This window comes from Gossypium hirsutum, chromosome D06, assembly GCF_007990345.1.
Source record: "Gossypium hirsutum isolate 1008001.06 chromosome D06, Gossypium_hirsutum_v2.1, whole genome shotgun sequence".
Lineage (NCBI taxonomy): Eukaryota > Viridiplantae > Streptophyta > Magnoliopsida > Malvales > Malvaceae > Gossypium > Gossypium hirsutum.
Window position 1 is genome coordinate 24,604,739 of NC_053442.1, and position 144,179 is coordinate 24,748,917.

General features: G+C 32.5%; 5 protein-coding genes, 4 long non-coding RNA genes and 1 other non-coding gene across 12 annotated transcripts; 1 reads left to right on the forward strand and 9 right to left on the reverse strand.

The window, feature by feature from the left end:
* Positions 1 to 22,379: 22,379 nt before the first annotated feature.
* Positions 22,380 to 30,673, reverse strand: LOC107901619 (nucleolar and coiled-body phosphoprotein 1). The gene is made up of 15 exons (XM_041095420.1): positions 30,540 to 30,673; positions 30,263 to 30,404; positions 28,393 to 28,596; positions 28,115 to 28,296; positions 27,325 to 27,451; positions 27,050 to 27,244; positions 26,618 to 26,656; positions 25,427 to 26,476; positions 25,183 to 25,290; positions 24,332 to 24,405; positions 24,079 to 24,130; positions 23,857 to 23,943; positions 23,736 to 23,779; positions 23,398 to 23,469; positions 22,380 to 23,318 (listed from the first exon to the last, which is right to left on the reverse strand). The coding sequence occupies exons 2-15, from the start codon at positions 30,362 to 30,364 to the stop codon at positions 22,751 to 22,753; spliced, it is 2,904 nt and encodes a 967-aa protein (XP_040951354.1). The 5' UTR covers positions 30,365 to 30,404; positions 30,540 to 30,673; the 3' UTR covers positions 22,380 to 22,750.
* A 10,455-nt stretch (positions 30,674 to 41,128) lies between these two features.
* Positions 41,129 to 43,292, reverse strand: LOC107901620 (U-box domain-containing protein 45). Its single transcript, XM_016827697.2, has 2 exons — positions 42,332 to 43,292; positions 41,129 to 42,204 (listed from the first exon to the last, which is right to left on the reverse strand). The coding sequence occupies exons 1-2, from the start codon at positions 42,946 to 42,948 to the stop codon at positions 41,292 to 41,294; spliced, it is 1,530 nt and encodes a 509-aa protein (XP_016683186.1). The 5' UTR covers positions 42,949 to 43,292; the 3' UTR covers positions 41,129 to 41,291.
* A 5,273-nt stretch (positions 43,293 to 48,565) lies between these two features.
* LOC107901621 (chaperone protein ClpB3, mitochondrial) lies at positions 48,566 to 54,470 on the reverse strand. Of its 3 annotated transcripts, XM_041095421.1 has the most exons (11): positions 54,050 to 54,186; positions 53,594 to 53,661; positions 53,276 to 53,494; positions 52,937 to 53,195; positions 52,394 to 52,589; positions 51,827 to 51,881; positions 51,475 to 51,625; positions 50,941 to 51,249; positions 50,543 to 50,808; positions 49,524 to 50,453; positions 48,566 to 49,070 (listed from the first exon to the last, which is right to left on the reverse strand). In XM_041095421.1, the coding sequence occupies exons 3-11, from the start codon at positions 53,468 to 53,470 to the stop codon at positions 48,759 to 48,761; spliced, it is 2,673 nt and encodes an 890-aa protein (XP_040951355.1). In that variant the 5' UTR covers positions 53,471 to 53,494; positions 53,594 to 53,661; positions 54,050 to 54,186; the 3' UTR covers positions 48,566 to 48,758. The 3 variants fall into 3 exon arrangements, with proteins under 3 accessions (XP_040951355.1, XP_016683188.1, XP_016683187.1); XM_016827699.2 differs by lacking the exon at positions 53,594 to 53,661 and having other exon boundaries at positions 52,937 to 53,171; positions 54,050 to 54,470; XM_016827698.2 differs by lacking the exon at positions 53,594 to 53,661 and having other exon boundaries at positions 54,050 to 54,470.
* An 8,380-nt stretch (positions 54,471 to 62,850) lies between these two features.
* On the reverse strand, positions 62,851 to 64,896 carry LOC107901622 (uncharacterized). The gene is made up of 2 exons (XR_001685327.2): positions 64,495 to 64,896; positions 62,851 to 63,371 (listed from the first exon to the last, which is right to left on the reverse strand). It is a non-coding gene; the product is annotated as an uncharacterized lncRNA (long non-coding RNA).
* Positions 64,897 to 72,817: 7,921 nt separating this feature from the next.
* On the reverse strand, positions 72,818 to 74,192 carry LOC107901624 (probable WRKY transcription factor 40). Its single transcript, NM_001326907.1, is given in 5 exon segments — positions 72,818 to 73,195; positions 73,322 to 73,438; positions 73,535 to 73,873; positions 73,963 to 74,013; positions 74,117 to 74,192. Coding segments are annotated over 5 exon segments (939 nt in total). The 5' UTR covers positions 74,189 to 74,192; the 3' UTR covers positions 72,818 to 72,835.
* A 2,881-nt stretch (positions 74,193 to 77,073) lies between these two features.
* LOC121218330 (uncharacterized) lies at positions 77,074 to 78,292 on the forward strand. Its single transcript, XR_005914567.1, has 2 exons — positions 77,074 to 77,355; positions 77,692 to 78,292. It is a non-coding gene; the product is annotated as an uncharacterized lncRNA (long non-coding RNA).
* LOC107901625 (uncharacterized) lies at positions 78,209 to 78,950 on the reverse strand. Its single transcript, XR_005914566.1, has 2 exons — positions 78,798 to 78,950; positions 78,209 to 78,490 (listed from the first exon to the last, which is right to left on the reverse strand). It is a non-coding gene; the product is annotated as an uncharacterized lncRNA (long non-coding RNA).
* A 14,480-nt stretch (positions 78,951 to 93,430) lies between these two features.
* Positions 93,431 to 94,157, reverse strand: LOC107900355 (uncharacterized). Its single transcript, XR_001684912.2, has 2 exons — positions 94,019 to 94,157; positions 93,431 to 93,712 (listed from the first exon to the last, which is right to left on the reverse strand). It is a non-coding gene; the product is annotated as an uncharacterized lncRNA (long non-coding RNA).
* A 19,504-nt stretch (positions 94,158 to 113,661) lies between these two features.
* Positions 113,662 to 113,768, reverse strand: LOC121218886 (small nucleolar RNA R71). Its single transcript, XR_005915368.1, has one exon. It is a non-coding gene; the product is annotated as a small nucleolar RNA R71 (small nucleolar RNA).
* A 15,078-nt stretch (positions 113,769 to 128,846) lies between these two features.
* Positions 128,847 to 130,758, reverse strand: LOC107901626 (CBL-interacting serine/threonine-protein kinase 25). Its single transcript, XM_016827701.2, has one exon. It carries the CDS (start codon positions 130,413 to 130,415, stop codon positions 129,066 to 129,068), a length of 1,350 nt encoding a protein of 449 aa, XP_016683190.2. The 5' UTR covers positions 130,416 to 130,758; the 3' UTR covers positions 128,847 to 129,065.
* Positions 130,759 to 144,179: the final 13,421 nt, after the last annotated feature.

Consider the following 144,179-nt stretch of genomic DNA (forward strand, 5'->3'; position numbering starts at 1 on the left):
TTTAATTTAGTCCTAAAATCAAAATGGCAATATCTTTCAAATTAGAGCTTCAATTTCATAACCGGTCTCAGTTACATTCTTCTAAGACCCTTTATCACCTATTATTATAGAAGTTTCACATCAATTTTAAAATTTACACACTTCTGTCATCTTTTTACAAATCTAACAATTACACATTAAAAATTAGTCATTTTTCACATCTAAACTTAAACCTAACAATTTAACACTTATTTCTTCAAGAATTCAACAATGGAAACTTTTGAAAACTCTAACAATTTTACAAGTTGGTACATGAGCTAAATAAATCAAGCTCCCATAACCTCAAAAACATAGAAATTACAATAAAAGGACTTAAAAATATCTTAGAATTAAGGATGAAATAGTTTTGAGCTTTCAAACATGGATTCTAAGTTTTATTTTGTGCTCATTCGATGGTGTAGAAGGAAACAGAAACTACAATTTGATTAAAAATCTTAGAAATTACAATAAGAGGACTTGAAAATATCTTAGACATTACAATTCTTTTATTTTCTTTTTATACATGGATTAAAAATCACATTAACCTTAAATAAGTTTTATTAAATTAAGCATAATTTAATTAGTTAAAGACACCACCGTCCACTAACATATAATCCAATATGGTTTAATTTCCATTTTGGACCTTTGGTTTATTACAATTTGATCCCTTACATATTTAGCCAATTAAAAACCTATAGTGATAAACTTTTACAATTTAGTCCCTACACTTAATTAACTATCAATTCAAAAAAATTAGTATACTAAAATTTAATAAAATTTAATACTAAGCTCATACATATTAAATATTAATATTTACGAACTTGACTTACGAAAATGGGGTTCTGAAATCGTCATTTTTGACACCGAAAACAGATTGTTATACACATACACACGCACGCACACAAAGACGTATATATTAATGCATTGAACTTGAACCATAAAATTAAAAATCTAAATATTCCACTACTTGTCTAGGACTCTCGCCTTTCCCTTCTCTCGCGACTAGGGATGAACGTTCGATCGAATCGAATCGAATCAAATGAAAAAATTTCGACTTAATCGAGTTAATGAATCCTATTTTATCATCCTAACTCGATTTGAGATTTTCTTGTATTGAGTCGAGTGAGATGGAATTAGAATCGAATATATTTGTTTGAGTTAAATTAAAAAAAGTGATTTTGGGTCATTGAATCACTGTTATCCACCATAATCAAATTTGCCCACAACTTTCATCCCCTCATAATTTATTTATTAATCTTTTTATCTACAGGTTAGCTTCTTTACTTGCTTAGTTACATCAATTATCTTCTTATTCTCATCACTATGTATTTTGAAATTAAAATATGTATTAAATGTAAAAAATGTGATTTTTTTTAATAAAATTTATCTTAAAGATAAAATTTCAAATTGATACTAACATAAAATTTTAACACGAATATTTTATAGCATCATAAATAATTCAATTTTAACAAAAATTATAAAGATTCAATATGATTCAACAATTTAATAATATAAATAGTATAGAATGTAAATTTTAATTGAATAATATAAATAGTATATATAAATAAAATTATTACTATTTAGGTTTAGGGTTTTTTTGGATGTTTTTAATTTTTGATTTTGGGGTAAAGGGTGAGAAGTAAAATTTTAAGGGGAAAATAAAAAGTTTGGGGGGTTGATAGAGTAAAATTTTAGAGGGAAAGTAAATTTTTTTGGGGGTTGAAGGAGTAAATTTTTGGGGGGAAAGTAAAGAGGTTCGGGAGTTTCGGGTAAAAATGTAAAATATTATAGTTTGGTATTCGGTTTATTCGAATTACTCTAGTTATTCGAATTAGAAAACCAAACTCGATTCCAACTCGAAATTAAAAAAAATTCAAGTTGACTCGAATAACTCGATTAATTCAAATAAGTCGATTCTTTTAACTCATAATTTATTTTTTTTTCAATTTTTTCAAATCGAATCAAGTTTTGCTCACCCTTACTCACGACGGACTGACGTCGTCTTTAACTACGTTCGATAATTCAATAATAAAACCAATATTAGACTACATCCAAATACTTACCAATATATTTTACATTTTATTCAATTTATTCCCTATAATTTGGTTGTCATCCCACTTTCTTTAATATTTATACTTAGTTTAGATTTAATTAAGCTTGTTTAATTAGTTTTAATTAAGGTTTTATTATATTAATCTCTCTATTAATTAAACTAAGTGAAAACATCATCAACATCCACTATCTCATGTTAAAAATTGGTTTATAAACGATTTTGGTCCTTTGGATAATTTCTATTCAGGTCCCCAAGCCTTATCTTAATTAAAACTCAATAGCGATTAAATTTTTACAATTTAGTCCCTAAGCTTTATTAACTATATTAGTAGCTAAATTAATTAATCAAACTTCAATATATTTTCATAATAACTTCATAAATCTTTATATCTCATCCTTACAAACTTGTTTTAGAGAAATGGGGTTTCAAAAATACATTTTCCGACACCACTGGAAATCTAGTTGTTATAGGTCATGTGTGGTGAAAGTTAAGTGAATTTCGAATTATGTAACCCTTAAGTAGCCATAGTCAAGATCATGCATTTTAAGTTTATTGTCATGTTTAATTGCAATACTAGAATGAATAATGATCGTGTTTGTAATGAATTTTTCTTATTATAGCTAAAAGCAAAGTTGAAGCTTCAAAGGCATAAGGAAAGGGAAACGAGCCAAACGAGCGAAAACTTCGGTTTGTGCTAATATACTTAATTTCATTACATAATGTCATTAAGTAGTTTTATAATATTAGTTTAGTTAATAGTAAGGTTATAATATATATACATATTTAAAAATATATAATATAAACTTGATGAATTAAATAGTCGAAGTAGTAGTTATAAATTATATGTTGATTAATTACAATATGTGATATATGGTTGAGATTATGAATTATTGATGTAAGGATCCTGAATTCAGAATTAATTATTTAATTTAGAAACCATTAATTGATAAAAGATTAGTTCAAATGTAGTTGTCATGCTATAGGATCAAGATTTATATCTTAGTGATTAATACTCCCCAGTTCCTAGAGGGTTGTGGGGGAAACTATACTCAAATTCCCAGAGGGTCGAGTACTAAGATAGTCACCATTGCTAGGCAACCCAACGTAGCAAATAATTAATCCAATATTGTCGAGCAACCTGGGATAGTAAATTCGTGTATCCCGTTATAAGTCTAAGTTTGAAAATTGGGGATATAAAATGAATTAAATATGAAAAAAGATTTCAAAGTTATTTATGAATTTGATTTTTTTAGTGATTCGATATGATATGGAAATATTAGTTCCTTTATGTTAGTATATATTTATAATTGAAAATATATATTTATAGTTGAAAATAAGTTATTGAAATTTTATGTTGCTAAATATTATTATGATTATTATTATCATTATTATTACTACTTTTATTTATTATTATGGTAATTACTTAATGCTTTATGTATTGGCTTTAAAAGTTATTAGCACCATTGGGCATACAATGCTCAACGTATGGTTTGTTTGTTTCCGTGCATAAGAAGTTAGATATATAGGGAGTACATTCATGGACAACAAAATTCAAAGATTCAATTTCAGCTCAAACAACGTTGTTGATGTTTCTTTTGTTTTGTTTTAGGTCCTAATGGCCTGTACCTAGGCTTTTGTAAACTTTTATACTTTTGAAAACTTATCTTAAATATTTTGATTATGTTATATAGAATTGTATTCTATATCATAGTATTCATACAATTATATAATTAACATGAGGGTATTGGAATATGACATGCTTGAAGAAGTGCTGGGAATTGATTTGGGAATTTTACTTGTGTTTTGAAATATTTGTCAAGTTTATTGCAGGTGGGTTTGCATGGAAATAGAGGAGTTGTTGTCGAAATTTGTATAAAAAAATTGTGGAAACATTATATTCTTAAATTGATTAATGAGAATAATGTTTGTGTATCTAAAGCATGATTTCATGAAATTTTTTTAATTTATTCAATTTAGTCCATAATGTCAACAAGTTATCTAACAAGCTAACTTAATTTGTAACTTAGTCCTTAAAATAATCAAAGTTCACTGTCGAATAATCTCTTCAATTTCAAGCCTAATTCATCGATTTCTCTCTAATGGAAACTTGTTCAACATTAACAATTGAAGAAATTGATACATGGGCTAGCTAAATCAAGCTCCCATGATCAATAATATGTAATAATTTCAAAGAAATTGCTTGTTTACCTTGGCTAATTTTGAATTGAAACTTGAAATGGAGACAAGGTTTTCTCCTTTAGCTTGGATGATTGAAAGGAAGAAGATGATATGTTTTCATCTTTCATTCCACTAATTTTGTTATTTATACTTTGATTAAATAATAGATTAAATTAAAAAATTTGATAGTGTTTTAATTTCGTTGTATAAGTTATTCTTTTTTTTTGCATTTGTTCTTGTTTTTATTTGTCTTGTTGAAAATCTTACTTAATCATGTATAATAATGGTTATAGGTGGCCTAGAGACCAATATGGATATGAAAATATGTCAAGTTTGATGAACAAATACTCAATGAGTCGTTGGAGTTCTGATGGAGATTATGGAAGGAAAAGGTATTCACATGAGCATCCTCATGGTTCTTATATATGCAAATGAGATGGATAGCTACAATCAAAGGTGGTCAAATAGTTATCTGAATATGATTTCTATTCTTTATATTACTATTCATAATGTAATATGGAAAGTGACGACTATACCAAGTGTGTCACCCCTAACCTCTCTCCGTCTCCAAATTAGGATTACGGGAAGTATAACAAATAACATAACAAACATGGATTTATTTCAATACAAAAATTTGCTTTTAAATCAATCATTAATAATTTCATTCAATAAACATGTTATTCGAACTCAAATGAGACTTAATTTGTGCCTAAAAGGCATTAAAAATGATTTGAAAACAACCAAGGACTAAATCAAATCAATATAAAAATAGGCTAAAAACTAAAATAGGGGTCACAAGGCCGTGTAAAAACTTGTGCCTGTGTGGACAAACCTGCACCAAAAATTTAAGGAACCACATGACTGTGTCATACAACTGTGTGTGGCACACGGCTGTGTGGCTGACTGTGTCCCAAACCATGTGCACCTAAACGTACCTTAAAAATGAAGTCATTTCACCTATAAAATCCTTAAGTCCTAAACGATACCATTACCATTCCTTAAACCTATTCAAAATAAATCAAAACATGCCAAAATATACCAAATAACATTCAACCTAAGTTTCTAACTAATATGCCCTCATTGGCACAACCATTCAAACATTAAAACAATAACCATTTTAAGCATTAACCATTATCAATTCAAACCATCCATTACATGAATGCAATACCAAATCAAAAACATTACACCATTATTCACATTGCTAGCATGTTATCAACCAAAACCACCAAGTTACCAAAAACATTTATACCAAAAAAAAACCATTCAAATTGAATTTAATACCAAAACATGCCATTTCTATTTCTGTAACACCCCAAACCCGGCCTGGACGTTATGGCTGAATCTGGCGATGTCACATGGAAGTGCGTTTGAAAACTGTATCATTGCTAATACCGTTTTTTGTTTAAAACTTATCATTATCTTTCATTAATTCTCAAATCGTGATTCATTTTCAAAATGCTATACTTTGCGGAAGCTTTTAAAATAATTTGCGTGTGTATGGTATTTTGATAAAACATTCATCTCTTTTGAAAACCCGAGTTTTACCTACTTCTAGCAGATATAAATTGAAAATAGTATAAAATCCAAATTTTAGGTAAAAATCCATAGAGGCCATTATTACATAAAAATACCCCAAATTAAAACTTAAAATTGTAAATAAGTATCAAATAGAAAAAGACAAAAAAAGAGTTGTGTGGCCACTGCTGAGTCCTCCGCCACACTGATCTGCCTATGTCTAGGGATTACATGTACATATTAAACAGAACGAGTGAGTTTACGTAAACTCAGTGTGTAATCCCCATGCAACAAACAAACAACTAAAGATAATCTCAGTTTGGGCCTAAGCCCATTTCAATATCAGTAAGCATTAGGGCCTTAGCCCATCACAGTAAAGTAACAGTGACAGTTATGCAGTTATAAAATCCTACCCAACCAGCCTTTACACTCCATCTCCGTCCAACCCTACACTCCACGTGGGGATATAATCAACCCACCCATCCCTACACTCCAAATAGTACCGAATGCGGCACTAGACAGTTGTTGCAGCTGAGCTGCCAGTAAGTTAGGCTTGAAGCCTGTAACACCCCGAACCCGAGGCCGTCGTCGGAGTCGAACACGAGGTGTTAACAGACTTCAAACCACTTATAAAAAATTTCCCAGACAAGCTGCCAGTCTGCGTACTAGTCGCTTTAAAAATCATATCTTGAGTTCTGAAACTCGAAATCCAGTTCCGTAAATTTTCCCTGAAACTAGACTCATATTCCCATCTACATATTTTTTTTCTAGAATATTTGGTCAGGCCAATTAGTACAGTTTATTAGTCAAATTCTCCCATGTTACAGGGATCGACTACACTGACCTTTGCGCATTACGACTTGGATATCTCCCTGCACAGAGCTTCAATACTGATTTCGTTTGTTTCTATAGAAACTAGACTCAGAGAGGAATCTATACATATATGGAATGACTCCTAATTATATCTGGTTAATTTATAATGAATTTCCAAAGTCGGAACAGGGAATCCAGAAACCGTTCTGGCCCTGTCTCACGAGAACCTGAATATCTATTAACATACTCTCCATATGATCGTTTCGTTACTTTCCTATGAAAATAGATTCATCAAGGTTTGTTTACATAATTTATTCATTATTTAATTCCAATCCTACTATTTTTAGTGATTTTCCCAAATCTACATCACTGCTGCTGCCAGCATCTGCCTTTAAGGTAGACTTTACCTATTTCATAGTTTCCATGATTCAACTAGCCCTTTTAGCATAAATAGCACAAATTATGATAGTGATTAACCATTCCATACCAAATGATTATAACATTATGCTCAAACATATATAAGCCATTTTCGCATGGCTATATACATTAACCAAAATATTCTTCCACCACTAGTCTATTTTATACATGCCATAAGATAATCCAAAACATAGCAGTACCAAACAGTGGATAGTGATAGTGTGACTAGTTGCTGACGATCCCCGAGCCTGTAGCTTCGCAATGAGATCTATAAAACAGAGGAAACAGAGTAAACGGAGTAAGCATTACAATGCTTAGTAAGTTTTAAGCAGTGTCAACAGATAACAATCAAATTATAACATAGTTGTTCGTATTTTTATTTCACTCTTCCTTCGGGCATACCATCCCTTTACCGAATATGCACATCTCATCATATACAATAGGCAGATAAACTTTCACATAAAAGTGAGCTCATGTGACATAGATATATCGTATGATTTCACATCACCTCTCACACTGATCCGATGTCACATAATCATAGGAATAGTCTCATAGATTGCTCTCGTATGCATCACATAACTACCTTATGATTTAGTGCAAATCAAGCTCACATATAAACTTGGAGTACATACCTGTTTAACCTTTCGCATTGAATATATTTATAAGCAATTCTTATTACGAAGTCTTACCCGGACATAATCTCCACACGAAGTTATCGGGTCTTACCCGGACAAAATTCCCACACGTAGTCATCGGGTCTTTAGAGCTCGGATATAGTACGAGCACGAAGCTTACGGACATTAATCAGTGATAATATTCTCGCATAAAGCCTGCGGGGTTTTAAGCCGGATATAGTACTGACACAAATGCCCTTCGGGACTTATCACATTTATGCACTTTCACATCCATCACGTTGGCCACTCGGCCCCGTCACATATATACACTTTCACATTCATCACATCGGCCATTAGGCCTTATCACATATATACATTTTCACATTCATCACATCGGCCATTAGGCCTTATTACATATATACACTTTCACATTCATCACATCGGCCATTAGGCCTTATCACATATATACACTTTCACATTCATCACATCGGCCATTAGGCCTTATCACATATATACACTTTCACATTCATCACATCGGCCATTAGGCCTTATCACATATATACACTTTCACATTCATCACATCGGCCATTAGGCCTTATCACACATATACACTTTCACATTCATCACATCGGCTATTAGGCCTTATCACACATATACACTTTCACATTCATCACATCGGCTATTAGGCCTTATCACACATATACACTTTCACATTCATCACATCGGCCATTAGGCCTTATCACATATATATACACTTTCACATTCATCACATCGGCTATTAGGCCTTATCACATATATACACTTTCACATTCATCACATCGGCCATTAGGCCTTATCACATATATACACTTTCACATTCATGTGGCCTTATCACATATATACACTTTCACATTCATCACATCGGCCATTAGGCCTTACTATCATTTCATATTCGAATACTCATAAACTTACAATATCACGATTTAGAATTCAAGTATGGGTTTAATCAATAGCTTATGAGCAACTAAAACAAGTTTATCAAGGTTCACAACATAATCTCAAATTCAGCACAAGTTGTTTTTCCTGAGCAATAGTCACTAAATTATTTATAACTGGAGCTACAAAACTCCAAATCACTTTCCGTTAATTTTTCCTGAATATAGACTCGTATATCTTCCATCCATAAAATTTCCAGAATTTTAGGTTTGGCCAATCAATACCAGATTTTTCTTAAAGTTTCCCCTGTTTCACTGTTTGACTAATCTGACCACTCTTCACTACGAATCAAATTTCTCATTTTACTGAATTCAAAATGTGTTGTATTTGCTTTCATTTGAAACTATACTCATTAATGAGTCTAAGCATATAAATTTTATCTTATAACCATTTTTGTACAATTTATAATGATTTTCTAAAAACAGAACAGAGGATTACAGTGTCATTCTGCGCTGTCTCACACAACTTTAAGTATCTCATTATCGGAAATTCCTTTGCTTACACGGTTTCTTTTATAATAAACTAGACTCATTAAGCTTTAATTTCATGTCTCATTCAGCCTCTAATTCAAATCCATAAATTTATGGTGATTTTCTAAAGTCACGTTACTGCTACTGTCCTAAGCAGACTATTTCAAATTACCCTTGAATTCCCAAGCTCAAACACTTAAGAACTTACCATTTGAGCTTAGAACATATCATGGCCACATCATATCTTATTAAATCAACTCATCATGTCCTATTATAATTGAATTTACTCAACGTTTAATCACTTAAAACTTACCTCGGAAGTGGTCGACGACTAGATATCCGCGGCTATTTGTTTACTTTCTCTTTTCCCCCATCCAACTTTGATCCTCTTTGCTCTTAAGCTTAAGTAAAACAATAGATTTGCTTAAGTACTTAACTAATATTATTCACTTAACAATCACATTTGGCAATCACATATCATTTAATCTACATCTAAAACAATAGATTTCAATATGTATCATATTTAATAAAACATGCCATGATTCGATTTCATGCTTATTTAATTTATATCTAATTCACATTCTAAATAAAAGTTTATCAAGCTTCCATCTTCATTTAACTATGTACCATTTAGAACTATCAATACTTTACACCCTTTAACAAATTATAATCAATTGCCAAATGCATCTTTGACAATTTAAACCACACAACTCAAATTTTTACAATTTAAGCTTAGAAATTTCTATTCATGTAAATTTTAGCAACATGGAGTCCATTAAACACTCCAAAATTCCATTTGAACAACAATTGTTCAACCTTCTAGCATAATTTCAATCTGGACAGCAAGCATTATTTAACATTCAGGCTGTTTTATTAGACCATCCTAATAGCTTAATTAACACCAATTTATAGCCCCTTGAACAATGAATTAAACCCATACGACTAGCAACAAAAACTAATATTTAACAACCATTGTTTTCTTTTATTTCAAACATGCAGCAGACCAATTCCTCCACATATTACAGCACATTCAAATCAGCATTTACATGCTGGAACAATTTGTTTTCAAGCTGGAGTTTCCAGCAGTCATTTATGCATTTAATTGTCACATTGTTACGTCACTACTAACAACTGAAACTTAGTAAGAATAACATAATATTTTAGCTATTAGACTCAATTTATCAACCCCTAATCGGCATGAAAATAGAACCATTAATTTGTTCAAATTTTGGACAGCATAACGAAGGCACAAAATTGGACAGTAGTAATTTTTACAACTAATCAAAGAGCTTTTCTTTTCTACCACCCGCATCCATGCCTTCCAACCACAATCCATCATCATTTTTCTTTACAACAAAGTTAAAGATAGAGGGGAGCTTAGAAAACTTACCAACTTAGGATACAACTCTTAAACAAGCTAAATCCTTAGTTTCCTTCAACATGCAAACTGTCTCCATTTTTCTTTTTGTTGCAGCCCTCTTCCTCTTCTTCGATGGATTACCGAGTTACTAGAAATTTCAGCTACCTAACTAGCTAAAATCATAGTTTTTCCTCCTTCTAGCCATCTTCTAAGCCAAAAATTAAAGCAACCAAACTTTCTTCTTCCTCCCTCAAGTCACGGCAGTAGGGGAGCAAGGATGAGACAACTTTGTTTTCATCACCCCTCCCTTTTTATTACTTTATTACTAACCTTTTATTTTATTATTTCTAACATAAATCACTAACACAAAAATGTTTATAATAGGCTTTAACCCATAGCATGGCCGGCCACTACTTGTCATAGGTGGAAATTTGACATGCAAGCCCATTATTTTCATAACATGCACTAATAGGTCCTTATAGATTAACCTATCACCTTTTAAAAGTGCCACACATAAGTCCTATTAATTAAATTCACATGCAATCGACTAAATCGAAGCTCAAAACTTTCACACATTTATCTTAGACAATAAATATCATGTTCAAATAATTTGGTTACTCGGTTTAGCGGTCCCGAAACCGCTTTCCGACTAGGGTCAAATTAGGGGTGTCACAAAGCCTTTCAGTACACTTCCTCCAATCAATATCAATCCCCAACCCAATGCTGTGAATCATACAGACATGTTATGGTATCATATATAATCAGTAGAGTGTATATAACATGTGTAACATACAAACATACATATATATCTCATATAGGCATATAACAATCTTTCAACCATTTCAGTCAATTAAGGGTCTAGGTATACTTATCGACCCTACAGTAGGTTCACAGTCGACTTGGGCGACCCATGCAACCTTAACAGTCAAACAATAAAGATGGGATCACACAGCCTGGCCCAATATTCCCACACACCTGTGTAGTTTACCAGTGTGGGGCCCACACACCCGTGTGGCCCATACAGCCCAATTCGGCTCGTCTCATGAATCGTACATGGCTAGCCTCGATGATCACACGCCCATGCTCGATCACACGGCCTACCACACGAGTGGTCCTACACTCGTGTGGCGTTGTCAGTTCTATTTTTCGGCTTTTCGCCGACTAGCGTTTTTAGTGATGTGATTACACATCTGACTTCATTGGGAGTTAAGCCGCACTCCTAGGACACCAAAACGTTATTCAATCAACTACATAATTCATTAATCAAACAAAGCCAAACGACATTAAGGAATGATCAGCAACCGAAACCCTTTACAAAAATCAACTGAAACTGCACCCTCAATTCATTGATGAAGCAGCAACCAACCTTTGATCTCCGCCTAGCACAAGAGCCACAAAACTCTTTTGTTTCAACCCTTAATCGCATTTCACTTAACAAGTCAATTAAACCCAAGAATATACATACAAGCTTTCATTCAGCATCTTATACAACGAAACAACAAACACCTACTCACTTACCAATTGTCGATAGGGTAGAGTGCAAAATCGAAATAGACAAAGGGTTGAGGGGAAGAGAAGCCAAAATTTGGCCAAGGAGAGGAGCCAAAATTATGCACGGTTGGCTTGAGGGGAAGAGAAGCTAGCGTCAAAAATTGGGAACAGAAAGAGGGAATTAAATGTTGAACAACGCAGCAAGTGGGGGAAAAACAATTAAAACAAAATCAAAAAGGAGCACAACGAATGGAAAGGAAGACAGTCACAGCAAAAAGAAAATTCAATGACACAATCAGCACCAAAGAACTTGGAATAGATGATAAAAATCAAATGCGAGAAGAAAAAACCAAGGAGGAAATTCGGCAGCAATAGGGAGGTTTTAGGGGAAGCAAACGACAGCAAAATTGAAAAATAAGAGAAAAATGAGGAAAAACAACTCTATCAACCACCGAAATTTTGAAACTGAGAGAGAGAGAGAGTCGAATTCTACATCCCCCAAATCAATATAACTTCCTACATCCCATAATTTCCTCTTAAAATCACTCCAACCTTCCCACTACTCAGACTTTTAATGAAACAAAAACTCTCGCCGTCCATCCCTACAAAAATTAATCCCTTCGTGCATGCAAGGATTCGAACTTCAGACCTTAGGTAACAATAGCACACCACTCATCCCCTAGACCAACAGACCCATTCTAACATATTTCACCAACATTTATTTATAAGCCTACTGATTGGAGATAGGGATTTAATCATTTAAAACAAAAATTTACCCAAGCTAAGTCTTGAACCCAAGACTTCTCAGACACTCCCAGAACACATAACCACTGAAGCAGACATATTTGTGTCACAAACATACGAAAATAAATATAAAGGATTTTAGAGTGTTACAATTTCACACCACAATCAACCATAACACCATTTGAGATTTACATATATACACACATTTTATACTTCAAATGGCACAAAGCATTACCAAAATAGTCATTAACATATACATATCAAAACCCTATTTACATGTTCAACACTTACCATATCAATGAAACAACTTAAACCAATAAATGCATATACCACAACTATTAACTAACACATATACCGTACATTTCATTCAAGATTTTCCACTTTCCAACTATTTCATGAACCAAGATCAAGCATACTACCACCACACATGCATTCATCTCATACTATATAAGTATACCATAAGAATCTTTAAATTCAACCTTTAACAAGGCAACATTATAGCATAATACAACTTCCACTTATAACTTCAAACCAACAACCCAAAGATCGCCTATATACATGCCACAAAACCAGAATAAACGAGTCACAATCTACTGAGACTGAAGCTTGATAGTGTAAGCCTTGAAGTTGATCCAACTGCCTAGTTCCGCAAAACGTCAACTACAGAAAACGAGAAAAGAAACAGAGTAAGCTTATAAAGCATATTAAGTTCATAGGTATTTAGAAAAAACTCTTACCTTAATTTGCAATGAAGTAAATAGATATAATTAATTTAATAGGATATCCTGTTAATACATTAACAACCACAAGGTGAGCATTTCACGTATCAATCATATAATCTCTCAATCATTCAGTACTACTTATTTTCGTATCATTCAATAGGAAATAACGAACATATAAATCATATTAACCAATTGATCATGTCAATTCATATTCATATCCATATACCACTTCTATTAAATATATCACTCTATCACCAATACCACATTTACAAAACGAGCGTTTCATACATTTAACTATAAATTTTACCGTCATATTGATATTATTTCAAACAACTGTTAAACACATACACTTCATTCATTCAATTTCATCAATTAATATTTCAATATCGTATCAACAATTCATTTCCAAGCAATTCATGAAGTCAATCCATATTTTTTTTAACAGTTGGCCTGATGAACTATAATAACATAATTTGGATACTCGGGTACCCATAACACACTAAAGAGCATTAAAATGCTAACAGAGGCACCGAAGTGCAAACAAAGGTCCCAAAGTGCAAACAGAAGCACATATGTGCAATCCCATACAAGTGTGCATTCTAACCCTATTGGCGTGCCAATCGTATCCTAATCATTTACTACATTCAAACATGCATTTAACGGATTTCATAACATTATAACTCGGTGGCACTTCAAGAAATATTCCCATACACATGCTGTAATTCAATTATTTTCTTTCCAAAACATATAAATTATATATATATTCCTCATATTGCAAGTAAATCTCATTCACCTTACATTCAACGGTAAACAGTTAGTATCCTTAATTCAATATTAATAATTCAACCACAAATTAATTAACTAATTCGTAACAGCATATAACATGAACATATAAACATATATCTATTTTAAGAACATACCTAATACAACCAACAAGCAAATTTATTTGTAAGGACTATTCTACAATTTTCCCTTTTCCCCGATTTTTCCTACGTACTATTCAATCCTTTATCTATATAATAATTAAATTAAATTTATTAAATTAAAATACATTTTCATATTCATTTTTTATGTATATGACTTATAATTTCCATTTTATAAATTTTCCCTGACCTTTTACATTTTTTTCAATTTAGTCCCTAAAATCGAAACTATAAAAAATTTCACATTTAAACCCCATTACACATAATTGATTCTAATTCTATCCATAATTAGCCTTCAATTACTTAAAATTTACAATATTTTCATGCTATGTTTGACATATTTACATATTAGTCCTTAAGTGCAAAACTAAAAAAAATCACTTAACAAAATAGTCCTAAAACATTTCCAAGCTTCAAATCTTCCATTAAATATCAAGAACATCCCTTCAAATTATAATTAATTTATTTTCACTTATTAATTTAATTTAATATTATATTTAACTTATGTTCAGTTAAAACCATGCTATCACCATCCACTATAACGGAATATGGTATAATTGCTATTTACATCCCTTTAATAATACTATTCAACTCATTTAGCTAATAAAAATTAATTGCAGTTAACTTTTGCAGGTTTTATGATTTAGTCATTCTACCTCAAATAGTCATCTAATTACTAAAATTTTTGGACCAAAATTCAATTCACCTATATAATAGTTCCATAAATATTTAATAAAATATTTGCAAGCTTAGTTTACGAAAATTAGGTCTCAATACCTTATTTTCCTAAACCACTTAACTTTAGAGACAAACTACTTGAACTTAACTTTTCATTCAAATAACAAAAATTATAAAATCAAAATTTAATAAAAATTATAATTCAACTCGTAAATATTAATAACTAATATTTAAGGACTCACTCGTCGAAATTGTGGCCCCGAAACCATTATTTCTGACACCACTGAAAAATAGGTTATTACACCAAGACTCAACCCTAGCTACATGAGTTGGTGTATCAGAGGACAACAAGTTTTCGTTCCAAGCTACCATGTCATCCATGTCTAATACAATGGAGAGGTTATTAGATGTTGTTTGATGTTGAGTCACAATAAACACTCCAATGAAAGAGGTCAAGCATGATGTTCATAAACTCGAGGAGGAGATCCATTCTACCATTGTTGAAAATGGGGGTTGAGCATAGATATTCAAAAAGAGTTTGGAGTGAGAAACCAACTTGATTTTACGAGTGTTAAAGAAAGTATCCCCACTCCAATTGACATAGGAGTCGGTGTAGAGGTAGACATTGTTGATGAGTTAAACCTGGTGCTAAGTGAGAGTGTAGAGGAGCCGACACACTTTCTGACGATTGTGGTGGAGAAAACAACCAAAGGACTTCACAATCTTTTTTATTCTAATGCGGGAAGTTCAACCCAAGGTGATACTAATTTTTATGATATTAAGTTTATATTGCTCGAAGCTATAGTACCTTAGAATGAGTTATGGAGTCGGCTAGGCTTTGGAAAGAAGTGGCTAATGATGTGGATGTCTCAAAAATCAAATATAAGAAGGTCATTAACATTAGAGAAAATCACACCATTTCAAGCAGAATTTAAATCTTTTTACAATCCATATTAAATTAATCAAGTTCCTACAGTAACCCTTTAAACTAAAAATGCATACATACATAGTTATGTACCAAATTTTGACTCAACCTTGGTACATGCCAAACCTAGATCAAAATAGAAATTTTACAAACTGTGTTGAGTCAGGGATCGATTTGTGGATGTTGGATCAACTGTTCATACTACCATGAATCTACTATACCTACGCACAAAGAAAACAAACCATACGCCGAGCAAATATGCTTAGTGATATTTCCATGATTCAAGACAATATAAACAATTTAAACATATGCATACATTCATATCAAATTCAATCTAAAACGACATCTCATGCCATAACACTTCCATTTCCAAATCACCATATATTTACATATAACCAAACTTATAACCAATTCATTTAAGCATATATACATAAACTTACCAATTCCCTACCATTTTCAAATACCATAGGGTTCCTTTCCACTTACCATCTCAATTTCAATTCATGTTTATTCATTATATCATTCTTAGCATATATATATACAATATATCACAATGAATACTACATTTCAATCGTTTTCGAGCCTTTTGGCTCATTATTACTAGATCAGCCCTTAAGGTTCATTTTAGTTCATTTCGTAAATTGTCACATATTCATTACAATATCATTTACTCAATTGCATATCATTTATCGATTCTTATGTTTATAACTTATTAACCAAATATGGACTTGTAACAGATACTCAGATCCGTCACCTTGGGTTGCCCGGCAACAATGACGATATACATTTACATAATACCATCTCAGATTGCCCAACAACGATGGCATTCTCAATCTGATTAATCTGTCACCTTGGTTTCCCGACAAAGATGACACACCGAGTACAATCTACCATTTTGGGTGCCTGGCAACGATGACGCTATACATGTACATAATACCACCTCAGGTTGCCCGACAACGATGGCTTTCTCAATCTGATTAATTTGTCACCCTGGGCTACCCGACCAAGATGACTCACTAATTACAATCTACCATCCTGGGTTGCCTAGCAACGATGGTTATCAATCAATAATTTAACCCTATGGCATACCAACTATATCTGACACGATACGAATAACTAATAAGGTAACCAAATTCCCGATTCATTACAAACATTGTTCAAATCATATTTAATCATGTCCAAATAATCCATCAATTTAGCAATTCATCATATATATAACATATATCAACTCAATTTCATTACAATTATCACATATCAATAAAATCACACAACTTTCTAAATATATTAAATCTAAATTGTAGTAATTCGATTCAATGATCCAATAACAACTCACCTCGATAATATAAAATGTAATATAACATAAATATGCAATAATTAAACGGGTCTGAAATCATAGAAATACAAACCAAAATTTTAAGCTATTCGTCCTCGACTTTCGATTTTATTTTCCCTCTCGATAGTTTCGAGTCAACGTTAGCTAAATAAAATCATAAAACATATAATATTATAAAATTCCATTCAAATTAGAACCAATCACAAAATTGAACATATTTTAAAATTTATTCAATATAGTCCCTAAACCCGAAACAATCATACTTTCAATTTAAAGCTTCAGATTGAAATTCGATTTCACAATTACTCATTAGGGACTTCCTATTTCTTATTCCTACTACAAATTTTACATTTTTTCAATTTGGTCTCTAATATAAAAACTATTAATTAAGTTTTACAATTTAGTCTTTTTCTTAAACTAAGTTTAATTTCTATCAATTTAACACCTAAAACATTCAATTCTCAACAATGGCATCTCATCAAAACTTTAATAATTGATCAAATTTATCCTTGGGTTATCTTAATCAAGCTTCCAAGATAAAAATATATAATTAAAAAAAACAAAGAAAATTGGCTATAGACTTGCTTGTAATTTAAGCTAAAAGCTTCCAACCCTTAGCAATGGCTCGAGAAGTGAAAGAATTGTGAAATAAATGTGTACCGTTGGTGAAAATATTGTGGCATTGGCATAGAGTTGAGGAAGCTACGTGGGAAAAGGAAGAATCAAGAAAATCACAATACCCTAATCTATTTTCATGTAAGAATTTTAAGGATGAAATTTCCTAAGAGGGTGTAGCGCCCCAAACCCGACCCTTGTGGAGGGTCTAGGATTGGCGCGTTACAACCAAAAGAAAATCTCTTCTTTTTGGAAATGCATTAGGCGGAGACTCGAGTTTCATTTATTCAACTAGATATGCGTAAGGTAATAATATTAAACGCGCACATTTAGTGGGCCTAAGCATTTTGGATCATAAAAGTTTTTCCAAAAACAAAAACTAAAGAACACTACGATTGTGCGAATATAAGAGTTTAGTTACGAAAAAATAGTTCTTTGAAAACAATAAATCGATGAACTCATCCCCCTTCATATTTGTCATGCATAATACCAAACATCAAAATTCTCATAGCAAATGAATTCTCTGGCGGAGTCCTTAAAGTCTCCCTACTTCTTGGGTGTCCTGAGAATGACAAATAAATGGAGTAACTTCATAGAGCTTAGTGAATTCCAAAACAGACACTAGGATAACTATATGTCAGCCAAATAAATAGACCCTTCCTCCTCAATGGTAAACATATTTCACCCATTGGCGAAAACCAAACTTGCACAAATTCATGGTAGACTAAGCTTTTTGGCATATACACTACTGTAACGTGGTCTGTGCAAGTTTACATAGTCATTCAAGTAATAAGTAAATTGAGTTCTCGCCTCCACAGAGACTGTGTATGTTAATCGATTATTTGTAACATTATAAATTCACAATTTGGTATAAAAACACAATAATTTGAATAGTTATGTTTGGACTAAGTAAAATTAACTAGATGCAAAGAATGGTCCCTAATGCAATTTTAATCTAGATGCAATTTACCTAAATGAATTAATGGCTTTAGAAACAAAAACAATCAACAATAAATGGGCTAGGATAATTATATTAATCAATTCAATTTACTTTATCATGCTTAACAATGGTTGGAAATACTTCCACGGTAACTCGATCTTTCATGAGTTTGGAAACTAAATTAAGTCCTTTCAGAGTCTTTTACTTAGTTAAATATGCATTTTACTGATCATATTAACTAAGGGTTTCTTAGCATTTATGTAAGGTCACAGGGACATTTACGTTTGCAACAGTTTAATTACATAAACCTAAAAACTATGCAAGGTAATAGAGTTAACTAAAGATATTACGTTGACAAAGCTTTTGTGGCTAAAGGATGGAAGGGAAATGGGCGACTATGCAAGGGGAAGGAAAAGGGAAATGAAACATAGAGAAAATGCTAATGAGAGAAGAGAAATGAGTTGTGAGGGATGAGGGATTAAGGGATTGATGCATGTTATTTATAGGTGAAGGTAAGGGGTAGAGTTTGCTAAAAATAGATTTCAAATTCCTTCCTTTTCCATCACACATGGTTGGCCACATTTCAAGGAGAAGGGGATGACTTAGTCTCCTCATTTTGAATTCAAACCAATGCTATTAATAGCAATAGGGTGGACGGTTTCAATAGAAAAGTTGTTGGGTTGATTTCTGATTATTTTCCCAATGTAAGGACCTTCAATTGAATACCCCAATGCTTGCTTTTGGGTAGCCATCTCCTTATGTCTAAACTAGTATTTTAATTCCCCTTGTTAGACAGTTTCTTAGTCCAATAATTTAGCAAACGTGTCCATCTTTTAGCACATCTTTTACTGGGTCAAATTATCAACTTGATGACCCAAGTTGCATGGTCTTGCCGTCCACACAAATTGATTTGTGCTTGTCCATGTTTCATTCTCATTAATCACATCTTCAATGGTCCTCCTACATAGTGAAAAATCACATATTAATAAATTAACATGAAATAATATAAAATATGTACAAAAATCATGTAATTAAACACAATTTCACATACTTTATAAATTCATGTCTGATATTACTAATTAAGTAAAATTCATTTATTTTAATAACAATTATTCAAGATAAACATATTTATTAAGTAAAAATATGGTAAAAATATATAGAAAAACTCTATATAATTTTGAGTTTACAAGCTCTCATTATCATAAATCTATAGAAAAAATTCAAGAAAATAGCTTGGTTACCTTGTCTAATTTTATGCCTGAATGCAAAGGGTTGAGCAAAGTTTTTCTTTTCTTTTATTTCTCAATTTTGAAAGCTGAAGACTTGAAGAAGATGATGATATGTTGTCATCCCACTTACTTTAGTATTTATACTTAGATTAGGCTTAAATTAATCTTGTTTAATTAGTTTTAAGGCATTATTGTACAATTTAATTATTAATTAAAATAAGTGGAAACAACCATCATCATCCACTAATTCATGTTAAACAATTGTTAAATAACCATTTTGATCCTTCGAATAATTGTTAATTAGGTCCTCAAGCTTTTTCTAAATTAATCAATAGTAAATTAAACTTTACAATTTAGTCCCTGAACTATAATGAACTATTTTATTGGTTAAATTACTTAACCATCTTTAATACATTTCATGTTAACTTCATTGATCTTAATATTTCATCCTTTAGACTCGGTTTACTAAAATGGAGTTTCAAAATCACATTTTTTTGACACCACTTAAAATTGGGTCATTACAGCTCTCTCCGAAAAAACAAAACAAGTAAAAATAAAGAAAAGATGGAAAAGAATTACGCTTGGTTGAATGTTGAAGATAGATAGTGGATATCGCCCTAATAGGCCTTTGAATAAAAAAGATAGATAGATAGATGGATCTGGCTTCTTAAGACATCCAGCCCTATATTGAGACCTAGCTCCTAGATTTTGTATTTTGGGCTCTAATTCGATGTGTTAAGACCCATTTGGGCTTGGTTTTTATTCGAGATTATTTGTAATTATTTGAATTATTGTTTATCATGTTTAGAACTTAACTTTACATACAATTTGATTATATGAATAATCATTTGAATTGCTTCGACAATGAATGTGGTGTTCTATACCTGATCATCTTCTGAATGAGTGTAACGTGTTACAATCAAACACAAGATGAATGCAAATACAAGTTTCACGATAGTCACACTAGCAACAACAATTTCTAAACAAAATTCTAAATTTCTAACCAATATTCAAGAAATTCAAGATTATAAAGACAATAAAATCCTAATTTTTCAAGGATTTGTATTAATTAACCTCTAAAAATTATTACTTAATCAAGATGTTAATAAACTCATACAAAATCAATATCCAAAAATTATCCAATCAATAAAAACTAAATATTGCATAATAATCCTAGTTTTCACAAGAAAAAGTCACAATCTTGTTTTTTTTTTTTAGAGATTAATCAATAAAGAAAAAGAAAAAAATTTATCAAATTAAGGAGATCCACTTGAAAGAATTGAAAGATTGATCACTAATCTTGTAAAAATTCCAGAAAGAGAGAAATATAGAGAAATTTGAGAGAAATAATAAATATTGAAAGAAAATAATAGGGGGTTTTGGATTTTAATGGGTGGGGAGGGATTAATTTATTTATATATAAATTAATTTGTTTTATAAAGTTTTTTTTTCTAATTTTAATCAATAAAAGGAAAGAAAAAGAAGGAACCCTTATATATGCAACATTTGTTTATACTTCAATTAGAAGAATTAATCTTTATAGCTAGTATAGATATACAAGTATTTTACTCATCTTAGTATATGCAGTGTTGTATTTGTTTTAGACACGACACCCAATATGCAACATTTGGATATTTGCTATACTTTTCCATGTTCACAATACAAGTGGCAGTTGGATGCAATTATGAAGGGTTGTGTCTCACCTTTAAACAACGAAGCCTAAGCCAATGTGCCCCATATTGATTAAAAGAAACGAAGCAAATTGCCCCATACCATTAGCGATAAAGATTAGAAATTAGTTGTAATAACATTCATACATGGGAAAATGACAAACTTCCTTTCAATGACATTTTTTTTCCAATTTTTGGTCCTTGTGATAACACTAGATTGTATCATACCAGTGACATGATACAATATTAAAATATCACATCATGGATCAAAACAAAAAAAGTTGTAAGTTCAAAAACTAACGTGGATTAGGAAAAAAATAACTCTAAAACTAGGTTGAAAAAAGTCAAGTCATAGACCAAAATACTTTGCTTCGTAAAATGGAAAGGGTAAAAGAATAAAAAGTAGAGTTTTTATACATTCACTGCTATGTTATTTTATCTCATTTTTCTTCCCTACCAAACACAATTTTCTTTTTTCCACTTTCCCACTCCTTCCTATACTTCCACTTTTCCACTCAGTCAAACACTCTAAATGTAGATTTTTTTTCCTTCGTGCATTCATACCCTAACTTTGATGCTATTTATTAGGAGTGACTTTTTAATACTATACATTTTCATAGGAATACTAATGCCTCAAAATCAAAATGTTTGCATTTTAAACATGCATGCAATGATTAGAATAGAAAGGACACATTATTGAAACAGAAGATAGCTTCTATCAAAGTTTCTGAAACTATTACATTATCTATAGAAGCAACTCTGGCAAAAAAAGACTAACCCAATTTTATCCTAATGCTGCACCTTAAATAACCGGAATTCATTCCTTCTACCCATAAAACAGAGACCCAAAAAAAATCCTTCAACCCTACAAACTACATTAACTGTGAGTATTTGCTAGCCACGAACTAGATCAATTATCAAATGTATGGCTAGCAGCTAGCTAGCTGTGAATGCAGCACCAGGACATCTAACAAGGCTGTGATAAAATACTAGCATTCAACCATATATTCCACATTGGAAAAGAACCAAACCTTGGCAATTACAACGCAATTGAAGTGACTTTCAGCTCATCGTCGCCGCTTTTTTCCAGACACCGAATCACTTCCATGTCCCTTGATCGAACTTGGTGATTTCCGCTTTGTACTTTCCACAAGCTTTGCTGAATCAGTGGAGGTCTCTTTCATGCTCTCACTTTCTTCAACCTTGGATGAACCCGACTTTGACTTACCAGTACCATTAGTATTAGATTTAGCACCACTTTTAACAGGCTTACCCTTAGAATTGGAGGAAACCCTGGGGGTTTCCTGCTTGGACTTGGACGTCTTTGAAGTGTCTTGCTTTGACTTTGTGGAAACTTTTGGTGTAACACTTCCATCATGTTTGGATTTGGTAGACTTGGGCGTGTCACCACCATCCTCATTCTTGGATTTGTTGCCTGCTTTCGAAGCAGTGTCAACTGATTTACTGCCACTTTTGGTAATATGGTCTTTGGATTTGGTAACACTGTCACTGTCTGATTTACTAACACTCTTGGGGGCATCTTTGGATTTGCTATCCACTTTACCATCTTCCTTTGTCTTGCGAAAAGACTTTGCTGCAACACCCTTGGATTTTCCACTAGAAGTTCCTCCACCCCTGGCCATCCAAATATTGAGATTTTCAAAAATCAGAGAAAGAATCATATAAAAAATTCCATTTGAAAGAATTAAGTAACCTTTTTGGCGAAGCATCCATCTTAGTTTTCTTGCTAGGCGGTTCAGCTGTTTTTGCTTTCTTTTTTTGAGGCCTGTCAATGGAAATCAAAACAAGGGAGAAAAAGGTCAGCCTAGACAATAATACAAAGACATAAGGAGACCAGAGAACCCAAAACAAACCAACAAGCAAATGCAAAGCTATACCAAATATAATAATCCCTAAACCTAAAGTAAAATCCAAAACTAGCATAAAAATAGCATTGCTAAAGAATGGAGGATGCATCAACTTAAATTGCACAAAATAACCAAGTTTCATCATGCAAGGCCAAAATAAATAATCACCAAAGGAATCACTTACATTTCAGATGGACCAGCAGGGCTTGGATGGTCAGCTGCTTCTTCCTGTTCCGTAAGTATTAGCAACCTAGAATATGAATAGAATAAAAGCTAAATTATCTATAAATTAGAGCACTACCCACCTCATCTGGTCCAGACTCATCTTCAATCACCTCCCACTTTTCTCTCTTAAGATTTAAAATTTCTTGATCACCGTCATCATAATTCACCTATAGACAAATGAAAATGATCAAATCTGAAACACATTTTAGCAATGAATAGTCTGAAACACATTTTAGCAATGAATAGTTACACAAGACGAAACCTCTCAAAAGAGGTCATTTCTATCCTATTTGATGCATCACCTTGTGTTTCTTCTTAACTGCATCATACGAATGAATAACACCTTCATAGAACCTGCAAAAGAATAGCATATATAAGGGGATAACTACATATATAAGCAAGAAACTAGAAATGAGCATGGATACAAATGCCCACACATGCATAACATATCGGAGAAGAGAAAACAACTAAAATTACACGGTTTCCATTTCAGAGTATCACTTCCACAAAGCTTGTAAAATATAAAACAAGGATATACAGAAATATTATACTCACGCACGGTCTTTGGGCCACCAGACTTTCACCTTCAGACCAACCAAATTCTCACCATATTCCGTAGAACCAGATGCCTGACAAAGAATCAATAAAAAAACATCAAGTGTCTCCAGAAGATAGATACGAAATATCACAGCTTCAACTTTGTTCAGATAGTAGCTTGTATGGACAGTCAAATAAAAGGTTTACAATATTTCATGCAAAGTTAATTGAGCTTATATCCTCCAAAACTTTTCCATAGAGCAAGACAAAAGACAATTAGCCATGGTTGCAACAAACAAAAAAAAAAAAGCAAATAGAAAAGTCAGCATCCACACATATGCAATACTAGTGCACCAGAAGCATTGATTCGGTGCATGCTACTAGAGAGGAATAAAAACAGCATCGCAGGATTACTGCTCCAAGAAACCCACAACAAACTTGAAACTAATGGAAATATCAAAAGCCTCTTAAAAGATAAATGACCTCAAAGAAAATATATAAGCTGCATTGTTGCTACATAGGCATTATTTTGAAAGGGGGAAACACTTTAGAAACAAATAAAGGAAGAGGTCCTTAAAAGTAAGGGAGGCTAGTAACACAAAAGATAGAAAGTAGATCAAAAGGAAAAAGAAAACACTAGAAAGGTTAGCTAAAAATAAATGCTTAGAATGGACACTGGAGAATCTCTTTGAGAGTTGAAACCCATAAGGATCATCACAAAGACTGCCTATAATACCAACTTTATTTAAAATCCAACCAACCAAAACTATGATATACCACCACAAAATCTCATCTTGAAATATGCACAAAGACAAGTACAAGTAAAAATTAAATGCAACCTCAACACTCTTTCACCTAGAAACACTTACTTTTTCTTTGTTTGTGGTATACTTTCTCTTAGTACTTGTCTTAGAATTCTCCTCCATGTGAGAATAATGTTTGTTTGGTTTCACAAACTTCGGAGAAGCAACCACTTCCTAAACAAATAACAAGACAATAACGATTCCCTAAATTGAAGGAACTATAATATCTAAATATATAAAAAGTGAAGCTTCAAATAAACAATCTTGATAGAATAGTTAAACTAGAACTTAAAAGCCAAAAACTAAGCACCTCATTGTCATTCATGGTTGAGGTTTTTGTTCCATCTTTCTCAGGAACTTTCCCCCGAGCTCGCTTTTTCTTATCCTCCAGCTGCCTTGACAAGGGTTCATCTAAATTATTACTGCTAGAACTTACCTTCTTTGAGGATTGTGTCCTTGATTTTGCCTCTGAACCACTTGCACTGCCACTTTCTTTCTTGGATTCATCTACATCAACAGCAGTATTAACCTTGTTGGAAATCACAGTAGCAACCTTTTTCCCTGATTGTTTACTTGCTTTTACTTCTGAATCACTCATCACTTCAGATACCTTCTTAGGGACATCATCAACGGAAGGTGTGGTCTCCTCACTCAAGCTCTCTTTCCTTTCTGGCTGTGCAGCCTTTTTGGAATGACTCTCATCAGGAACAGTCTTTGGCTGTGCTGCCTTTTTGGATTGACTCTCATCAGGTATACTTTTTGGCTGTGCAGCCTTTTCAGATCGACTCTCATCAGGTATACTCTTTGGCTGAGCAGCCTTTTCAGAATGACTCTCATCAGGTATAGACCCACTTGGTGTTGGGGAAGCAACAACAGCAGATTCATCCTCAGTTGGTTTTGGTGCGGAAGATTGAGCATCTGTCTCTCGTTTATTTTCAGAGGATACAGCCCCATCAACAGACATATTGTCACGCAATGAACCAGCATCATCCTTGCTGTCATTTTTAAGGTCCAGTGATGTCTCAGTTTCCTTCTCATCAACATGAAAGTTGTCAGAAGGTTTTGTTGATTTTGAATCAGATTTCTTCCCCGTTTCCAGGGTACTTTCCTCTGACCTAGAATCTGAATTGACTATTTTCTTAGCTTCCAATCTATCAGGTTCAGCAACAGTTGATGTATCATCATTCTTGGACTTATCACAAAGATGGTCATCCTCTTGCTTCTTTACGGTGCTTGCATCAGTCAATAAGTTGTCTTCAGCAGTTTGCACCCTGCCATTGCTAACAACTGACTTGGGAGATTTTTCATTTGCAAGACCTTGTCCAGTAGAAACTGCTTCTTCAGGAATTTCTTTATCCTCCTGGAAGAGAATTTGAGGATTTATGACTACTTTGAAGCATTAAATTCTAACAAAAAAGTGCTAGAATCTACACACACAGAGAAACGCATAAAACATTGACAATTACCAACAAAAATAGGAAACAGAGTGTGTCTGGGCTACCTTGTCCAAAGGTGACTCTGCTGGTTTGCTCTCATCATCCTACAGAAGATTCACCCAAGAAATTAAGGAGAATAAAGCAGTTATAACTTCAAAGAAGACATAACAGATTTTATTAAGCATAAATCAGTTGTAACTTCAATGAAGAAGGCATAACAGATTTTATAAGCCAACAACACAAGGCAAATACTTTTCTTGGTTTGAAGCATGTTTTGATCAAAAGAACTGAAAACACACAAGCAAAGAGCAATAGCAAAGCTTAAAACAAATTAAATAAAAAGCTTTAAACCTTATGTAATCATGTAGCACATAATCTATCTACAAATGATGCAGAGTAGAAATATGTACAGAACCACAGCACAAAGTAACTCAATAATTGCCCTCAAACTAAAAGGGCTTTACGGAATTATATCAAGAATTAAACAAGTTGCTTACCACATGTTTTTCAGCAACAGTATCACTTTGATCCACAGCACTAGGTGACACTTGACATATAGAAGCAACTACACTACTATAATCATCAAAAGAAATGCCAAAGTTCTCTACAGCCTGCGTTAGGTAAGGTTTCAGCTTTGATGCACAGTTCTCAAGCACTCTCTCCGCCAATCTCCGAGCAACAGGAAGAACTTCCTGAGAGGAAATAGAAGACCTAGGAGTAAAACAAGATGGCATAAGAAAAGTAAAAAGTAGTAACTCATGTAACAACATACCTCATTATCCCTCTTTACACTAACTAAAATTGGAGAGAGCAACTCCACAGGGATGTCCTCACTTTCTTCCAATACAAGGGTCATAATAGTCGCCATTGATGTAAAGACAATCTCTGAATGATGATCCCTTGAAAAACAAAAGAACAAAGAAAATAATGGTATAGAATGCAGGCCCTACGTATCTGACTATGCCACTTCTATGTTTTTGTAATCATAATCCACTCTAGTAAAATAGCTAACATCATGATGAATATTACAGGAAGATGGCAAATTTTTGGATTGAGAAACAAGCCTCCATTAAACATAAAAGCAACCAGACAAAGCCTTTTATGAAAAAGTAAATAATCCAAAAAGCTCCCATAAGGGAAGGGAGACAGATATTCTCAAAATAGCACTATGACTTTGTTAATAATGAATCAATCTGTAAATTACTGCCTTCCCACTTTCTACCAAATCTAGCATAAGCACCTATTTCATAAAACCTTCAAGTCCCAGAAACGCAAGGATCATAATCTCTATTTTCAAACACCAATATAGCAGTCTATCAAACCCATAATTAAGTGCACCATTGCTCATCACTTAATATAAGAACCAGTTTCAGCAATAACATAGATTCAAGCCATGGGAGCCCAAGGCAAAGAACTAAAAGAAGATTTCAACAGCAATAATCTCATAAACATTTGAAAACTTACAAATTGGACAGAAGATGGTAAACAAGAGCTGAAGATTTACGTTGATGAACAAATGGCAACAAGAGAATGAACTCTCCAATCAAGCAGTTAGTTTTTACCTTATTTCCTTGAGGAAATGCTGGAACATCTCAATAATTAATGCATCGCATTCAAGATCCAACATCACCACACATGACCTGACTTTGGCAACAGTTTCAAGGATTGAGATCCTCTTAATGAATGAGCGGCTGGACTTGTCAGACAAATGTTCAAATGATGATACAATTAGTTGAAAGATCTCCTGCATACATATTAATAGGAATCAACACTTTGAATGCAGAAAAAGATTTTAAAATGATCATTTGCAAAAGCATTCAGAAACAATGACTTCAAATACCCCCATTTGGTCATCATCATAAGGAGCCTCTGGTGCAGTTATCCTTGTTATCTCGCTCACACAAGCCGCAACTGCAACTTTGACATCATTGTCAGGGTGTCTCAAAAGTTGCTCCGCCACCAAGGCTTTGAGTGATGGAGAGAGCGCATTTTGCATTGCTTGGCTTGGTGATTGTTCCACCCTTGAAAGACAACTTTCAACTTGCTAGAATTGCAGAGGACAGAGAAGTGTAAACATTCATCATTGACATAAAAAGCATCCACTAACATGCACTAGCGTAAGGTAGAACACAAAGGATATTAAACTATTAGAGTACCTAAAATACTAAGACAATCAGTCAGTTGTAGCATGATTCACTAACGTGCACTAGCGTAAGGTAGAACACAAAGGATATTAAACTATTAGAGCACCTAAAATATTAAGACAATCAGTCAGTGGTAGCATGATTCACTAGTCACGAAACATCCATACATCAATAAGGCTCAATGAAAAGAAACAGACTTTAAAAAAATATAGCTGCAATATTACACTTCGTGATGAATATAACAACACTAAAGAAGTATCACCTAATCAAATAGGGAGACAAAAACAGAAGAGTTGAATATAAACCAAAGACATATTTACATGTCTGCACCTCCATAACTAGTTTGCAGTTCTGCTAAGACATCAGCAAACACCTCATATCCCTAAAGAATCATCATATACAGGAATTGATACATAGTCTTGCAGAAACTTACTCAAGAACAATTGTAAAACCATAACAAACACTATACCTAATGAGATAGATCAAAAGAGGCATAGATCCTAAACAAACAATCTACCTAAGGATAGTTTGCCTCAGCAATACTTTTTTTGCAGGTCCTCTTCAAAGTTTTTCTTCCTTGGAATCATGAATGCATAAGACCTAGTCTAAACAGTGTATGGCACCAAAGTTTTTTCTGATTATCAGAATCCCAAAGTCTGCTTTAATGATGTTACCATTTGCAATTCTTTTAAGGGGCTGCATGTGTGATGGGGAGGGGAGGGGGGACAGACAATATATTTGCAACAAAGAATGTTCTGATTAATATCTATGTTTTATACAATGAAAACATAATCTAGCAAGCCCAGCAAACTCTTTCCTTAATAGGAAGGTTTTCGCACAATATCTACACGTGCTTTCCATATTAGCTTTCATCGCTTTCAATGCCATCTCAAGAGGGTAAAAAAAATTTAACCTTGGTTGTAAAATTATAGTAACCAAACATGGCTAGTGCTTAATTAACTAAGAAATCAAGGATAAATTTTATTGTAACGGTTTCTCGGATTTCACAAAATTTAAGGCAGGTATGGGATCCCTTTATGCCACATATAGACAAGAAAAGCGGGCGTGCGCGAGCATTGCTCGCGCGCATTTTTGAATTTAAAAGAAACACAAAAGTTCAAAGGATTTTCATCATTTACTACTGTATAGAATTTGCATTCAAATAAATTTAACGTGCTAGTATTCAAAATCTAGCACAGCAAACCCGTCAATGATATCAGTCATTTAGCAAATTCGCAAACATACACATCAATATATCTACACCAAAAAAAAAAAGAACAGAGAAATCAAAAACAGTTTCCCAAGTTTAAAACAGTAATGCCAGAAGCAAAATTAAATACGTGATAACATGCAAAAGAAGAAAACTTTAGAACAAGAGGTAAAAGCAGATCACAATGGAGAAAAAGAACTAACTTTAATAGCAGAAATTTAAAAGATATCACACCAAAGATAAAATTCAAACCGCATGCATAATGAAATCACATAAATAAAAGTCTAATAATTAAAAAAACGAGCGAAGTATAAAACAAAATTAAAGCCTGAAGAAAAAAAGTAATTAGGGCATACGTCAAGGAGAGGAATGAGCTCATCAACTGATGAAGGTGGTTCAACGAGCATGTTCCCAGCCTCCATTAATTGTAACTCCAGCTCTTTATCTGATGCCGCCATAGCCTCTTTTTTTTTTTTAAGAACAAAAAGAATTATGTACCTAAATATACAGAAACAGATCCTTTAAAAAAATCTAAAACCTAAGGCCTCGATTTCACACCATTCTGGAAACCTAAAAGAAACTCACGCGAAATAACACCAAACTATAAAGATTAAAGAGAGAAAAAGTGCATACACTCGAGCGAAAGTTAGGGTTTTTTCGTTTGTTTGGGAGCGAAAAAGAGAGAAAGTGATGAGTGAGTTTCTTTTTTTTTCCCTTTTTTTCAATTTTTTTTTTGAAATACTGTTTAAAAAATTATAATAAAAATATGTTTTACTTTTTTTTTGGTGTGTGTGGGCTTTAAAAGGAAAATACAGCAAAGCTTTGCTCGGATTACGCCGTGGTTATGAAATGGAGTTAAATTACGGGCTTTACGTCCACCGTTGGATTCTTAGGATGTGGACCTATTTGTGTTTATTTGACGGCTCGATTTTGTAGTTACCTTATTAGCTTTCCATTTTATTATACTGAATTTGAAATTACGTTTTTGTAAACAAAAATTGTAATTTTCGAAAGATAAAGATAATAGTTTTTACAATAAAACTCATTATTAAACTTCAAAATATTAGATAGCAGATAAAAAATAAAATAAACATTCATGTAAAAATATATATACCTTACAGAATTAATTTCAATTTTAAATAAAATTCATTCCAAATTTAAACTAAATTGAATATATATAAAAAATATTATTTATTGTAATTAATAACGGGTCTTAATCTAATTTTAATATTATAAAAATGATGATGTATCTATCAATAAAACCACCTTTTGTCGTATTATTTCTTTCATCTAAGGTTGTCTTGTATTTTACATAAAAGTCTTGGTCATATATATATATATAGGGGTCATACCATTTATTGCAATATTATTGTTTTGTTATTGTGTGTTATAGCCCATCCGAATAAGGACGTATGGTAAGTTAGAAGGCTGCTTGAGCAGTAAACCCATTAACAACCAATCGGAAGGACATTCATATGTTTCACCTATTGCAATCATTTGGACAAGTATGAATCATCCGATGTTCAGGCCATCAAGCTTTCATTAGGAATGTGATGTCGTTGGTCACCAAATACCACGTGGGTTCAATTGCTTTATACCGTTAAGTCAGAATGAATGACAGGACTTGTCCATCACAGATATCCTCATCCCACCGAATACATCCACCTCACACATTCTGTAATGATTGGTAGATAGCAAGTTCAACATGTTAACATCACCTTACAAGGGACCTCTGCATATAAATACCTTTAGGAACGATGAAGAAAGGATCGACTCTCCAAAGATATCAAGCCTATACTATACCAAGCTATCTTCAGCACTTAGCCTCCACACTCTTCTTTTCTCTACTCCTTGTAACCTCTAACTCTTCGCCCATAGTAGGTAAATCGACTATCGTGACAACCATCATATCATATTCCAGTCCTCTTCCTTGTACTATTGTATCAACAGTTAATGTGGTGAACATGGACAACATGACTTCACAATCCCAGAGCAATGCCCCCATCGACCTAATCAGCCCAACTAACTTGACCAACTCATTTGCTCTAACTAACACCCTCATCCCACCTCGCTCATGATGTAACACCCTAGGTCTAGTGGGTCTAAGGTTTTGGCATATAATAGTAGAATAGTCTGTCTGGCAAAGTGTAATCCGCCTAATGACTTATTATGGCATATACTTGTGGGTGTATTGTAACCGCTACAACAATGAGTAAAGATTTATACCAAGATATTTTGTTATGTTAAGGAAATGTTTGTGATATATAATAAAGATTAAGAATGGATTGAGTTACCGCCAAAGATCTAATATGTCTGGTTTGTATGAAATATTGTGCTAGTTAGATTTTAAGTAACATGGTTAGAAACCAACTAGATAGCCTAGCTTGATAATTGTGAATGTAAGGTACTTATTTATATTTCTCTCAAAAACTACATGCCATTAAAAAGGCAATTTTTGAAACATGTGACACTTGTTAAGATCCACCAAGTAGGTGCAATCATATATATATATAGGTGTGATGGGTTCTGAAAGAGATTATTATTATTTTTCTTCTTCCTCTTCTTTCTCCTTAAGTGGTGCTATTTGATTCTTTCCTTAAGTTTGAATGTATCTCTTCCTCGATAATCTAGAAGCTATGGTTCTTTAATGACGAGTAGTTATTCCATCTCAAGGTAAGTAATACGGCTCTGCATGCTAAGTTTTGAATAAGTAGGTTTGTATATGGTATTTGAACAGTAAATTGTAAGTGCAAGGTTTTGCATAAGGTTGTCGGCAATTAAAATGATGAGTAAATTGTATGTATGAGAGTTGTAATAGTGGAATTTTGTTTTTAAACAGTGGTTGTTGCTAGTTCGAGAGGGATGACTAAGTTTGGAGCTTAAAACTGCTGTAGATGAGAATCAGGTAAGTCTCTACCCTGACTCTTTTGTGTAAACTTTTCAAGTAGAAATATTTATATATAAAGCATGATGATATCTATATTAATCAATAGATGTATGATTATAGTAAAGGTGATGTAGTGCTAAAGTGATATGTGTAAGGTTCTGTGCTGAGAAAAATACTAATTGGTAAGAATGCAGATACAGTTATGATATAAAAAGAATGTCAGTCCAGAATACGATCACATCTAGGTAAGTAAGAAATGAGAAATGTTCCATGGTGAAGCCTCTGGTAGGGCAATTATATTGCTAACCAAACTGACTTATTACAGACTAGAAACGAGTGTAAGACCATGAGGTATAGGCCCATGGTGGCTTGGTATTAATTGGAACTATTCATGGTATAGCCTTCAGTAAGATGAAACTGGAATGGTAGAACACTATACAAGAATGTGTGTAAGACCATATGGTTAAGACCCATGGCATGGTATCATATGACTATATAAATGTTCATGGTGTAGCCTTTGATAATGAGAAAATCAAATTGGCAGATCACGATACATGACACTCCTAATAAGTCTATGAGAAAGAAACCCAGGACAGTATCTATGAAGTCTGCCAGGATAATAAACACGAGATTCTGTATGATGCATGTATAGTGTGTTCTGTTTGGCCTGTATGGCGTGATCTGTCAAGAATGTTTGATAATATTTGAATGTTTGTATTTATGGTAATATATGAATAAGTCTATCGGTTTTGTAATAAGTATAGCTAAGATAATGTGTTGTTATACTCAGGGTTAAAGGTTGAATAATATCTGTGAAATAATTGAATAAGTTATTGAAAAGAACTATGTATCTGTATGATGATAAAGGTATTCACCATGATAATCTGAAAATGTTGGATTTATATATATGTGTGTGTGTGTACCTATGTGAGATATAAGGATCTGTCATTGTAAGTTCAACTGGGTTATGAATATGAACCACACTTGCTGTGAGAAAATAACCCACTAGACAATATTCATACAAAGATTTCTTTGAACCCTCTTACCCATTTAATTCCCAAGCCTCCTCTTCCTTATCATTAATCCTCAATCTTGCTAGATCATCTTCCATATCTGGCTATAATCGATCACAAACCACGCAAAATCGTAAAAAAGATAATGAAAACCCTAAAAAACTAATGAGCAAAGAAACGTATCACTTATGGACAATCATAGAAACAAAGAAACGTGCCATACGACAAACTTTTAATTATATTGAATACATTAAATTATAAATTTATTTATTAAATTATAAAATAAAATTTATATTACATTATAAATAAAATTTCATATAATTATTTATTAGTTAGTAATAAAATTTAAAAGCTATAACTTTCGTTTCTCTCTCATCTACTTTAACTTAAAAGCTATAATTTTTATATTACATTTTTAAATTTCTAGCCCCAACACCCTAAATTCTTTTTCTAATGCAAAACTCAGAGAGAAAGTTTATCTCTCTTCTATCTCTTTTAGAAAAAAATAATCTAAAATTTTAACTTCAATTCTCATATATGAAAAGAATAGTTGAAAATTTTTAAAGGATATTTTGGATTAATTTTTTTTCTTTCTATCTGGTGATGATTTGAATAGATATTCAGACTCTCACCCTTTTAATCTCTATTATGGGACTTGGAGACTTGGAGTTACTAATCTATAAAATCCCTAATTTGGTGAATCAAATTATTGTATTACATAATGCCGAAATGGAATACCTATTACATTCAACCAAATATGATGTAAGGGTTTGGCAAGATTGGTGTAACTTATCAATAATTTTATAATTCAAAATTGAAATTATCAAAATATATTTTAAGAATACTTTTGTGTTTCTTTTATATTTTTATAAAATATTTAGAAAAATACATAATAAGATTTGAAACCAAAACATTACAAATTTCAACTTCACCATTTCAACTAAAATCATATTTGATTTTTATATCAATTTTTTATAAATTTATTATATAAAATTTTCATCCATATCATGGTGTATGCCATAATCTTTAACATCTAATATTTATGTTGCACATGAAATGATACACATCGAATTAAAAATTGATGCATTTTTTTAAATGTTGTATGTTAGATTTAAGTTAAGGCTCCGTTTATTTCATTAAAAATGATTTCTGGAAAATGATTTCTAAAAAATGATTTACTTTTCTGGAAAAGCTAATATTTTCTGGTGTTTGGATTAATCTATGTAAAATATTTTCCATTGTTTGGTAGATTTCTCAAAAATATTTCATAAAAGTTGTTTTCAACGAAACAAACATACATTTGAGATTTTCTTTCTTTTTCATTGTTTAATTAAATTTATTTTTATCTATAATTTTATATTTTACATTGTTTTTGCATATATTAAAAATATTATGTTAAATTCATGTTCATTACAATGTTATTTTTTAATTACATGACTACTGAGTGAGTATTTTTTATTTAAAAATGTGACATCAACAAAATTGACAAAAAAATTTAACGATGTTAACAATTGGACTTGATTTTCAAATTTAAAAAGTAAATGGACTAAATTCTTGAAAATAAAAGTACAAAGACTAAATTACAAAGACTTATGACATATTTTAACTTTTATACTACAAAATATTTATAATTGTAATAAATATTTATTATTAAAATATTAATGTTGAATATTTTTAATAATATGTGAATAATATTATTTAAAATTATTATTTTTAAAATTTATTATTAAAATAAGATTGAAATATTAAATAATTTATTAAAATAATAAATTATATTTATTATATTAATAAATATGAATAATAAAATATGTAGTTTAATAATATTGAAAAATATAATATTTTAATAATTTTAAATATAAAAATAAAATTTATTATCAATATAATAATATTAAGCTTGACTTAAGTTAATTTTATATAAAAATAAAATTATTTATAGAGGAGCTCTTTTCCGAAAAATGACTTATGCTTTTTAAAAGGATAAGTCATTTTACAGGAAAAATGACTTATTTTACGTTGACCTGTAAGTCATTTTCTGTGAAACAAACACAGGAAAATGTAGAAAACATTTTTCGTAAAACTTTTTACATGTAAACAAACAGACCTTAATATTTAAGGTTAAATTATGATGTTAGTCTTTGTACTTTATGAAAGTTATTGATTTAATCTTTGTACTTTACTTTGGTCATTTTTATTCATTATACTTTTTAAAATTTAAAATTTCAGTATAGGGACGAATTAAAGCCTAATATTTAAAGTTCAAACTAATAAGTTGGCAAAATGACATAATTGATACAATCAACACTCTTCATAACAATAATTATCTATAACAACGTTTCATTATAATAGTCAAGTTTATTGTAGGACTAATTATTTGTGTTTTATTTTTACCCTCCATTGCAGCTTTTCATCTATAATAGCAAGAGCCATAAAGTATAAAATACACTCGTGTATGTATTTTAAAATTGAAAAATCAAATTAAAACATGGGAATTAGTTCGTCGATTAGAATTAGTGTATAAGTTGGTAACTTTTAAGCTTTTTGGGCTTTGTGGATGGATTGGTAAGGTGATTCCAAGCTGGGCTTTATGCCGACGAGGCTGGTGGCTAAAACTTAACATTAACATCTGACTGGGGAGGGGAACGAGTGTGCGGACCGCTTAGCTGCTTTCAACAGGATGATCATGACACTTTTTTGAAATAGAGATCTTTTGTGTTTTTGTACGGAACCTTCAGCTTGTATTGGGATGCCTACGGATTCATCATGTATCCAACCTTATTTTGATTTTTATAATATTGATAATAATAAAAAACGTATCACCCCTTTTTTTCAAGTAAGTTATAAGTATAGCAAATTCTATTAGTAGTAATTTTATTTTATTAATTTTAGTTTTTATATTCTTTTTTTAAACTTGGTCAATTTTAATCCTTGTATTTTTCAAATTTTAAAATTTTAGTCTCAACCAAACGATAGCAGTTAAATCTATTTGATTAAATTTTACTATTAATTATGTACTATGCGTAAAGTTGTAGATTTAGTTCATGTTCTTCAATTGGATCATTTTTAGCTGTTATATTTTTCGAATTTTAAAATTTTTGTCTGATAGAAACAACAATAAGTAAATCCATTAATTGATTTTTTTTAGTAATACATGGAAATAATAAGTTGATATGATATTAGACATGGGATAATATGTTTGTCGCACCAAATTTTGTAATTAGAAGAACTTAATGAATTTAATAGGTACCATTTGGTAAAGATTAAAATTTTAAAATTTAAAAAGTCCAGATTGAAATTGATCAAATTAAGTTACAAGGACTAAATACATACCTTACGCTTGGTAGAGGGACTACTAGAAAATTTTAACCTTTTCAAGTACACATACAAGTATAAATACAATACAAAATACAAATAATACGATGAACTAGAATTAGAATTAACATAAATAAAATATAATGTATAAAACATAATAAAATTTATCCCCTAAAGAAGGAATTTAAGCAAGACTAACCCACTAGTCCTGATTATAACTCTCTTTTTTTGAGTTCAAAATGTGGGCTAAATGCTAAATTTATCTCTAAAATGAAAAAAAAATGTTTGAATTGAATTTTAATTAAGAGGTTTCATAAATTAAACCATTTGGATTTGATATATTTAAAAATATTTATTAATCCATACATCATTAAAAAAGCATTCAAGTTGTCATGTAATAAAGAAAAACCTTATTAATATAATGTTTTAAACTATAGTTATTTGATACATTAGTACTAAAATTTTTAATTCCAAAAACAGTTAAGAAAATGTAATTTGTTTTTTTATCTAATATTAAAATAAATAAAATAAACAAATAACTGGGAAGCATAGCTCCATTAATTGTATACCATATAATAATTTTATTTTAAACTTGATGATTCAATCCAAACGTTTTAAAGTTTAAAAACCAATTTTTAAAAAATACCTATAGCTCTTGACTAGATCATAAGTTAACTAGCACCGTTCTTGTTGAAAACTCATGTTGTGGCAAGTATGACTAAACTTAGGGGGCGTAACATCCTTTTCGAGCAAGTATCTATAATGTTAATAAAATTTCTGGCTAAGTTGATGTCACAAATCAATCGGGGATAAATTCAATTAGAAAAATTATAAAAATGACTTTTCATATTTAAAATAAGTTATATCATTCGAGAGTACTTTAATCTTTTTAATTAAAAAACAATAAATATATATATAGTGAGATTTGAACCCATGTCAATTATTACATTGAAAAAGCTTTAAATTTATTATTCAACCAAAGTTTTATTTTGATTTACTTAAACATTTTAAGTTTATTATGCGCACTTTATTACCCCTATGAATTGTATATATATTAATAATGTTGTTAATTGAGTTGGTGTCACAAGTCACTTGACACTAAGGGTGAGTTTGGATGGGTGGTGCATCTACCTGCAGTTAGTGTAAAAGCAGTGGTAGCAGTGAGATAATATACTGTACCATGAGACAAAAAGTAAGCTAAACGCATCGCACCGCACCTCACCGCCCATCCAAATCCACCCTAACTCACAATTGATGACAACGCCATGATAAACAATTGTAGTACATTAGTATTGCTATCTTATTTATTTATGTGTTTAAATTTCATTTTACTCACAATTAATCTATTTTTTTTATTTTAATATCATACATATTTCATGTGTTATTATAATTAAATAATTTCAAATCATAAATTTCATTATTAATTATAATTATTTTTAAACATATATGTAAATTTTAAATCTACGGTTTACACATGGGTGTGTTAAAATTTCTAAAAGGTAATTAAAAAAAAGCATATAAACAAGTAAAAAAGTATGGTATTAAATTTGTTTAGTTACTTGCAAGTTGCAACCCTCGTATAACAAATAGAATGAATGAGAAAATTTATAATGAAATTAGTGTTATCCTAAGTATTTGGAGAAATGTAACATATGTGTTTTGTGGAAAATGGTACTATCAATAAAAAATAGGTTTGTAAGATGCGTGTGGTCCATTCCTATAGGAAAAGTTGCATTGGGCATTTGATAATGTGAAAGAGGAAAGCATGTGCTCCAACTAAAAAACTTAATTAATATATATTTTGGACTCAAAACAAAACAGCCCATGTTGGAGGTTGAACAACATGTGCACCTCTCTTCCTCATTAGGGCATATTTCCATTAATAATTGGGGGATATAATTGGAAAATCACTCTCTTCCTGCTTATCAATATATTTCAACATATGTATTGTTCATAGAAATAGTGGATGCCCCAACTTAAGTTTTCTTTGATATTTGTATTTTTTTTTCTATTTTGGTCTTTAAATTTGGATTCCATCCATATTTAATGACATGGTACATTAAGATTGTATTGTATCATCACCTAAATTTTTTATTTTCAAGTATTGACGTAGTATAATATTAAAATGTCACATCATCCAACTATTATATTTATCAAGTTTAAGAATCAAAATAAATTTAATTGTCAAATTTAGATGTTAAAATAGAAAAAAAAATAAATATTAAAATCAATCTAATTTGTGAGACTTAAAAAAAATTACACTAAGGCAAAAGGGAAAAAAAATTAAGGTGACAAATAATGGCAATTTCCACACCTAATTTCATACTATAAGTGTGATTATACTATAACTTGCAACTAGCAAGCATTGCTCGAGAGTTGAGTAAGCAAAAGGGGCAGTAAGTGGGATTATAGTATAACTAATAAAGTGAGAAGGAACTGCAATGGTGGAGGGCTTGTAGGTGGTGGGGTTCATCAGTGGATAATCAACTATTTTATTTCATTCATTTTGCATTCTTGGGTGCTTTTATGGCTATCAAGCAAATCCATAGATAAAATAAAACCAATTTTTTTATGGCATTTCTACCCAACAACCTCCCCACAACCTATATATGTATATATATATATTAAATCTTAGTAAATAGAAGTTTTTGTTCAAATTTTGTAACGAAAAAAGTTGGATCCGAATTGGGAGAGTTTGGGAAAAAAAAAACAGCCCCAGGGCTCGCGTACTCTCTGACCATCTATCATTGTTTCTTACCGTTATGTTTTAGAGAAAAAGCTGGCATGGTTGCAGTGCAAAAGAATAACTCATCTATATAGTTTTTAATTTGCTGTTGATGTACTAATGAATCTCCCACCTAACAGGCTAAAATCCATAATCCCTAATCATAAAATAAAAAAAATTCCCAATCTCTGATGAAATCTACCTAGAAGAATAGCTTGTAGTGTCATCAATCATTACCCATTCTTCACATTAATGACCAACCTATTGCTTTTTTTTCTGGCTATAATATAGGGTGTCGACTTACCTTAGACTTTTGAACAGAAGTACTATTTCAAATTTTGAAAGTAATATTATTAAAAGAGATAATTGCAAACCCTATATGAATACTCAACCCTTATACGTATATATATCATTAATATTGGAATATTTCAACTTTGTGACCACGTGAAAATCACATCATCATTTAGAAAAGGCTTAAATACACCAAAGCAAGAGTCAACAGTGAGCTGACTATTGTAACCCGTTATTCAGATTCAGATTCTTCTTCCTTTTGTCACCATTTGGCAATTTGCTTCTTAAACCCTCCTCTTAATCTGTAATTTGAATTATATATTTGTAGTTAAATAATGTAATGTAATATAATATGCATGTATAGCTCAGTAAACAAGCTCAATGAAGAAAAAAGATTAAATAATTCAATAGTTTAAAGAAATAAAGAGAAGGGGTTTTAACAAGTCCACACGTTTCCACTACAAAAGCAAATTCCACTCTGTAAATCCAGAGATTGTCAATGAAATGATCAGAAGTTGGATTAAAAATTTCAAAATAAGAAATGTTTAGTAAGTGGGGGAAAGAGATTCTCAGATGGGGAATTACTGTGAATTTCTGTATGAAGATGAAAATGACCCACACTTGTTTTCTTGACAGCTGCTAGTGATGGAAAATAAATAAATAAATGGAATGGTAGTAGTAGGCAATAAGGCATTGGACAAAAGTGTACCGTTGGGGTTTGAATGCAAGTGACCCCTTGATTGTAGGCAGATAGGGACCGAGATGGAGATAACATTAAATCTAGCTAATAGGCTTTAAGGGGCGACATTATTGGCAACATTATTAAGAGAGACATTCCTGAACCGTAAAATAAAAACCATTCATGAATACATTGTTGGTCACTACTCTTTTAGTATGGTTAGAAATGCAGCAGATGAGACATGGATGAATTTGAAGCATTGCACTGAGCCAAAATGAAAAAAAGGCAAAATGGGGTAATCAACCACACACCAAAATATCAAATGAAGCAGCAATTTTCTACAAAAGGTTAATTATGAAAGTACAATGATGGAATATTGACAACGGCTATATATCATACACTGACAACAGCTACAAAAGTAACTAACAGCTATCTCCTCCTACATTGGATGGAAATCGGCATGGGTAACTCCATTTTTGGTTCAAAAGGGTAAGCTCTTTGAAGTTGAGCTAGCCGTGAGGGACTTGAGATGTTCTGATGGAACAAAATCTTGAGGCAAATTGGCTCTATTCACAATTCTCTTCATATTGTGCTGCAAACTTTGTTGGACCAATAGTTTAACAGCTTTCTTCTCCTCACTCATCATCCCTTCTTCCACCAAGCAATCTTTTCCGTATTGATTTGCCGATGACCCGTAAATTGGAGCAGACACTGCTGCACTTGTATTCCCGCCTAAGTTACCCGAAACTTGCTTCCCTTTATCCACTCTCAATACCTCCAAAATCCTAGAAGCTCTCTTTTGTGCTAACATGCTACCTAAAAGTGTCAATTCAAGCAGTGATGAAACGATGCCTGCTTCAATCATGGCTTGCCTGTCTCTATATGCCTTATGTGCCATCACCATGAGAATGTATGATGCTTTCTCTTGACACCCTGGGGAATCAGTCCAATTCAACACATCAACCAAAATTGGGAATGCTTCTGGGGCAATGCTAATCCCTTTTCTACCTTCTGGAGTGGACACTACATTGCTCAATATCGAAAGAATCCTTTCACTAACATCCATGTCCCCCAAGGCATTCACTAAAAAGGGTATCAAATCAGACTCCATAATGAAGGGAATGTTTGATGGGGAGATGGATAGATTGTAAAGCGCTCTAAGAGCATCATGCCTTGCTTGACACCCACTTTGCTTATCCAATATCTTTAGGGTTTTCACCAAGAAAGGGATAGCCCCTGAAGATCCAATGATAGGCTTATTTGAATCCAAGGCACTCAAGCCAAGGAAATTTGCTACTATGGCGTCTGAAACAGCTTGGCTTGGCTCATTAGGGGATTCTATAAGCTTTAGCATCTTATGCACTGCCCCTGCTTTAACAATGGCTGCTTTGTTCCTGAAAAAGGGGTTTTCAAACAATAGCTATACATTAATATAAACAAACATAAACCCAGTTTTTGACACACATACAAAAAAGAGAGATGGATTTGTTTTTAAAAAATGGGAAATTTTGGGGAACTCACTGGTCATTTCCGATTCCTAGATTAAGCAAGGCATAGAGAGCAGCGATCTGTGAATTAGAATCCTCAAAATCAAGCATTGCAACCAATGGGGGGATAGTTCCTAGCATGGCTAAAGTTACTCTGCTTTCTGGGTCATCTTTAGTGAGCAATCTCACTCTACTGGCAGCTGCTCTCTTGTTTTCTTCTTTTTCCATTTGCAATTCCTTAACCAAGCGCTTCAACCCCTCCAAAGCTTGCACTTTTTTCGTAGTCTCAGCATCACTTTCCGCTTCCTCTAAGTTCAAGAGATCGGCTAGCTTGTCTGGTTTGCCATTGTTGATGGAGTTTTTCACAGGCCTTTTTGTTTTTATGGGTTCGTTGGACTGTTTTAATACAGAACGTATTGTGGTGGTGCTGGTGGGAGGGGGAGGAGGAGGGCGGACGGCGTCGTAGATCATTTCCTGCATGAGCTGTTGACGGTGGCGAGAACTGGAGCCGCAGCTCATGGCGTCGAAGATTTTTCTTCGGAATGAGGCGGCGGAGAAGGCTGTACATAGTCCGAAGTGGTTGCCGGAGGTGGTGGGGGAAGGGCGACCGAGGACGACGGATCCGACGTCGTTGCGGTGATACTTGGCCATTGATCTTCAGTGAAGAAGAAAGAAGGAAGGTATGGGTTTAAGAGCGAAGAGAAGGGAGAGGTTTTCCTTCGTCTTCACATTCATGACACTCTGTTTTATTACTAATAATTTATTCACATCTTTTTAGACATCAAATATAGAAATGAAGTGAAGAGATGGAGACAGAGAGGGCATTAAGATTTAAGAGTAGTCAGAGGAGAGAGAGTTTCATTATTTTAGAATATTTTACATTTAAACCCAAAATACTATAATTTTATAAATCTATTATAATTTGATATTTTAGAGAAAATTGTTTTATCTCCCACATATTGAAATTTTAAGTGAACTATGAATTCACATGTCTTCTCTCTTTTCACTTTGTTGATCTATTTTGTGAGTATTTTGTTGTCTTCACAAGTTGTGATGGACAGATAACAGTGCCTGTCGTTTACTAAAACTCCATCGGCCACCAATATTTTTTCTTTAAAAGTGGGTAGCTCTTCGTCAACTTCTTAATATGTTTATATTTTGAGAGTATTTTAGAACAATAAATGATTTCGCGAATCGATTTGGATTCGTGTTGTCTTAAGTTTTATATGTTTTATATGTTTGTTTTTCCTTAATAAATTTTTAATTTTAGAAGTTTTTGTCTGCTCTTATAGCACTTTTTTTAGTATTTGCTTATGCATGTAACTTTAGTTTTACAAGTGATCTTAGAGATGATTTTGTTGTCATCTCTCTAGTTTTGTTTGCCACCCGGAGTTGATTTTTTTATTATATTAAGTGCTTGCAATCACTTCAGATATGTTGCGCTTGACTTGTGACAAAGTCAATTGCCAACGTGTTATGATGTTCTATTGATACTAAGGCTAAAACCTTTGTTGTGTTGATGGAGCTTATCTTTCACCATTTACGATGAGTGTTTGTTATTTTTTTCCTGAATTATATAATTTCATTCATTGAATAAATTAATAAATTTACTTTTGAAAAAAAAACCTCAAATAGGAAAGAGAATGTATAATTTTTTTACACTTTGTCATGTAAATTGTAAAAATAATTATTATCACATACTTTTATTTATTTAGTTATTGTTAGCTTGGAAGTATCAACTTAAAATTGCCGATAGAGAAATTGAATTGGCCTTTGAGAAATTGTGGTGGAAGTAATGAAAAATATGCAATAAAGAACACAATGATTTATGGTAGTTCGGCCCCAATTGCCTACTCCACTATCTTAGCTCTTCGCAACTAAGAATTTTTTTCAAATTCACTAATTTGGTAACCTTTGAGGATAAAATTTAACCTTACAACTCCCTTAAGATTTATGACCCAAAATCTTAAGATTGCATTCCCTTAAGGTTTCTACTCAAACCTTAAGAATTAATCATCTCTCAAAGAGAACAAATAAGCAAACTAAGAGTAATCCTTACAAGATTAGAATGTTTGCCAATTAAGCACTAATACAAAGAAGAACACTTGAAATAAATGAATACAATGAAAGCACACAAGTGTTTACAAGAAAATGTATGAAATAATTAAACTCTTAGGTTGTTTTTATTGATATTCAAGCTTTGCACATGTCTCTTGTTGTTGCTAAACCTTTGGAAGATGATATTTATACCCTCTAATTGATTTCCAACTGTTGTGGTTGTTGTGAGAGTGAATAGAGTCGTTGGGATGAAAATACCAGATCATTAAATTCACCTGCAACAAAAGATATCGATACTTTTTCTACGAGTATCGATACTACTAGCATTTAATGCTTGATTCAATGGTTGTTAAATCTAGTTTACAACGACACCAAAGGTAATTTACCGATACTTGGTAAAAGGTATAGATACTTTTTGTGAAAATTGAAAACAAAATGTCAATTTGGTATCAATTTTAGAATGAGTATCGATATCTTGAAAACTATCGATACTTCGATAAAAATATCAGTACTTTTTGTCCTGGAGCAATACTAACTTGTTTGAAAACAGTTAAAACATAATTAAAAATGTTTGATTTAATTAAAACCATTTCAACTTGATTTTATCAATTTGTTCTGCTTAACTTTTATTCAAAACCACTTTAATTTATTATAACAAAATATATTATTTGCAATCGAATCAATCAAATAAAAATCAATTATTTGATAGATTTGACTATCAATTTTTTAAAATGTTGGCTTTTATATAAGAAAAAGAGAAAAAAAGGTTAAATTATACTACAATTATTTGTACTATTCACAAATTTGGAATTTAGTTCATATACTTTTACTTTCAAGAAATTAGTCCATTTATTTTTTAGATTTCAAAATTGAGGTCCAATTGTTAACACTATTAAATTTGTCAGTGTGACATTTTGAAAATAAAATTCACTTGGTAGTAATGTAACTAAAAAAAATGACATTATAATGAACTTGAACATTACAAAGTAACTTTAACAATTAGACCTGAATTTTGAAGTTTGAAAAATAGATGGATTAAATTCTTAAAAATAAAAATATAAGGGCTAAATTCTAAAATTACCAAGAATATAAGGACTTATAATATATTTTAACCAAAATCTTTTAAGGGAAACAATATTTTTAGGGTAAATTATAAAAATAGTTACCCAACTATTAGCGTGTTTCTATTTTGATTATCTATATTTAAAATTTTTTATTTTAGTAACTAACGTCATCGAAATTTAATATTTTAGCCACTCACCGATAGCTTTTTTTTATTGGCATAATAACAAATTTCATCCTCAAATGTTCACAGGCTCTATCAATTTAGTTTTAATTTTTTAAAATCCAACAAAATTAGCTATAAACTTTACACATTCTGTCAAATTAATTTTACTTCTTACAAATTCAAACTTAAATTAAAAATAAAATATTTAAAATTTCATTTTTCGATAAAAGTATATAAGATTTTATAAAAATACATACAAAATAATAAATAAATGAATTTCCATTTTTCTTACATGAAATTTTTATTAAAATAATACTTTTAAAAATCCACACAAGACTTAAATTAAATTTAAACTTCTCCTTTTTAAAAAAAATAATGAAAAATAAATTTTAATAGACATTTGGCCTTACTCCATAGTCCTCATCAAATTTGGCAAGCGCTAGGCAACCGCCTTCGCCCATGGCCACTAGCACCAATTACTTACTCTGAACTCCTTGATTCTGTATCCTCCATCATCGCGCCATCGAGCTAGGATTTGGTTGTAAAGCTGTTGACATGACTTTCTACCTACTGGTTTCCAAGACCTCATCCCTACCTATATATCCCCAATCCTTCCCACCCTCAAGCACAACTTCAAATGCAATAAACCTGTTCTAAGCAATAATCTAAAGACATCAATTCTCTCTTTTCGACTTTAGGTTGTTTTTTTCCCAACTTAAACATGGTGTTGTTAATGTTGAAAAAAAAAGAAAAACTAAATCTGTGCAAGTCTTCTTCATTATACCTGTTCATGGGTCGGACCACCCGACCCGGCCCGAAATGTGGAAGGGTTTGAGCAAAAATATAAGCCCGAAAAATGAGATTGGACAAAAAAATAAGACCCATTTAAAAAATAGGTTGGGCCTTGGGTAAGACATTTTTGGCCCGGGCCAAACCCGACTCGAATTCACTAAATGACAAAAAGAATTTGCTTTTTTTTTTTGTTTTTAATGCTATTTTCTAATTTCTTATTATTTTCTTCCTATTTTGCTACCATTTTACTATTATGTTGCTATTATTTTATTGTTATTGTTTGGATATTGTATAAAACTTGTTTTATTGTTAATTTTATTAATATTTTAGAGACATTTGCTTGTTAAGTTGCATCTAACTTAGTGTTATTTAACTATACATATTTATTTTGATGTTTTTAGTATTTTTGATGTATTATATATATTTAAAAATTATATTAAAAAATATAAAAAATTAATATGGATAGGCCAGATTGGGCTCAAGTTTTAGCATTTTTATCCGGATTGAGCTTGGGCAAAAATTTTTAACTCATTTTCAGGTTGGACCAGACCCGGGCCTAGCAAATAGACATGAATTTTTAGTTGGGCCAGCCCAGACCCGAGGCCCGTTTAAAAAAGTTGTGATTTTGTTTTACATTTCATTCCCCCCTTTTTGTTTCTAAGAAGAAAAAGAAAACCTAAGCTTTCTCAAGGTCGTAGTCAGCTCACCACTGTGCCAACGTCTTCTCTGGCGAAGAAGCACACTAAAACATGCCATTTTCTGCATTCGGATTAGACTTTGTCAGAAAAGCCTCATATCTCATGAAATCGAAATCGAAACCGAAATCCCCAACTATCGTAGATTTGATCTATGTGGTCGACCAATAGATGAATTGGTTTCTCCTCACCCTGATTTCGGTTCTCACTGTTGAAATTTCAAAATGGAGCCTCGATGCTCAGAAAGGCCAGAAATGAAAAGCTTGGACTGTTGGAATTCCAAAATGATTTTTTTTAAATGAGTACAGTAGTTTTAGGGCCTTCATGTTTTTTTTCTTGGGATCTAGCATCGACCATTTTTTGTTTTATAAAGAGTGAATGAAACCAACAAATGAAACATGAAAACGATAGAAATTTTAGTAATGAGTCTTTTAAAATTTTATTACAAATATTAGGTATTGCAACAGAACTACCACGTGAAAATAAAACAACCTCCTCTTTAATCTTTATCTTTTCACTTCGTTTGTATTTATAATCATTACCCCTTATATTCAAAATTTTAGTATTGTTAATTACTACCTCATGAAGATTATAACAACAAATTACATAAAGTTTAAATATAAAAATTAACCAACTAATTAACGATAATGTTGTTTTGGTAGAGCATATCTGTCAAATCCATATAGATTAGGAATACAAATTCAAATATGTTGGAATTGGATACCAAAGACAAGGAGGGACGTCACGGCAGTCTCATCAGTGCCCTCCAGCTCACCTCATCAAAAAAGGAAGAGCTCAGGCCCCACTGCACCACTTGGGATAACTCAAACTGTCTATTCTCTTTCCATGCCTTGATTGATTGTGTAAGTTCTTAGGTTGGGAAGGTGATGGGAAACAGACATTCCTCAATAAAATTCAATAATTATACGGTAGGATGGGAAGGAACACATCCATTGCAAAGACTGGAAAAGTAAATAAACAAATAAAAAGTACTTGCCTCCATCCGCCCAGTTTTAGCAACGGTAACTGTCAATGGGGTGTCGAGACTCAAATGTCATGAATTAGACGAGTAATTCCGATCTTAGCCCTAAAACTTGATTTGATTAACTTAACTCAAATTCAACCAATTCAACCAAATTTAGCTTGATAAAGCTCACGCCGAGTCAAACTCAAACCATCTCAACTTGATTTGGATTTGGCTATATAAAATTGACAAACCCTAAACCCAAATTGACTTGCATTAAATTAACTCAAATTTAAATTCAAATTCAACCCAACTTGATTTGACAACTCAAACCCAAATCGACTTGCTTTAAAATTGACCTGAACACAAAACTAACTCGAATATGAAATCATTCAAACCTAAAATCACTAGAACTCAAATAACTCATCCAAAATAAAATCAGAAATCGTAATAACCCAAAACTATTTTGAACCCGAAAAGACTTCAAAATGATCCAAAATTTAAAAAATGAAATTTACATGAAAATAAATATGAGAAACTATAAGGTTTTTTTTATATATAAATAAAGTGGAATGCTATGAAAAAGGGTTCGAGTACCCCTGATTCATCACAATATCTTTGTTTTGACTTTGAAATGTGGAAAGGAACTCAAATCAAGTATAACATTATTTAACCTAAAACTGCTTGTATATGTACGAATGATAAACATCTCCAAAAGGCAACGCTAATCATTTGCAACCATAACATCTAATGGAGAACTGCTCTCCAATTTCTTAATGCATAACTTATCTTGGGGGGGAAGGTCCTTCACTGACGGCAAGGACTCCGCATCAACAATGATCGAGTCTTCCTCCTTGAAATCTCCTCTCAACACTCCCATTGCAACTTCGTTCTCCACTAATTGTTGTATCACCCTCTTAACTGGCCTTGCTCCAAAGTTAGGGTCAAATCCCAGTGTCCCCAGAAGTTCAACAGCTTCCTTTGTGTAGTGCAGATAGATTTTCTTCTGTCGCAGTCTATCTTTTAACCGCACCATCTGGAAACAAGGGAGATAATAAACCTCTTTAATCCTTAACTGTATCTACCTCGAGTAAATAACATACAATAACAGTATAACCAATTCATTGATATTAACTTCCCTCCTCTTTGATAATTTTTCTAGCAAGTGCTTTTGGGGCAAGCTCTGATTGATATACACGTAAAGTCGGTTCAGTTAGATCGGTTAAAATATAATGTTGATCAGTTAAGTCAGATTTTAAAAAAAGAGTTAACCAGATCAATTGCTCCCTCTAATTTGAAAAGAACCTAAAGTAAAGATCTTATCTAGTATTCACTATTTTCTATTCCAAGGCTTCCAAGTTCCAATGATACTAGGTCAAAGTTAATTACTAATATAGTAATATTTTAGTCTTAGCATATCCCTCATGAAGAAAAAAAATTGGAGGAGGCAAATATCAAAGACGGAGGAAAGGTTGCAAAGATTAATCACCTGTAACTCAACTATTTTACTGATTTCTTTGGAGTCAAGAGGCTGGAAAACAATATACTCATCGATCCGGTTCATGAACTCCGGGCGGAAAGTCTGTCTTGCCAACTCAACCACCTGTTTTTTCATCACATTGTAAACAGCATCCTTGCTGTCATATGTTGACTGGAGAGTTTCCAAAATGTAGTGAGAGCCGATATTTGAAGTCATTATTACTACACAATTTGTAAAACTAACAGTCCTTCCCTGAGAGTCAGTTATCCTTCCATCATCCAATAGCTGTAGCAAAATATTGAATACGTCATGATGAGCTTTCTCAATTTCATCAAAAAGAACTACAGAATAGGGCCTTCTACGAACAACTTCAGTGAGTTGTCCGCCCTCTTCATAACCAACATAGCCCGGTGGTGCCCCTACCAAGCGTGAAACTGCATGCTTTTCCATGTACTCACTCATATCAATTCTGACCAGAGCATTTTCTGTATTGAAAAGGAAACCAGCTAAAGCCTTTGCAAGCTCAGTTTTGCCAACACCAGTGGGGCCCATGAACATGAAACTAGCTATTGGACGATTTGGGTCAGATAATCCTGCCCTCGAGCGTCTGATTGCATCGGCTACCGATTTTACTGCAATATCTTGACCAATTACTCTCTTATGAAGTTCCTTTTCCAGCAAGACTAGCTTGTCCCTTTCTGATTGTTGGAGGTTTGATAAAGGTATGCCGGTCCATTTGCTAACAATTTCAGCAATATCAAGATCAGTAACCTCTTCACGGAGCAAAGACTTCCCAGACTTTTGGAACTCAGCAAGATTCTTTTCAGCCTCTTCTAACTGGCGTTGAAGAGACATTAAAGTTCCATATTTAAGCTCGGCAGCACGACTTAAATCATACTCACGTTCAGCAGCTTCCATTTCTTGATTAACTCTATCAATCTATAAACATAAAACAAGGGCAATCAGAGATTAAGAAAAAAATATGAAGGTTATTTAACAGAGCAGAAATGAGAACAAATGAAAATTACCTCTTCTTTCACTGATCGGATTCTAGTCATAAGAGCCTTCTCATGATCCCACTGTTCAGTTAATTCTTTCTGTTTCTGTTTCAGTGAGTTCAAATCATTTTCCAGCTTGCTTAACCTTTCTTTGGATGCTTTATCAGTGTCATTTTTAAGGGATAGCTTCTCCATCTCCAACTTCAGAACAGCTCTATCTATCTCGTCCAACTCTGTGGGCTTAGAAGTGATCTCCATCTTAAGCTTTGCGGCAGCTTCATCAACAAGATCAATGGCTGAAAAAAAAAAGAAATTAAATTAGAGCTGTTAAGAAGCTCATTTGCCCAAAATATTAAGGTTGATAGATAATCAACATAAATCAATCCATGCAGCAGTTATAGAATTTCCCATTTTGCTCACTGCTTTACCTTTGTCAGGCAGAAAACGTTCTGTTATATAGCGGTCTGCAAGAACTGCCGCTGAAACAAGAGCACTGTCAGATATTTTAACACCGTGATGTAGCTCATAGCGTTCACGCAAGCCTCGAAGAATTGATACTGTATCTTCAACAGATGGCTGACCACAATACACTTGTTGAAATCTGCGCTCAAGTGCAGGATCCTTCTCAATGTATTTCCTGTACTCATTCAATGTAGTAGCTCCTATGCATCGCAGCTCACCTCTCCCCAGCATTGGCTTTAACAAATTCCCAGCATCCATTGCACCACCAGTAGCCCCTAAACAAATTAGGAAAAACCATCTTTAGCGCATTAGTATCCATAATAAACCATAACTTCTTTAGAATTAGAAACCAAACCTGTTCAAATCAATACAAAAACTAGCAAGGGGCAACAGTATAAGTTCTACTAGTGCATTAGCACACATGAATTCTGAAAGGAAACGGTGATAAATGTTCAAGAAAAAAAATCATATATTTTAAGCAATAAAAGCAAGGCACAAACCTGCACCAACAACCGTGTGTATCTCATCAATGAATAAAATAATCTGGCCATTTGAAGCAGTAACTTCCTTCAGCACAGCTTTCAACCTTTCCTCAAAATCTCCACGAAACTTGGCACCAGCCAACAAGGAACCCATGTCTAGGGAGATCAACTGAAGAAAACAAGGAAATAATGTCAATGTTAGATGAACATTAAGATTGAACCCATTCCGACTAGATAGTCAACAAAACTGCCAGTTAAGTTTCTTTCTACAATTATTTGTTCATCATGCTCATCCAAGAGAGGCAAATGTCTACCCATATTCAAATGTTTGTATCTATTTCAAATGGATAACTTCTTTGTAAAATCTTACCTTTCGGTTTAACAGCGGTTCGGGAACATCTCCCCGTACAATCCTTTGAGCCAATCTGCAACATAATAAACAAATTTTCATTATCAAAAAGATCACGCACAAAGTATTCATGCACACCCATATAATTGAGCAACAGATGTGACTAAAAAGAAACTTAGAAATTTATGCTTAGCAGCACTGGCATATAATACCAGCTCAGTCAATGCATCATTAGAATTTAAAGGAAAGTAGTACGACTCTGGTTAAGAACAGGGACTAAATTAATATTTTCCTGCACCTTCTCTGTTAAGTATACTATTTTTTGACATGCAGTGCAAAATTACAAAAACTCAGTAAAGAACTACTCGACAGCTGGATATCCAAATTTTCTGCAAAAAGAGGACCATGGATAACTTGAAGTAGCTACTTTAAAATCCAATAACTTAATACATGTAATCCTCTATCATAAAATGCTAAATATATACCCAAGAAGGAAAAAAGCAACTCACCTAACAAGTTCTAACTATGGAACAAATTTTTCTACTCATAAGAATTACCGCAAGAACCCAACATACTTCATAAACATACCCTTCAGCAATTGCTGTTTTCCCCACACCAGGCTCACCAATTATAACAGGGTTATTTTTTGTTCGTCTTGATAGTATCTGGATACACCGCCTTATTTCATCATCACGGCCAATAACAGGATCTAGTTTGCCACGCCTAGCAAGCTCAGTCAAGTCATTCCCATACTTTTCAAGTGCCTCGTATTTTCCTTCAGGATCTACACACATCAAGAAAGGGACATTTAAGAAAATGTAATTCAAGGATATCGTACGATAAGTTAACAAAGATTAACTTGAGTTGGCATGCAATAATATGTTTCACAAGAACATGTTCAATTGCCTCATGTAAAGCTTGACTAGCATCTAGTCAGTGGTTTATAGTTTTTTATTCCTTCATCCATAAGTTCTAAATCACTTAAATCATAGCATTTGGCTCAATCATAACTGTGAGAACTACTTTCTAACTTTCCCTTATACACAATCAATTTCTTAGTTATTTTTGCTATAAGATGATGCTACTATAATCCAAAAAAAAAAAAATGGCAAACTCAAGTTAACATAATACTTTGATCAGTTACACACTGATTTCCACGAACAGCTTTAATGGCATCCTTCAAAGCCTGCTCACTAAGCTGGAGGTTCTTGAACAACTGCTGCCCAAACCTCTTATCTGAGGTAAATGCTAGGACAAAATGTTCCACCGAAACAAAATTATCTCCCATTTCTTTCTTATGCTTTCGAGAATTGTCTAAAAGGGAGCTAAGATTTGATCCCATTATAGGGTTACTTGTGTCCATCACCTGCCAGAGGGAAATAAACGCCCCCTATATCACGAATATCATATAAAAAGAATAAAGCATTGAAGCAAACTCACGAAGTAAACATAACCAATTAAAATACATACTTTAGGCTGCTTCGATATAAAGTCATCGGTAGCCTGCAGAACAGAAGTGTTGTCAAGCCCTGCTTTTGTGAAAATCCTTCTAGCCAACCCATCCTTTTGTTCTAAAAGAGCTTTCATTAAGTGTTCAGATTCCACCATTTGCTGTTTGCTATCCTTTGCTGCTTGAACAGCCCCAACAAGGCCCTCCCAGGCCATATCAGTGTAATCTGATTGGTTGATCTGATGAGAAATATCCAAGGAAACAAAGAGAGTTAACACGAGCATAACAACAATAATTCCACTACAATGTAATCGAACCAAATATCATAAAACTTGTACTCTGATTGGTTGATCTGATATCGGAGAACACAAAGAGAGTTAACACGAGCATGTCAACGGTGAAACCACTGCAATGTAATTGAGCCAAATTTCATAAAATTTGTACTCTGATCGGTTGTTGCGACAAGAAAATATCCAAGAATACAGATATAGCTAACATGAGCATAACAATGGTTAAGACGCTACAATGTAATTGATCAATAAAGTCAAATCAAGCCGGCAAAATTAACATTATTGATAACCAAGTGCTTATTCTAAGCCAAACTAAAATGAAGAAAGCAAACAATTATACACACATACACAGAAATTGAATCCAAATGCCTTCCTTAGCTAAAGTTTGCTAAAAAAAACACACACAAACAGAACAGTTCAATTACTCGAGTGTCTCTCAAAGTAAATAAAACCGAAATGAAATTCATAATTAGAAATGAAAAGTTCAAAAAACAATATATAAACCTGCGCAGGGCTAGTGGCAGAAGAGTAACGTGGAGGGGAAGAGTGATAGCTGCGAGTGAGAGAGAAGAAGCCGCCGTTGTTCGCCGCCACTGCGTTGAAATTTTGAGACCGGTGAGGCGAAATGAGGGAATTACGCAAAGTACAAGCAGCGGCGGAGATGGCGCGAGCGCGAAACAGGTAGGGAATTGAGGCTTTTGATACTTTAATGGCCGAAAAAGCGGACCTTGTTAGCCTTCTTGAGGCCATTTTTGAGGATAAAATGGGAGATTTTGAAATTTAGTTTGGGTTTTTTCTTGTATTGGAACTGTTTTTTTTTCTTTTGCCGGGGGGGGGGGGTTGGTGGTGGTGTTAAGACGGGCTTTGAATTCTCTATGTGCGCGAAAGGAATAGAAAGTTGTAGAAGAGTTGGGATTTTCCTTACAATTTTTCCATTGGTCTACTTTAAGTTATTCGCTCTACTTTGTTAAAATTAAAATTTAATCTCTAAATTTTAATTCCTTCCTTATTAAAAAATAATGACGATTTTAGTCGTGGTTTAAATTAAGTGTTGATCACTGAATCTTAAAAACTTATATTAAAGTTGTCGAAACCGTCCTTTTGAAAAACAAAAATTTTAGGTTGTCGATTTAAAAAAAATGAAAGTTGGGAGTCGCCACCAATCTTTTATTGAGGTGTGATTGGGTCACCTAAAAATGACTTTGGTCTACAAATTTTAGAAAAACGGGTCCGGGAGTCGGTTACGTATGAGGAAGGATTAGCACCCTCATTACGCCCAAAAATTGGTACCTAGTTAATTAATTAATGTCTTAATGTCGAAAATTTGAAAATCGTAATCCTTAGCAAAAACTTAAAACGTTACGTATTAAGACCCTTATCATTTCAGAGAAATAAAAAACCACACCCAATACGTTAGGGCACGACATTCTAATTTTTCCCAAAAATGAATTACGGCAAAATACTAGTGCAATAAAAAATGTAAAAGAATATCCATTTATTCAAGATTTAAGAAATCGCGGCCCAATACGTTAGGGCACAATTCCTCTAAAATCCCAAACTCAGAATATTTCCTTTATTATTTTTTTAAAAAAATATTCATTTCGAGAAATCAATGCGTCACATCCAATACGTTAGGACACAACGTGTTGAATTCCCAATAATGAGTTCTTATTTTTTTTTGATTAAAGAGAAATCCTCGATTGTTAGATTTTCAAAAAAATCGGAACCCAATACGTTAGGGCTCAATTTCCTTGAAAAATCCTAAATACGAGGATTACCTCTATTTTGAAGCGTTTTATTGTAAAATTAAATAAGAGATAGAGTAATGTTATGTTGAATATGTGAATGAATGCCCCTTAAACAAATATCAATAATAAATATAACAATTTCATAGAAATAATATGAATAAATAAATAAATAAACAAAATAATGATGTGCAAAATATCAAATACATAGGTAAGATAATAATAAAAATATGCAAACATAAATTAATAAGCGAATAAAAAAATATACCTGTACACATAAAAAAATATATAAGTTTTAAACAATTAATATAATATTAAAATTAATTAAATAAATTAAACATGTGTATATAAAATATAAGTATGCGAAAATTTTAGTATAAAAAACATAAATACATGCTTAAATATACATATAAAAAAATAATAATTGCATATGAGAATTATAAAATAAAAATTAAAAGAATACAATTGCATTGTCAAAAATATTGATTTTTAAAGAAAATATGAAATTGGACTAAATTGGATCGCCAGTAAAGATCCGGGGTAAATTCGCAAATAAATAAAGTTTGAAGGACTTAATTGAACGCTCGAATTACATAGAGGGAGGGGCTGGAAGGGCAATTTTCCCTTCTCCTCTAAACGACGCCGTTCAAATTAGACCAAATTGAAATAAAAATAAATAAAAGGGTAAATTAAAAAAATAAAAAAACTTAATTACAAAAACATTAAAAGGCGGAGGGGCTAAATAACATTCGCAGTGGCCTTCTCCCTTTTTTTAAAATCGTAAATAAGTAAAAAATAATCAAAAGAAAAAAAATAGTAAGCCACCTTTAAAAAACTGCCAATCGTTCTCTTTTTTATTCTTCCTCCCTTTTTTTCTTTTTACAATGAAGGGAGAGGCCTCTATTTATAGTTGATCCTCCCCAAATCCAACGGTACAGATCAATTACATCAACGGCTGAGATTAAAGGGTATCTACAAATTAAATCTCTAAGATTACAAAATCATATCTTCTAAGATTGTATATCATATCTAAGATTATATATCATATCTAAGATTGCATATCATATCTAAGATTATATATTATATCTAAGATTGCATATCATATCTAAGATTGCATATCCCTGAAGATTATGTTTCCATAAGCTTGTAGATGGACCTTCAACCTTTTCAAGTAATGGGCAATTCCGATCGGGCCAAATGATATTACTTTGGGTTTTTTTTCTTTTGTGAGCCTGGGCTAAAATTGGGTATTACAAAAGTCATGTTACATCGCTTATCCAATCTTCATCACCATAATCTCGCTACACCGTAACCTAAAACACCTCAGCCTCGCTAAGAGCAACACTTCATAACTTCACGATGGTATGCATAACATGTGGATACCTATTTCACCAAGTATAGGTGTTGAATCTTTTCTTGCATAGCTCACATACTAGATCTATCCAAAGAACTACCTATGAATATAAAAGTAAAAAAATCAAATTTCATGTCTTAAAATGTGATCCATAATTTTTTTTAAATGTACATGAATTTGGTAATTGAGTGAATATGAAAAAAAATTATTCACTCGAGTTAAAAGAAGACATTACATCATTAGGAATAGTCAATGAGAGATGTAAAAGTTCATATTTCATGTATTTAAATTTAGTCCCATAGATATTAATGAAAGCTTGGCATTATTGACGAAGGTCGAGACTTTGGGTCTTTGATTACCCAAGATTGAGTCTTACCATATTTCAATCTCTAGTTTTCTCCATCCTTTCCAAAGCTTTTTAATCTTATGGGATTGTTGGGGATAACTCGGTTAAGAATAAACAAGTAAAATAATGATGAAATTGAAAAGATCGAACAAAAATATTTTAAGTGAAAAAATACCTCCAAAGAGGATAAAAAATCACAAGCAAATATAATTTTACTAAAACGGCAAAAATGAAGAGTACAAAAGATAAAGATAAAACTAAACTTCAAAACCCAAAATAAGAATCCTCAAAACGTAAACATAAAATTCTCTGAAAGCTTATAAAAACTAATACCTCAATGTGTAATGGGTTATATTTCTAGGGTGGAAAAAATGGCCTATTAATAGGCTAAATTCGTAGGTCAAATAATATTAAAATAATCTACACTAATAAGAGTTTAAGCGAGAAACTAAAAACAAATTTTAACTGGGAGAAGAAAACCCAAAAAATGCGAGACATAACTCCACAAATCTCCACATTGACTCGTATTTCTCATAACGCCTTCTTTGCCAAAGCCCGCCATGAACTTATCTCAAACTATGCAGTATATTAACTAGGTTGAAGTTGTGCTTAGAAGCTGAAAGTCTTCTAGTATTTGACTTATGCACTGCCAAATCAAAATTGACCCAAGTCTGATTTTCACGAATGCAATACCCTATCTTTTCAAAACCTGCATCCAAAAAGAACCTCTTTAATAAGAAACGATCATACATTTTTCCCTCCTATGACCAAGTTGTCTCCGCTTTAAATGAGTTGACTTCGACTCCTTAACAGACGAGGGATGTCATGTTTCACCGGTTATAGTTGATCCTTCTAGAACATAAAGACTGCCAATCTTTTTACCTTTCATCAAAATGAGAGCCCCACGGGATACCTTAATTTCGCTTGACTCGATGTTAAGTCTACAACCCTTCGAGTCCAAAATTCCTAAGGAGATGAGATTTTTCTTTAAGTCAGGTACATACCTAATTTCTGACAGTGTCCTAATTGTCCCATTGTGCATCCTGATCTGAACAGTACCAATATCGGTTACCTTACTAGGTGAACCATTTCCCATGCACACAACTCCACCTTCAACTGAACTGTATGTGAAGAACCAGTTCCTATTGGGACACATATGGAAAGAACACCCCGAATCCAAAATCCATTCGAACGTAAGCTCAGAGCTTTTACTTGTTGACACAAAAAAGAAATCATCACCTTTGTCATTGGCCAAATTAGTACCAGCTAAATCTTCCTTGTTGCTTTTAATAGTCCTTTTATTTCATAGTTTATAACAATCTGTCTTGACGTAACCTAACTTCTTACAATAGCTATATCTCTTGTCTCGCTTCCTTAATGCTACCAAAATCGAGGCTTGCCTAACTAACTTGCTATCCGAACCAAACTTATTTTTGAGTTTGTCTTTGCTCAACAGATGAACCTTTACATCCTTGAATGAGAGATTATCTTCACCATAAATCAGGGTCTCCTTGAAAAACTTGTATGAAAGGGGTAAAAAACACAATAATAGCATAGCCTGATCTTCATCGTCAATCTAAACCTCAACATTTTTTAAATCATTAAAAAGAGTAATAAATTGACTGATGTGACCTCTAAGGTGCTCACTTTCGTTCATGTGGAGCCTGTATAAATGTTGTTTCAACACCAATCAGTTAGCTAGAAAGTTTGTCGTGTAGAGGGTTTCTAACCTTTTCCATAAGGTGAATATCGTTTTTCTTCATAAAAACCTCTCACAACATATTATTTGTTAGACATAATTGAATCATGGATAAAGAATTTTTATCTAACCTATCCTATTCTGATTTATCCATGTATACAAACTTCCTCTCTGTAAGGACTTTCTTAAGATCGCTCTGAATCAGAATTGTCGTCATCCAAACTTGCCATAGATTAAAATTTGTGATGCCATCGAACTTATCAATATCAAACCTTGTTGCTTTCATTTCTGAACAGGTTGATTACGAAAATTGAACTAGCTCTGACACTACTTTGTTGGGGATAAACCCGATTAAGCAACGAACAAGTAAAATAACGAAGAAATTGAAAAGATCGAACACAAATATTTTACGTGGAAAAACCCCTTTGAAGAGGATAAAAAACCACGGGCAGAGATAATTTCACTAAAATGATAAAAACGAGAGTACAAAAGATGGAGGAAAAACTAAACCCCAAAACCAAAAATAAGAACCCTTAAAACGTAAACACAAAATTCTCTAAAAGCTTGTAAAAGCTAATACCTAAATGTGTAATGAGTTATATTTCTAGGGTGAAAAAAGGGCCTATTTATAGGCTAAATTCATAGGTCAAATAATATTAAAATTGTAACAGCCTGTTTTCTAGTAGTGTCAGAAACAGTGATTTCGGGGCCACAAATCCAACAGTGAGTTCATAAATTATATTGTTTTAACATTTATGAGGCAAATATAGTATTAAATTGAATCTTGATATAATAATTCTTTTTGCTAAAGGAATGATTAGTTAAGTACAAGTGGTTTTGAAAAATAAGGTATCAGGACCTCGTTTCTATAAACCGACCCCGTAAATATTTTTATTAAATATTTACAGAGTGATTATATGAGTATATTAAAGTTGGTCTAGAAACTTTGGTGGTTAGATAGTTAACTAGTAAAAATAATTAAACCGTAAAAGTTATAAAAGTTAATCACTATAAGTGAATTTATACTAAATGGTTTTAAACTCATAAATTAAGGGCTTAATGTGGTAAATCCACCGAATTGATGTATGGTGGATGGTTAAGTGTTTGGTTTTGAGTGAAATTTGATTTAATAATCAAGGCTAATAAGGTAGTTTAATAAATATGTAAAAATGAAAAGATAACAAAATATGTTATCATCTTCAATTCATCTTCATTACCGAAAATAAAAAAGAAACACCATTAGTGAGCTCTTCTAGTTTTGGCCAAGCATAAATCTAGTGTATGGTATTTGTTTTTCAATTTGTTTTTCATGAATTTTATGTTTTTGTGATCGTTGTAACTTAATCTAGCTAGTCTAGGGACTATTTTGTGAAACTGTCAACGTTTAGAAAACATACCATTTGTGTTTTTGAAGCTCTTTATTTGTAAACGTTTTGGTTGGAAGCTTGATGGTGATTTTGAGCTATTTTGTAAAGTGATTTTGTATAATTTCTAAATTTAAGGGTTTAATTGAAAATAAAATAAATATAACATGTTCTTCTTGTGAAATTTCAACATGTGAGGGCTAATTGGGGTGGTTATGAATTCGGTGCAATTGTGATAATAATTTTGTTTTAGTCTTAGGGATCAAATAAAAAAAGTGTAAAAGTTTAAGGCGATTGTGAAAAAAAATTATAAATAGGAAGACATGCATTAAATTGAATGTTACATGAAGTTGAAGCTAATAAGTTGAAATGCATTACTTTATAGACCAAGAACTAGTAGATAATAGTGAAAAAGGGAAAGTTGTTAATTAGTCCTTGAATTTTACTATCTTTGCAATTTAGCCCTGGTAAGTTCAAAAGGTTTAATTTAATGTAATTTATAATACTATTTCTACTTATGATTTATGCGTTGTTGAATATATATATGTATAATTAAGTTGTCTTAAATGAATTTAAGGTGAGTAATGTAATTGTAATGTAATTGAAATGTAAAATGTTACGTGGTTTTATGTATTGAGCCCGGATGAACATAGGATAGGATACAATTGACATATCAATAGGTTATTTTACGCGCTATACGAGATTGAATTATGATGAGATGATAATTCTTGACTTGTTATATACACTAGATATACCGGAGTCCAACATTTTTTGTAGATTACCGAGTTATATCTACAGTGTTTCTGGCATGTTTCAGGGGCGGATGCCTATGGGCTTGGCACATTGTGCCCAAGCATGTTTCTAGAGGGATGCTAGCCTATGGGCTAGGCACTTGATGCCTAGGCGTATTCTTGGTTGGATTAGCTCGGTTGAGTATTCTGGCGTGTCTTGGGTGGATAACTAATTCGTATTGTTTATATCATTCATTGGGCAAATTTTAAATGATTAAATGTCTTGCTAATGAATTATATAAATGTTTACATGATATCCGATATTATAACGTGACTTGGTGTTAAATGACCTTGTATAGTTGAGTATATTGTGTAATTCGTGTATATAAAACTCACCTGTTGAATGATTATGGTTGACAGGGTTAATGTTTATTAACAATGTTGTTAAAACTTATATTATGTTTATATGGTAAGTTTTATTATTTCGACTTGTGAACTTACTAAGCTCTATTGAAGCTTACTCATGCCATTTTTCCTGTTTCCTTCTAGATATCATTTTGTGGAATTAGACGATTGAATCAACTTAAAGATCACACTATGCAACAATCTTTCGGTAGATTTTGAAAATGTTTATTTTGGGATATGTGGCATGTAATAGAAGTAACTTGTGTATGTTATAAGTATTTTCTACAACTGGTATGTTTTATATTTGTGTAATATTTTGTATGCTTATAGTTAATAATGTGGTGTTGAACTTGTCATGTAGTAGGAGTATGGGTTTATAAAGGTGTTTGAGATATCAAGGTGGATGGATTTGTTCATAGAATGAGGTGGTAGAAATTGATTTGATAAGTTATTAGCTTGATGGATGGAACCGTATGTTTGATAAGATTATAAAGTAGTTGAACTTGTAATTGTTGAATATGAATTTAGTTTGATATTTGAATTTTGGTGCCAATGAAGGCATATTGGTTAGGCACATAGGTTGAATGATTTTGGTATGTTTTAAGCTTGTTTGAATGTGTTTTGAATGTATAAAAATGGTTGATATTGGTTTGGCTTGGTACCTAAGAAATGAGTAATGTTTTGGCTTGTTTTAGAAGTCAGTTTTGGAGTACATGACCTTTAAAAACACCCATAACCCGTACCCATCACTGGATCAGGGTTACGAAGTATTACTGTACAATTCAGACCAATTAATAACATATAACATCAAGTTTAACAAATTTAATTAACAAATTCATAATATAACCAGGTTGGAATAAAACATACAGTTATGGACCCTAAATCGAGCCTATGTGGCTTTAAAAATAGTTTAGGAACAATCATTGACCAATTTGAAGCAAATCAGAACATACAAGGAAAAACGGAAAAATTTCAAAAATAGGGGTCACACAGCCGTGTGTCCAGGCTGTGTGATAGAGCCCAGATCATGTGGCTTTAGACATGGCCATATGGATTTCCACATGCCCGTGTATGCAGACCGTATAACTCTTTATGCCTATGTAATATAAGGTTACATGATCGTGTGACCAGACCATGTAACTCTCTGTGACCGTGTGGCTTAGGGTCACACAGCCGTGTTGCCAGGCTGTGTAAATCTCTGTGCCTGTGTGGATTAACCTGCACCATAACACGCTAGAGGCTAACGCTCGTGTGGGTTGCCTGTGTGTGACAGACGGTCGTGTGTTAGCTCGTGTGTGCCCAAAAATGACCCAAAATGTGTTCATTTCATGTCCAAATGCTTAAGTTCCTAAACCAAATCTCAACATATGATTATAAGACTTCATAATGCATTTCAATAACACCCAAAGCATGCCAAACAATCAACCTAAGGCTTAATCAATGTGTCATTAATAACACCACATTTCAAACACCTAACATTTCTTTTACCTAGAATTCCAGTACACAAGCCTCAACTCATTCAAAATAACTTGCATTCAATTTTAATATGCCTTGCATAATTCATATCAAACTTACTATTCCATGCTTGAGCACTCATGCTAAAACTTGGAACTTAATATGCTTACCACATTAGTTACTCATTCCACAACATCAAAAACATATCACATACACATTTCAAAATTCTTATAAACCATTACAGTCATGACCAAATGGTACTATTACATGCCATATAAGCCAATTTAAATTCAAAATATACTAAAGAGGTCATCAGATAGTGTGATTCTTCGTGTTGATCCAATCTCCCGATTTCCACAAAACGTAATTTACAAAGAAAAAGACAAGACACGAGTAAGCTTACATAAAACTTAGTAAGTTTGTTAATTAACGATAAATCTTACCGAATCAAACATAACAATTCAAATAAAAATATTAATGAATAAAGTTCCTGTCAACAAAGTTATTAACAGAATTCCTGTCAATCATAGCTCACAACAGGTGAGTAGTGCTCAACAATAGTACAAATTATTTATCTACATTTCAATAACATTCAGAGATCAATAAAATGATGCCGATGAAAAATATACGGATACGAGTACACGGTTAACCATCCAAACACAACAGGCACTCATATAAGCCAGACCAACCGATAACAAGTGGCTAGCCTGTAGGCCAACATTCGCCCCTGTAACACACCAGAAACATTGTAATATAACTCGATAGTCCACAAAAAATGTAGGACCTTGTTATATTCAGTGAACAGAGGATATATAGAAATTTTTGTCATTTCTCATATCAATCTCATACCACGCGCAAAATAGCCTGCTGGCATGCCAATCGTACTCTATCCTATGTTCATCCGACTTAGGGTTTTTAAACAAAAACAATGCTATCGTTTCATTCCATCAGTTCTCATTTACAAGACAACATTTGTATTAATCAACATTCAAAAATTGAATTTCATCAAATAGCATTTTAAAAATGTATTAGAATTAAACCAATTGAACTTACCTGACTAAACTGCAGCACAACAAGATACAGGGACTATTCTGTAATTTTTTCTTTTTCAGGATTTTTAGCTCGTTCTTGATCTAGAATAATAATTTCATTCAATTAACTAATTCCACAAAAAAATTAAATTATTTTATGCAACTAAGTCCTTTCTTTACTATTTTACAAAATTACCCTCAATATTTTACTTTTATGCAATTTAGTCCCTAAAACCAAAACACACAATTAGACCAATTTTAACTAGAACCCAACCTAGCCGAAACATTTAAGCCTTACTATAGCTCATGTTTTCATTTTATTCACATCAAGTCCTTGTAATTTTATCACTTTAACATTTTAGTCCTTTAACAACAAAATCACCAAAAACTACTTTACAAAATAGTCCTTCCAACAACCAAACTCAATAATATTCCATAAAACTTAAAGAACCACTCAAAATCATCAATGGAATAATCCTAAACATTTGATAGTTTTACAAATTAGTCACTGGGTTAGCTAGATTAGGCCAATATCTCATGGTTTAACCGTGGCCACTGGATTTCAACCCACTCCAACCATTCCCAACGATAGTTATGACTTGGATTTGGCTACTAGGCCTTCCTGGATACTTGTATAACAATAAGATTCTCAAGGAAATAGGCCGATTATAGGGAAGGTGGCGAAGCTTGATTTTAACACTCACAAAAGGTTAAGGGGACAGTTTGCTCGAATGGCAATATTTGTAAATCTGGATAAGCCTTTAATTTCTCAGATTTTGGTTAACGGTAAACCATAGAAAATTGAGTATGAATCCTTACCAACTATTTATTTCTCATACGGGTGGTACTGTCATGTTAAGGATTTGTGTTTGTTCTCGGTCGGTGACAAGGGGAACGCCGGAGTTAATGATGGTTCTATGGCAACTGGTTCGACAATTGGAGATTCGGTGGAAGACGTGACTTAGTTTGGTCCATGGATGATTGTTGAAAGGCGTCCTTGCTGGAATCTCAAGGAACCTCAAAAGCTAGCGACTCAAATTTCAGAAAAAGATGAAGCTGGGTCATGATTCCAAGCATTAATTTCAAGAGGTAACAAAAATGGGAAAGATGAGGGTGAGGGGTCTGATTTATCGAGGATTCAATTTAAAAAAAATGGATTTTCTAAATATGCTTAAACGAGATGCTATAAAAGGGAGAGGGGCTAAGGTTGTAGGGTCGACTAATGAAATAGGGGGATTAGAGAAGTAAGGTCTTGGCTGTGGGCTGGGCTTGAGGTATAGGCCAAAAATTTAAATGCATAAATTATTGGAGTTAGGCCAAATTGTGCGGTAGAAAAGGATCTAGACTCAGCAGTTGACATAGGGATAGATGCTGGAAAAGGGTCTGTTGGGAGACGGGCTACTGTTTCAGTTGGACCATCTTTAAATTATTCTGGACAGAATGATGGCAGCCACAAAGTGGACTTTGGCATTTCAAGCCCAATTGAAAAGGTTCATGAGGATTTTGTGGGCAAGTTGGCAAATGAAGGAGCAGTATTACCGCAACATTTTGGAGAAATTATGGAAAATTGTGGGAAAGGGCCTCAAATCACGAGTGGTTTTCAATTAAATGCTATTTGCATTTTAACCCAAATTTTTGACAGTCCAATATAAATGAAGGTTACTTTAAATTCAAATTTGCTGGGCCCTACGAAGCATTTGATAGCTTTTTTTAAGGAAATTTTTGGATCGAATGCTAATTGCCCTTTAAAGGAAGGTGATTCAGTGATTTCTGAAACCAGAGTTTTAACTTCAAAAATATATGGCTCAATTGGTAAGGTAGGGTCCTTAATAAAACAATAAGGGATCGTGGGGAACGATTTAAGTCTATTAAAAGCACCAAAGTTCCTTTTTTGGATACGATGAATTATATGGTAGAGCTCATTAATTCTCAAATTGAAACCGGAAGTATCCCGATAAATGTTAGTGAGGAGCTCAATAAGTTCCTTAAACATTTGTGTATTTAAAACAGTGTTTTAAAGTGAAATATAATTTTTTACAAAAAAAAATAGGGCACACATAGCCGTGTGACCAAGTAGTGTAAATCTTTGAGCTTGTGCTGCTCTAAAATTGACCAATTTTTAATACTCACACGACCGTGTGGCTAGCTCGTGTAACTCTCTGAGGTCATGTGGGCCAAAATTGAAGGAATTTTTTTACAATTTTTAAAATTTTACACCTTAGTCCCTGCATAAAAAATTTCAATTTCTTTCCAATCTAAAACACTAATTTCAGTGTAAAAGACATTCAAACACATATGCATTACCATACAACATTAATTTATAAAAACTTCATTTAAATCCTACAAAAATTACAAAGTTTGTAGCAGAACCCAACATATTCAAAATCCTTAACTTAAAAAAATATGTACATGCCATTTCTTCACCAAAACATAATACCTACTTTCCTGAGCTTGAGGATATGATGAGATGAATAGCTAACAACTCCAATCAAACTCGTCAAATCTAACTGTACATACGCGTTGAAAATAAACACGTTAAGCCAGTGAAGGCTTAGTAAGCACTATAAGATAAAAGAATATAACATATGTATAAAATATTCCAAATTTATATCAAGCTTCCATACATGGACATCATTATAATAAGAAATTTATTTCTACCAACTTACTTACCTTAAACAATTTACATGCTTACCTTAATACTTTAAATACTCATATTACTTGCATTTCACACATTTGCCCACAATAGACTATTTAGAACAATTCAGGATATACGGATCAAGTACAGAGGTGCAACTATATGCACAAGTAAACAGAGAGCACCAAGATGCTAATGCAGATAGCACAAACGTACTAGAAAACAGAGAGTGCACTGAGGATCCTTAATGGCATGCCACTAATATCCTAATATTTCTAATTCTGTTTACTTGGGCATAAAAGCTGAATTTCACATCTTTATATTCTTCACATAAGTATTTTAAAAAATATTTCACATGTTTCCATCTTTCACAATTTAGTCCCCATTTCACAAATCACAAATATCACACCTTTTTCACACATATATTTCTTTCACAACATCATTACAACAAATATACCATTTCATATTCTTCACCTATAATAATTTCATAATTCAACCCTTTATTTAATATCTATAACTAAATATATATATTTAATTTACATTTCTATCCTAAGTAATTTCATATTATTACATAAGCATTTAAAGAAAATAAAATAAAATCTTGTAGTACTTACAACAAAAGTTAAAATGAAGTATTTTTCTTCTCTTCTTATTCATTGGCCTTCTCTTTTCCTTTTCCTTCAATTGGGTTTTCAATCTTCTTTTTTTCTTAAATACATAACAAATCACATAATATTATCAAGTTAAAACCAAAACTAAATAACTTTTCCCATGCTATTTAACGAAATTAACATGTATGTTATGAAAGATTTTATCTTTTCTTACCTTGAATACTTGAGATTACAACTAAACCCTAACTTTCTCTCCTCTTTAACTCCTCTATGGAAGCTCTCCTCATAAAACTAAGGTATCTACTAGCTTTATCTAATGTTTTTACTTAAGAAACATCAAAGAAATGGAAGGTTTTGAGCTTGGTTTGTTCAACAATGGTGGAAGAACTTAATTAGGATAAAAACAAAAGTTTGGAGAAGATGAGATGAGAGTGACGGTGGCTTATTGAATAAGAAAGACGATGTTATCATCTTTTTCTCATCTTTCTACACTATTTTTCAAAAAAAAACCTCTTCATTTTAAATTAAAATGGTTAAATTGCTAATAAGTCCTCTAGCCATCCATCATTTCACTTTGGCCTTAATCACTATGTCTAAGAAAATATCTACTTGGCTAATTACCATTTTATCCTTTTTCATCTTTCATAATGCCTATGACTCATATTTTTACTAAGTAAATTTCCTATTAGTCCTTCCATGTTTTTCCACCTTTTCCATATATTCTCATAACTTCCTAATTTCCTACTTTTGCCACAATGATTTCTATACTCCTTCAATTTAGTCAAAACTTCTATTTAAAATTTTCCTATCTAAGGAGTATTTTCTAATTTCCTATTAGGTCTAAATGCTTTCTAATTTAATACTCAAAATTCCTATTTGTTCTACTTCAAGAATTTTGCACTAATTCCTGACTTGATCCATCACTGTACCTAATTCCGAGTTAAAATGCAAATGTCACATATTATGTATTTTTTTGGTCGAAAAAGGAACATTGTATTAATAAAACACTAAAATAGAGTTCGATATATTACTACCCCGATCGCATCATCTAAAAAAAGACAACACAAACAGTCCGGGGGATTAGAACATAGAAAGAAAAAAAACACAATATTCATCTAATGATAAAAACAAATGAAAATTATTGCCCAAACAAGCTAATGCATCCGTAGACTTGTTTCCTTCCTGAAAGACATGTCTTCAGCAGCTAGAATTCATAGAATGGATGAGCGTCCTCTACTCATCAATCAGAGGAGATAATAAAGTATTTCAGTTACTAGGGAAATGCATAAAGGAAAGCACAATACTAGCATCTACTTCAATCTCAATATTTAAAAAGTTATGGTCATGAGCAAGAGAGAGTCCATCTCGCAAATCTGAAAGCCCTTTAAGCTTTCGAAGGGGGATAGGGTAGAAAATTCACAAGCATTAATAAGAACTCTATGAACAAATCTGTTGATAGACTAATTCATGAAACGTCAATAACTATCAAATAGTAATTAAGTCATTCATCATAAAGACAAATGATTTGTGACCACGTTTACTTTTAATCTATAATGTAATGACAATGATAGGATATCATTTACCCATTTCTTGGTCGATAAATTCCATTATTGTGAATGATGCTACATATTATAGAAGTCATATACCCAACGCAACAGCTTTCGGTTCTTTATCTATTTGAACTCAGGCTTTTACTTACATTAAAGTATATAAGTCATGCATATATAGTTCATCTCCACTCGGGATTAAGGTATCCAACACAGGTCACAGCATTTCCTCGTAAAAATCATCCCTTGGAGGAGATTGTAACACCTCTAACTCGTATCCATCGCCAGACTAGGGTTAAGAGGCATTACTGAACAATTCACATCATCATACAAACATTTCATATACATTGATCATCTATCATCATATCACATTCATTCATAATCACATTATCCCTTAAATAGGTCTACGAGATCTAAAACATGCTTTTAAGAAAGTTCAGGACAAAACTGGTTTCACATAAAAATTTTCGAAACTTTAAGAATTTTCTAAGTAACAAACGTCTCACGCCCATGTGAACAGCCACGTGGATGAATATAGGCCATTTGCAAGGCCCATTCTCCAACCATAAGGGTTAACCCTACACAAGTACATTCCAATTATAAGGCCATCTACATATCAAACCTTACACTATAAACAAGCCAAATCTCATGGCTCAATACATTTCAAACATGTAGGCACCAATAGCCAAAATCACTTATACACTTAACAAACCAACTAGCCTATACATGCCATATAACCAAAATTACAAACCTTTTAAGTACCGAAACCATAGCTGGGTAGTGTGATGGGATCTCCGACGATTTCCAACCCGAGCGAGCCTTTGGAACACTATAAACATAGAAAAATAACATAAAGTAAGCTATAAAGCTTAGTAAGTTGATATGTAAATAATAAGCAATCTGTTAACCTACTTTTACCAATCCTCACAACATGTTCTCAAGATAATACAATCAAAATTGCACTTAATTCCACTATTTACTCATGTTTACATCAAGCTGTCTACTCGAGTCATGGTCACTAAATTATTTATACCTTGCGCTACGGAACTCCAAATTAAGATCCGCTTGATTTTTCTGAAACTAGACTCACATATCTTCTTACCATAAAATTTTCAGAATTTTTGGTTTAGCCAATAAGTACAGTTAATTCTTCAAAGTCATCCCTATTATGTTGTCTGACAGTTCTGACACTTCTTCTCTAAAAATTAATTATCTCTTAGTACGAGATTCAGATGATATTCCTGTTTGTTTCTCTTGAAAATAGACTCATTAAGAATTTTAATCATATAAATTCTAACCCATAATTCTTTTTATGCAATTTTTAATTATTTTCCAAATTTAAAACAGGGGATTCTAAAATCATTCTAACCTTTATCTCACAAAAATTCAAATATCTCATAATACAAGATTCTTTTGCTTACACCGTTTCTTCTATGTGAAACTAGACTCAATAAGCTTTAATTTCATGTCTTATTCAACCTCTAATGCGATTCCCACAATTTTTAGTATTTTTCACAGTTATACAACTGCTGCTGTCCAAAACTGTTTTATTGCAAATTTTACTCTTTAATGGTTTTTTTCATACATTTCATAAAATTTCGTTTCCAGTTCCATACGTCCTCATAGCACATATCATATTTCATCTATACAATTCACATAGATCATATTTCATTTCATTCTCAATCATATAATCATTTACATAGCTAACCTTAGCTTTCACAAGTTTAATCAATTTAATTCTCATATAACATTCAATTCATACTTCCATATAGCCAAATGAGCACATTTTGGTATACAACATATTTAAACACATACCTTTCTCATTTCATATACATGATACAGTATGAACTCACCAATTCACTTTCATTTGATTCTCACATAGGTTTTGTACGTACCTGTCTTGCTTAACTTGATCGTACTTTCATTCTCAACTTTCACTTACTTGTTGATTTCTGTCACGAATACCTTGCTTTCGTTGTACCATCACTTATAACCATGTTTCATCCACTTTTCCCATTGAACCATTTAGAATACTAAAGGATACTCGGGGATCTCGTACACATAGTACCGTAACAATGCCATATCCCATATATAGTTTTACATGTAATCTCGTATCGATGCCAATAGCCCAGCCATGGTCTTACACGAAATCACATATCGATGTCAATGTCCCAGACATGGTCTTACATGAATTCTCATATCGATGCCATATCCCAAATATGGTCTTACACGTAATCTCGGTAACCCTAATGTCATGACATTTTTATCCTATCTATTCCTAAGGTTCAACCGGGACTTTTACTTTGTCGAATCTCCGTCGAACATTTCCAAATCATTGTAATCACAATTAAATTCAATATTTAAGCATTCACCATAATTATCTCAATTAAGCATTTAAACATGTATAATTTAATGCTTATTAAACATACAAACTAACCTTATTCGCTGAAACGACAAATTAGGTTGACTAATCTGATACTTGTTTTCCTCCGTTCTAGATCTAAATCTCGTTTATCTCAATCTATATAATATCAAATTTTACTTATTTAATCATCATTTCATTTAATTTAGCACAATTTACACATTTTGGCAAAATTACAATTTTGTCCCTATTATTTCACATTTTTGCAATTTAGTCCTTATCACATAACATCACAATTTCATGAAATTAAACACAAACCCAAGCTAGCCGAATTTTCCATATCTTACTATCAGCTCATATTTTCAATTGATTTCACATTTTAACTAAATTTCCACATTTCACAATTTAGTCCAAAATTGACATTTTTCTCAAAAATCACTTTATAAAAGATGAAAATCTAACATCAAATATTCATAATCTATCATAAATCATCAATTTACTCAAGCATTCAACAATGGAAACATGTTAAAATCTTTAACAGTTTCGAATTCAGAGGCACAGGCTAGCTAGATTATGAAGCAACGATCTCAAAAACGTAAAAATCATTAAAAACGAGTTAAGAATTCATACCTAATTAAAGGGGTTAAGGTTGCCGAATGTTGAACATAAAAATGGTTTATTCCTCTTTAAGTTTTGGCTGGAAATGGTGAAAAGATGATGATGTCTTGTTTTTATTTTATTTAACTTATCATTAATTACTTATTTACCCTTTTACCCTTTAAAAACATTAATAATAACACCAATTGTCAATCCACTATAATCCACTATCTCATAAATGAGATATTTACTACATAAAGACCTTCACGTTTAAGTTCTATAGCTATTTGATTCATTTAGCTTATAGAACGTAACTTTTACGCTTTACGCGATTTAGTCATTTTTACCGAATTAAACACTTAAACGGTAAAATTTCTTAACGAAAATTTCACACAATAATTTTATCATGCTATAAACCATAATAAAATAATAAAATAAATATTTTGACTTTAGATTTGTAGTCCCAAAATCACTATTCCGATTTAACTAAAACCGGGCTGTTACAGAAATCCCTGACCACCAACAGAGGCTCGTCCCTGAACCCTCATCGCAACCTCTCTCCCTTTCAATTCAAGTCGTTGAATGGCCTTCATGCAACCTTAACCTTATTATGTAATACTATATTATTAAAGTACTTGAGAGATCCTGTATTATAAAAGTTAGATCAAATTAGGCCCTTTATTATTAAATGGATTAATATAGTCCTTATATTATTAAAAAGAATCAAATAAGTCCATACTGTAATAGAATTAACATTTACTGTATAAAAAATATCTTGGAAATTATTATATTTCAATTGCAATTTAATACTGAACAATAGATTTTATTTACAAAACCATAAAACTTTAAAAATATTAACTCTATTAAACAGTAAAAGATATTTTTTAAATATTAAATGTTAATTGTATTTTAATTTGACATTATTTCATTCTTTTTAATAGTATAATGACTAAATTAATCTATTTAATAATAGATGAGCTAATTTAATCTGGTCCTATAATTGAAAGACTTCTAAAGTATATTCACATTAAAAATTATATTAAGTTGTCTAATAAAAAAATATAGAATATAGGACATTAAATAAGAATAATATAATTTTTAAAATATTAATATTAAAATAAAATTGAATTAATCATTTAGAAATAAACCAAAATTTAAGTACACATGAGATGGGATCGAATATGAATAAAAATAAAATGTAGAAAAATGATAGATACATTTCCGGCCATCGACAGCTTTGAAAAGTAATTCTTGTGGTGCTAAGTTACTTTGACACAGAGTTACCTTGTTTTTTCTTCTCTGACAAATACATTCAGTAATATACTATTTACATCATTCGATACTCTTCTGCCATTGAACCTACAAAAAAGACTCAAATTTTCTCCACTTTTCTATCCTATTTTCCGGTCTACACAGCTCCTCCTGAAATGGCTGCAGCAAGGGCTGCCGTGAAATTGGGGTCTCTGCTCAAAGAAGCCGCCATTTGATGAACTAAAATCTGTTGGATTGCTGGTGCATCGATTTGTAGGGCTGCCCTTTCGGTTTCATCGCCGCCCAAACCAGGTTGAAGCAGCTCCAGTGTTACAGTGGGAGCTGAAGCTTTGGTTGGGGCAGATGAAACAGGACCCGAACCAGTGTTGGAACTAGGGGTGTTGTTGTTGGAGCTTAAAGATATTTCAGCGGGTGGAGAATGGTGGTGCTCATGGTGGTTGTGCTCTCCTTCATATGTTGCCACCAAGATAGATGGGTCTTCAGCACTTCTTTGCACCTGCAAAACCATCCATCAATACCCAAAAAACAAAAATTAGAAACAAATAATGCTCTTGGATCCAGGCCGAAGCCAAAAAATTACTTTAAAAACAAAAATTGCTCTTGGAGAGGAAGCAACACTCACCTTTTTCTTGACCGGACAACTTGGGGCAAAAGAGCACTTGAAGTATGCTCTGGGACAGGGGTTATCTCTTGTGACTTTTTGACCATATTTTCGCCATTGATATCCATCCCTTACTATCTGTAACATCATACAACAACATTAAATTTGGCTCAGTTTCGAGTTCGAATCATTTCGGGTCTCAGTAATAGGAAATTTGAACTCCGAGTAACCTACCAGGCTATTATCAGAAGGATTTGTGCGGACTTGAACCCTGGAAACCTTAGGTTTAATGCAGTCCTTGGGAGTTTTAGGTGAGCCATCATCACTAGAGCTGGTCTCAGTGTTTCCACTAAATCCAATCATGTTGGCACCATAATCCTCACATTCAGCTTTTCTCTTCTTTGATGATGATGTTGTTGCAGCAGCAGCAGTTTCAATTTCAGGGTTCTTGTTGACAAATTCCATGAATTGGTGCTGCAAAGAGTAATACTGTTCGCATAGAACTGTTAGCATCTTAGTTAGCTTCTTGTTCTCGGCGCTGACCCGATTCAATTCCTCCACCAACACTCCACTCTGTTAAAAAAATTAGTAACATTCAGCTCTAAACAACATATACAAGCAGAAATAGTTGTAATTATGATTTTAGTCCTTTTGAAACTCACCTCATATTTAACTGGTGCCGACTCGACCACATCTCCCTCAAATTCTCGTTTCTGGTTCAAGAAGTTGAAAAACTTTCTTTGTAAGTCCCAACAATCGAAAACCAGGGGGAAAATAGCTTTAAAAACCAATAGGAAAAAGAAAACCCAAACTCACCATAGCTTTGTTGGTGCGAAAACAAGGGTTGATGTTGAGATCCAAAGTAGTATCCACCCAAGCTGGTTCCATTACTGAACGTATTGTAGTACTATATGAACAAAACAAAAGCAAACAAGAAACAGGGACTCAGAGATGAAAAGCCGGGGAAAAGCAAAGGGTTATTAAGGAAAGCAAGTGGAAGGTGCGGATGAAATAGGCTTCTCTTAAACAATAGTATTCATAAATACATCCCACTTGGAGTCTTAGCTTGAAAAAGTGGTCTATAATCCGACGAACAAGATGTTTGAAAATAAGAAAAAGGAGGAAAGAGGAAAGTCATGCGCGTCGGTACGAAAATGTTGAAATTCAGTGGGAATTTTCAAAGTCAAGCCTCCCACCCACCAATGGCAGTTAGATATATGGGATACAAACTAAAAACCAAGGTTTCTTCATGTTGACCGTAATTTTATCTGCTCCACTTTCTGCCCTTCGCCCACCTCCTCTGCCGACCTTTCCACGTTCTTTCCTTGTCTTATATTCAAAGGATTAATTTCATTTGAAGTCCTCAAACTTCTAAACCTTTTCATTGAGTTTTAAAAGGTATCGATATTGTATCAATTAGATCCTTTTTTCAGCTTAGCTATTAACTCTGACATTAAATGCTAGCTCAAATTGAACATGAACAGTTCTGAATCTGACATGTTAAAAAATACATTTCTTATATTTTAACATGTTATATCTAAGTTGTTTATGTGATAAGTACACAGGTGAGTATAATTTGATCCATGTGTTTTAAATAAGTTCCACATTATATCCAAAACGACATTTAATACTTATATTGATGATTAAGTTGATAGAATAACCTGATTGATACAATACTAATACTTTAATGACACAATTAGAATATTTGGTAGTTTATGACCAAGTTATAAGCTAGGCAATAGTTTGTGGATATTTGGTAGAATTAACCCAATATTTAATAGGGTTAATTACCTCATATAACTACCCTTAATCTCACATTTCAAAACATTCTTTCTAAATCCTGAAAGTATCGATATCGTTACAATTAAGTCATTTCATCTGGGCATTAAATACTAGCTCGACACATATTTAAAAGCATAGATCAAATTTTAAAAACTCTTGTACCTATTAATAGTGTCAAAACCATTTTTTATTTGAATTTGAAAAAAACGGGATCGACTTTTAAAATGAAAACGGAAATGGGAGTCGCCACCGATCCTTTATTGAGGTGTGATCGGCTCACCTTGAAAATGATTTTGGTTTGCGAAATTTGAGAAAACAGGTTCGGGAGTTGGTTACGCACGAGGAAGGGTTAGCACCCTCGTAACGCCTAAAATTGGTACCGAATCGATTGTTTAATGTCTTAGTGTCGAAATTTTGAAAAGATTTTAAAATACGATCCTTCGAAAAAAATTCGAGTAAAATGAATTGGATGATAAGACTCGTTTATTTCAAAGAAATAAATTATCGCACTCAGTAAGTTAGAGTGTAATATTTCAAATCTTCAAAGTTAAATTTATTTCTTGACCTTAAAAACCTATGCATTTTGAGAAGGATATCAGATTATTTGGGTCAAATGAGAAAACCAAAACCCAATAAGTTAGGGTTCGATTTCACAAAATTCCTAAATATCGAACATTGCCTTTATTTTTATTTGTTAGAAAAATCCTCGTCTCGAGAACAATATGTCATATCCAATACGTTAGGACACAACGCATCAGATTCCCAAGAATGAGTTTTTATTTTGGAATTTCTATGTTCAAATTGAAAAAGGGGTATTCGACTATTTAAAATCAAAAAGGAGAATTGAAGCCCAGTAAGTTAGGGCACAATCCTCTCGAGAATTTTTAAACACCAAGCTTTGTAGGAATTTTGAAATAAAACAATTATAATGCTTTAATGAAATGCAATTTTTACAAACAATATAATAAAATATCAATATACAAATCAAATGGTGAATAGCAAGCTAAATTTACAATTTGGAGCAACCAAACATATAATACATCAACATTAATAATCAAATAAACTAATAATCAATCTTACAAATACCGAAATGAGAATAATTAATATAAAGATAATTTAATCACAAGTAAACCACTTAAAATAATTGAAATGAATAAAAAAATTTGAAAACAAAAATAAAATTTTGTAAATTACAAGTTATGATGCATTTTATAAACATGTACATGTATTAAAATAATTCCATATAAACTATATATATAAATGTAATAATCACGAGATATCATGGTGAAAATAAAATTTGGGACTATATTCTAAAATACACTATTGAGAAATATAAAGTAATATATCAAATTCTAAAAATATATTAGGTGTGATAAAATAAATAATAATGTATCAAATTTAAAAAAGGAGTATATGTAAAGAATTTAAAATCGATGTCAATGAATTTAAAACATATTGATAATAATTAGTAAGAATAAAGTCTTATATTTTAGAAATCATATTAATAATAAGTTTAAAAATATTAAGTCAATGTTAAAATAATATTAATAATTAAAATAACAATAAATTTTTTAATAAACATACAATAGTTTCAAAATATTAGTATATAATAAATTTAAAATACAAAATACAACCTAAAATAATAACTTTATTACATTTTAAAATAATATAATAATAATTTAAAATACTAACAAAAATAAATATTATAAAGAATATTAGATATTATAATACATGAAATAGAATTAATCATAATTTAAAAACATTAAATTTTAAAAAAAAATAAATCAGTATTTAATTAAAACCTGTTTCCAAAATTGAAGGACTAAATCCGCAATTAAACACAAACTTCGAAATAATCCCAAACAATAACAAAAATGGCACCGTTTGAACTTGGATTTAAATGAAAACAAAAACAAATATGCGATACAAATTAAAAAAGGAAGAAAACTGAATCGAACAACTCCCAAATGAAGAAGGGCTCATAGTGCAAATAGACCATAGGGCATAAGCGCGCGGATCCTTCCCTCGGGTCGGGTCACCGCGCGGATCTGGTCCACGAAACAACGCCGTTTCAAAGCCACCGTGTTGGCTCCAAACGACAACGTTTTATCTTCGTGTTTAAAGGCTAAAAAAACCTAAAAATTTTCTTCACTTTTCCAGAAACCTAAAAGAAACAGATGGCCTCTGTGCCGTTTTGACGATTCGTCGTCTAGGAGCCCCGAACCTCACTTCAACTCCGATGGCTGCGGAGAGAGCAAGGACTCGGCTACCAGGTATGTTTGCTATCCCTTTTTATTATTATTTCATATATGTATGTGTGATAATGAAGAACAGATTGAAGAAAACAAGAAAAAAAAATGAAAACAAACTTTGAGATTCACCTTTTTTAAAAACGATCTCTTTTTTTTCTTTCTTTTTTGTATTTCAATATCTCTGTAAAAGAGAATCCTCTACAGTGTTTTTTTAATCGGCATTATATCCGAATCGAATAGAAGAGAAAAAATAAAATACCAAAAAAAAGAATAAAATACATATCCTTTTCTCTACTATTTTTTCTATTTTATATTTTCGTTGCTCTTGTTGGTGTTGTTTGTCTGTTTGCTGCGCAGGTACGGGCGTACGACGCCAGCTGGGCGTGGAGGCGGTGGTGCACGTGTGAGGGCAAAGCTTAATTGCGGCGCTGGAGGCTCACCATTACTGCTAAGGTTTTCGGTGTTTGGGGGGCAGTTGGGCCATGATAGTTGGGCTAGATGGGTTTGTAATTTGGGCCTGGTGTTGGGTAATGCAATTAGGTAATGGGTTAGGTTTATGTTAAAATGGTTTGGGCCGAATTGGGCCCTATCAGGCCTGTTGTAATAGACTGTGTGCATTTTAAAATTTGGTTTTATTTTCATTTATAAAATTGGGTTTATTTAGGTTTGCGGGCCAGGGCAAAAATGGGCTCTTACAAATAGGATAATTAAACATCATCACCTCCTTTGGTTATTAGTGTAATAGCATAAGCAAAAAATTTATTTAGTCTATATGTTTTAACATGAGGAAAAACTAATATAATGAATGGGTGAACCTTGTTTATCTATCTGTAACAGGCCCAAGTTGCCCGGGGCATATTTAAAAGGCCAAAAATTCAAAAAGGAAATATTAGAGTCAGTCCAAAAGGGTCCATTTACAAATTGGCCCAAACCAGTTACCAAAATAATACAAAGGCCCGAAATACAAACTAAACCCAATATAACTAGTCCAAATCAGCCTAGCCCAGACCCGATTACAATAGGATGGGAAGCCCTAGCGTTAGCCCCAACCAGCGCCGCAACAGACATCCCCTCGCACGTAGCACCGCTCGCACGAGCCTCGTACGCGTGCCTTCGCCTCCGTACATGCCACATCCGCAACCTCTGCACACAGTACCTGCAAGAGACGCACAAAGCGCAACAGAAACAGACCACAAAACGAAAAGAGGCAGAAATCGTCAGAGAAAAGTAAAAAATAAGAAAATAAAAGAAAAATAGAAAAAAATTGTCTTGATTTTTATTTTATTTTATTTTCGGGTTATAAAAACCCCAAGTTGTATCATTTTCAAAAAGGGAGGAAATCAGAATATAAAAAAAATAACAAAAAAAGAGGTAGATATTTCTCTCTTCTTTCGATTTTGTTGCGTTCTTCCTTTCGATTCTCTTAGTGATAAACTAAATAGGAGTTTAAGTTTCGAGTTTACCTGCCTCGATGACCCAGCCGTCGTTCTGGGTGGTGTCGCGGCCACCGGAAGAACCATGAATGGTTCTAACCCGAGAACGGCGCAAAAGGGGAGAGGGGAAAACTACTATTCTATCTGTTTTTTTTGAAGAAGATCTGATTAGTTTTTAGGTTTTTTTTACCTTTTATTTTTGTTTCTCAGGGGACGTCTAAACGGCGCCGTTTGGAGTCTGATCTGTGGCTCCGAAACGACGCCGTACTGACCTACATTGACCTTCAACCCGATAACCCGACCTAGTGGGCGAAGGATCCGCGCGTTTTAAAGCCAAACGGGCTATTTACGCTTTGGGTCCCTCTACTTTTCTGGCGTGTTTCAATCCGGTTCTTCTATCTATTTTTAAATCTAATCTTTTATTTCATTTTCTTTTCGATTTAGTCCGCTGTGAAGTGCTGCGATTTGGGGAAGCGGAGTATTTCCCAATCGACCCCCTATATAATTCGCACACTGCAGTAGGGCCCTCCATTTTATCTAAATCTCATTTATTTCCTGATATTTTGATTTTGTTTGTGATTTAATCCTTCTTGTTATTATATTTTTAGAAGCTTATTGTCATTTGTTGTTACATTTTCTTTATATATTTGTTTTCACATATAAATCATCTAACGTCTTTATAGAAAATTAATTTTAAATAATAAAGCTTTATGTTTTTATATACATGCGCATATAACATGATTTCCATTCTTTTAGAATAAGCATACACATATAATGATGTATTATCATTTGCGAATGACGCTTTTTCTTCCTTTATTTTATTTTATATTTTTCATGTAAAAAGAAAAAAACCTTATTCCTATAAAACACTTGTGGTTTTAATTTATTTATTTAACTTTTATGTATCATCACTATGTATATACTATTATTTTACTAAGTTTTACTTGTATAGATTAGAATGCATGTACTGATTTCAAGTTGTTTGCTTATATTTCACTACGTATTTTATTTGATTTCTTTTATATATGTCCTTACCAAATTGTTTTAAATGCTTGTATTATTGGTTGTTGTCTCTTTTTTTTGACTCGTTTATAGATTACGAATCGATGGGCTGTTTAATTTTGAATGTGGATGTTTGTATGATTATTAAAGTTAATGTTTGTATTCACCTATTGTTGGTTTAATTGTTGCTAATTTAAGTTTAAATTTTTATTTATCTTCTACGATATGTGTATCATTGTTTAATTACATTCTTTCGTAAGAGTTGTTTTATATTAAAGATTTATAATTGTCTTATTTCATGTTTCCTTTAAAAAAGGGGATGTGGCGTTCATAAGTCCTCGAAAGAATCGTGCCTTAACTTACTAGGCTTCGATTCTTCTCGATGAACTTAGGTAATCAAGCATCCATTTTTTTTAAAAAAAAAGAGAAAATCATTCAATTATTAAAATAAAATTCTTAAGATTTCAAAATGTTACATCCTAACTTACTGGATATGACGTTTTGTTATCTCGATTTTAAAATAAAGGCAATGTTTGATGTTTAAGAATTTCAGAAAATTGATCCCTAACTTATTGGGTTCGGATTTCCTGATCAACTTAAATAAATCAAATATCCTTCTTTAGATACCTGATTTTCTAAAAAGGGGGTACACATTTAATTCCAAAAATCGAATTGCTGCACCCTAACTCACTGAGCGTAGCAATTTATTTTCTCCAAAATGATTCCATCTTATTATTCATTTTTTTGTTCATGCAAATTTAAACTTCAAAGATCATATTTGTAAAATCTTTCCAAATTCTTGACACTAAGACATTAAACAATCAATTCGGTACCAATTTTGGGCGTTGCGAGGGTGCTAATCCTTCCTCGTGCGTAACCGACTCCCGGACCTGTTTTCTTAAAGTTTGTAGACCCTAAAAATTATTTTTAAAGTGACCCGATCACACCTCAATAAAATATCGGTGGCGACTCCCCATTTCTTATTTTCAAAAAGTCGATCCCCGTTTTTTAACTTACAAAAAAGCTGTCGACAACTTGGCGACTCCGCTGGGGAAGATTCAGAGAGTCAGGCAGTAAAATTGATTGTTTTTGTCTTATTTTCGAAATTCAAAAATTTGATTTTTGGATCTTCTCTTTGCATATGTTTGTATGATTATTGTGTTTTATAACTTGTCATCATATTGCATAAGGACTTTTTAGTCTTGCCTTTTTTTAAGTGAGAGTGAGAAGCTACTCCTTCGTGAGGTTTTCACCTCCGTGCAGGATAGTGGATCACTTTCGGAGTACATCCGTACCTATGTCTTCGTGAGATTTTCATCTCCGTGCAGCCATAGGAAAATGTATTCCCCTGAACCGAACTTGGTCTGTATGAGTCTGTAACGGGTGAAGACTGAGGAATCTGCTGGTTCAGGTACCTTGAATTTAAAGCCAAACCGCATATAGATAGCCTAGGAGTCCAGCTTAGGTATAATTCCCCCAAACTCTAGGGATTGCTCTTGTAAATGCTTGTTTCTCTTAAATTTGTTGCCAATTGTGTTGATATGTTATACTGACTTATGGTGTTTATTTGTTATGTTTGCATGTCATTACATATTCAAAAGAGTGTCGATTCAAGTTCGATTGTTAAATTAGGAAGTTTGTCATGGAAAACGACTTTCTTGATAAGGTGGAAGACAATGCCATGGTCCGTATATGGTCAGAGAATGTGCAACTGGAAAAGGGAGACAGTCTAGCTAAAGATTATGTGTCAGAGCTGTGGGACTATACTCGTATTAGCGTGACACAAAATAGCCTGCAGGAGCTCAGAGAAATATGAGATAAGTGGAATGATGAGACTAGGCAGTTGTTTTATTCTAGTTATGGAGATTTGCCGTATTTGCTTGATGTCAAGGTAGATGAGCAATTGTTTCGGGCCCTTGCTCAATATTCGAACCCGGCATATAGTTGTTTCACTTTTGGCAAAGTAGATTTGGTACCTACGGTGGAGGAATATACGGCCTTACTACACTGTCCAAGGCTTCAAGTGGATAAAGCATATTCTAGAGCCGCGTATGTCCCGGCATTTTGGAATAAATTGATGAATATTACTGGCATGAGCGAGCAGTGGATTACGGCCAGGATCAAACAGAAAGGGGAGTGTAAATGTATTCCATGGAAAAATTTGCGAGACTTGATTATAGCGCATCCGGATGGGAAAAAGAAGGTCGACGTGTTTGCTTTGAGTATCTACGGGTTAGTGATCTTTCCTAGAGCATTGGGGCATGTTGACGAGGCGGTTTCGGATCTCTTTGATCGATTGAGTAAAGGGGTCATGCCTGTTCCGGCGATTTTAGCTGAAACGTTTAGATCTATGAATGCGTGTAGGCGAGCTGGAGAGGGCAGATTCATAGGTTGTGCACAATTGTTGTTAGCCTGGTTTCATAGTCATTTCTGGAAGGTCGAAAAAATTTCGTATCGGGTTTTCTGTGGGCATTACTTCCCGTTAAAAGAGATAGTGGCTACGCCAAGAAGGGACGACATATCAGAAGAAAATTGGATAGCAATCCTGCAAAATCTTTAAGATGATGATGTGGAATGGAGAGCTCCCTGGTTGATTCCTGATGAAATCCTTTACCGTTGTGGAAGCTTTGACTGGGTCCCGTTGCTAGGGATTTAGGGGGCCATCGGGTATGCACCTTTGTTGGTCCTAAGGCAATACAATTCGAGACAGTTTGTGCCGGCAACGCAAGGTTTAGCTCAATGTGAGTTCTCGTACCGCGGAGACAATTACAAGAGAAGGGTGAAAGAAATTTCTCAGGCTTGGAATCAGGTTCATAGGATGAAAAGACTAACTGTGGGTCCAATGGCAACTCCAGAGTACGGAGAATGGCGAAGCAAGAGAATTAATGATAACATCCCAGAGTTAAACTTGGAGGATGCCCGATCAATGGAGGAATATTTACAAATTGTCCCATCAGAATTGGAGATTATAAAGCAAGACTTCGAAAAGATGAATTCAGAACTTGAAAGGAAAATAGAGCGTTTGGAAGAAGAGAAGATGCATTTGAGGCTGGACGTGGATGTCCAAAAGTTAGAGGCCGAAACATTGAAGAAAGGGAAGAATAAAGTGGAAGAAGACCTGGATAGCTTAAAGACAAACTACAAAAAGTTAAGGGTATCAATGAGAACCGCGGGGCTAGGAAAGACTTCAGAACAATGGCGACGGGAAATCCAAGAGGAAAGAAACAAGGCTGAAGGATGGGAAAAGAAATACCAAGAGACTCAGGTACAAAACCAGGCCCTGGAGAGGAATTTGTTAGAAAGTCGGAGCATGACAAATGAATTAAAGGCACGAATAGTCAAACTTGAAAGGTCTCTTCACCGTTACTGAAATCGTAATACCGCGATGGAATTAAGAGCAAGCTTGAACAAGATTAAGGAAACAAAGAAAAGAGTGGAAGAGTTAGAGGCGATCCTACAGGATTGTGAGGCGCGGATTACATTTTTCGAAGCAAATGAGGAACGTCAGAAAGAACAGCTCCATTACTATCAAAGCCAAGTTAGAGACAGAGATCACGTCATGGGAGAAGCTGTGACCCAGATTCAGGAGGTAGCCGATTACTTGCAGACCCTGGTGATACAGGCTGATACTTTGAGCGTAAAGTACGAGCTGGAATCAGACCGGGGAAGAGAGCTTGCTTCGCTGCTTAAAAGGATTAAAATTCTGAGCATTAGGGAAAAATTGTATATGTAATTTATCTTATGTAAAGAATGCTGTTATCCAAATGAAGCTTTCTAAATGAAATTGAATTAGAATCGATGTCTTTTTTCCATTTATGCATTGCATCACATTGAATCATATGCATTAAAATCCATTAAAAGACCCTAATTGGTTAAAATTATTACAGTTAACCTGGAAACCGATAAAAGCTCACCCATTAAGCATCAATATGGTACTCGACGGAAAACTAAGGAAATGGACCAAAGACTGGAAAAACTGGAACAAATGCAGCGGGATATGCAAGAACGATTACAAACACAAATGCAAGAGCGACTAGATAAAATTCAAGAGGACATGATGGAAAAGTTGATCAAAGCTCAAAAGGATTCCATGGCTGAATTGACCCATCTATTGACGAAAGGAGTAGATAAAGGAAATGGCCCTATGGCTGATCATGGAGAGGGTAGCGAGGATCCGTTGTATCCTCCTGGTTTCACTCCACCAAATGCACGAACCCAAATTGAAATGTGCCCAAGAGGACCGTCTGTCACAATTATGCCACAACAACTACAAACCGGTGCCACAATTTTTCAAGGACGATCGAGTTTTAACCAGGGAGAAAACCCAATCAATCCCACTATCCCAGATTTTGATGAAGCAGCTGAAGAAGGTAAAGCGAGCACGGAATTGACAAAACAGTGGGAGGATAGGTATAGGTGGTTGGAAGAAAAGTTCAAAGCCTTGGAAAGTGCTGATAGTAATCAGGAAATTGACGCTAAAGATCTAAGCTTGGTCCCAGATTTGGTACTACCTCCTAAATTTAAGATGCCTGAATTTGAGAAATATAACGGAACTAGTTGCCCCGAGGCCCACATCACTATGTTTTGTAGAAGGATGACTGGCTACGTCAATAACGATCAGTTATTAATCCACTGTTTTCAAGACAGTTTAGTAGGGGCAGCGTCTAAATGGTACAATCACTTGAGTCGTACCAAGATCAGTTCCTGGAGGGACCTAGCACAGGCGTTCATGAAGCAGTACAACCATGTGACGGATTTGACCCCCGATAAAATTACGCTACAAAGCATGGAGAAGAAACCAAATGAGAGTTTCAGACAGTACGCTCAAAGATGGAGGGAAGTTGCCATCCAAGTCCAACCACCGCTCTTAGAAAGAGAAACCACAATGCTCTTTATCTATACCTTAAAAGCCCCATTCATCACGCACATGCTAGGAAGTGCAACCAAAAGTTTCTTAGATATAGTAATGAATGGTGAAAGATTGAGAATGCCATCAGAAATGGGAAAATAGAAGCAGGAGAGAGCAACAAAAAGCCAGCCTCGAGAAGGAAAGAAAGTGAAGTAAATAATGTAGATGCATACAACAAGTCAATCACGGTGAACCAGCCGAGGAAGGTGAATGTTGGTCAACAGGGTTCAACGAGACAATAATCTGGTAGGAGACAAGGTACGGAGAAGCCCCAGTTCACACCAATTCTGATGTCATACAGAGAGCTATATCAGAATTTGTTTAACGCACACGTAGTTTCACCCCATTACTTGACCCCTTTGCAGCCCCCGTATCCCAAGTGGTACGATGCGAGCGCCCAATGTGACTACCATGCCGGAATTATAGGGCACTCAATAGAAAATTGCACTGCTTTTAAGAAGCTGGTCGAAAAGTTTATTAGCATGGGTGTTGTCAAGTTTGATGACTCATCTAACACAGAAAATCCGCTTCCCAATCATACTGATAAGGGAGTGAACATGATGAGCGAAAGTTGGGGGGAAAAGGTCAAGAATGACATCGCTGAAGTAAAAACTCCGTTGAAGTGGGTTTGGAGACAAATGGTGATGAGAGGGTTGGTTATTTCAAATTCTGAAGGAAGATGTGAAGCTGAAAACTTTTGTGAATTCCACCATGAGGTAGGACATGAAATTCAAGAGTGTGAGGGATTCAGGGATTTGGTCCAGAGCATGATGGACAACAAGGAGATGAGGTTTTATGAAAAAGTAGAGGGTAAAGGAAATATTTGCGCATCCGAGTTGGAAGAAAAGACTACGGGGACGAATCATCCTGTGGTCATCATTTCACGCCCTTAGAACAATGGGTTTAGTGTCCATACAACACCAAAAATCGTAATCTAGAAACCATCAAATTTTCCATACAAGAATGAGAAAATGGTACCGTGGAATTATGGATGTAACGTGACAATCTTGGGAAAAGAAGCAGAAAGAAATCAAGAAGTAGGTTCTTATACACGCAATGGGAAACGATATGATGCTCAGGCAGAACCGTCAAGAGAAGAGAATTGGAAGAAAGAGCAGAAGAAAGGAAAGGCCGTTAAAGTTGAGTCATTGGTTAATGAGCTGGTGAAAGAAGAGGAGACGAATGAATTTTTTAAGTTTTTAAAACACAGCGAATATAGCATTTTGGAACAGTTACGCAAACAGCCAGCCCGCATTTCAATATTGGCCTTGCTCCTAAGTTCAGAATCGCACCGAAACGCACTATTAAAAGTACTAAATGAAACATATGTGGCGGAGGATATTTCGGTGAACAAGCTGGATCGGCTGGCTAATAATATAAATGCTGACAATTTTATATTCTTCAGCGATGACGAAATACCATTGGGAGGAAGAGGTTCCACTAAAGCTCTGCACGTCACTGCCCGATGCAATGGGCGCATACTCCCGGGGATCCTGATTGATAACGGATCTACACTGAACGTATTACCTTTATCTACTCTCAGTCGGCTACCGGTAGACAGTTCCCACATGAAAACGAGCCAGAGCATAGTAAGGGCATTTGATGGAACGGAAAAGAACGTTATGGGGAGAATTGAGGTACCATTAAAGATTGGCCCAATTACTTATGATGTGGACTTCTTGGTGATGGATATTAAGCCTTCCTACAATTGTTTATTGGGAAGGCCATGGATACACTCAGCTGGGGCAGTACCTTCATCGCTACACCAGAAGGTGAAGATAGTGTCAGAGGATCGGGTGATCACCAAAAATACCGAGGAAGAGATCATAGCAATAGTAACTGGCGATGCACCTTACGTGGAGATTGATGATGAGGCAGTAGAATGCTCCTTTTGGTCTTTAGAATTCGTGAACGCAATGTTCATTGCTGAAGGAAGCAGAGTTCCGGTACCGAAAATATCCAAGACCACTGAAATGGTGTTGCAATTGATGATTGGAAGAGGGGCTGCACCCGAAAAATGATTGGGTAAGTATCTTCAAGGAAAGATTGAAGCACCGATGCTAAGGGAAAAGTTTGACAGTTATGGCTTAGGATACAAGCCAGACGTAAAGCAGAAGAAGAAAGAGGTGGAAAAAAGACAAGAGAGAAGAAGGGCACGTTTAAGCGGAAAAGAGGTCAAGTGGGAGCCTATGTCCTTTCCCCACATATTCACATCTTTTGTATCGGGTGGATTTATTCATCCTGAACGTGGGGTGCCCCGAAGTGAAGACATTGGAGAAATGTTGAAAAATGTACATATCAATGCTACAGAAACATCTGAGAAAAGGGCCTTGCTGGAGATCAGTCCTTGCGAACCTGGAAGCGAGCTAAACAACTGGACTGTGGAAGAAATCCCTGTAGTCTTTAGGGCTTATTCAGAGTAATGCTCAAAACATTCTAGTTGTCTTAGCCTGGAAATGACAGGAAATCTTTTGTGAAAATGGCTTGAGCCTGAACATCGTTATTCTAATAAAATACATCTTTACATTCATATTCGAGCAATTATTCTTTTTCTTTTTATACAAATAAGCACTTTCTAATTGATTGTCCTGCAAATAATTCTTTCATTTATAACTTTATTGAACAAATAATCATTCATAAATTCATATATTCTTGGTATATTCTTTGATATGCCCTCATAGGTCCTCAGATATCAACGACATGAATGATGTTGTTTCAAACACGGAGCTTTTTTTTGAACAAGACATGTGTTTAGAGGGATCTCCCGACTTTGAAGATGATGAAGACTGTGGTATATCTCCAGACTTGTCGAGAATGGTAGAACAAGAGGATGAGCAGATCCTACCTTATAGGGAACCATTAGAAATCGTGAGCCTAGAAGAGGGAAAGGAGGTGAAAATTGGAACTGAAATCGCCGCAAAGACAAAGCAAGACCTCATTGAATTGCTGCGAGAATTCAAAGATGTTTTCGCATGGTCATACCAAGATATGCCCGGGCTAAGCACTAGCATTGTGGTACATCTTCTGCCCATAAAAGAAGATTGTAAATCAGTTCAGCAGAAGCTCAGGAGGATGAGACCTGATGTTGTGCTAAAAATAAAAGAAGAGGTCAAAAGGCAGTTCGATGCTGGGTTCTTACAGGAGATCAAATATTCGGATTGGGTAGCCAACATCGTCTCCGTTCCCAAGAAAGATGGAAAGGTACGGATGTGCATGGATTATAGGGATTTAAATAAGGCTAGTCCGAAAGATAATTTTTTGTTGCCTCACATTGATACCTTGGTAGACAACGCGGCGGGATACTCATTATTCTCTTTCATGGATGGCTTTTCTGGATACAATCAAATAAAAATGCACCCTAAATATATGGGAAAGACAACATTCATTACATTATGGGGAACATTTTGCTACAAAGTGATGCCTTTCGGATTAAAGAATGCGGGAACAACATATCAAAGGGCTATGGTGACCTTGTTTCATGACATGATGCATAAGGAGGTCGAAGTCTATGTTGATATATGATTGCCAAATCTAGAACTGAAGAAGAACATGTCCAAGTCTTGAAGAGATTATTCTTGAGATTAAGGAAATTTCAGCTCAGACTTAACCCTGCAAAATGCACGTTTGGAGCCAGATCAGGGAAGTTATTAGGCTTCATAGTTAGTAAGAAGGGGATTGAGGTAGACCCTGACAAAGTAAAAGCAATACGAGACCTACCTCCTCCGCGTACTCAGAAGAAAGTCCGAAGTTTCCTAGGAAGATTGAATTACAGTGCTCGATTCATTGCACAATTGACGGAGAAATGTGATCCAGTATTCCGTCTTTTAAAGAAGCATAATCCGGGTGATTGGGATGAGGAATGTCAGCAGGCTTTTGATAAGATAAAGTAATATTTGGCTAGTACTCCCGTATTATCACCACCAAGTCCGGATAGGCCATTGATATTGTATCTAACGGTATTTGAGAATTCTATGGGATGTGTATTAGGTCAACACGATGAAACGAGAAAGAAGGAAAGAGCGATATATTATCTCAGCAAGAAATTCACTGGCTTTGAAATGAAATATTCGTCAATCGAGAAATTGTGTTGTGCTTTAATCTGGGCAACACGAAGACTGAGGCAATATATGTTGTATCATACGACATGGCTGATCTCGAAGTTGGACCCTTTAAAATATATGATGGAATCAACTGCTTTAAATGGGAGAATGGCTAGATGGCAGATCCTGCTATCTGAGTTTGACATAGTATATGTAAGTCAGAAGGCCATAAAAGGGAGTGCAATAGCTGATTTCCTGGCTAGTAGAGCTTTGGAAGATTATGAGCCCTTAAACTTCGATTTTCCAAACGAGGACTTGATGTGTGTGGCAAATACTGAAGCAAACTATCGATCAGACCACCTCTAGAAGTTAAATTTTGATGGAGCTTCAAATGCTATAGGTAATGGAATTGAGGCAGTCTTAGTATCCCCAAGTGGAGACCATTATCCCGTCGCTGAAAAATTAGACTTTGATTGCATAAATAACATGGCGGAATATGAAGCATGTATTATGGGCATTCGTGCGGCCATTGAACGGAAAATCAAAGTGCTTAAAGTATATGGAGATTCCGCGTTGGTGATATACCAACTCAAAGGAGAATGGGAAACCAGAGACCCTAAATTGATCAATTATAAAGAACTGGTTCTTGAATTGATTAACGAGTTTGATGATATCACTTTCAGTTATCTCCCACGAGAGGAAAACCAAATGGCTGATGCCTTGGCTACTCTAGCCTCGATGATTCAAGTAAACAGGCTTGATGTAATGAAGCCTATTCAGATGAGTATCTATGAAACCCCAGCTCATTGCTACAATATTGAGGAGGAAGGAAAGGACGATCACCCTTGGTATCAGAGTATCCTGCAGTATGTGAAGAATCGGGAGTACCCTAGTCAAGCAACAGAGAACGACAAGAGAACTCTGAGAAGAATAGCCGTCGAATATGTCTTAGACGGGGCGGTGCTATATAAAAGAAGGAAAGATCAGGTACTGTTGAGATGTGTGGATGCCATGGAAGCTAAGAAAATTTTTGAGGAAGTCCATGAAGGTATCTGTGGGACGCACGCCAATGGCTTCACCATGGCCAGACAGATCATGAGATTTGGGTGCTATTGGTCCACTATGGAAAAGGATTGCATTATTTACGCCAAGAGATGCCATAAATGTCAGATTTATGGGGACAAGATGCATGCACCCCCTTCGCCACTTCATGTTATGACCTCTCCATGACCGTTTTCTATGTGGGGTATGGATGTCATTGGGCCGATATCGCCGAAGGCTTCTAACGGGCATCGCTTCATCTTTGTAGTCATTGATTACTTCACCAAGTGGGTAGAAGCTGCTTCATATGCGAATGTCACAAAGTCAGCAGTCAGCAAATTCTTAAAAAAAGAGATCATTTGTCGGTATGGAATGCCTGAAAGAATCATATATAACAATGCGTTGAATTTAAACAATAGCACAATAGCTGAGGTTTGCAGCCAATTTAAGATCAAACATCATAACTCCTCGCCGTATCGTCCAAAAATGAATGGTGCAGTGGAAGCAGCCAATAAGAACATTAAAAAAATCGTGGGGAAAATGACTGAGACTTACAAAGATTGGCATGAGAAGTTATCCTTTGCTCTCATTGCCTATCGAACATCTGTCAGAACTTCTACCGGGGCAACACATTTTTCTCTAGTTTACGGAATGGAGGCTGTACTACCCATTGAAGTTGAGATCCCCTCTCTATGGGTATTATCCGAACTCCAGTTGGACGAAGCCGAGTGGGTCCAATCTCGTTATGATCAGTTGAACCTAATAGAGGAGAAGAGGTTGAGAGCCATTCACCATGGGCAAATGTACCAGAAACGAATGATGCGAGCTTATGATAAAAAAGTTCGCCCCAGAGAATTTCGCGAAGGAGACTTGGTGCTAAAAAAGATCCTTCCTATGCAAAAGGACTTTAGAGGAAAATGGATGCCAAATTGGGAGGGTCCTTACGTTGTAAAAAAGGCTTTTTCTGGTGGAGCTTTAATCCTAAGTGAGATGGATGGTAAAAGTTTGCCAAACCCCGTAAACGCAGACTCCGTCAAAAGATACTTCGCTTGAAGGAAGGGGACCAAAGTGAAAACCCGCAAAGGGCGCTTTGCTCCAAAAAAAAATTTAGAGAAGCCAAGGTGAAAACCCGCAAAGGGCGCCTTGAGATCAAGGGGGATTCGAGTCGAAAACCCGAAAAGGGTGGCTCAAATATTAGTCAGGGAAGGGCATTAGAAGATCGAAACCATTCAAATTTTGATCAGGGCACACGATGATTTTGCTATACCTGAACCAGCAAGAAAGGGCATTCGACATCTCGGAGCATTGACAGAGTACTGCAGATCTCCTAAACACATGCTAAACTCAGAATAGTCTCCAGAAGTTTGTACAGAGAAATTCAAGCTGCGATAACTGGGGCACCTAATTCTTATTGTATTGAATTTGTTAATACATTTTTCAGTCAACTTCTTTGTTATTCTTCTTTCGCTATGGTTGATATTTCATCTCTTTTGAGCTGCGCTCAGAACCAACATTTATCCACAGTCATAATCTTTTAGCAAACATGTTACATTAGAATAATGATTAATGGGCTACTAAACTTTCATAAAGAAAGTTTTGCACATTACTTTGAGAAAAGTCTCTAAATAATACAGTAATCTGAAACAGGACTATTGTTTAGAATGAACTAGGTTTAAAGGTCAGAAATCTAAGAAAAGGTCTGATTTTAGGCAATTCCTTCGGATTTTGTTGACGGAAGTGTCAGTCGGATGAAATGTCAGCAATGATCATGAGTTAGAAAAGAGAGATCTCCTTGAAGGAAATTTCTTCGTGCATAAGCATTTAATATGAAATCTTGAGAGTGGTATACCAAAAGGTTTACACATTCGGTATCCTCCAATCGTGGTAGAATATGAAGAAAGGACCAGAGTTCCCCATTTTTTTTTGAGTTGCATAATGAATACAACTCAATGAAGTGAACTCTGAGGTTTACAATGGAGGCAATTTGACTAAGGGATTCTCCAGAAAGGCCAGTCGAGCAAGAAGGTGTTGTACCAACGTTAGCCTTAATAAACTCCGAGTAATGACCACCTAAGCGGGATCATTTTCAAAAATAAAATTTTGCATTCATGCAAACACCATTCACACATGTCTAGTTAGGAGCATTTGCTTCATTTTGATCATGCCGTCCTAATCATTAGGCATAATCAGGTTCATCATACAGGTCATGTTCCCTAGAGAACAGATCAGTGAAGATAGCAGATCCTATCTCCCTAAGCAATAGTGGAGCGGATCGAAGACGGCGAATCTCATCTTCCCCAGGAGTAGGGAAACGGATTTAGACCATTAATCCTATCTCCCTAAGCAATAGTGGAGTGGATCAAAGACGGCGAATCTCATCTTCTGCAGGAGTAGGGAAACAAATTTAGACCATTAATCCTATCTCCCTAAGCAATAGTGGAGCGGATCGAAGACGGCGAATCTCATCTTCCCCAAGAGTAGGGAAACGGATTTAGACCATTAATCCTATCTCCCTAAGCAATAGTGGAGCGGATCGAAGACAGCGAATCTCATCTTCCTCAGGAGTAAGGAAACAGATTTAGACCATTAATCCTATCTCCCTGAGCAATAGTGGAGCGGATCGAAGACGGCGAATCTCATCTTCCCCATGAGTAGGGAAACGGATTTAGACCATTAATCCTATCTCCCTAAGCAATAGTGGAGCAGATCGAATATGGCGAATCTCATCTTCCCTAGGAGTAGGGAAACAGATTTAGAACATTAATCCCATCTCCCTAAGCAATAGTGGAGCGTATCGAAGACTGCGAATCTCATCTTCCTCAGGAGTAGGGAAACGGATTTAGACCATTAATTCTATCTCCCTAAGAAATAGTGGAGCGGATCGAAGACGGCGAATCTCATCTTCCACAGGAGTAGGGAAACAGATTTAGACCATTAATCCTATCTCCCTGAGCAATAGTGGAGCGGATCGAATACGGCGAATCTCATCTTCCCCAGGAGTAGGGAAACAGATTTATACCATTAATCCTATCTCCCTAAGCAATAGTGGAGCGGATCGAAGACGGTGAATCTCATCTTCCCCAGGAGTAGGGAAACATATTTAGACCATTAATCCCATCTCCCTAAGCAATAGTGGAGCGGATCGAAGACGGCGAATCTCATCTTCCACAGGAGTAGGGAAACGGATTTAGACCATTAATCCTATCTCCCTAAGCAATAGTAGAGCGGATCGAAAACGGCGAATCTCATCTTCCCTAGGAGTAGGGATTTAGACCATTAATCCCATCTCCCTAAACAATAGTGGAGCGGATCGAAGACGGCGAATCTCATCTTCCCCATGAGTAGGGAAACGGATTTAGACCATTAATCCTATCTCCCTAAGCAATAGTGGAGCAGATCGAAGACGGCAAATCTCATATTCCCCAGGAATAGGGAAACAGATTTAAGCCACAAATACTACCTCATCGACGTTGTGGTACCAACTTTTACCTCTGAAGATACAGTAGGATAGAATGAGGCAGCTCGAAGAAGAAGAGCACCAAGGTCCAAGCATGACCGGGCAAAATTGATCTGTTTTTAGTCTTTGCTCTATTCCTGTTACACGACAATAAGCAAAGAGGGGCAGCTGTAACAGGCCCAAGTTGCCCGGGGCACATTTAAAAGGCCAAAAATTCAAAAAGGAAATATTAGAGTCAGTCCAAAAGGGTCCATTTACAAATTGGCCCAAACCAGTTACCAAAATAATACAAAGGCCCGAAATACAAACTAAACCCAATATAACTAGTCCAAATCAGCCTAGCCCAGACCCGATTACAATAGGATAGGAAGCCCTAGTGTCAGCCCCAACCAGCGCCGCAGCAGACGTCCCCTCGCACCTAGCACCGCTCGCACGAGCCTCGTACGCGCGCCTTCGCCTCCGTACATGCCACATCCGCAACCTCTGCACACAGTACCTGCAAGAGACGCACAAAGCGCAGCAGAAACAGACCACAAAACGAAAGAGGCAGAAATCGGCAGAGAAAAGCAAAAAATAAGAAAATAAAAGAAAAATAGAAAAAAATTGTCTTGATTTTTATTTTATTTTATTTTCGGGTTATAAAAACCCCAAGTTGTATCATTTTCAAAAAAGGGAGGAAATCAGAATATAAAAAAAACAACAAAAAAGAGGTAGATATTTCTCTCTTCTTTCGATTTTGTTGCGTTCTTCCTTTCGATTCTCTTAGTGATAAACTAAATAGGAGTTTAAGTTTCGAGTTTACCTGCCTCGATGACCCAGCTGTCGTTTTGGGTGGTGTCGCGGCCACCGGAAGAACCATGAATGGTTCTAACCCGAGAACGGCGCAAAAGGGGAGAGGGGAAAACTACTTTTCTATCTGTTTTTTTGAAGAAGATCTGATTAGTTTTTAGGTTTTTTTTTTACCTTTTATTTTTGTTTCTCAGGGGACGTCTAAACGGCGCCGTTTGGAGTCTGATCTGTGGCTCCGAAACGACGCCGTACTGACCTACATTGACCTTCAACCTGATAACCCGACCTAGTGGGCGAAGGATCCGCGCGTTTTAAAGCCAAACGGGCTATTTGCGCTTTGGGTCCCTCTGCTTTTCTGGCGTGTTTCAATCCGGTTCTTCTATCTATTTTTAAATCTAATCTTTTATTTCATTTTCTTTTCGATTTAGTCCGCTGTGAAGTGTTGCGATTTGGGGAAGCGGAGTATTTCCCAATCGACCCCCTATATAATTCGCACACTGCAGTAGGGCCCTCCATTTTATCTAAATCTCATTTATTTCCTGATATTTTGATTTTGTTTGTGATTTAATCCTTCTTGTTATTATGTTTTTAGAAGCTTATTGTCATTTGTTGTTACATTTTCTTTATATATTTGTTTTCACATATAAATCATCTAACGTCTTTATAGAAAATTAATTTTAAACAATAAAGCTTTATGTTTTTATATACATGCGCATATAACATGATTTCCATTCTTTTAGAATAAGCATACACATATAATGATGTATTATCATTTGCGAATGACGCTTTTTCTTCCTTTATTTTATTTTATATTTTTCATGTAAAAAGAAAAAAACCTTATTCCTATAAAACACTTGTCGTTTTAATTTATTTATTTAACTTTTATGTATCATCACTATGTATATACTATTATTTTACTAAGTTTTACTTGTATAGATTAGAATGCATGTACTGATTTCAAGTTGTTTGCTTATATTTCACTACGTATTTTATTTGATTTCTTTTATATATGTCCTTACCAAATTGTTTTAAATGCTTGTATTATTGGTTGTTGTCTCTTTTTTTTGACTCGTTTATAGATTACGAATCGATGGGCTGTTTAATTTTGAATGTGGATGTTTGTATGATTATTAAAGTTAATGTTTGTATTCACCTATTGTTGGTTTAATTGTTGCTAATTTAAGTTTAAATTTTTATTTATCTTCTGCGATATGTGTATCATTGTTTAATCACATTCTTTTGTAAGAGTTGTTTTATATTAAAGATTTATAATTGTCTTATTTCATGTTCCCTTTAAAAAAGGGGATGTGGCGTTCATAAGTCCTCGAAAGAATCGTGCCTTAACTTACTAGGCTTCGATTCTTCTCGATGAACTTAGGTAATCAAGCATCTATTTTTTTTAAAAAAAAGAGAAAATCATTCAATTATTAAAATAAAATTCTTAAGATTTCAAAATGTTACATCCTAACTTACTGGATATGACGTTTTGTTATCTCGATTTTAAAATAAAGGCAATGTTTGATGTTTAAGAATTTCAAAAAATTGATCCCTAACTTATTGGTTCTGATTTCCTAATCAACTTAAATAAATCAAATATCCTTCTTTAGATACCTGATTTTCTAAAAAGGGGTACACATTTAATTCCAAAAATCGAATTGCTGCACCCTAACTCACTGAGCGTAGCAATTTATTTTCTCCAAAATGATTCCATCTTATTATTCATTTTTTTGTTCATGCAAATTTAAACTTCAAAGATCATATTTTTAAAATCTTTCCAAATTCTTGACACTAAGACATTAAACAATCAATTCGGTACCAATTTTGGGCGTTGCGAGGGTGCTAATCCTTCCTCGTGCGTAACCGACTCCCGGACCTGTTTTCTTAAAGTTCGTAGACCCTAAAAATTATTTTTAAGGTGACCCGATCACACCTCAATAAAAGATCGGTGGCGACTCCCCATTTCTTATTTTCAAAAAGTCGATCCCCGTTTTTTAACTTACAAAAAAAGCTGTCGACACTATCTATTTTTAATTTGACTATCAACTTATCTCTCTAGTGTTCTAAAAATGTTTAGATCAAACATAACTTTCAAATATCAAATATGGGTTAAGTAAAAGAAAAAATATGAATAACAAGAGAAAGAATCCAAAATAAGAGATGAGAGTCTTGACCACTCACCATCACATGTCTTGATATGTAGAAAATTTATAAGAGAGGCGAGAGGAGGTATTTTTTCCAGGTAACATGAGGGAAAAGAAAACAGGAAATATGAAGCATATAATAGGAGTAGACATAGAGTGAAATTCTTGGTCTTCGTCTTATTAGTTGGACTCCCCACACGCTTTCAATAATTAACATTTTTTATTTATTTTTTAAATACACTCATAATATCAAATGTTTTTGCATTTATGTAAATTTATTATCTTAATTTAAACACCTGAAGTGAAGTGGCTGCCACTCTCTCTTTAATCTGCAATGAGACGTTGAGAGGCTTTTTCATCAATTTTATTATGCTTTCTTACTTGTAATTTATCCATTAGTATTAATAATATATGAAAATTGGTATAAAATTTTAAAAACTATTAAACAATTTACAAGTATTATCAAAAATATAAATTATTAAAAATTTGTAAAACTAATAAAACATATTATTAAAAATGATTGATTAGATTTCTATGTAAATGTCATCAGTTTACTGACAACAACAAACGCTGTTAGTCATTCAGAGGGAGTAAAACTATAAATAAACCGAAACAAAATAATCAAATGCCCATCACAATGTGAACAAGTTGGTTGATTAGGCGGCTGGAAAATGAAAGGAATGTGAAGCATGCAGGCAGTTGTTCTTCTTTTTGTTCCTTTCAAATCCGCCAAAGATGGAGGAAGTTGCGTGTTATATTAGAAGTGTGGTAGTCATATTACACTAAATTAAAGCCCGTTATTGTCGCTCACCTACTACATGTACTTTTATTTATTTATTTCTGTCACTGCACACAAGTTCGGTTTATAGACCTTGGAAACTTCTGTTCATCTTGCATTACACACTCAGATTTCAAGTTAATATTATTTTGTGCAATTAAAAATTACTAAAATTGAATTATAATTTTTTATATATTAATTTTAATTTTTTTAGATTTTAAAAGGGGTCATGGCTCTTATTTGTTGTCATCTCAAGTTTGAAGCCACTTATGTTAGGTTATTTTAGGTTTTATTCATATTGTTTTCAGATTGTTTTTTTAGATTATTTTTGAGTTTGGACTATTGATTTTTATGATGAAATTAAATTGAATCGAGTTAAAATTATAATTTTATATTTAAATTTTCAAGATAGGTTTATCTTAAACAAATTAAAAATTAGTACCATGGTAAAAGTAGACCTTATGCATATGGGTATTGTTGCTTCCCTTCATAGTTTCCTCAGAAATTAGGTAAATTACAATCAAGGTCATTAAATTATTTATAGGTTTACGTTTTAATTACTCAATTTTAAAAAAGTTATAAAAATGATCATTGAATTATTTGAAAGTTTTAATTTAAGTCATTAGGTTGTTAAAATCGCTATTGTATAACTTTCTTTGTTCACACCATCTACATCAATCGAAAGTTATCTTTCTCCTTCTCTTTTACTATTTCATTTTTTTCATGGAACAACTTTGAATGTCATGAGTCAATGAACCAAAATTTTAACAACTTTCTTCTTCGATCTACAACATTGACCATCTAATTAACTTGGATCTAAGGTGTATTATTGTACTTGTTGATAGGTATTTGTTGAATCGTTGCTTGGAGTTCACTGGCTGAATTTTTTTAGGAAAAAAACTTAACAAAGTAGTGACTTGGATAAAAACTTCCAAATAGTTCAGTGACTTAAATAAAAACTTTTGAATTGTTCAATAATCATTTTGTAACTTTTTAAAATTGAGTGACCAAAATATAAACTTATTAATAGTTTAGTAAACTTAGGTGTTTTGGGGTTAAAAAGTAAATAGACTATTATTATATTATAATTTTTAAAGAAGTTGAAAATTTTGATGGGACAAGGTACCCCACCCTAGATTTTCCTCATGCCTTTTGTGGGGGTTGAAAAATCAAATAAAAGAAGTGTAACACCCCTTACCCGAGACCGTTTCTGGAGTCGAGCACGAGGCATTACTTGGCTTATCTTACCAGTTCGGAGCATAAAAACTAGGTTTGAAAATTTATTTCATTATTCGCAGCAAATTTGTCTAGTCGCGCAGCAGTTACTAAATTAATTATAACTTGAGCTAAAGAACTCGAAATTTAATCCCGTAAATTTTCCCTGAAACTAGACTCATATATCTACTCACCATAAAATTTTTAGAATTTTTTGTTCAGCAAATTAGTACAGTTTATTAGTTAAAGTCTCCCCTGTGTCACCACCAGACTGCCCTGACCTCTAGTCACTAAAAATAAGTTTTCTCGCTATAGGATTTTCATATGAAGTTCTTACTTGTTTCTATAGAAAATAGACTCATTAAGGAATCTAAGCATGTAAATTTCAACTCATAACCATTTTTGTACAATTTGTAATTATTTTCTAAACTCAGATTAGGGGACTCCAAAAACAGTTCTGACCCTATCTTACTAAAATTCACATATCTTAAAATATAAATTTCTTTTTCCTACACCGTTATTTTTCCATGAAAATAGACTCAACAAGCTTTAATTCCATAGATCATTCACCCTCTAATTCATTTTATACTATCTTGGGTGATTTTTCAAATTCACGTCACTGTGCTGCCTGAATTCTGTTTCTTTGCAAAATTTTATCCTTTTATGATTTCCATGCATAATTTATCACCTAATCTTTCATAACAACAAACACCTTCATCCTTAATCATTTTAATAACCATACATCATCAACTACTTACACATCACTCATTATTCATATTATACCAAAAGTAGCTAAGTTTCTATACATGCCATACACAAAACAAAACGTCTAATTATACCGAGTTATTTCTTTGATAGTGTGATCGGCCTCCGACGTTTCCTTCGATCCCCGAGTGGCTAGATAAGTACTATAAGAAGAAGAAAATAAAGAGATTAAGCACTAGGCTTAGTAAGCTTACAAGCAAATAAATCACAACATTCAACATAATGGATAATTATGCATAATATCATCTAACATCATAAATTTCTTTACTTCTCAATTTCTATCTTCTTCTTTATTCCCTTACCTTCTTTCTTACCTGACCTTTCCGTTTTCATAAATATAATCTACTTTTCCTTTGCTGTTAATTCACTGTAATTTAACTCGTACCCTGACCCGTTGAACCACTCGGAATACTAAGGATACTAGGGTCGTTCCTGTCTATCAATATCCTGCCAATGCCATGTCTTTAACATGGACTTACATGAATTATTCCTGTCTCCAATGCCATATATAATATGGACTTACATGGCTCAATCCTGTCTCCAAAGCCATATTTCTAATATGGACTTACATGGCTCATTTCTGTTCTGTCCTGTCAACCCTAATATCCTAACATTCCTAGGGTTCAACCGGAGCTTTCTAACACTTTTCCTCTGTCACTTCACCTTAAATTCGACTTTAAATATTTTCATAACATAAATATATAAATGCTGGAAATTGACAATAATAATGTAAAATAAAAGAATATTGCATTTATTTACTGTAAACTTACCTTGATACAAAATGTGACTAAACTTTACAATTTAGTCCTTTACTTTTTCTTTTCCCCGATCTACTCCCGAATTTCGTTCTTCTTGATCAATTGAGCTTGGAACCTTAAAACCTTAAATTTCCCTTTTTCTTTTTCTTTCTTTCTTTCTTTCTTTCTTTCTTTCCTTCCTTCTCTGCCCGTTTTGCTCTCTGTTTCTTTCTCTGTTTCGTCTCTTCTATTCTGTTTCTTTTCTTTCTTTTTTTTTTCTATTCTTTCTTTTGTTTTATGTATATATATAATATAATATAATATATTAATAATAATATAATATAAAAACATAATCATTACTATAATATAATATTTTTTTAACACATAAAAATCTCAGATTTTTATACTTATGCCGCCTCAACTTTGGAAAAAGGCATAATTGCCTATTTGGTCCTTTTAACTTTTCTTTAATCTATAATTAAACTTTTATCCCTATTGCAATTTAATCCTTTTTCATAATTAACTATCGAAACATTAAAATTTCTTAACGAAACTTTAATATTATCCTATTGACACTCCGTAAATATTTATAAAAATATTTACGGCTCAGTTTATAATATCGAGGTCTCGATACCTCGTTTTCGACCCAATTTACCTAATAATTTCTTTTAAATCACAAAATTCACTAATTCAAAAATATTTCTAACTTCTTCATCGAATTTAGTGATCTCAAATCACTGTTCTGACACTACTGAAAATTGGGCTGTTACAAGAAGAATAAATGAAATGAATGAAGTGGTGCTTAGAAATGGATGTGACTGACATGAGGTCACTGCTTGCGCATTTTCTTACCTGGAGTTGAAGATTCAAATGTATATTTTGTTTTTATTTAAGCAAATTTCCACAACGGGAGTGGCATAGAATCTTTAGTTTAAAATTTTGTAGCAAACCATTTATGTGTGTTTTGTTGACTATGTTTTGGTTGTTAAACACGAACCCATGCTTTGAATTTCACGTCTTTAAGATTGGAAACTAATGGTTCTTATATCATCATGTCTCACACTAATTATCTTTTCTTTTCTTTTTCCATTAGTTTTGAGTTTGATGTTTAAAGTGGGTGTTGGATGGTTTGTGTAAAAAAACAGTGACTGTAAGATTAAATATTATAACGTGATAAAAAAAAGTAAACTAAACACATGTACTTCACACCTCATCCAAATCCACCTTTAAATAATTCTATATACTGCACCACACCTTTGGTTAAATGCTATACTTTCTTTTCTTTTAGTCTCTCTTAAACACTAATAATTCAGTTTAATCACTGGTTAAATTAAAAATATTTTTAGCCTCTTAATAATTCAATTTTTTATTATCTACCATGTTGTTAACATTTCAAGAGTTAAGATTCAACAAGTTTTTATGTGCATAACTACTTTATAACAAGTCAAAACAATAATATATTTTTATTCTCAAATACAATTATAAAAAAAGTCCAAGTCATTGTTAAAAGATTTAACTTTGTTTTTCCATAAACCCTTACATGAAATAAGCAAACATGACGTGTGGTTCAGTGACGCCTAAAATCATCACTGAAAAGGAATTATTTTTTTTTCCCTTTAAGAGTTAGTGGGAGATTTCCTTTGTTTTTTAACTACACAAATGGCAGATGCTATCATATTTGTAATCAACTTAAAAGAATAAAATAAATAAAATATAAAATAATGTATGTGAATAAATTTGTTAAAATATATGTAAAAAATATTAACATATTACATAGTGAATACGACTAACACGAAGATACATGGTATGGAAAAATGTGAATTATTGTGATAGTGTCAATTTTGTCATGTGCATGCATGTACGTTTCTTCTTCTTCTTCTTTTTGTTTTATAGTGTGTTTTGTATAGGCTATCATAGTACTCTATGTAGAGAATAATTTATGTTCATGTCTAAATTTATTTCATATTTAGAGAATAGTTTATTTGCTTAAAATAAGACTTAGGGCTTGTTTGGTTGGATGTAATAGCCCATGCATTCCAACTCTATTCAATGGGCCCATCATAAACAATTGTTTTGTTTGTTGTAATGGCCAATGGAACAAGTTTCCATTACAGTACGACCTGTAATAATAATTCAGAAGTTGGTTATTCAATAACACCCATGTTTACGACCAAAATATCCTGGCAATATCTTACCAGAACTTCATTCATTTTGCTCTTTGAAACTAAACGACGTACCCTTTTGCTTCCTTCTCCTCCACAAGTAAATGGGTTCTATGCTCTCTTTTTTTGAACCTTTTTAATGAGAACTTATGGATTTTTTAGGTTAGAGTTACTAAAGAAAAGGCATTGTTTGCTTCAAGTCTCTGTAATTTCTTACTAGAACTTCATTCATTTTGCTCCCTTTTGCTTACAATTTTGTGTCTATTCGATGTTTAGTTGAGGAACATTACTGATATGGATTATGGAGTATACTTTTTGGCAATATCTTTACAAATTATTACTCCAACTTTTATATTTGTTGATTTTATTATTTAATGTTAAACTCTTGTTAACTTATTAGAACTTGATAAACTCCATTGTTGTCTAGAGTTTAATGTTCAGAGAACTAATATTTTCCATCTGGGGTTTGCACGCTTGACTGCAAGCATTTTATTTTATTTCAGGTATTCTTGTTGATATTTTTCTTAGAACTGAGTAATATTTCATTTGTGTCTAGAAAGAATCTGTCAATTGCCTTTTCTTTATATGCTATTCTATTTATCACAAGCATTAGTTTTGTATTCAAATAACTTAAACCTATGGTTGTTAATTTTGTTTTAGTGTTAATATATGCATTTTTTTCAATTTTTTAATCATTTTCTTTTCCATTTGTACATATACATGCATGTCATGTTGTTTACAAATCCACATTACTTATAATATTTATTATTTTATAAAATCATTTATTATCTTGTAAAATAATATTTTTTTGATAAATTTACAATTAAATTAAAAATTAATATTTATTATTTTCCATAAAATGTTTATTTTTTAATAATTTTACAATTAAGTACAGAAAGAGCCAAATTTGAGAGTGAAAATGTAAAACAATTATTACTACATAATTGCTAAAACTATTATTTTTAATAAATAAATTTTAGTTGATATATTATTTCTATGAAATGTAAATTTTATATAAAAACATATTAATGAAAATCTTTAATAAACGGAATTACATTTATAAGATTTATTAAATATGCAATTTAAATCTCACTAATTAATATCATTTTTAATAAATAGACTGTTGGCCTTAAAATAAGTAGGAGTATTGACTCCAAAGTGCTAATTCAACAAAAATCAGAAATGGTCATTCAAGGAAGTGCTCTAAAAATATATCCGACCTCATGTGAAGTAGAAGGATTAACTGAGGATGAACGCTATCGTGCGTTGAGCAAAATTCCAAATCATCCAACGCAAATGCTCATTTTAGTCTATGTTCTTCTGTGCAATTGGAATGGGTGAAAATATTTCTTTGCGACCATTAAAAATCATGGTTTTGTTGGTGATGTTTTGGTAGTTTTGGTAACTTTTTATATATGTAATATTTTTGTAACACTCCTAATCCACATTCATCGCTGGAATAGGGTTTTGGAGCATTACTGTAACACACCTAACCCGTATCCATCGCCAGAATAGGGTTATAGAGTATTACCAGAGTTTACAAATTAATTTACAGACATTTTATTTTATCAAGCATTTATATTTATAACCAATCAAAATCAAAACATTAATTAGCTAACGTTGGACAATTTAACTTATACATGCCATTATAACCAGAATCAAATCATCCAAAATTACTGATAGAACCAATGAATAGTGTGATATATCTCCAACAAGCTTCCAACCCAATCGAGCTTCCGATAATCAATTCAATGCATCTAATAATTATACATATTACCAACAATAATTTAATTCCAATAATAAAACACATTTATATAATATTCATCATCAAATAACATTCACTATTTATATAATATTCATCATCAAATAACATTCACTTTAATTAAAATTATACAGAATATTGTTCATACGAACTTACCAGGCTAAATTGTAGAAATACCAAAATTCAATGACATTTTGGTAATTTTCTATTTTCCTCGAATTTCCACCCAATCTTGATCTAAATTAATATTTGATTCAATTTATTAATTTAAATAATAAAACAATTCATTTCATACAATTTGATCACTTTTTGACATTTTTACAAATTTACCTTTAAAATTTTCCTTTTATTCAATTTAGTCCCTAAACCTAAAACATGCAAATTAATCATTTTTAATGAAAACTCATTCTAGTTTAATAATCATAGATTTTTCCTCCTCCTCCTCCTCTCCATTCCACATCCTTAGTATATACATAACAAGCTGCTCACTTGTTTACTCATAACAAGCTGTTCACTTGAGTCATGGTCACTAAATTAATTATATCTTAAGCTACAGAACTCTGAATTGAGATCCGTTAATTTTATTTGAAACTAGACTCACATATATTCTTACCATAAAATTTTTAGAATTTTTGGTTTAGTCGATAAGTACAGTTTATTCTTTAAAGTCATCCCTGTTCTACTGTCTTACAGTTTCGATCCTTCTTCACTGAAAATTAATTATCTCATCGTACGGGATTCAGATGATATTATCATTTGTTTCTATTGAAAATAGACTCATTAATAATTTAAAAATATAAATTTAAGCCCCTAATTATTTTTCTCCAATTTTTGATGATTTTCCAAATTCAGAACAGGGGAACCCGAAATCATTCTGACCTTATCTAAAAAAATTTATTATATCTCATGATTTACAATTCCATTGCTTACACCGTTTCTTCCATGAGAAACCAGACTCAATAAGATTTAATTTTATATTTTATTCATCTTCTAATTCGATTCCCAAAATTTTTGGTGATTTTTCAAATTCAGACTACTACAGCTATCCAAAACTGTTTTAGTGTAAAATGTTGATAGTCAAATTTATAACACCCTCCTTTCCTTTCTCTACAATATTTCCCATCACTTCCTCTTATTTCCCTTCACTAACATATTAAGAACATAGAATCTTATATAATAAACTCTATTTTAACATCAATTTCATACTTATTCAATAATATCAAACTAAAAAAATATATTGAATTGAAATCTTGATGTTCTTACCTTATCTTATTGATTTCAATCTTTAACTTGATTTTGTAACTAATTCACTAACACTTAACATTCCATTTAAACTTCTTAACACAATAATTTAATTCACACATAAAATTTTGTACACTTTACAATTTAGTCCTTATTATAAATATTTAATGTAATTTGAAATTTTCCCACACATTCACTTTTTATATCATCACACTTCATTTGTATTCTCTTTTAAACATTCAAATTCACATAACCTATTTTATTTACTTTACAATTTATTCTCTTTTTCTACTACTTCAATATACCATTTTAATTTTCATTCATAATATTAGCACATTCACAATTAATTCAACTAATTAAGCATACTCTATACTTGATTAAAATTAAATAAAGTAAATTTCTTGAAGTACTTACCTTGTCTCTTTAATTTCCTCACTTTTTCTACCATTTTCTCCACTTTCACTTCCAATTTCTCTCTTCCAAGATGATATTTTAACTCTCTAATGTCTCTAATTCACTTCTTCTTTTGGGTGGTTATGAAAATTTCCAAAGAATTTGAGAGAAAAGGTTAAATTTCATAGTAAAGGACCTAATTGTAAAGAAAGCAAAACGTTCTTTCTTTCTCTCTTCTTCTCACGTGGTGCATGGGAAAAATGGCGGGATGATGATTCTTCATCTTCCTTTTCTTATATATATACTAAATAAAATAATAAAATAATAATAAAATAATAAAATAATATTTAAAAATCAAATTAAAATATTAATAAACTAATATTTATTTATTTAATTAATCTAAAATATCTCTAACATCATCATTTCCTTCTAGATTTCTCTCTCTTCTAATTGAACATTTTGCCCTTTATAATCTTTAAAAATTTCATCCTTGAGTCATCGCTTAATTTGGTAAAATTGCAATTTAGTCCCTCAAAATTCTTCACCTTTTCAATTTGGTCTTAATTCATCCATTTTCCTTAGTTTCTAGATTATTCAACCCTTAAAATATTTGCACCATTGGTCCTTCAATTTTTTCATATTTACACTTTACCCCCTCAAATTTTGATTATTTACTCTTAATCAACAAAACTTTTCTCACTTTTGCGATTTAATCTTTTCTTGAATTAATATATCATAATATACTTCCCAATGTTTCCATAACTCAAAATTTCCCTTTTTGTCACTTTATTTCCTTATTTTATTATATCAAGGATACCTACTTTCTTACTGTAGTAATTTTCAAGGTATTACAGTAGTAATTTTCGGGATATTACAATTACCGATCAAACAAACATAATTTCAAAACACAATCAAACGCATCCAAAACTTGTCGTAACAATCATCCTAGGTGCCTAACCAATGTACCCTCATATGTACCACAATTATATCAATAAAACATATCAATAGAACATCATTCAAATCCAACTTGTAAACATGCCAAATTTAATCTATTTTACCTATTTCATGTTCATTTAAACATTAACTTAAACATGCCATATTATGACCTCAAACATAAACACATATTTATATATATAACCAACCAATATTAACTTATAATCTTATTTACAATCAATCCACAAAATGACTAATAATTAGACACCTTAGGTACATGCTGACACAAAAAGGATAAACATCACCATGTTTGAGTTCGAGACCGTTATTGGATGCTGAATCGACGATCAAAATTAAGTACCTAACTTGCGCACGGAAAACAAAGTCGTACACTGAGTAAAACTCAGTGGTATTTCTATAATTCGAATATAAAAAAATATGAATCACAAATATACAATCTAAATATTTCAATAACCATATATCACATTTCATTTGTTTCACAATATCTCAATTCTCATATTTTCTATATAAATAGCTTTTCACAATATAATACACATATCATTTAAACAATAATTTTGTTCATTCCATATCCAATTCATGAATACACAATTCATGTGTCTCAATCCATATTTCAAATCACTGTCCCATCTTCATTTCACATACAATATCATCTAACATCAATCATAATGCAATTTCGACTAATTACCCCTATTAACACGACTAGGACTTGGGCAGGTACACGGATCCAACCGAAACACACCAGTTTGGCACCCAGTGCCTCATCAGATAATTCGAAATAAAAATTTGACACCCAGTGTCTCATCGGCTAAACCGAAGTAAATTAGCACCCAGTGCCTCATCGAATATATTCGAAGTAATAAATTGACACCCAGTGTCTCATCAACTCGAAGTCGAAGAAATCCCTAAACTCTTCCAATCCTATGGTATGCCATCTATATCCGACTCAGCCCAATACAGTTAATAGGGTTCCAATTCACTTTTCAAATACAACCAATATTCATTTCAATTCAAATAATCAATATATTCAATATATATACCAATTCAATCAATATAAATTGCTTAAATTCATCACTTACTAAATCAATCCATTTTAATTGCAAAACACAATAATTCTCACCTCAACACTTACCATATACATTAAATTGAATTATAACAATTAACAACTAAATTTGGATTATAGAAATACAAATAAGAAATTTCGAGCTATTCCTCGTCGACTTTATTTTTCCCCCTTTTAGTCGAGAGTTCCAGTACGACGTTAGCTATGGAATCAAAATAATTAAAATTTATCAATACAATACAATTTAAATTTCACATTGAATATTTCAACTTTTTACTCAACATTTGTCTAAATTCTAATTTAGTCCCTAAACCGAGACTAACTTTTATTCTTCGCATTTAATTCTTTATTTTCATGCAAATTCCATTTTAGGCTAAATTCAACTCCCTATTTTCACATAAATTCCTAAATTTTGAAATTTTCACAATTTAGTCCATATTACTCAAAATTTACAATTTATTCTACAATTCAATCATTTTTCATTTCTAACTTAAAAATCTATCAATTTAATCCCTAATACTCAAATTATTCAACATAGTCAACATTTAAAAACTCAATAATTTCTAAAATTTCAACATAGATCAGGTAGTATTTAAAATCAAGATTCTAAAAACATAAAAATTATAAGAAAATGGACTAAATTAACTAACCAATTGAACTTGAAACCCTAGTTTCACCTTTCTTTCTTTCCTTTCTTTTCTCCATGTTTCTTTTTCTTTTCTTTATTTCATTTACTTTTTTATTTTATTATATTTACTTTTTTATTATTATATTATATATATTTACTTAAATATTAAGTAATACATATTTTATTAATATATACATATGTATATTATTTTTACACATGTAGTCATTGTTACCATCCACTTCTTGAAATAAGACTTAATTGCTTATTTAGTCCCTTTACTTTTTTTTAATCTATAATTCAACTTTCATCTTTTATGCAATTTAGTCCTTATACCTAATTACTCTTAATTCATGCAAATTCACCTAATCAAAACCTAATTAACTACACAACTAACTTCGTAAATATTTTTTAAAAATATTTAGGAATCTGTTTTATGAAAACGAAGTCTCGAAAATACATTTTCCGATGCCCGTGACTATCGGGTCATTACAATTTGGATGGTATAATGACATAATAGAATGCCACAGACTGTTGTAATTTTTTTATGTAAAATTTAACATATAGATTATGTCATATAAGTTAATGGCATTATGTAACTTTTTGTTATTGTATGAACATTATGTTTGGATGTAAAATATAATTCTCAACCTATTTATTACTTCTAATATTTTGCTTTTTACTTTAGAAGATAATTAAATTATTTATTTCGCTAATTATATTTTAGCAAAATAATAAAGTAGGTTATGTATTATTTTTATAATATTATATATTATGATTTTGATTAATTCCTATTTTAATAAAAATTATATTAAGAATGTTATTAATTCATATATTATTTTATTAAATTATATTTAATAATAATTATGTTAAAATATGATTAAATAATTTGTTATTTATTTATTAAAATATAATTAATAAAAATCTTATTAAAATTTAATAATAACAATAATAATCATCTACCTAAAAAAAATTGCTAAGGGTATTTTGATCATTTAAGCCTTTTTAGGTATGCTATTACAACGTCTATTCCATTCAACTAAACACAAGAATATTATTACAACTCTATTTTATTCTAATGAACCAAACAATTGAATTACTGATTACAACTTTATTCCATTACAGTCCTATTCCATTTACTTTAACCAAACGTGACGTTAGGCTTTAACTAAAATGGTAAGGTTGATGTTTCGGTATTCTTGATGTCTATGTTCGAGCTTTACTAGTTATCTCCTAGATTGTTTTGGATTTAAGTAACATAATGTGTGAGTTCCATCCAATTTTTAATTCGAATATATTTATATTGATTAAAATTTTTATAAGTTTCTCTTAAAAATATCGAAGTATGATTTTCTTTCTTAATACTTTAAGCTAAAAGCAACGCTTTTATTTAGAACCCGGTTTTGAGAAAGAAAGTTCATTTTTAAAAGCCACCTAAATTATATGTTGTTATATTAACACTACTAGTAAATTATTTATATATTTTACAGCATATCTAAGACTTTTCCTCATTATAACTACAAACGAAAAATACAGCTTATAAAACAATGCAATGCACAAATCTCAATGTTTTTAGCAAAACCCATGTAAAAATTGAGTTAAATTTATTTAAAGTTTCGCAATTCAAACTCGAAATAATTTAAATGATCTAAATACACAATGAGTTAATTTGAAAAACTTTAACCTCAAATATAAATGATAAGAACAAAAAAGACAAAATGATTTGAACTCTAAATTGACCTAAATCCAAAATGATCCGAACCAAATTGACCTGAAATTTTTAAAAATCACTTAGATCAACCCAAATTCAACTTTGATTTCTCTAGATAAGTTTTTTTAAAAGTAAATATATGAAATATTTTAATTTTTATATGTTATATATTACAAAATACATAAATATAATATAATATAATATATTAAATATTTAGAAAGTAAATTGAATCAATCTAAACATAAGCCTTAAATGTTTAAACTCAAATCTGATTTATATTTTAAAGTAACTTAAATTTTTTTAACCAAATCACATACAATCCTAATCTTTTTTTATTTGAAATTTCCAACCTTCCACTTCCTCAATAATAACATTAAAAAAAAAGCCCCTATATTTGGGAAATTATTATAGTGAAAGCCCCGCAAAAGCAGTAGCCTCTATTAAAATTTAGGGCTAAGTTTTCATTTGTTAGGCCTATGTAAATTGCTTTACATCCAGACTGGCCGGCTTCAATGTAATGTTTGGGTCTTAATTCAGACTATTAAAATGGTTAAATCTGTCCAGTGGGCAGCCTTTGGTGGATCTATTTTATACATGAGCCAATTTGTACTTCAAATTTATGAAGAAACAATATAACTTTTATTCATTGTTAATGGGATTAATGGTAAAATATATGGGGTAAATTAGCAATATATGCCGATTTTGGAAGATAATGGGAAGTAGGCCGATTTTGGAGAGAGAAATAGGAAATGCGTCTTGCAAGAAGTGTTTTCTGCTGACGTGTCTGAAAACACGTTCTACAAAATGCATTTTCTTTAATAACTTAATACATTAGCTTCTTTGGTTAGATGGTTAAATGTTAGTAGTTTTATCCTTGAGTATCGGATTTGATTCCTTTCTTACTCAAATTTTTATTTTTTATTTCATGTTGTTTTAAACGTTTTTTTAAAATTAATTAATAATTAATAAATATATTATTTTTAAGTTTTTGATTCATATTTTTAATTAATAACTTGTAACATCCGCATTATGCCTTGGAGTTGGATACAGTACTATGCCAAGTTAGGAATATTAGAGAATTCTTAGAAACAAATAATATTGATAATTTGAGTGTTGATATATAGAGTAGTTAGAGCCAATAGGATATTAGAATATGCTTTTAGATGAGGAAAATTAATTTGAGATATTGAATAAATTGTAGAAGAATAGAAAGTATTGTGGTAAAAGTAAAAAATTAAATATTAGAAAAGAATACATAGAATTTGGAGAAAAGAGGAAGGATTAGAAGTGAAATTTGACCAAAATAAAGCATGAATCATGCATGGTATTGTAGAGAAAGTTGAAGGGTTAAATAGTAATGACTTAAATTAGATAATTATGAAAAAACTTAATGATTAAGGATTGAATTGTGTTAAAAGAAGATTGGAGGATCAAATTGCAAAACTAATATGTAATTATTAAATTAAGAGATTTTTTTTGTATAATTATGTAGAAAAAAAGTAGAAAAGATGAAAGCTTTCATCCCCCGTAAGAAGAAACAAAATGTCACCCCTAAAGCCATCAACCAAAATTTTGCTTTTATTTCAAATAGGTCCTTCCAGCATTTCTAAGCCCTTCCAAACTTAATTCTTTCAAATTCTTTAATGTTTTCTTAGTAAATGCAATAGAGAAGACTAGTGGTCATCTTAATTCCATGGGAAGATACTCCATAGATGTATTGAAGGAGAGATAAAATAGGAATTAAGTTTTGATTTCAAGTAAATAAGGTAAAAGATGATGAAATCCTCTTGAAATACATGTTTATTTCAATAAGATAGCATAGAAATGCTATTTGATTGTGGTTTTAACATGTAAATATTATATGTTCTGAAATGGAATTGAAGAAACAGAGAAGAAATGAGAGACTCAAATTGAAGACAAAAGAAAGGAAGTGATTAATGAGTAAGAAGAAGGAAACCTCATCATCCAAGCCTTGGTTTTAAGTACTTCAAGAATTTTAACTTGTTTAACTTAATTAATCATAAAATGTGTTAATTGAATAATTTAATTATTAGTATTATTTGATATGTATATTAATCTTTAGTGAAAATTTAAGTAAAAGATTTAAATTCTAGATTATATTGTGAATATGTAATGTTATATGTTGAAAATTGAAAAATGATAAGTGCTAAAAGTAACATATTTTAACCTTATTCTTAATGCATTTTTGGATGCTTATTCGATGCTATTTGTGAATTTTATACCCCTAATCCTTAAAATTAATGTTTTAATACTTAATAGAGCAATTGGGAGCAAAAGGAGCGAAAACCGGAGCGTCGTAGCAAGCTGCAGGAGCTACATGGGCTAAACCATTCCACATGGCTAGACCACATGGCCGTGTGACCCACACAGACGTGTGGCAGGTCGTGTCGATTTCATCAGATTGTGCATCGAACAACGGAAAATAATGATTTTTAAGTTTTTCGGGCACTCTAAGACATATATATGAAAAGAAGAAGAAGATATGAGTGAGCCATTATAGAATATTCAAGAAAACAACTTGAAAAACACCATTGAAGCCGACTTTGAAGAAAATTTCCATCAAGATTAAAGATTCCCAGTTGATTTCTTAGGAAGTTACCACGAATTTCTTTATTTCTTTCGGTTATAATGTAACTTGGATATTTCTATTTTCAAGCATGAACTAGTTTTCTAAATACTTAGGGAGATGAACCCTATGATGGATTCTGTCTTTTGATTTTTATTTTACACAATAAATGTTTAGTTTCTTGTTCTCACTTATGTGTGCTTAATTCTTGGTTTGATATTTCTAGATTATTAATCCATGTTTGATAAATCGGTGGTTAAATAAACCCTATTTAAGATTAGATATTGCGTAATTGAGTGGAGTTGTATGCAATCCTAGAAATAGGACAACATAAATCTACCGGATTAAAGTCAAATCTAATAGGGGAATCCATAGCATGAGTTAATGCGATAATAGGAGTTTAATTAGAAAGAAATTTTAATTGTTCAACTCAGAATTAGTTGCTCTTATGCTCGAAAGAGATATTAGCATAATTTAGGAATTTCTACAAATCAAGGTACTAAGTAAATAAATTGCATAATTTAGATTGATAGTGACAGATGAAATCTAGGCAGATTTTTTTGTGGATATTGTTTCACTTATTGGTTCTTAATCGATTATTTTCCTGATTTGTTCTTTGTCATGTTCCTTAGTTAATCTTAGTTTTTAATCAATCACTCAAATTATTTAGTTAAACAATAGAAAGACAATAATTACTAGTATTTTTAGTCTTCGTGAGAATGATATCTTTGCTCACCATATCTATACTATCAATTGATAGGTGCACTTGTCTTAGTCAAAATTTTTAGTTAGTTTCATGGACATCAAGTTTTTGGCATTGTTGTTGGGGACTAGAATATTAGGAAAACTTTATTTCTATTAATTTATCCAGTTTAATTTTAATTTTAATAATTCTGTTTTTAATTTAATTGTTACATTCTAATTTTTCTTTTGTTAGATTCTTACAGGTTCTTTTGGTTTATGACTAGAGGCAACCCGTTGGAACCATTAATTTTTATAGTGAAATCGAAAAAATTGCTTGTAGAAATTGGAGAGATGTATGTTAGAGAAGCAAGGCAAGGTCAACAGATTTTAATAGACAATCAAGAGCGAAAGGACGTTACTATGGAAATGGATAATAATGTTGTTAATCTGTAACTTCCAGCACGTCCTGCTCCTCAGATTATTTATGACTATGCTAAGCCTACTCTGATTAGGGTTGAATCGAGTATTGTCAGATTGACAATTGCTGCAAATAATTTTGAGATTAAGCCGAATACAATTCAGATGGTTCGGTAGTATGTTTAGTTTGATGAGTTGCCATATGAAGATTTGAATGCTCATCTAGCTAACTTTCTGGAGATATGCGTCACATTTAAGATCAATGGCATTACTGATTGTGCCATACGATTACAATTGTTCCCATTCTCTTTGAGGAATAAGGCGAAACAATGGTTGAATTCACTTCCATGGGGTTCCATCACGGCTTGGGCTCAGATGATTGAAAATCTTCTGTTGAAGTATTTTTCACCGGCCAAAACAACTAGGTTGAGGAACGACATCTCTTCTTTTACTCAATTTGAACTTAAGGCATTGTACGATGCATGTGAGAGATTTAAGGATCTTCTAAGAAGGTGTCCTCATCATGGATTACCTTTATGGTTACAAGTTCAAACATTTTACAATAGTGTGAATCTTGAATCCCTCAACTAGGCAGATAATTGATGCAGTAACTAGTGGAACACTGAATAATAAAACACTTGAGGAAGCCCAAGAATTTATTAAGGAGATGTTACTGAATAACTATCAGTGGCAAGTTATGATAACAAATCCTATTAAGACAACCAGTGTTTTTAATATAGATGTTGAGGATGTGCCTTAGACTTGCTTAATAATATGTCTGTAGACCAGGTCTTTAGGGATTTAAGTTTTTGTTACATGATTTTAGGAATAAGTTAAGTGTTTGTGACATGTTTTTTTAGGAGTAAGTTTTGCAGGTTTTTGTTATTTTTTTTGCTATATAATATGAACAATACAACAGATTATAGTGTTCTTTCAATATATCTTTCTTTAATATTTTTTGTGTTTTATATTGTTGCTAAAATACCAACAATTGGTATTAGAGGTTTTCTCTTAAGGGATCTATGAGTTGAGAGAAACAAATAAGCTTTAGACATGGAAGTTGACACAACGTTTTCTCATATTGTTCCATCAATTTTTGATGGTGGTAACTATCAAGCCTATTAAGACAGCCAGTGTTTTTAATATAAATGTTGTTGAGGATGTGCCTTAGACTTGCTTAATAACATGTCTGTAGACCAGGTCTTTAGGGATTTAAGTTTTTGTTACATGATTTTAGGAATAAGTTAAGTGTTTGTGGCATGTTTTTTAGGAGTAAGTTTTGCAGGTTTTTGTTATTTTTTTTTTGCTATATAATATGAACAATTCAACAAATTATAGTGTTATTTCAATATATCTTTCTTTAATATTTTTTGTGTTTTATATTGTTGCTAAAATACCAACAATTGGTATTAGAGGTTTTCTCTTAAGGGATCTATGAGTTGAGAGAAACACATAAGCTTTAGACATGGAAGTTGACATAACGTTTTCTCATATTGTTCCACTAATTTTTGATGGTGGTAACTGTCAAGCTTGGGTTGTTAGAATGACAGTCTATCTTGATGCAATGGATCTTTGGGAAGTAGTAGAAGAAGACTACGATGTTCTGTCTTTGCCAACAAATCCAACGATGAATCAATTGAAGACTCACAAAGAGAAGAAGACAAAGAAGTCTAAAGCTAGGACATGTCTTTTCTCTATTGTTTCAAGCAAAATATTTAGAAGAATCATGAATGTGGGATCAATAAAAGAAATTTGGGACTGCCTCAAGAAAGAATATCAGGGCAATGAAAGAACAAAAAATATGCAAGTGCTCAATCTGATCAGAGAGTTTGAAATGATGAAAATGAGGGAGACAGAAACCATTAAAGACTATTTTGACAAGTTGGAGGGTATAGTAAACAAGGTAAGATTGTTGGGTAAGGATTTTCCCGATGATTGAATAGTGCAAAAAATTCTTGTCACTTTGTCTGAAAAATATGAGTCTAAAATTTCTTCATTAGAAGGATCTAAGGATTTGTCAAGTATATCTTTGACATAATTAGTGAATGCATTGCAGGCTCCAAAACAAAGGAGAAAGATGAGACAAGAAGCATCAGTATAGGGTGCTTTTTGAGCAAAGTTTGGAAATTTAGAAGGCAAAAACAAAAAGATTAAAGATGAGACCAAAAATAACAACAACAACGAGACATATTCACCATGTCCACATTGTAAGAAGACAAATCACTTGCCAAAAAAATGTTGGTGGAGGCCTGATATTAAAAGCATAAAATGTGGTAGTATTGAGCATATAGAGTGGGTCTGTAATTCTCAACAACATGAAGAGGCAAAAGCATCTATTGAGCAACAAGATGAGTTTCTTTTTGTGGCGACATATTTCTCCAATGATTATTGTTGATCGATAGCAGCTGCACAAATCATATGACCAATGACCCAACACTTTTCAAAGAACTTGATAAAACTATCATTTCCAAAATAAAAATTGGGAATGGTGAGTTTATTCTAGTTAAGGGAAAATGAACAGTGGTTATTAAAATTTTAACAGGTTTGAAACATATAACTGATGTTCTATATGTGCCTAACATTGACCAAAATCTTCTAAGTGTGGGGCAGTTGATTGAAAATGGATTCAGGATCATATTTAAAGACAAATGGTGCTTAATCAAAGACTCAAAAGGTAGAAATGTATTCAAAGTAAAAATGAAAGCGAAAAGTTTTTCTCTAAATCTAATGGAGGAGAAGTCAACAATGAAGCAATTGCTAGAGACTCCTCAGTACTTTGATGACATCGATGATGTTCCACTTCGTGACACAAGATCTTTACCTGAAATTTATGAAAGGTGCAATGTTACTATATTTGAGTCTCCTAAGTTTAAAGAAGCTGAGAATGATGACAAGCGGATTGAAGCAATGAGAGAAAGCAACTCAAGGCATTCTAAGTCAAGGGATATGAGGAGAAAGTCTACATGTTAAATAATGCCTCATATGGTCTTAAACAAACTTTTAGGGCTTGGTACAACAAGATTGATGGATATCATTTGATAAAAGAACAAAAGATTGGTGAAATCAAGTCTTTTTTCTGCAAGATTGAAGATCAAATTACAGATATGTTAACCAAGGATCTTTCAAAAGTTAGATTTAAAGTTTTAAGAAATAAATTAGGCTTTTGCAATTACCAAGGCAAGGAGGAGTGTTGAGGATGTGGCTTAGACTTGCTTAATAATAGGTCTGTAGACCAAAACTCTAGGGATTTAAATTTTTGTTACATGATTTTAGGAATAAGTTAAGTGTTTGTGGCATGTTTTTTAGGAGGAAGTTTTGTAGGTTTTTGTTATTTTTTTGGGTATATAATGTGAAAAATACAACGGATTATAGTGTTCTTCCAATATATCTTTCTTTCATATTTTCTATGTTTTATATTGTTGGTAAAATAGCAACAGATGTGGTTGCTATGTTGGCGAGTTAGGTGGAAGCACTAAGTAAAAAAAAAGATGCTTTGAGTTGTAGTAAACAGGTGAATCCGCTAATGCAATGCGATATGGCTGGAACGGGGATGATCAATCTATAGTGGTTGCCCTTCAAGTGTGACATGGAGCATGATTAAGTCGAATTTACTAGTAATAATTCTAGACCTCAAAATAACTCTTACAACAACAATTATAATCTAAGATGGAGAAATCATCCAAATTTTTTGGGGGTGCTCAAGGAAATCGAAGGTCACAACCCCCTCTGGGTTTTCAGCAACTTTATCAATAAGAAAAGAAGCCAAATTTGGAAGAGATATTAACTTAATTTATTTTAATGTCAGAAACTAGATTACAAAACACTGAAACGAATTTGAGAAATCAGTAGGCATATATCCAGGGCCTCGAGAATTAGATTAGCTACCTTATTAAATTAGTTTCGGAGAGACAATAAGACAATTTACCTAGTAACACTGAAAACAACCCAAAGGAGCAAGTCTATACAATCACTATACTAAGCGGAAAAGTGTTAGTCGAGCTTGAAAAGAAACTGAATCTAGATGTTGAGGAGAAAAATGATGGGGTTGAGGAATGTAAGAAAAAGCATAAGCTGGTGGTTAGAGAATTCAAATCACCAATTCCATATCCGGCAAAGTTGAAGAAAGACCACATCAATAAAAAATATGGTAAATTTGTTTAACTTTTGAAAAAAATTGCATATTAACTTACCTTTTGTTGAAAACGTTTTGTAGATGCCCAAGTATACACAATTTTTAAAGGAGTTATTAACAAATAAAAGAAAGTTAGATGAACTATCCAATGTAGAGCTCAATAAGGAGTTTTTGACCATTTTCCAAAACTGATTACCCACCAAGCTTAAAGATCCAAGGACTTTTACTATCCATTGTTTTATTGGTAGCTTAAATGTTGAAAAATCTTTAGCTAATTTGTGTGCTTGTATAAATCTAATTTCTTATAAAATGTTCAAACAACTTGATCTCGGGGAACCAAAACCCACTAGTATGAGTATTAAATTGGCTGGTAGGTCAATTAAGTATCTTAGGGGTAGTATTGAGGATGTACTTGTTAAAGTAGATAAATTCATATTCCTCGTTGATTTCGTTATATTGGGCATGAATGAGGATGTTGAGATACCTATGATTTTAGGTTGACCCTTTTTAGTCACTGCTAGAAGTATTATTGATGTGGGTAATGGTGAACTTGTGCTTAAGGTAGGTGATGAAGAGGTTACTTTTCAAGCACGTGATGTTGTGAGAGTTTCTAGTGAGCGAGATGATACTTGTCATTCTGTTGATGTTAGTAATCATGCAACTCAACATTATTTACAGGAAATCACTCACGAATACGTGTTAAAATCGTATCCTTTTCAAGGTGATAGAAATTAAGGGACAAGTGAAGAGAGAATGAAGCACGAACAAGGGTTGATGAGAACTTGAGAACGTTTAAAGAAGTAACAAAACAATGTCATGACATGCATGTAAAGAGGACAAACCAATTCAAAGTTGGAGACAAAGTATTGCTGGACTCTTTAGATCCATGAATGTACCCTAAAGAGCTGAAATCGAGATGGTTGAACCCATTTGTGGTACGAAACATATTCCTATACGAAATTAATGAGGTAACACACCCTGATTACGACACATTCAAGGTAAATTATCATTGATTCAAACTTTATCTTAGTGGTGATATTGATAACGAGAGAAATGAGCTTCGACTCCAAAATCTGAATTAATCATGAGCTTGAAAAGGGAGGTCGAGCTTAGACTTTAAATATGCGCTTCTCTGGAGGCAACCCAAGTGTTTTTTTTTTAATTTTTTAATTTTAATTTAATTATGTTGTATGCTTAGTACATTTATTTTTTATTACTTAATTTTTTTTAAAAAATAGTTAAAAAATAAAAAATTGTTCACGCGATTTGGGGTAAACCACAGAGCCTAGTGAAACGGTCGTGTGACCCACACACCCTTTGACACGACTATGTGGTGCACATGGCCTAGACACACGGGCATGTCCTAGTCCGTGTGAACACTAGAGCAAATTTAAAAGTTTTTAATGGGCCACACAGCCTCAGAGAGATACATGGCCTAGCCACACGGCTATGTAGCCTACATGGTCTAGCATATGGCTGTGTACCTATTTTAAAGCTAGTTTTTTTTTTTAATTTTTTCTTTTGTTTCCTTCCTACCTTATTTCACTAATCGCAAAACCTAACCGCTGCTCTATCTTTGTCGTCGTTATGCACTCAGAAGTCCCCCGAACCATCTTTATTTTTATTTGTTTTTTTATTTTATTTTCTAGATTTATATGTTTTATTTTATGTTATTTTATTTTATTATGCACTTTCTTGTTTTTTTTTGACTTTTTTTTTACGTTTTTTGTCACCTCTTTGTCTTATTTTATTCTTGTCTATCTTCTTACTAGTGTGCTCGAAATCATGTACTTAATTTAAGATCTCTTACGATTCTAGATTTCTCTATTCCGACACAATCATTTAAATTTAGGGCAGTTTCAATTTTCTTAATCCTTTATGATATTTTGCTTATTGTGATTATAATTGTTTATACATTGAGGGTAATGTACATCTTAAGTGTGGGGAGATTTTATATGTTTATGCGATATAGTCCCTGAGTTGTTGTTTTTTTTTTATGTTTAAGTAAATTTCTCAGACCTAATATTAAAGTTAATTTTTTTTAATTTTGAGTTTTTATTGATTATGTTTGGGATTAATTTGTAGATTTTTATGCATTGTGTGGTTTATACCTTAAGACACGAGAGAGTCAAACATGATAAGTTGTTTTTAAGAAATTATTATTTTAGGTTGTCTCCTTGAATTGAAACACTATTTTTGAAATTTTAAAATTGCAAGTTTGACATCAAAACCATAACTTTTTGTGAGATCTTGAGCCTATATAGCATATATATTTTATTTCGTGCTAATTTTTGGTTGTGAGTATGTCAACTTGATTTGTTATTCTAGAACTTGCTTCAAGTATACATGTCGAAACCACATTATTGATTTGATTTACTGAGATGATAGAGACACTTATGATTTAACCCGGTTAACCTTTAAATAGCTTACCTGTTGAATTAGCCCCTAGTAAACCCCGTTGATCCTAACACATTTTTTTACTTATCACTCATTCATGTTAACCCGAAAATCACACAATTTTGTAAATCACTCTTTTTATTGACACATTTTTTTGTTGATATTCGATTTGATTAGTTTCTTGACTGTATTTTATCATTTGCATTGTTGATTTTTTTTCTTTGTTCTCAAAAAACAAAAAGATATAAAAAAAGAAAAAAATTAAAAAACAAAATGCAAAAAAAAAAAGAGATTAAGCTTGAATCATTAGTCTCATCTTTTGTATAAAAGCTCATATTCACTTTTTTTTTATTTCTTATTGATGTAAATTCTTTTAATTCAACAATTGATTTTTTTTTATGGTTTGGTAACTTATCAACTCGATTCTCAATTGTAACCAACTCTTTTGACCTGTTCCGTACCCTTAACTTAAGCCCAGTTACAACTTCATAAAATCCTCTTGATTAGTGTGTCATCTCATTTTATAGTGGTGGAGATTTGATTTTCAAGCAAGACTATGGTAATAAAATTTCTTGTTCGATTGTTGAGTGCACATTACTTGAACCTTAAACACTTTAAGTGCTTGAGTGAACCTTCGTGAGAGTGTTAATTCTTGTTATTTTTCAATTTCAGGTAATTATTGAGATAGGGGTGATGCTTAAATTTTTTATGCTTTAAAAATATTTGCTTGGATTCTTTGGTGTCATTTTAGTTTAAATTCCCAATTCATGATTTTCTGTAAATTATCCTAAGACATTGTTGATGAAAACAGTAAATTAAGGGAAGTTAACTTGAATGTGGGTTGAGAATTTTTCTTAAGGACAAGTAAATGCTTAAGTGTGGGGATATTTGATAAGTGCTAAAAGTAACATATTTTAGTCTCATTCTTAATTCATTTTTGGATGATTATTCAATGTTAATTGTGAATTTTATACTCCTAGTCCTTTAAATTCATGTTCTAATGCTTAATAGAGCACTTGAGAGTAAAAGGAGCAAAAAAATGAGTGAAAATTGGAGCGTTAGAGCAAGTTACAGGAGCCTTATGGGTTGAACCATTCCACACGGCCAGACCAGACGACTGTATGACCCACACGGGGCGGTCATGTGGTAGACTATGTTGATTTCACGGGATTACGTACCGAACAACGAAAAATTATGATTTTTAAGTTTTTTTTGGCATTCTAAAACGTGTATATGACAAAAATAAGAAGATAAGAGTGAGCCATAATAGAATATTCAAGAAAACAACTCGAAAAACACCATTGAAGCAGACTTTGAAGCAGATTTCCATCAAGATTGAAGATTCTCAGTTGATTTCTTAGGAAGTTATCATGAGTTTCTTTATTTCTTTCGGTTATACTGTATCTTGAATGTTTCCATTTTCAAGCATCAACTAATTTTTTAAATATCTAGGGAGGTGAACCCTATGATGGATTTTGTTGTTTTATTTTTATTTTACGCAACAAATATTTAGTTTTTTATTCTCACTTACATGTACTTAATTCTTGATTTGATATTTCTAGATTATTAATCCATTTTTGATATGCTTAAATCGGTAGTTGAATAGACCTTGTTTAGTATTAGATCTTGTGTAATTGAATGGAGTTGCATGGAATCTTAGAAATAGGATGATATAAATCTACCGGATTAGAGTCAAATCTAATAGGGGAATCCATAACACGAGTTAATGTGATAATAGGGGTTTTAATTTGAAAGAAATTTCAATTATTCAACTTAGAGTCAGTTGCTCTTATGCTCAAAAGAGATATTAGTATAATTTAGGGATTTCTACGGATCAAGATGCTAAATAAAGAAATTGCGTAATTAAGATTGATAGTGACAGATGAAATCTAGGCGGAATTTTCCTAGGTATTGTTTCTCTTCTTGGTTGTTAATAAATTATTTTCCTGATTTATTCTTTACCATGTCTGTTAGTTGATTAATTTAGTTAATTTTAGTTTATAATCAATGACTCGAATTATTCGGTTAAATAATAGAAAGATGATAATTACTAGTACTTTTAGTTTTCGTGGGAACAATGTCTTTGCTCATTGTAGCTATAGTATTACTTGATATGTGCACTTGCCTTATTCAAAATTTTTAGTTAGTTTCGTGGACATCAAAAAAAGAAAGACTTAAGTAGAAAAATAATAAAATGGTGATGGTATGTGAAGTAATTATGAAGTAAATTTACAAGCCAAGTTGTATTGTGAAGAAAATGACCAAATTGTGAGAATTGAATAGTTATAGTATATTTCTTGATTGAGTAAATGCTATGATTCAATAAAAATGAATCCCATGTAGACGACATTAGAACTATTAGGATATAGATGGCATGCCATAAAGGAAGTTTAGCATGCTTACTATTCAATTAAGCACTACAGTGCTCATTACTATGCGAATGCACCTTGGTGCACCTTTGTATCTGTTCCATATATCCTAAGTGTTCAGCTTAGTCTACATTGGACTACTATATGAAATACGAGTTAAGATATTGAAAAAAAATGTCATCGTAAGTCACAATAAGTTTTGCAAGAATTAAATTTTGATCATTAGGGGTCAAGTTTGAAATGAACTAAGTTTATGTTTATTAAGAATATATTAGTTGTTATTAAATAAAAGATTTAAATTCTTAATGTACTTATTAAGCCTTCACTGGCTTAATGCTTTTATTTTCAACGCATAGGTAGAAATTAATCAAACAATCTAGAACAAAGATCGGAAGCTGCTCATCTCATCATATCACCAAGTTTGGAGAGGAGTATGATACTAACTTTTGGTATAATTTAGCATGTACATAGGTATTTTGGCACGTAATATAGATATAAAGTGCAACTCCCTAAACCCGACCTAATTCACCGGGTCCGAATTTAGGTGTTACTACACAAAACTTATTCATTAACAAAAAATAGTTTACAAAATTTTTAATTTATTTACACATGTTTTTTGGCATTTTAATTAAAAACTTATTACAAGAAAATAAGGGAAGTGTTTAAAATATATTTGGTTACATCAATCTTGATACAAATCTTTACAAGTTAGAAGTTTGTTTAAGACAAATTCTAAAGGCGTATTCTTAAACTACGCCACAACTCCACTTTATGCATAATAACCTATCCTGCCAGTGAGCTCATTGTAACATTACCTTGATGGATACTTTGCACTATTGTATAAACTTTTGAGTGCCAATTATTTTGCATCATTTATTTCGGTGGATGCCACCATAGAGTACCCATTCTCTGAACTCCAGCTATCCTGCTCTTGTCATACTTCATCTTCCTTATCTATTTAATTGAGGAATCCTTCCAAACGTTTCATAAATCTCTTGTCCCATAATAATTTCTTAACAGTTCATACCTTAAAAAACCACTTCCAATAATCCTTGCCTTAACTAATACTCTTATCTACAATAATTGTTTACTGACATTTATCACGAGCATATATATATATGTTTTGCAAATATTTATGCAAAATATAATACCATCAATTTATATCCAGACATACCTTAATTCAACACCACACACATCCATACTTATAAATTACTGCATAGACCATTCTAATGAATTCCATATCATTCTATATCAGAATATCATAATTCAAGATAATATTAACTCAGATTCGGAATAGTTTTGGAAGAAGATACAATACCCCTCACTTTCCATATTCATAGACCATCATAGCAGATACCCTTCTTAACATATAGATACACATATCTTTTTCGTGGAAACCCTTAAGATTTATTCATTCTTAACCTAGAACATATCTATGACTCGTCTTAGCCTTACTTAATACAAAACTAAGAAAATTTCATCATATCTTAAAATAAAGACAAATATTCAGATCCATATCTTAGCAGACATTCCTTGACAATTCATGCCATATAGGCCTAACAGAACACGCCATACAGGAAATCATGTAAGGTACACCACCAAAATGATCCAGTCAGAGTATGCCACAAAGACAATCCAATCAGAATTCACCACAAAGGCTATCTATACAGAGTATGCCACAAAGGCTGGCAGGATGCCACATAAACATTCTGAAACTGCCGTGTTTGCGATATTTATTTGCCTAAACTCACATTGAGTGAGGTTTTCCCATCATTGCCCTAGGACATGCAGAGAACCCCATTAGATAAAATGTCTGCGGTGACTTGACTCACTTTACAAACCCTACGTACCAGACACATCCCAGACCCACGATTTCATAATACTTTTCATACATCCCATAGAACTTATTTTCAAGTAGACTAACTTATCTCTTAGTCTAATCATATCCTTATTCCTATAATTGTATAAGTAACATATTCATACTATACTATCTATGATTTCCAGTTTCTAGTTCGATCACTTTCATATAAACATACTTCAGTATGAAAACTATACATGCAAGAGTCAGAGTAGAGGCTCGCCTGATTATCACTTACTGCAGTTTAAAACTCCAGATCTAGATATCCATCTCAAACCAGCAACAACCACTGCTTAGAAACATAATTTCACTATTACTACTCTTGTACATACAAATTACTTATCATCTCAATTGCTGACAATCTCATGCAGAAACCTTATACTTACAGTCTTACTGTTCAATCACCACATACAAATTTACTCATTCAGAATTTAACATTTAGAGCTGAAATACTCACCTTGATACGAAGTAACCACTGATCATGAAAGAACCATAGCTTCTAGATCATGGATGTAATATACATTCAGGCTTAAGGAAGGTATCAGTAAATACCACTTAAGGAAGCGGAAGAAAAGGAAGAACCCTTTCAGAACTCATCTCTTACATATAAATATGAATCAACTTACTTAGTGGAATTTAACAAGTTTCATACATTTCAAGACTTGCCTTCTTAATAGCTTACAGTTTTCGAGAGGTATATTAATAAATGCCTTACAATCACAATTATCTATTTTGGCTATTTAGTTGATTTATAACCACATTACTTAAAATCTAGCTAGCATAGTATTCCATACAAACCAAACATACAATACTTTTGGTGAAAACTCCTTTTATACTTACCCTTAATCTCTTAACACGGACTACTCCTTAATACATGAAGTAATATCAAAAAATTAAATTCTTACTTACTTTTGTGGCGGTTACTATACGCCCACGTGTATACGCCAAAACAATCTTTTGGGTGGATACCAGTACACTAGATATACTATTTACGGCTATACACTGAAACTTTGGATCCACTAGATCTGGGGTGTTCCTTAAAGGACTAATATATAAACTTGACCTATTTTTTGAATTTAATTCAAAACTATAACATGTTTGCGTTGGGTTTGAATTGTTGATGTTATAATTGATTTATATGCTTGCAATTGTGGACTGGTTTGAATATGTTAAAGAAATTGGTGTGCAGAGACTTAAATGTATAAAGTTTGGAAGTTAGCAATTACCCTGCATCCCAAACGACAAAAACCCAATTTGGTATCGATACCACAACCAAAGTACTGATACTTAATGACAAGTATCTATACTTACACTTTTATATAAATACTAATGAATTTAATTCGATTTTCTAAAACTTTAAAGCTCAAAACAGTATTGATACTTGACAAGAGTATCGATACCTACAACAATGGTATCGATACTTGTTGCCTAGTATCGATACTTGACCCCTGTTTTTCATACGTAAGTTATTTTAATTGCATGAATGCTTGAAAGATTCATGCAGGCTCATCCCATTATGTAGCACCAATACAATTATGATAGTTAAATAAAAATAATAAGTATATAATATTTTGTCTATTGTTAGGACATAATAGTCTTTTACTCTAACAATCATTGTGGCATTCCTATACCTAATCCGATAGTCAAGTTGGGTATAAGGGTGTTACATAACTCTTTTATTTATATAAATAAAATAATAAATATGTAATTATATAATAAAAATATATTTTATATAAATCATTATGTTAAAAATATTTTTAATTAATAACTTCTTTATTTATATATATAAATTAGTAAATATGTAATTTTATAATGAAATTATATTTTTTATATTTATCATTGTGTTAAATATATTTTATTATTAACTAATTTGTTTGATATATATTTTTATTTATATATAATTTTTATATATTAAATATTATTTTCTCCACCTACATTGTGGGTATGGTAAATTCTAATATTATAAAATTAAAATTAATTTTTATTATATATAAATAAAGGAGTTATTAATTAAAAATACTTTTAACATAATGATATATAATATATATTTTTATTATATAATTATATAATTATTATTTTATTTATATAAATGAAAGATTTATTAATTAAAAAGATGAATTAAAAAAATTGAGAACAATATATTTATTAATTATTAATTGAACTTAAAAAAAGTTTAAAATAACATGAAATAAAAAATACAAATGTGAGTAGGAGAGGAATCGAACCCAAGACTTAATGACAAAATAACTAACATTTAATCATTTAACCAAAAATACTAATATGCTAAGCTATTAAAAAAATGCGTTTTTAAAAACTTCAGTGTCTGTTTATCTCTCTAAAATCGACCTATTTCCCTAAATATCGAAAAAATTGACCTAAATCCTTACATATTTTTTAAAAACAACATTTTCTTCAAATTTAACCAAAATATATCTATATCTTAAAATTTTTCCATCAAAACAAAAAAATAAATGAGTGATCATATTTTAATCAATCTTTTTTTATGTAAAAAGATCAAAGAAGAAAATCATCCATTTCTAATGGGTATAGTGATTTATTTGTCCTTTCAACTTTATAAAAAAAGTTATTTTAGCTTTTTATTTAATTTTCCGCTTTTTTAACCCTTATACTAGCATTTTTTGGTCAAATCACCCCAAAAAGAATGGAAAAATTAATGTTTTTAACTTTGCTAATGTGGCATACAAGTGGATTGTCACGTGGATGCGTCAACATTTAATTAATTTTTTCAAAAAATTTAAAAATTTAAAAAAATATAAGAATTAGCATGAGCAAAGTTAACAAACGTTAACTTTTCCATCCATTTTGGGGTTATTTGACAAAAATGCAAATTCAAGGGTTAAAAGAGGTGAAAAATTAAATGGAGGGCTAAAATGATTTTTTATAAAGTTGGAGGGCAAAAAAAATCATTATGCCTTTCCAATACCATAAATGGTAAATCCTCTCTTTAGTCCTTTTGATTTTTTTCCTTCCGATAGAAGGTTGGTTAATTATTTTTTGGGATAAATATCAAAACTACATAAACTTTAATTTTATATAATTTTATATATGGAGTTTTGATTTGATTCAATTTTCATAAATCATTGACACCATGATCACTATAACACTATTTTCCGTTTATATGTTGCAGACTCAAATAAATATATTTATTCAATATAAAATTAAATTAATGTATTTATTTATTTAAATTTATATAATTGAATTAAAATTAAAGTTTCATAATAATCCTTTCCTTTTTGCTTTTTCTTTTATTACTAAAACTGAATTACAAAAAAGCTAGGGCATTTAATTAATTGTAACTTGTAAGGAAGAAAAAATTATAAAAAGAAGTTCAAATATTAAAAAAAATAAGAAGATTGAACCTTAATTCGATTGACATCGATCTTATTATCAGTATAAAAAGACGTGAGTTTAAACATACTAAAACGTGTTTATCTTTTTATTTAAAGATTAGAGAGATTATGAATAATTAAAAAATAATATTAAATCATAATGTTTAGGCTCCATGAATTTAGGATCTTGCGATCATCTAAAAGATTCTTTTGTCATGAATAAACAAAAGAGCTATGACCAATCCTTGTTGCTTTCCCGGAAAACCTGCCCTTGTCAAATGGCAACACTGTAGCAGGTAACATGCCTATATATGACCTAAAATTGAAATAATTTATTTTAAATATATATATTTTTAACTTTTAATTTGGTCAATAATTTAATAATTGCAAATGGAAACACTACTTCAAGTAATGGGTTTAGTCTTAAACCAAACTTTATACCATTAAATTATTAAATTTATTAATATAAACAAAAATTTTCTTGTATACAATACCTTTATTATATAAATTGAGAATACTAGTATTATTAATATGAGTAAAGTTAGAATACAAATGCGATGGTTAGTGTAGGTATGAACAGAGGATGTCCAATAAACCCCAACTCAAACCCTAGTTTAGTAGTAACTTGGTGAGTTGAGCAGCTGTCACGATTTAGGCCACCAGAGAGGGATAGGTGACAATGATTGCATAACAAATCTTCTAGCATTTGTGCTACATTCCAACCACCATGTGCCATCTATCTCATACTCTAACGTGCTGCAACCTCATTTGTCCTTGTCTTTTTTATTTCTTTTTTAAGATTTGTCCATGTCTCACATTACATTCTCATGTGCCTCAATCTTAGACTTGTATATATAAAAGAATAAATCACCTGTTCGGTTCTGTCTGTAATTTGGGTTATAGAATATAATGATTCCTGACTTTATCACAATAATATAGGAAGTGCAAGCTTTTTACCCAAATTCATTAGGAAATGAGACTTTATAGTTACATCAATACGAGTTAAGTTTAATAAAAAACTTAAACAAGGACGTTATTAAGTTTGATCTACATTTTTTAGATTTATGTATTTTAGGATATTTAAATATTAAAAAATATTTGATGCAAAATTAGGGCTGGTTCTTAAACTTGACAGAAAACACTTAATAAATTAATTTCTTTCTCTTAATCTTTTCCCTTAATTACATAAACCTTAAATGATGGAGGCTAATCTTTAATATGTTTTGTATGTGTAATCCTAATAAGTAGACGAAGAATCAATTTATAACGATCAATTTTTAATCCAGTATGTCCATCAAATAACTGATTAGTAAATGGATAGAATTTAACTTCTATTCAAAATAAAACTCTTATCTCTTTTAAAGTGAGCCACATTATTTTAGACTACATAATTGAACTAAAATCTTACACTTACTATATCAAATTAGAAGAAATTAAAGTTAAGAATAAACCCAGATTTTAGTCCCTAGAAAACAATGTTATAAAGTATAAAAAAAAAAATCTTTCAGCTAATTTCTATCCTCCCTTTGGCATTAATGGTAGCTTAGGAAGCCATTGCAATACACTTGAAACTTTGAAGATGCAATTTTGTCTTAATTAACATCTTTCCTCTGTGCATCCAAAAGAATCCTAAACACACACTCCATGGCTAGCATCTATTATATGCATCTATGTATGCAAAATCCAGTCTTATATCACTGTTTTAATCACAGTGTACGTATTTACAAATTATGTGTAGGGTAGGCTGTGGGTAGAACTTGCATTTTACATCCTTCATCATCAATTTTAACGTTGCTACAATGGTTGAAACTGTCACCTTGCCATGTCCAAACTATGTCTTTCAATGCGGGCCTAATTTCTTCCTCGCAAAACTTGGCATACTCTAAGGTATCCCCGGCCGACTTGGAGAATTCAACCACTGCAACCTCCGGCGCCACCTCGAACACCTCCGCCGTCACCGAAAGTCTCCCTTTCCTTCCCTCAGACGGTCCTTGTAATCTCAACTTGAAGTCCTTTACTTTCCCCACCTTAAAGTTCAACCCCTTGGCAACACCTTGGATTTTAGCTATGATATCACTAGCTGAACACCTAGACGTGAACATAGTCCCGGATTTCCTCTCCTTCTCGAACAAACTCGACAAATCGAATCCTGACGACATGGACGAAATGAACTCGAACGCGTTGAAGAATTTCGGAGACGGTAGCTTGTCATCCTCTACGTGATCCAGCACCGGTTCTTCGATCGAAAATGAGAGAGGATGTTTGAACCCTTTTAGAAACCAAGGAACACGCATTATATCCGGGATCGTGATCCTCTGTTCGGGGTCAGCCACTAAATGTTTCGAGATCAAACGCTTGGATTCGGTCGAAAACCATGGTGGAAACTGAAATTCAGCTTTGAAAACTTTCCTATACATGTTCATAACATTCTCTTCTTGAAATGGCAAAAAACCAGCGAGAAGAACATACAAGATAACCCCACAAGACCAGATATCAGCTTTGGGTCCATCATAGCCTCTTTTTTTCAGTACCTCTGGGGCAACATAAGCTGGCGTGCCACACTGCGTATGGAGGAGCCCATCATTGCGGACCTGCTCGGGCAAAGCCGATAACCCAAAATCAGAGACCTTAAGGTCTTCGTTTTCGTCTAAAAGGAGGTTCTCAGGCTTCAAATCACGGTGCGAGACGCCTCTGCTATGGCAGAAATCAACGGCGCTTATCAGCTGTTGAAAGTACTTACGAGCAACATTTTCTTTGAGCTTGCCTTTGTACACTTTGGCAAACAGTTCGCCCCCACGGACGTGCTCCATAACGAAGAAGATCTTGGTCTTGGTCGCCATTACTTCTTTGAGCTCCACAATGTTTGGGTGACGAACAAGGCGCAGCACCGAGATTTCCCTCTTGATTTGCTCCATCATGCCTTGTTTCTTCACCTGGTCTTTACTGACGACTTTAATGGCCACGTTTTCGCCGGTTGTTAAGTCTTTGCAATGGTAAACCTTGGCGAAAGTGCCTTTCCCTAACAGTCTCCCCATCTCGTATTTCCCAAACAAAATATGGGTTTCCTCCATGGCAATGAAAAAAGGTGATGTTTTTGGCAGTGGTGTGGTGCTAGCTACTGAAATCTGTTTTGGGGGTTATGTAAGGGAATCCAGGAAAGGATAGCGGAAATGTAGATATTGAAGGGTTCCATTAGATGAGATGATTACTGAGAGAAGAAGCCATTGAAGAGTAGTGGGTATTAGTATTATGAGAGACTTGGAGCTGCCGCAAGCAAAAAATGAAAATCTCACGAAAATGCTCCCATAATGATGATTGGAATAAATAGAAAGACGCGTTAAATGATGGGGGTTTTCAAATAATCAGCTTTACGTTTCTTGTATCTTTTCTTTTGGGTGACACTAACCCTTCTTTTCATGACAATATCATATATTCAATTTCTGTATTTTTAATTAAAATTGTAATCTACTTAAACTTATTTTTTTTATTAAGTTAGATTTAAATAAAATAAAAACAAAAATAAATGTTATATTTAGTCATATTATCATAATGTCTCCCCAATTTGCTATACTTATACAACTAAACACAAAATACTTCATTAATTAAATTCTTGAAAATACTAAAATTTATCACATCTTTTTCTTCAAATACAAATTTAAGCTTAAACAATAATTTCAAATATATAAAAATAGATATTCAGTTTGAATATCAATATATTTTTTATAAGAAATATCAATATTTTTTATTCTTATCCAGTAACAAGTTCAAATATCTAAATATTTAAACTAAAATTAAAATGAATTTAAGTAATTTATATTATGTGATTGATATTCGTTCACTAAAAATCAACATTGAACAACAAATCTACTATTCAAATATGTATGATAATAGATCAAATGATGTTGAATATTTAAATTTTTATTATACATTTAATGATGGTATGTATTTATATAAATAAAAGCATATATTGTCTTGTTTTAGCTAAAATTATTGTTATAGTCTCTCTAGTATGCTTAAATTTGAGATTTAATTTCTATATTTTAATTTGATATAATTTGATCACTCTACTTTTATAATATTATTGGTTAGTCAGACTAATTAATACCCTTAGGTGACGTTTGGTTTGCTGTATTGGATTAAAGGTGTATTGGATTAGAGGTGTATGCAAATCAACTGTTTGGTTGAATGTAATGGAATAGAGGCGTAATAGTAATCTTGTGTTTGGTTGAATGGAATAGAGGTGTAATAGCATAATGAAAAAAACTAAAATGACTAGAATACCCTTAGCATAAATTTGTTTTGGTAAATGATTATTGTTATTGTTATTTAAATTTTAATAAGATTATTATTATCAATAATAAATAATTTAATCATATTTAAACATAATTATTATTAAATATATTTTAATTAAAATATATAATTTAATAAAATTCTTAATAATTAGCAGTTGGTAAATTATTATTATTATTGTTATTTAAATTTTAATAAGATTATTAATATCAATAATAAATAATTTAATCATATTTAAACATAATTATTATTAAATATATTATAATTAAAATATATAATTTAATAAAATTCTTAATAATTAATATTCTTATATGAATTTACTCAAATCATAATATATGATACTGTAAAATATAAATTAACATAATTATTATTAAATATATTATAATTAAAATATATAATTTAATAAAATTCTTAATAATTAATATTCTTATATAAATTTACTCAAATCATAATATATGATACTGTAAAATATAAATTAACATAATTATTATTAAATATATTATAATTAAAATATATAATTTAATAAAATTCTTAATAATTAATATTCTTATATGAATTTACTCAAATCATAATATATGATACTGTAAAATATAAATTAACATAATTATTATTAAATATATTATAATTAAAATATATAATTATGGAGCAAAATTCTTAATAATTAATATTCTTATATGAATTTACTCAAATCATAATATATGATACTATAAATGAAATTTTGAAATAATTAATATTAAATATATTTTAATTAAAATATATGATTTAATAAAATTTAAAATAATTATAACTAATAAATTATATTTTATGAATTTGTATAATTTAAAAAAATAATTATTACATATAATTTAATAATAATATATAATTTCATAAAATTCTTGATAATAAATTTTCTTATATGAATTTATAAAATTTAAAATAATTAATATTAAATATAATTTAATAGTGATATATAATTTCATAAAATTCTTAATAATAAAATGTTCTTATATGAATTTACTAAAATCAATATATAACTTGAGAATTATATTCTGCATAAACATAATTAACTTATATTAAGAAAAGGTTAGATGAAAATGAAATTGTACATCATAATCCATATGTTATATAATTTTACAACATCAAAAAGTTTGAACATTGATATTTAATGGTGAGAAAGAAATCTTCTGACCCATTCCAATCGGGCAACAGAAGGTAAACTAAAGAAAACGATCATTTGAGTTGGATGATCGGGAATTTTACTCAAAGCATCATACCGCTGATCGTCGGTTAAACCTTCAATTGACCATAAGGCTGAATATAAATTTGAAGCTTTCTCTTCCATCTTTTGATGTTCTTCTGACTTCTGCTGAACTACCACCTCGGAGGCAATACTCTTACTGATTTGATCGCCAACGGCCTGGATTTTTTCCCCCAACAAAGTGGCAGCCTCATCAAATGAAGAAAACACATTATCACAAGCATTAGATTTCTTCTTTCTCTTGTTTGAAGATGAGGAACCCCCTTGGTCTCTATCTCCTCGCGGATCCGTACCAGAAACATCCATGTCGTCTAAAGAGACGTCAGCTTCGCAGTCATAGAATGTGTTTCTCTCTTCATTCATATCTGTAGTACGTACATCCTCAGCATGTATTTCTTCAAGAACATCAGCAACTGTTTGAGCGTCTTTCCCAGTCGCTCGATCTCTTGCGTATATGGCCGTAAGCTGGTTGTAGTAAGGGAAAGAACGATGTCTGAACTGAGCGGCTTCTTTGTGACTCTAAAAAAAATGAGGAAATCATATTAGTTATAAGTTTTGTAAAAAAACAAATAAATACTTGAAATACATTTTACCTTTACATAGGATTCCCAAACTGCATCTTCAGCAACAACGAGTTGCCTATACTCGTCCCAACCAAAACCGCTGTTGTTTTGGCCATTAAGCATGTCATAGACGACTGACCATTCCCTTTTTAGGCACTTAATCCGAGATTCAATATTTGGTTTCACCTTCAACATTGCTCTTAGTAAAGCCTTTTCTAGCATTTTCTCTAGCTCGTTCAAATAACCGGCTTTGAACCCGGTATCAGCATTAAATGTTCCTACATTGTGCAAATCCACCATGCAAGAAACCAAGGCTGCATCTTCTTCTGGAACCCATTTTCTTTTGCTTTCTCGAGAAGCTTGAGAAGAAGCATGTGATTGTGGAACACCTGACATATTTATCTTAAGAAAAAAAAACAAATTAACATTATTTACTATTTTGAATATCATGAATCAAAAGGTGAACAGTTTATAATATTATATCGTTAGTTCAATACTAAATTTAAATTTATAACACATGCTGAATGAAAAGATAATTAAATTATAATTCAACAAAGTTTAGTACAATACAGAATTTTAATCAAACACCACCAAAGTTTCATAAACTAGATACATAAAATAACATCAACAAATCAATTCAAACTCAATTTGTCCCTAAACCTAACTAATTTCTAGATGCTTGCCATTCATCGAACATTTGGTTGGCTAGTTCCATCCTCCAAGTAGCCCAAGCATCCGATGGATGAATATTTGTGATATTCGGTTCATCGTCATCCACCACATTAGTAGGTAATCCTTCTCCCACCTCCGCTTCAATGGGATCAATACTCATATGGGTTCGAATAAAATTATGGAGCAAACAGCATGCAATAATAATTCTATTGTGCACCCTTACAGGATAAAACGATGGACTCCTAAGTATTCCCCATCTAAGTTTTAATAACCCAAAGCATCTTTCAATAACATTACGTGCTGAGGCATGTTTCATATTAAAAAACTCTTGCAGAGAAGTTGGCTGATAACCCTGACGCTACTCGTTCAAGTGATATCATTGTCCTCTAAAAGGTGCAAGAAATCCCTCACAATTTGTGTATCCAGCATCAACTAGATAATAACAACCTATAAAATTAATTTTTTTTAAAATGATTAATTCAACACAAAAAGTTTGATCTTAATGAACAATATCAAAGTCCTCTAACTATCCACTTTACCGTGAGGAACTTTTAGTCCATGTCTTCTACTAATGGCATCTCGAAGAACACGTCCATCTGCAACTGAACCTTCCCAACCAGGAAGAACATAAACAAATTGCATATCAGGTGTACAAACACCTAGCATATTTGTTGCTATGTCACCTTTTCGCGTTCGATATCTAGGTTTATCAACTGTTGGAACCCTAATCTTGATGTGGGTTCCATCAAGAGCACCTAAGCAATTCTATATCACATTATATAAAACCTTGAGTTAGAATACTATTTTAAATCTAAATCAACTGAATGTTGTACAAGCTATATATAAAACTTAGTCCAATACCTTAAACCATTTCCACCTTGTGTTAGAAGAATCGGCTGTAATTGCCTCCGGCTTTTTAAATAACACATCTTGTAAGCATATCACAGCATTTAAAACACTATGAAATGCTCTGCTAACAATTTCCCCGGACCTTCTAAAGTGATGCTTGATAACTCGATTTTTAAGGTGATGGGAGATGATATGTAAAAACATTGCCACTTGCTCATCAACAAGCATGTTTCTTGACGACTTCAATCCCCCTAACGATTCTAACATCTCACATAGTTTAAAAAAGGCAGTTCTATTCATCCTAGTTTGTTCAATACAAGTCTCGTCACTGGTATATACAAGTCTTTTCACATAATTCCATTTTGCATAAAAATCTAAGGTATAGGACCTAATCATTGGTCTATAAGTATGTAGGCTAAGGCTGGCACCCATTCTAAATAAGAACCAAATCGCAATTCTACAGATTTCCAACCATATTGTCACTGTAATACCAATTCTTTTACGCCTCACACTTTGTGCAATTAAAGGTAGACGGGCCATTACTGCAATATATTAATGTGTTTCATATTGTCAAATCACAATAAAAGGGTCACATTTCTCCAATCATAATTTCAATAACAGTAAAATACAATTAAATAATTTAATTGCCAAAGAACTTACAGTGATTGTGTGAAAAGAAGACGGTACACTGTGGGTGGAGGAAGCAATCAAACAAGCCGCTTCAGTAGGAAATATCACACTATCAAAGAAAAATGAACAATACAAATTTAGAATCTTAACGAGTACATTGCAACAAAGCGTAACTTCAACAACACAGATGTGTATAAAAACAAGGCTATTCAATAGAATAGGATACCATAAAAGAGACTAACAGGCAATGATTAAATCAAAAACTTACACATACTTGAACAACTAATGATGACTAACTAATGAGTGTGATCAGTTAATTACTAGTTGTGGCTCTCCATCAAAGATACAAAGTGATTATATATATATAAATATATATATATGAAACTTATGACTTGTAAGAAACAAAAATGCAGGAATATGGTCAAGTTGAATAAAGTTGGAATACTGCTTTGTGACAAAGGTGACAAATAGGTAACTGTGGTTTTTATTACCTTTATTTAATTTTCTGGGAAATTTTCATTCAAAAAAACCACAAAATTAAGTAATTTCTTAAATAAACTCATTTTCTTTTGTTAAAAAAAGGGGGAATTGGTTGTTTTCAAGTATAAAAAACATGTATAGAAATATATTTGACTTTTTGATTTAAATTTATATGTATTATATATTTATTATATTATAAATATATTTTTAAAAAATTAAAAATAATATATATTAAAAGTCATTTAAGTTCATCAATTTGGTTATGAAAATTTATATTCTGATAACTGACCAACTTAACTTTTTTTAATACAATACTTATTTCTATCTTAAAACCTTTCCCGACTTTTAAATTAGAGAAAAAAGAATTTAATTAAACATGTTCAAATTAACTACCTATAAAATTATATGTCATTGTCTAGGTTGAAAGTTATATGTACATTGGATTTAAGGGAATCTAAACTCTATACGCAGTACATTGCAACAAAGAGTAACTTCAACAACACAGATATGTATAAAAACAAGGCTATTCAATATAATAGGGTACCATAAAAGAGACTAACAGGCAATGATTAAATAAAAAACTTACACATACTTGAACAACTAATGATGTAGTTTAACCAAAATAAATTGGGAGTAAAAAAGTACATGGATACAACCATGGGTAATGTCAAAACTCAAAACAGCACACCATATTCCTTTCTTTCCCTTCTTCCTTAACTAGCGGCCCTTATCTGTCACTTTTCAGGTTTGGTCTTTCCTGCCTACTTCTTTATTTTTCGATCCCTTCTTTTTCTTTTTTCTTTTTTTGAGGTTTGCGTATATGTTTCTGCTGTTGGGTTCTTTTCTAGAAATAGGGTACCACAAAAGAGACTAACATGAATTAAAAAGGTGCCAAATTATCTAGAAATAGTACAATACGCCATGTAAATATTCTCCGAATGGTTACTGCTTGCTTAAGACTAAATAAGGTTGATTCAGCTGGATAATAGATAGCTAATAACTAAATATGTAAAACAAAATTACATCTCTTCAAATCATTCCAATTAATAAACAACAATACAATTTCAAGCGTTGAATGAGGAACAAAATGAGCACCATCATTAAGTAACAAAATCCAGAAGGTAAACAAAATGATGAGCAAAATGAGCACCATCATTTGCATCCTACGGAACAAAATGAGGAGCAACAAAATAGAGAAACATTGGATTCCCAATATGCAAATCCAGAAGGTAATTAAAGAGCATCATCATTTAAGGATGTATAATAGAAGTAAGAAATTTCAAGCATATACCATCTAGATCATATGATAAGTCCACACAGTAAGTGGATGCATAGCCAAAGAACCATATTTAAACTAATAATTAATAGAACTATGGTAGCTGCAACCGGCTATTATCATATAATAAGCTGTCGACACTTTCACTATGTTTAAGGGGCCTCATCGCCTCCACTGTCACGATCTGATTCAAGAAAACTTGGGCTGGAATTGGGGTTTTAAGATATCTGTGGTCACACTCATTAGAATTTTTATAGATACAAACGCCCCGGAGGTAGTCCACTCATTAGAATTTTTAAGGTAAAAAAACTAAAACATTGCTTGTAATACAAACACAACTTTTTATGAAGTTCACTTTGGAACTTAACAATGGGTCTAATTTTGTTTCTTTATAAAGGTGTTGGCTTCAGCTATTGCAAATTGGAAAGCATCACTACCAGAGGCAGAGAATACCCAAATTTATGGTGAAAAGAGAAACCATGATAAGTTCAGGTATGCAATTAGTTTAACAGAAAAGTTAGAAAAATATGTTACTGGGAAATTGGGCAGAACAACATATATGCCAGATTTTGGCCTTATTCGACGGGCAGAATCTGTAAACAAATAAAAAAGGTCTCACATAAATATTGAACTGTATGTGGAACGTGCATCAGGGCGCAAAAAAATTTGAGAAGAAAGAGCAGGTACGGTACCGAGAAGAAAAGCCTAAACTGGGTCTAAACTTTGAGTAAGAAATTCGACACCAGCAGAGTTACATGATTAAACTTTCTAAAACCTCATGTTAAAGGTAAATGCATGATTCAATTTCTAGAAATGTTGAATCTTTCGTCATAAAAAAACATAAAAGGGAAAACATGTTGAAAGAATGTTAGGGTAAACAATTTTTACCTTGATTGAATTGGAAAGCTTTTCTTGAGGGTTTATTTGGAGATACTTGGGATTGATCTCTACTCACTGCATTTGAAGAACACAAGTCTGTTTTGGTCGACAAAACAGTGCTCTGAAAAGGTGCAAGAAATCGGGAGAGTTCTAAAAAGGTGTAAGAAATGAAACAGGAAGAGGCTGAAAGTGAAACAGGAAGAGGCCGATGGATGAAATAGGAAGAGAAATCGGGAGCTTCTTGATGTTGGGAGGGAGAGGCTGGAGATGGCTCTTGTATTGGAAGGGTAAAACAGGGCAAATCACAATTGGGAGAGTTAAGCGGAGCTAATCTGAACTTTTTGAAGGGAATAAAAATGGGTCATTCATCAGTAATACAGACGTAATGTAATAGACCCGTAATAGGGCATTACATTCAACCAAACATATGCACAGGTGGGGCCCACTGATTATGGGTGTATTGGTATAGCCAATACACCCAACCAAACATGCTCTTAGTATTATAGTTAAAATGCTTACGCAAACTTTTTTAACATACACAAATTCAAACCTCATCATGTTAATTATATTTCGTGTGTATTAGAACGATGTTTTAAGAAAATTTCAAATTAGCATTTTAACCAGAATAGTTACTAATATAAATTATTTACAACACCTAATGACATTATAAAAGTAAGAAAATCAAATTATGTTAATTAAAGTGTAAGAACTAAATAATAAATTTGAATATAATAGATGCACCAAAACTGAAAATCAATTATTACCTTATAATGACAAATAATTTGAACTAAATAATTAAATTACAAAAGTAAGAGAATAAAACTATTTGAATAAATGTGCAATGACTCAATCTAAAATTTGAATATAATAGAGGCCTCGACATTGAAAATAGATCATTACTTATAAAGACAAAAAAGACAGTTGTAGCTGCCTCCTCTCTTGGAGAGAATTTTTATATAAGGTAGAGATTACAAATTCTCAATAATCAATATTGACAGTTCTTAATTAGCATAAGAGAGCAAATTAATCTATTCATTATTCTTTTTTTTATCTAAAGTATGCAAATAAGACTAGTTGAAATGGTACAAGTGAAGCTCTAGACTTTGAGCTTCTGTGTTCAAGCTCTCTAGTAAACTATGTTTGGATGGGTTAATTTGAGTTAAATTATTTTTTGAGTTGATTATTCAATTTTCTTTTCAAACAAAATTTCATTCATTTTAGAAAAGCCAGTTAACATCCATATTATCATCGTCACCATCACATGAGGAGGGGGAGGGAGAGCCAAAATCTAGCACTTGTTCTCTACAATTGGCTTGATCAGAAAGCAAGCATCTTGGGGAGGCCACACCTAACATGAAACCCAAAAGGAGATGCCAATATTTCCATGACATTGGAGAGAAATCTATTATGGATGAGTTGAGGTTAAAACATCATGTAACAACCCGATTTTAGGCCTAGTCGGAACAGTGGTTTCGGGACCACAAATCTGATGAGGGAAAATATAGTTATTATTATATTTTTATGGTATACAATTTCACAGAAAAATTTCGTGAAAATTTCGTTCGAAAATTTCGACGTTTGGGCACTCAATTTAGCCAAAAGTACTAAATTGTAAAAAGTGCAAAAGTTGAGTTCTACATGTTAGAAGTGTCCAATTGCTATGAAATTTTAAATTGGAGGTCCTTAAATGGTAATTAGACCATTGGTTAAATTGTGGAAAAAAATGGACATGAGATTAGTGAAATAGGAAATTTTTAAGTTAGGGGCATTTTGGTAATTTGGTAATTAAAAAGTATTAAAAAGACAAAATAGGCCAAAAATCATCATCTTCAACCTCATGGCCGAAATTAGTAAGGGGGAAGCCATGGTTAGGGTTTTCAAGCTTCCAAGCTCGATTATCAAGAAAGACGAGAAGTCAACCTTAATCGGGGAAAAGAGAAGATTGGGGATTAAATTCCAAAATCTTTACATTTTGTATCGAGGTAAGTTGTATGTAATTAATACATTGTTATAATTATTTTTGTTATATTTCGTGACAATATATGCTAAAGGGTTGGATATGAAATAGTTATATTAAAGTTAGAAATTTGAAATTGATAGTTGATTTGTTTAAAATCAGCTTGGTTTATGGATATACCAACTGCAAGTAATGGTTGAAGTGATTTAAATCGAATTATTAAATTGGTTATGGAGTTGGGTGGAAAGATTGATATTATAATGTGCTATGGAGAAATTGTAAATTATTGGAAAGTAAGAATCTTTGTGGAATTGCCGGAATGGTAAAGATTTGAATAAGGTATTGATGAACACGTGTGTAGTACTGTGTGAAGGCTACTACGTGAATCGATAAATGATGGTCACATGTATAGTACTAAGTGAAGGCTACAATGTGTACCGAGAAGCTTTGGTCACGTGTGTACTACTGTGTGAAGGCTACTACGTGAATCGATAAATGATGGTCACATGTGTAGTACTAAGTGAAGGCTACTATGTGTACCGAAAAGCTTTGGTCATGTGTGTAGTACTATATGAAGGCTACTACGTGAACAGTAAAACTTGATCACGTGTGTAGTACTATGTGAAGGCTACTAAGTGTATCGAATGATAAAAGTAACATGGGTAGTACTGTGTGAAAAACCCAAATATTTGTTGTTATACCCACATGTTCAATGAGATATGAGTATGTGATTGGAACGTGATAAGTTGCAAAAGAGTGACTGAAGTGATGAAGTCTTGTATTGTGTTATAAAATAAATGGTTATAGTGCTATGTTAATGAGGGATGTGTGGAATTGAATTGAATATTGACTTGAAAATGGCAAAGTGAATTTTGAATTGAATAGTGATTGAAAGTGAAAAAGTGAAATTATGAAAAAGTAGAATTAGCAACAAAATAGTTTTGGACAGCAACAATCATGTGACTTTGAAAAATCACCAAAAATGGTGGAAATAGATTTAGAGAGTGAATAAGATATGAAATGAAAGCTTAGTGAGTCTATTTTTACATAAAAGAAACAGAGAATGCAAAAGAGTTATATATTTTGAGATATTTGAATTTTAGTGAGACAGAGATGGATTGATTTCGCAATCCCCTATTCTGATTTTGAAAAATCATTAAAAATTGTAAAAAAATAATTATGAGTTATAATTTATATTCTTAGAATCCTTAATGAGTATATTTTCAAGAGAAACAAACGAGAACACCATTTGTATTCTGTACAATTAGATAATTCATTTTTAGTGAATAGTGGTCAGAACTGTCAGACTGCATAACAGGGTAAACTTTAAACAATAAACTATACTATTTGGCTAGACAAAAAATTCTAAAAATTTTATGGTAAGAAGATATGTGAGTCTAGTTTCAGGGAAATTAACAGTTATTAATTTGGAGTTCTGTAGCTCCAGATAAAAATAATTTAGTGATACTGACTCGGATAGATAGCTTTGAATATACATAAGGGTGAATAAAGAAACTATAGAAAATGTTATTTCTAAGAATTTTAAGTACACTAAGGATGTGGAATGGAGAGGAGGAGGAGGAAAATTAAATATATATATAATTGGTTATATGATTGATTATAATCGATAAACGTGGAAATAGAAATGATGCTTACATTTGTATGTTATTGATCATGGTTTAAGCTCATATTGGAAAATAAAGTTTCATAGTATGTATGTATGGTATATTTGGTATATGATTTGGTATGAAGCAAGGCCATGAATGGTGTATGGATTAAATGCACTAGCTTGCGACTATGGTTGAATGATATGTTATTGTTTTGTGTAATATTCATAGGAAATGGGTGTAGAAAGGAAATGAAATACTAAGTTCATACTTGAAGAATAAAATGACGAAAAAGAGGATGATGAGTTGATTCGATGTTGTTATTTAAGCTTAAGTGATGTTTGCATTGAAATACTAAAAATTTTATAAATGTGTTAATAAAGGGTAAAATCGATAAACATTGAGTTAAATGGTGAATACGTATTAGTATTGAACTTAATGATATTGAATTGTATGTGAATTGAATGGAATTTTCTAGTGATATGTTTTGAATTAAAAGAATTATGGTGGTACTGAAATGTATATTGGATTGAGAAATTGATTTGAATTGTGAACATGAGAAATTATGAATTGAATGAAACAAAAATGAAGCATTGAATTACATGAGTAAGTATCGGGTCTCGTAGGCCTTATTTGTTATAATTATAGTATTTTGAAGTTATAATGTAAAGATTTATAAAAGCATGTTAATAATTTGGAAAACCTTAATTTGAATGAAATTTTGTAACTCGGTTTAATACGTATGCAAATGTATGTGTTCTAGTAATGCCTTATACCCTATTCTGGCATCGAATACGGGTAAGGGGTGTTACACATCACCCCTTAGATGTTGACATGATATGCCACACCCCAAATTCTTAAGTTATGTTGGAATGGTAATTTTGGGGATTAATTTGAAAAGAATACAAATTGAACGGGCTCTAATGGAAATAAGTAAGAAAGATGGACTGGTTGTGGAAAGGTTGGAAGTCAACCTTGGTTCCGTTACATTTGAACTAGAGAGTTCTTAGTGGGAGACAAGATGATTATAAATTTGCACACTTGGCTGTTGAAATTAAGATCGGTAAAGGAAGTGCGTTAGTATATAAGGGAGAGATATTATTCTCCAATATAGTTCTTTCATTCTTTCTTTATCTTTTTCATTGGTCTGGTTGAAAGAGAGAAAGATTAAGAACGGTCTGCATGGAAGACAGAAGCTAAAGTTCGTATGTAAGCAATTGATAATTTACCAAGCGGGTAAGCTTTTTAACTTTTATGTGTCACAGAGTTCAGAAAAAGAAAGAAAGTTAAGGATTTTAATCATTGATCGATTCTATCCATTTTGGTTAAAAATTGAGGATAATCTTTTAAATGGCCTCTACATGTAAGCAAAGTAGGATTCTTATGATGATGAGTTATCTTCACTGAAAATTTTGAATTGGTTGTTATGTTTTGTAAGTTGGAAGCTCGGGTAGCAAGGGAGAAGTTAAATCGATGAATTTGGCATCAACCTCTAAGTGAGTTCCAGAATTTAAGCTTTAAATAGATGTTTATGCTTTGGTAGTGTTTGCTCAGTCTGTAACTTTTGTTCTAAGATGATGAATTCTATGGCTGAATGATGATATATCGAGACGCATGCTGTGTGTAGATATGAAAATTTATGGCTGGTTGTGAGTCTATTTATGAGGTATAATTGAGATGTTTGGCATGATGTTTGCTGGTTATGTCGGTTAAGTGTTGAGCAAATGATACATCGTCCTATGACTGAATGATGTGTAATTGATAAATTACTTCTTAATTGAATATTGATGTATCATGAGGTTTGTTGTGTTGATATAAAAATGCATGAAATGTTGGCGTAATGTGTGTCGTGCTTAAATAGTAGTGTTGTTAGAATGTTTGTGTATGAAATGCATGTTTGATATTTGGAGTGTGAATGGATGTTTTGGCGGATGAAAGATGAAGAAATGTCATGTTGTGCACTCTGTGCCACATGTTAATTGGCTTTGCGGATGTTCGAATGGATAGTAAGGAGAATGTATATGCATGGTTTTCGGCTTTATGGGGGTTTGATTGGGTTATACGAAAATATATGTGCATATGAATATGATAACCCAACGTGAGTTCTATGAATGTATGAGACTTTGCGGAGTCTAAGGCTTTAAGCCTCATATGTGTAAGCAAGTTAATGGCTGTGGCGTATGAAAGTTATGAAAGATATGGAAGTCTGCCAGATTTAGTAAGTTTGCCAAGAATGAGCTATCTGTATATGCGAGTTTGTATGTGCAAAATATGATAGCCTGTCAAGATTATCTTATATGTGGAAGTCCGCCAGGAGTATCTTATATGGGGAAGTTTGTCAGGACTATCTTACGTGTATGACTCTGCAATAGGGATTTGCCTTTAAGAATCTTCT

Coding starts and splice junctions, on each gene's coding strand:
- LOC107901619 (XM_041095420.1), bottom strand. CDS start 30,364: ATGGCGGCATCAGATAAAGAGCTGGAGTTACAATTAATGGAGGCTGGG. Junction 24,131..24,331: donor TGGTGGCCCAAAGACCGTGC/GTGAGTATAATA, acceptor ATTCTTTTGCAG/GTTCTATGAAGGTGTTATTC. Junction 23,780..23,856: donor ATGAGTCTGGACCAGATGAG/GTGGGTAGTGCT, acceptor CTTACGGAACAG/GAAGAAGCAGCTGACCATCC.
- LOC107901620 (XM_016827697.2), bottom strand. CDS start 42,948: ATGGCCAAGTATCACCGCAACGACGTCGGATCCGTCGTCCTCGGTCGC. Junction 42,205..42,331: donor CTAGGAATCGGAAATGACCA/GTGAGTTCCCCA, acceptor CCCCTTTTTCAG/GAACAAAGCAGCCATTGTTA.
- LOC107901621 (XM_016827698.2), bottom strand. CDS start 54,295: ATGGCCTCAAGAAGGCTAACAAGGTCCGCTTTTTCGGCCATTAAAGTA. Junction 53,495..54,049: donor CTGCCACTAGCCCTGCGCAG/GTTTATATATTG, acceptor ATTTCTCATCAG/ATCAACCAATCAGATTACAC. Junction 53,196..53,275: donor TTATATCGAAGCAGCCTAAA/GTATGTATTTTA, acceptor TTCGTGATATAG/GGGGCGTTTATTTCCCTCTG.
- LOC107901626 (XM_016827701.2), bottom strand. CDS start 130,415: ATGGAGGAAACCCATATTTTGTTTGGGAAATACGAGATGGGGAGACTG.